General features: G+C 43.2%; 4 protein-coding genes and 2 pseudogenes across 7 annotated transcripts in view; 3 read left to right on the top strand and 3 right to left on the bottom strand.

The window, feature by feature from the left end:
- The first annotated feature begins 25,868 nt into the window (after positions 1–25,868).
- On the top strand, positions 25,869–60,798 carry LOC117034945 (zinc finger protein 599). Of its 2 annotated transcripts, XM_033128462.1 has the most exons (5): positions 25,869–26,298; positions 29,087–29,213; positions 29,734–29,856; positions 30,516–31,882; positions 57,511–60,798. In XM_033128462.1, the coding sequence occupies exons 1-5, from the start codon at positions 26,266–26,268 to the stop codon at positions 58,450–58,452; spliced, it is 2,592 nt and encodes an 863-aa protein (XP_032984353.1). In that variant the 5' UTR covers positions 25,869–26,265; the 3' UTR covers positions 58,453–60,798. The 2 variants fall into 2 exon arrangements, with proteins under 2 accessions (XP_032984353.1, XP_032984352.1); XM_033128461.1 differs by lacking the exons at positions 25,869–26,298; positions 29,087–29,213; positions 29,734–29,856; positions 30,516–31,882 and adding exons at positions 46,279–47,205; positions 48,973–49,099; positions 51,155–51,250 and having other exon boundaries at positions 57,095–60,793.
- Positions 37,299–40,226, top strand: LOC117034979 (porimin-like; annotated as a pseudogene).
- A 6,643-nt stretch (positions 60,799–67,441) lies between the features above and the next one.
- On the bottom strand, positions 67,442–75,781 carry LOC117034940 (zinc finger protein 181). The gene is given in 6 exon segments (XM_033128450.1): positions 67,442–69,421; positions 69,424–69,686; positions 70,685–70,780; positions 71,042–71,162; positions 75,014–75,090; positions 75,651–75,781. Coding segments are annotated over 5 exon segments (1,695 nt in total). The 5' UTR covers positions 75,023–75,090; positions 75,651–75,781; the 3' UTR covers positions 67,442–68,215.
- Positions 75,782–84,737: 8,956 nt separating this feature from the next.
- Positions 84,738–108,679, top strand: LOC117034957 (zinc finger protein 599). 2 transcript variants are annotated; one of them, XM_033128493.1, is made up of 4 exons: positions 84,738–84,951; positions 91,314–91,440; positions 92,973–93,068; positions 104,599–108,679. In XM_033128493.1, the coding sequence occupies exons 1-4, from the start codon at positions 84,937–84,939 to the stop codon at positions 105,690–105,692; spliced, it is 1,332 nt and encodes a 443-aa protein (XP_032984384.1). In that variant the 5' UTR covers positions 84,738–84,936; the 3' UTR covers positions 105,693–108,679. The 2 variants fall into 2 exon arrangements, with proteins under 2 accessions (XP_032984384.1, XP_032984385.1); XM_033128494.1 differs by lacking the exon at positions 92,973–93,068.
- Positions 108,680–134,600: 25,921 nt separating this feature from the next.
- Positions 134,601–136,118, bottom strand: LOC117035119 (beclin-1-like; annotated as a pseudogene).
- Positions 136,119–140,468: 4,350 nt separating this feature from the next.
- Positions 140,469–144,179, bottom strand: part of WTIP (WT1 interacting protein) — a 21,701-nt gene continuing 17,990 nt past the window's right edge. The window contains exon 8 of one of the 2 annotated variants that reach the window (XM_033127608.1): positions 140,469–142,256. In XM_033127608.1, the coding sequence (XP_032983499.1) occupies positions 142,116–142,256 (141 nt within the window). In that variant the 3' untranslated portion in view covers positions 140,469–142,115. The remainder of the gene's footprint in view (positions 142,257–144,179) is intronic. The other variant, XM_033127609.1, reaches the window with a different exon arrangement.

The raw sequence follows: 144,179 nt of genomic DNA, 5'->3' as shown, positions 1-144,179 counted from the left end.
CTACCAATTTGTACCTCTTAACCCCCTTCAATCCCCCGCCCCAACTCCAGCAACCATATAAATGCTCTCTTTATTTATGGGCTTGTTTCTGTTTTGTTTGTTTATCCTGTTCTGCAGATTCCACCTATAAATGAAATCATAGCACATTTGTCTTTCTCTGTCTGACTTACTTCATTCAGCACAATACCCTCTAGGTCCATCCATATTGTTGCAGATAGCAAGATTTCCTTGTTTTTCATATCTGAGTAATATTCCATTGTATGATTGTACCACCTCTTCTTTATCCATTCATCCATTGATGGACACCCAGGTTGCCTCCATTCCTTGGCTATTGTAAATAATGCTGTAATGAACATATGGATGTACATATCCCTTTGAAGCAGTGTTTTGGGTTTCTTTGAATAAATAACCCAGAAGTGGGATTAGCGAATCCTTCTTTGTCTCTTTTTATGGCCTTTGTTTTAAAGTCTATTTTGTCTAGTATAAGTATTGCTACCCCAGCTTTTGTTTGTTTGTTTGTTTCCATTTTCATGAAATATCTTTTTCCATCCCTTTACTTTCAGTCTGTGTGTATCTTTCGATCTTAAGTGAGTCTCTTGTAGGTAGCATATGTAAGTTTTGTTTTCTTATCCATTCAGCCACCCTATTTGTTTTGTTTGGAGCATTTAATCCATCTACATTTAAAGTAATGATTGATAGATATGTAGTTGTTGCCATTTTATTATTCATATTTTTTACCTTTTTTTTCTTCTTCTTAAAGAAGTCCCTTTAATATTTCTTGTAATAGTGGTTTGGTTGTGCTGAACTCTGTTAGGTTTTTCTTGTCTAGGAAGCTCTTTATCGCTCCTTTGATTCTAAAGGATAGCTTTGCTGGGTAGAATAATCTTGTTTGTAGGTTCTTGCTGGTCATCATTTTGAATATTGTGTGCCAGTCCCTTCTGGCCTGCAAAGTTTCTGTTGAGAAATCAGCTGACAGTCTCTTGGGACTCCCTTGTAGGAGTTGCTTCTCTCTTGCTGCTTCTCTCTTGTTGCTTCTCTCTTGCTGCTTTTAAGATTCTTTTTGTCTTTAAACTTTTGTGTTTTAATTATGATGTTTCTTAGTGTGGGCCTCTTTGGGCTGATTGGAATTAGTGTTCTAAAGTCCTCGTGGGCTGATTGGAGTTAGTGTTCTAAAGTCCTCATGTTGTTCAAGTACAATAAAGATACTGATAAGAAACTTTGATACATTACACGTGCATCTAAAATAATACAAAGAGAATATATAACATCTAAACTGGTAGCGGGAAGAAAATGAAAAAGGAAAACCCTCAATCCAAAATAAAGCACAAAAGATGAGATAAGAAGCGTGAAATTGTGGGATAAAGAGAAAGTGCACAAAATATTAGGGCTGAAACATAGTAAACATACTAATAATTTTAATACAAGTAAAAAGACTAACTTCCCAGTTAAAAGACAAACATTGCCAAAGTAGACCAAGAAAAAATTTGGCTACATGCTATTTACCAGACAAACAACTGGCATGTAAGGACATAGAAGGGTTGAAAGTAAAAGGATAGGAAAAGATTTATCAGGAAAATGCTAACCAAAAGAAAAATAGTGTTGCTATAATAATGCCAGGCAAAAAAATGTTAAAGCAAAAAACATTTTTAGAGGTAAAAACACCAATGACCTAACAACATAAAAGTTCAGTTCACTAGGAAAATATAACAGTTCTAAGCTTGGATGCACTAATGAATAATAAGGAAAGAATATACTTTCGTTTTAAGCACACATGGACTATTTACAAAATTTCATCACAGTCTAGGTCATAAAGAAAGTATCAATGGATTGCTAAAGGTCTTGATGGCAAACAAATGCAATCTCTGGTCATAATAAAATTAAGTCAGAAATTAATACAAAAAGATTACTTGAAAAAGTCATATTTTGAAATTAAGAAACACACTTCTAATTAACTCATGAGTCCAAAAAAACCATAATAGAAATTAAAAAATATATGGAATTAACAATAATTAAAATGCCACCTATGAAAACTTGAAGGAAAATGATAGCCTTAAATGCCATTTAATGAAATAAGCAACCAAATTAGAAAGATAGAAAAGAGATAGCAAAACAAACTCTGAAAATAATAAAAGTTGGTTCTTGGAAAAGATTAATTGACAAAACTTTGGAAAGATTAATCAAGGGAAAAAACAGAGTGAAGTCACCAAAAAATTTAAAAAAATGAATAAAAGGGACAAAGATACAGATGCTACAGATATTAAAATGACATTTAGAGAATATTTTGATCAACTTTTTGTCAATATATTTGGAAACTTAGATACAATGGACCAATTAATTCCTAGAGATAAATATATATAATTTGCCAAAATAGATTCAAGAATAAATGCAAAATATAAATGGTCATGTAGCAAATAAATTAAATAGGTTGAATTACTGGTTTAAAATCCTGCAAAAATCCTAAACAAAATATTAGTGGACTGAATCTTGCAGTTGGGTTTATGCCAGAAATGCAAGGATGGTTTAACATAGAAAATCAATAAATGTAATTCAATGCATTAACTTATCCAAAGATGCAAAAAAAATTCAAGATTGTTTTTTTGATTAAAACTTCTTAGCAAACTGAAAATAAAAGAGTACTTTAACTGATAAATGTTATATGCACTAAAAGTGTTAAACTAAAAGGACAACTCCTAGAAAGTAGAATATAAAACAAAATGAATAATAAGAGAAAAGAAAAGAAAATTAGATGATAAATTCAGAAATCCCCAAAAAGACAAAACAGAAAATACAGTAGTGAAGAAAGTGAAGAAAGAAATATTACAAGAAAAATCCCCACAAGTGAAAGAAATTAGAAGGGTCCTTCACAGGTGTTAAAAATATGGTAATGAGGGGCCAGGCAGGTGGCTCTGGCGGTTAGAGCTCCATGCTCCTAACTCCGAAAGCTGTCCCACAAGGGATGGTGGGCTGTGCCCCCGGCAACTATAGAAAAACTGGACCTGGAGCTGAGCTGCGCCCTCCAAAACTAAGACTGAAAGGACAACAACTTGAAGCTGAATGGCACCCTCCACAACTAAGATTGAAAGGACAATTTGACTTGGAAAAAAGTCCTGAAAGTACACACTGTTCCCCAATAAAGTCCTGTTCCTCTTCCCCAATAAAATCTTTAAAAAACAAAAATATGGTAATGATACTTCAGAACATCAGTTTAAAAAGTTTCCAGAGAGACAAAAAAAAAGATTATGTTAAAGAGTCATAGTTGGAAGCTCACTGGAAGGTCTGGGGAAAAGGCTCTTTAACCTAGACTTTATCCAACTATCAATCAAGTGGAAACAGGATTAGACATTTTCAGACATACAATGTCTCAAAAAATGCCTCCCAAGCAATTGAGAAGGTTAAAACTCTTTCTCAGGAAGCTTCTGGAAGATATTTCCACCAAAAATATGAGGGAGTAAATGAGGAAAGAGAAAATGGGACAATCAACATACAAGATGATGAAGGGATGTCCCAGCATGAGAATTCAGCAGCTGGCTTTTAGAGCAGCCAGTCCAGGGGGTGGCTGGTTAGCTCATTTGATTAGAGCGTGGTGCTAATAACACTAAGGTTGCCAGTTTGATCCCCGCATGGGCCACTGGTGAGCTGCGCCCTCCTTAAAAGGGAGAGAGCAGCCAGTCCAGCTTGGAACAGAACAGAGATATTAGAGGTAAAACTATTCAAAGGGGAAAAAAGGGCAGATATTAGCTCCAGTTGTAAAGAAAAACCGAAGTTTACATGAGAACAAAATGTAAACCACAGCACACTACATATCTCAACTTTAACATTTTCCTAATCATCATAATATAATCACTGAAATTGACTTAATAAAAATCTTGAAATAACAATTTTTAGGGGATGGATGGAGGGGAAGGAAATATGTGTGAGGGAGAGGAGTGGTTAAGATCTAATTCATGGGGCCGGCCCGGTGGCTCAGGCGGTTAGAGCTCCATGCTCCTAACTCCGAAGGCTGCCGGTTCGATTCCCACATGGGCTGTGGGCTCTCAACCACAAGGTTGCTGGTTCAATTCCTCGAGTCCCGCAAGGGATGGTGGGCTCCGCCCCCTGCAACTAGCAACGGCAACTGGACCTGGAGCTGAGCTGCGCCCTCCACAACCAAGACTGACACAACAACTTGACTTGGAGAAAAGGCCTGGAAGTACACACTGTTCCCCAATAAAGTCCTGTTCCCCTTACCCAATAAAATCTTTAAAAAAAAAAAAAAAAGATCTAATTCATCATCCTATAGTGAAAAGTAAATTGGTAATAGTATACAAAGCTGAAAAATCAAGGATACATATAAACTTACTATTTGTAAACATGAAAATTAAAATAGAAGTATCCACTAAAAGAGAATGGATGATTCTGGAGAGTAGAGTCAGGATGAGAGGACATGGGGTGGAGAAGACAACTGCCTGTTGAATTATTTCATCTTTTCTATTATGTATGTATACAACTTTGATCAAAATTAAAATTTAAAGTTTGTATTTATTAGGCCCAACAATTTTAATTCTAAGAATCCAAGTGATAGAAATACTTGTAATATACCTAAACATTTTTGTACAGGGATGTTCAATGCAACATAGTTTGCAATGGAGACAAAGAAATAAGGCATTTTGTGTGATATTTACAAGATATCATTAACAAGACATTATAATGAATTGTTTTACTTCCCATGTTACCAATATGCCTGTGTAAAAATGCTAAGCTAATACATGAAAGACTTACTTGTAATGTACTTAAGGCATTGTAAATATTTAATGAACATGAATGCAGTGAATGTATTACTAAAAAAACAAGTAACAAAAAAGAAAAGTGCATTTTATTGTATATAAATTATACTTCAATAATATTAAAATGCAAAAAAGATATCAGGATATGAAAATTATACAGCAACATGGAGCAATGTCAGAAGAGCTAAAAGATGAAAGTGATTGCTTACAGGAAGTGGCTGGAGGGCAGGGGATGGTTATTTATATCTTTTTAACATTATATGACGCTTAAATGTTAAATATGTCTTTTAATATTACTGTATGTGTATCTAGAGTTTGAAAGGCACATAAAAATATAGCACTTAATATTTCAAGCAATTATTTTGAGAATATTAGAATTTTGTCAATTCATTTCATAGTGGATGACATTATTGTCTTTCTTTTCTATCGCTATCAATTCCATGCGCCACGTCCATCAGGGCATGAACTGCTTTGGGGTGTTTGTTATAAGCAGGAACACGTGAAACTTACTGCCTATGGTTCAAGCAGGAGAACCTGAAGATTCTTTCACAAAGAAAGATGTAAACTGGATTATGCTTTCGTCATCATGCTGCGAGTTCTTTCTCCACTTGATGCTAAGCTCCTGGTCACATTAATTTCTAGCCAGATGAAGTGTCCTGGCCAGGCTTGAGCCTCAGCAAATTTGATAGAAGACTCATCTTGGCAGTAAAATGCTACCAGACTCTGCTCTTCCACAGGCCTAAAGTTGAGGTAGGGAGAGGAAACCACAACTGGCAGTGAGTTCCTACTGTCGGGGATTGCTCTGTTTACTTGAAAAAGAAAATACCTACCAAAAAAGGATCCTAGTGGTTAATTGGGCTGACATTTAAAAATAGAGCCTAGCAGCCATTGTTGAACAGGGGCCTCTCACACAAGTCACACTTCAGGAACAAGCCTGCATTAATCTGCCTGTCCTGTGTTTCTGCTGGTTGAGCCAACCCTTATAAAGGAGTTCCCGAAACCCTATTCCACTAGGAGGACTGAGACTTTCCCATCCAATGGGAGCCACGCATCTATATCCTCATTTGCATCTTCACCTGACCAACCAGAGCAGCTCCATTCCAACCAATCAGGAGAGTGCTTTTTGAACCAATCAAACTGAGATTTGGAGCCCTTATTTGCATGGAATGAACCAATCAGGGACCAGAGGCAGGGACTTCTCTTTCTGTAGGTTGGCTCCCCTTGGGCTCTGTGTTTACCTTACTGGAGCCGTAACACCAAAGTTGTCTTGCTGGACCAAGCAGAGGGCTAGAGCAGAGTGGAGCTGTCTCGGTGGCCTGCAGCCATCTCTCTGGAGAAGGGCCAAGCTGCCACACTGGAGCTGAGCTGCCTTGTGCCCAGGGCTGCCTCAGCTTCACAGCCATGATGTTCCACAGCCATGCCGTATCATAATTGAGCTATTTGCACTGAATAAAGTCTCCCCCTTGATTGTACCCCTAATTGGAGACTCTTGTTGATGCTGAACTGGTGCCAATGACATCACTTGACCCCTCCAACCTCCTCAGCTTGGCATTCAAGAACCCCATCCTGACCCCATCTAACTTAAATGCTGGACGATATTTCCCACTGCATCTCAGAGGGCACCCTCAGCTCAAGTCCCATGACCTCCCACACACACCCTGGGAAACACCCTCCTCCAGACTCATGTTCCCAGGCTGCATGGAATACTCTTTCTCCCTGTATAAATCTGCCCACTTTTCAAAATCCAGTTTCAAGCTTACATCTTCCTTCTGGATCATCTCTAGACACACTATTCACTCAGTTTTTTGACTTGCTGGAGCATTTCTGCTTCATGCATACCCTTTGGCCTACCTGGTTAACACATACGCTGCTTTAACACTCAGTTTGCTGGCAACTTTCACTGTAAACACGTTAGCAGTAATCCTCTCCAAGAAATCTTTCTCATCTTGGTCCCCAAAGACATGAATGTTTTTTGTCAGAGTACTTATCAAAGTACCTTGAATCAAAGTATTCACTGCCATTTGAAATCTCCTGATAGAATAAGAATCCCCAAAGGGGAAGTACTAGGTGCTAGTCACACACAAAAGTTTGCTGAATTAATATGCTTCTGTAGTATTTTTCTCTCTCATGTTCATCCTTCAGCACCCAGTTTAACTATACCTCTTCTAGAGAGCCTTTCTGATTGCCTAGAGTCAGATGGGGCCTTCTGTAATAGCTCATGGCATCGTACTCTTTATATGGATTTTGAAAGTCATAATTTATCTGGGTGATTATTTGAATGCCCAAGGCAGGGACAGGGCATGACTGGGTCATCAGATTCCTAATGTCTAGTGCAATGTTTGGCACACAGTTGAGGTTCAAAAAATTGCTTGTGAAATGGGAGAATTCAAGCATGATTTTGCTTCCTTGAACTAAGTCTAGCATACAGAGTACATCTTTTTTTTTTGTTTGTACATTTTATTATGGAAATTTTCAAATTTTCCCAGAAGTAGAGAGAAAAACATAATGAACTGTGATGTGTATATCATCCATCTTTGACAGTTATCAATATGCTTGCCAATCTTAAAAATAATCAACTTACTGGGATAAAATTTACACACAATAAAATGTACTTGTTGTGAGTGTACACTTCAATGATTTGGCAAATATATGTACTCATGAGCCCCAGAAGTTCCCTCATGGCACAGAGTTTTGGGGATAAAAATTCTTAATAAATGTCTGCTACCTCATTCAGATGTGATCTAAGACAAGCTGAAGGAGAGGGATTGGGTCTTGCAGAAACAGGAAATTCTAAATACCCTGCAGGCAACATGAAGGGAAAGATTTGGGCTTTTAGAGCCTCTTCACTTTCCTGGGATCCAACCCCAAACCGGCCTCAACTTATCCGGTCATAATATTCTTTCTTTTTATCCACACACTCGTGTAAGTTTTTTCCTTGTGATATGGAGAAACAAAGTTTTTCTTGACACTGGGATGCGGTTCCCGAAGCACTCTAACCAGGTACCATCACTGTTCCCTCAGCCTGCCTATCGTCAGTCTCAGGTGTCCACTGGTGGTAGCCTCTTCACCCACCATTACCTGCCCTTCATGAGGCCCTAAATATGGCCAAGAGCAAACAGAGGCCTCCTGCACCATGGATGCCAGACACTGATTCTCGGTACCAAGGGCAGAGTGGGCAGAGCAGGAGCCATGCCCCTTGGCCACGGCCCCTACCCTGGATGGGCACTGCAGACCCTTGGAGGGCCAGGTGTCAAGGAAGAAAATGGGAGATGGTGGGAGACAAGCCATGAGAGAAGGGAAAGGTTAGCCATTCAAGAAGGGGTGGGCTTGAGATGGGGGCCTCATTTTGATGAGCAGAAACCCATCATTTCACATCCTTCCTACACCTCAGATGTCTGGGGAGGAGAGTTGTTTAAGGCCCCAAGAAGTGTTTCTGAGGCCAGAGAAGTAAGAGCACTTGACAGAAGAAAGGGAGAGAGCAGGAAGGCCCAGATTAAAAGAGTCAACATCCGGAAGTTCACTGAATTCTTTAAAGAACAATACAGCATTTCATTTGTGTAGAAAATATAGACTTAACTTTCTTTTGCTGCACCATGAGATGCAGGGGAGTGGGCCGTTATTTTAGAAGATAAAACCAAATCCCTCCCCATGGTGCTGACAGTATTTCTACATACCCTATCTTTCACAGCTCTTGGTTCAGAGGTTAGAACCCTGCCCACCCCACCACCTGCTGCTGGAATACTCTTCTGTGTCTCTCTCAGACTTAACTTCACAAATTCATTCACTTTACTCGTATTTGTGATTCACTCATTCTGCAAATATTTTGTTAAAGTGCTAGAGACACGGGGAAATAAGTTCCTTGCATTCAAGAAATCTATAATATGATAAAATATTATCATTATTGCTAGCACATTTTGAGAATCTACTCCACACCTAGTGAATCTTCTACTGAAAATGAGAAATATATGGCAGCAGACATTTGGTAGGAGACTGAGAATTCCAGAATGACAAAACAAACCCTCAACGTGGGGAAGAGAATGGAGAAGAAAGAACAAAGACAAAATCCCTAGAAATGCCCTCAAGCAGTGAGGATAGAGCAGCCAGACGTGGGATATTGCTCCATCCTGGACATAGCACTTAGAAACTCAGGAAATTTAGGAAAGCAATTTCTAGTTCTAATTCTGCTTGACTCCTGCAAATTTCAGCACAACCATTTATCTCTCTGTCACTCACTTTTCCATATCTCTACCAATCTAATCTGATGCAGATAGGTATCACGAGATAATGCACATAAAAGTGCATTGGGAACTGCAAAGTGCTGTATCAATGGGAAGGATAAATATTTTTAAAGTCCTTCCTGACACTGCTGAGTTTCTCTGTCCTCCAGGTACCTTCTTTCTTGAAGTTCAGCTCACCAGGTCCAACACCAGCTGGGGTTAGCCCAGGTCACGTGGCAGTGGTGGAGGGTTGAGGAAATTGTTGAGGAAACTGCCTCACTGAACAGTCTGCAGAGGAGAACCAACATATTCCCTGCTCTCAAGCAGCCTGAGGTAGAAGCCAGGAGGCACCGTCACTGCTCAGAGAGCACCGATCAGGGAGCATCATCACTGAGCCCCTGCCCAGGGAACTACAATTTCTGTCTGAGAGTTGGTGTTTGACGTGGGTCTTTAAAGCACTTTGAATGAGAGATAACAAACATTTCCTCAGTGTTTCACATTTTCACATTGGCCCTGACTTCACTATAACCTGGAAGCCCCTGAGGCCTGGGGTCTTGCATTCCAGGAGACCCCTGGGCGTGGGCTCTGTGTCCTTCTCTGTCCACACCAGGTGGTGTGGCCCCGTACACAGCACAGCTCTGTTCACACACAAGGTTCTTACAGTGTGGAATGAGCTGGCCTCAGCGATTCTCAACCTTGGCTGCACATAAAATCCTCAAGGGAGCTTTTAAGAATCCAGCCCCAAGGAATGTTAAAATCAGAATCTCAGGGAGTGGGGGTAGGGGGACGGTTGTCTTGTATCAGAAATTTTTAACGCTCCTAGGATGATTCTACCTATCAACAAAGGTTGAGAACCACTAAGCCAGAGGGCCCCTTGAACTTCAATGTGTACACGAATTGCCTGGGGTCTTGACAAAACGTAGATTTTAATTCAGCAGGTCTGGGACTGGGGCCTGAGCTTCTGCTTTTCTAACATGTTCCCAGGTGATGCTGATGCTGCTGGTAACGACCACAGTGGCAGAAAGGAGCCGGATCTCAGGCCACGCTCACATGCGACAGGGACTGTGGTTCTTACGCCCTCTGGTGGTCAAAATCTCCCTAGCGGCATCTAGCAGAGAAGAACTGATGTTAGAAGCCTCCTCTAATAAATATAATTTCTGGAATATTTACAGATTCTTCCCCAGAGCCCAGCCACCAACATCTTCACTTCAGCCTGAGCAGAGCCCAGCCGACCCTTCCTGGATTCCCGACCTATAAAACTGTGAAGTAATAAATGCGTATTGTTTCAGCTGATAAATTTGTAGGAAATTGTTTTGTAGCAATAGAAAACAAACACAGAGAGTTTTATAGGCTTCACAATAACAGGATAATGAGAATCCCAAGCCTGCAGGCTTGGCCAGTGACCCTGCATCATGTCTCTTCTCTAGTCCATGCGGACGGATTGGTTCCCAGCCTCCTGTAGGAGAAGAGGCAGAAAGGATTGCACTTCCATGTATCAAGATTATACCTGCTGCCTCTTTCTCCATGACTGCACATTTCTTTTAATCTTATGGTGTTTGTTGTCAGTGACACTTGTGAAAGTTCACGGGTGGGCCAGGGGGCTATTTTGCTCTCTGTGGCAGATTGTATTTTCCAAAAATGAATCCCATCCCACATGCCCTTCTTATCATGTGACCTGGAGACTCCTCCATCAAGATATGGGGTCTATGTTCCCTGCCCTTGAATCTAGAAGATGGGAGACTATGGTGGGTGTGACGCTAGGTGACTTTTGAGGCTAAATCATAAAAGGTGATACACCCTCCCCGATTTTCTCTCTCAGGATACACCTTCTTGGAACCCAGGCACCATGCTATGAGGAAGCCCAAGCAGCCACATAGCAGGGCCACAGCTCCAGCTGACAGCCAGCATCAATTGCAGACATGTGAGTGAGAGAGCCTTTAGAAGATTCTGGCTCCCTGTCTTCAACTGCCCCAGCTAATGCCGAGTGGAGCAGACATCAGCTGCTCCCACTGAGCCCTGTCTAAATTGCAGATTTGTGGGGAAAAAAAGTGCTGTTTTAAGCCACTAAACTGTGGAGTGATTTGTTACGCGGCAATGGGCAACTGGAACACTCTCACACTCTCCCGAGGAAAATACACTGAATTTGACAGCGGCAGGGGTGGAGGTGAGGAAACTCTGGTTTTGATTAATTACAGGTGAGTGCCCTATTTTTCATTAATTACTTTTTTTTTAATAAGGGTCACAAAGCCCTTTCTCTTTTTTCCCCCCTTCTTCCATCTCCCCTCCCCCAACTCTGATTCAAGCCGTTGTTTCTGTCTAGTTGTGTAGGACACAGCTCCCTGGCCCATGCTGGTATTATGGGCCTTGCGCTCCCCCAGGCTGAGGCAGTCGGCTGCCAGTCGTCGGTTGGCTGCTCACAGCAACTCATGGGAGCTCTCGCCAGCCTGCGGGCCCCTCACGCTGGCACACGGTAGCCTGTGGCAGCCGGCGGCAGCCCAGCTCCAGGGAGAGCTGTTGTTCACAATCTTAGTTGTAGAGGGCGCAGCTCACTGGCCCATGTGGGAATCAAACCAGCGACCTCGGTGTTAGGGGCAGGGCACTCCAACCACCTGAGCCACCAGGCCGGCCCTAATTGCTATTTTTAAAAGACAGTCTCCTTGGAGATTAAGTCCAATGCTTATAAACTATTAGGAAATCAGCCCTAAAATGTTTTATAAAGGCTGGCGTTTTTATAACTTCTTCTTTGCCATTTAATTCATTTAAATAGTTCTCAAGAACAGTGTAGAACAGAGGAAAGTGTAGTTTTAGGCATTTTTCTCCAGGTATCTCCCCATCTGTGGGAGGCAGACGTCCAAGGGGACCTCCAGTGATCCCTACCCCCTGTCACTGGTGCCCTTGTGTGATTTCCTTCCCTTCAGTGTGGCTCTGACTTCCTGACTTGCTTCTAACCAATAGAATATGGCAGAGGGAAGATGTCACTTCCATGACTTGGTCACAAAAGATTGTGGCTTTTGTCTGCTACCAGACTCTCAGTTGTTTTCTTGGCTTGCACACTTTGCTGACACAAGCTGTCATTTGGAGAAGAGGACCTGAAGGCAGCCTCTGGCCAACAGCCAGTGAAGAACTGAGGCCCTTAGTTCAACAGCCTGTGAGAAACAGAAAGAACTTGGAAGCAGTGCCTTCTCAGTTGAGCCATGAGAAGAGACATCAGCCCTGGCTGGCACCTCGGGAGAGACCCTGAGCAGGGGAGCCAGCTCATCAGCTGTGCCTGGACTCCTGACCCACAGACACTGGGAGATAATACGAATAAGTGTGTGTTGTTCTAAGCCACTATGTTTGGGGACAATTTGTTACGCAGTAATACTGGGAGTGCCCCAAAAATGTACACATTTTAAGAGATGTTATCTATGTTATTACTTTTCAAAGTTGAATTGAATTACGGTAGCAATATGTCCTATGACATTCGCTCAAAAGATGGCATTAATCAAATGAATGCTAGCGTCATTCATTGTATTACAATTTTAATACAGTTTGTTCCTTTCTTACAATGTGTATACATTTTTTTTGGCACCCTTTGTAAATAACTGATACACTATCCTTCCCTTGGCTGCCCGTGTGTCATTTCTTTATCAGAATCCCCAATCACACTCAGGCTAAACATATGCCCACACACACCAGGATTCTCACCCGAGCGTGCCAGCCGATGTCTAAATAAAGGAAGCAGGTCAGTTCCACATGCCCGCTGCCTTCTTCCCCTGGTGTCTGTACCTGTGTTTGTTGGGCCGATCTTGGAACACTTGACTCCATGCCTCACCCCCATAAATCTCCCCTGGTGCCTGTGTCACATTCTGTCTGATCAGATAAAGCCTCAGGCACATACTTCACCCCTGAATATTGCAAATTCATGTACTCTCCCTCTGGGCCAGGTAGGTTCTGGCTCTGCACAAGTGGCTTCCTCAGGATGTACTGTCTCTTCCTGTGGCCGGAAGAACCATTTCCTCCAACTCATGAACTGTCTGTCATTTGAGCTCCTGCCTTTCCTTCTCTGGCAGTTCTGGAACCCGGTCGGAAGCCACCTATGCTCTCCATGTTGAAATCTGAGAAGACTTGCCCAGTATGACTGATGGAGGAATTCTCAAAGTGAGCAGACCAGAAGACGAGAGGAGCAGAAGTGGAATTCTAGGCTGAGTTTTATTGGATGAAGAACAATTTGGAAGCAGGACAGTGAAAGCTGAGGCCACCTGGGTATTTCTGCTTGGTCTCCCTGCCTCACCTCTCTGTTCCCACATCTACCCACTTATATTATGTGACAACATAAGTTGTTTCCCCCACAAAGGATGCCTTCATACCCTCAATCTTTCCTTTTGTCTACACACATTACAGTCTTAACTTACATTCTATAAACCAGAACCAAGCACTGTACACCAAGAAAAATGGACCTGCTTTGGTTCTCAATTACTAGAGAAAAGAGCATTTTCCCAGGACTTTTTGTATTCACATCTGCAATGGTTTTCGGGGCCAGAAATAGAAGAGGATGTTTTCTATATTCTGGAGCTAGGCATACTGTAGTTACGACCTAGTTGCCACCCCACATTATGAGAAAGGATTCAGCAATACGAGTTAGGTAAGCACCATACAGAGACCAATACTGCAGACAGCTGTAAGCAGAGCCATGTTGGTCTTCCCTGCCTAGGTCCTCACCTGGAGAGAGAATACTGGTAGTTTTCTCAACTTCTGAGAAACATCAATGCACATTGCTCTGTGGGGACATGGTCTGAGTGAGATCTCCTGTGAGAGATAAGGGAAATGGGAGGCATGCAGTACGGAGGTCCCTGCGATACAATAAAGCACCACAGGCAACAGAAAATAATGGTTTCAGGAGACATGTGTTAGCAGGCCAGCATGCTAATTTTTTCATCCGTTTGACAAATACGTATTGAGTACCTACTAGGTTCCAGACACTGTCTTTGGAACTAGTGCTACAGAGGAGGAGGATAAGACATATAGACCTCTGGGGTTCAGAATGAGTCACCCCAAGATTTGTCTCTGTGGTACGTGGATTATTTTGAGCTATAAGCAACAAGATGTTGCAGGCTCAAGAGAAACTTCTGCATCCACACCCCTAACTACGCAGAAGAATTTAATTAGGGGCTTTGCCCATAAAAAGAGTTATTACCAGAAATAAGTTTTTTTATTACCCATCTATAGGGCAGGTCAAACTACTGATTACTGAACGTCTGTTCTTTTTATCATCCTGCAATGACCTTCTTCCCCTCTGAAGCTCCAACGTGCCTTCCCTCATCCTTGGCTCACAATGACATATACACCTTATTTTAACTTTCGTCTCTGAACCTCTCATGTATACAGGGTCCCTGACTCTCTCATGTATGTGGGGTTCCCATGTATGACAATTTTCTTTTGTCAGTCTGTCTCATGTTGATTTGATTATCAACCAGCCAAAAGAACCAGAGGAAGAAAGGGGAATTTTTCCTTTTCCACAAAGCCAACATCCTAAATTGGGATCCATTCCAAATGGTGCAAAGACGTAACCATCAAGCCCAAAAACCATAACATACTATAGGTAAATATGAAGAGCATTTTTAAAACTCAGCTTTGGGGTGGCCTTTCTATGTATAATGTCATAAAAATGAAAAAATGTCCATATTAACATAATGCCATAAAAAAATAAAACGCAAACGAGATACTGATAAAAATCATTGCTAGTCATATAACAGAGTCAATTTTCCACATATATAAAGAGTTCTTAAAATCAATAAAAAAAAACCAACAATCCAGTTTAATCAACGGGCAAAGAATATGAAGAGATAGTTCATAGACAAGGAAAATCTAAGCCCTCTTAAACATAAGAAAAGCCACTCAACTTCACTCATCTTAAGAGAAATGCAAATGAAAACTACAAGGAAGCATAATTCTTCATGTATCAGATTGGCTATGACAAAAAAAGTCTGATAACACTGTGCTGGTGATGATGTGGGCAAACAGGCATCATCATACATTGCTGGTAGGAACATAAATTGACATCACCTCTATAGAAAGCTATTTGGAAATATTTATTAAAATTACAAATGCACCTCCCTTTCAACTAGGAATTACGGTGCTACAAATTTTCCTACAGATATATGCACAAATATGAGGTATGACATACATATTAAGTTATTCACTTCAGCATTTCTTTTCCTTTTCCATTTTCCTCCCATTTTTTCCCCTATCAGTGAAAGGGGGCTAATTAATTGAATTATGTGCATACAGTGAGTGGTATGCTGGTAAATGTTTACCAACGGCTCCCTGTTCTCCGGAAAAAAAACATTGATTTGTAGCATCTGGATTCTCTATGCATATATAAGCAAATATGAATCTAGATTCTTATTTTCTAAAGCACAAAATGCACCCTGTGTTTAAATAGTATTATTCTTTAGGGCTTAGTCTGGTCCCTCCTACTCCTCTCTCTGTCCAGCCTCTCTGTTCCTCACTCTCACTCCCCGGGTGTTAATTATTCCCTGGAGACCAATGAGTCTCAAATCTCCATCTTCAGCCCGGTCCTCAGATCTCCAGAACCCACCTGCTTCCTGGGTGACTTGTCGGAGCCTGCCGTCGAGAGGAGACGAACGGTCCTGAAGTGGGGAGCGAGGATTGAGAAAAAAGAAGACAAGAGACAAAGATGGGATCGGGAGGGCTAGCAGTTCTCATCAGACTGCAGCACCTGCTTTATTTTACAGCTCTCTTTTATTTGTACAAAGACAGGAAGGTTACATCAAAAGACTGAGATAGTAAATATAAAGTAATCTTGTTGTGTTTAATGTTAGGCCTTGACTGTCCTCCAACCTTTGGATAAATCCCTGTTCCCAGGACAGATGGTTTCTACTTGTTTCTTAAGTTTAGATAAGTTCCCCTGGGGAATTCTCTATTTGTGCCTCCTGATTAGCCAAGTCCCTGCTTAGGCTTTTTCTGTTCATTTTAACTCTTTATGTATCAGCACTGCATTAGCTCCCCTCAGTGACTTCACCACATTTCTTGCTTATTGTTGACTTTCAACACCTCTCGGACAGATTTTCTTATGACCCTTCCAACTGCCCCCACCAATCCCATTTCAGGTGACACCACCAAGCAATCCTTCCCACATTTTCCTGAAATGTTCTATTCCTGCATCTGTCTTTTATAACTTTTTGTTTTGAAATAATTTTAGATTTATAGAAGAGGAATGAAAACAACTCTCACAGTTTCCATATACCAGGTATTCTCAACTTCCCCTAAGGCTAACATCTTGCATAACTATAATACAATAATCAAAATGAAAGAATACTGGTGCAATACTGTTGACTAAACTCTAGACTTTTTTGGGATTTCACCAGGTAATATACTCTCCATACTCCGGGATCCAATCTAATATCCCACATTGCCTTTTGTTGTCATTGTTGCCTTCGTCTCCTCCAATCCGTGATAAGACTTCAGTCTATCCTTGTTTTTCATGACCTTGACACTTTTGATGAGTCAAGTTATTATATTGTGAGAGCAGAGTGGGAGGGAGGGACGAGGCATGAGCGAGGTGCACCTTAGGCAAGGATAATGAGCTCAGGCAACTGCACATAAACGCTCGGCCTGCAGGGTATCCCCATAAGAGTGGCACCTGATATTTAAATGTTGATGCTCCTCAGGGATCAGTCCCAGCCAGGAAAGGACCTAAACCTGGGGACTCCCATCCCAACACCTGGAATCAGGTTCCCAGACCTGCAGGGTTGTCTTTAGTGTGTCTGGCCCAGGGCTGCTCCTCAATCTCTTATTTTCTGAGGTTCAAAGACTCGATTTGCTCACTCTCTCTCTCTCTCTCCTCTCTCTCTCTCCATAACCTGGTCTCAGACACTACTTTTTCTCACCTCTCTCTTCCTCACTGATGGGAAATACTGGAGAAGGAATAGATTTGGAGGAAAAATGTTCACTTTGAGAGGCTGTGAGATATCTATTGGAAACACTGGCCAAGAGTGCAGAGAATTGAGAGCTGGTTATATATGGCTGACCCTTGGACAACATGGGTTTGAACTGCACAGGTCCACTTATAGGCAGATTTTTTTTCAATTAATATACAGTTAGCCCTTCATGTCTCTGGGTTTTGCATCCATGGATTCAATCTACTGCAGATCAAATATTATGTTTTTGATCGGTGGTTGGGAGTCTGTGAGTGTGACAGCCAACTATACACATTGTTCTACACCCATTTTACTTAAGGGATTTGAGCATCCGAAGATTTTGGTATCTGCCTGGGGCCTGGAACCAATCCTCTGTGGATACTGAGGGACAAGGGACTACTGTAGTTAAGTTTTGGGAGAGGCAAAAGTTATACATGAATTTTTGACTGCGCAGAGGTTGGCCCCCTTGGCCCCCACATTGTTCAAGGGTCAACTGTATAAGTTTGGAAATCAGGAGGAAATGTACAGTACTCAGGGGGAATGAAAAAGTGGTCTTCAGAGACTCATCTCCACTGCATAGGAAGTTGAGTATTTGGAGAGGACAATGAGAAGTTATGTAATGCCGGTACATAATTTGGGGGTCAGGTCTGGGGCACCTGTCTTATGTGTGGAGCCAGAACTGATGCCACTATCATTTGAAGCAATTATAGTTGAGAACATGTATAAAAGAGAAATCTATATTTTGAAAGGAACCACATCAGAAAAACTACTAGCATAAAACAGACAACTTGATTACTAGTAACGTGATTGGTTTACATACATTTTCTTTTCCATGTAATTATTTTATTCGTCTTACTTTTGTTTTTTAAATTTTTAAATTATAGTTGGCATACAACATTATATTGGTTTCAGGTAACTCATCCTTTGCCTAGTTTGACCAAGAGTCTTCTGGGGCTCTCTCTGGATGAGCGATCTGACCTTTACTGTGTTTCCCCGAAAATAAGACCTACCCCGAAAAATAAGCCCCAGTTAAGACCGTCAGTCAGACGGATGCATTTAGTACGTTATGACAATGTTCCAGAAGAAGATGACATGACTGTATTTGAATAAATGTAGATTGTTGTACATGAAAAAATAAGACACCTCCTGAAAATACACCCTAATGTATCTTTTGGAGCAAAAATTAATATGAGACCTGGTCTTATTTTCGGGGAAATACGGTATAAGACCCAGTCTTATTTTGGGGGAAACTGTGTATACCTTATGATCTGACCACCACACTAAGTCTAGTACCCATCTGTCACTGTGTGCAAAGTTACTACAATAGCATTGACTATGTTCCCTGTGCTGTACACCGCATCTCTGGATACATCTTCTCATTAAACTTCACAGCAGGTTCTTTGGAGCGTTTGTGGATGAGGCATTTGGAGGCTAAGGCAAGCTAATAAGCAGCTGAGCCAGGAATCAAATCTGTGCCACATTCCAGAGACACAGATATTAACTGTCACCACACTTCATCTCAGCATTATAACAAATTTATTAGAAAACGTACAAAGTTACACTAATACATTAAAATATAGATAACATAAACAATAATCTGGGCACTAGAAGTTATACATATAAGCTGAAAAAGAGAGGAAACCTAACGAGAGCTATAACCCCCAAAGAAAACTTAAAAGTAATGAAAGTCCCTATTTCTTACCCCATACCACAGACACGGGAGCATCAGGCCCAACCACTTTCATTTTCAAGTTCCATAAAAATTTTTAGAAAATTATTTGTTTGGTACTTGAAAAGGGATTTCTAAATTTCAATGGAAAGAATAATTGGGAAGGAATCCTGAGGATTCAAACTTCCCTTTAAACAATGGTCTGCTTATTTCTCCTCGTATAAAGTTGAAAACCGGCCGTTTCAGTCTAACCTTAATCAGGTCATTCAACAATCTGAGTCTACCTTATCCGAGCTGATCTTTCAAAGATCACATGATTCCCTCATTCACTTCAACTTGAAAGACACACCCACTTCCCTCCTTTTCCTCTCCTTGCCCACCACTCCTCCCAACTTGTTCCTGCCTCCCACTCCATTATGTTCTGATATTATGTTCTGTATTTACCTGCCTCTCCCTGGACCTGATCCCAGGTTCCTATAGCTATTTGAGACCCTGGTCTTGATCCCCTGGGAACAAGGACCCCAGAGAACAGACAGGAATGTGAAGGACCTCGATTGCCAAACAAGTCATTATAAAGCCTTGGCCTCCGTCTGACTTACAAGCTGTAATAATACTTCCCTGACCCATGAAAAAGATAGGAAGGAATTAGTCTCAGATTAGTTTTAGGGGTATGTTCTCCAGGTTTTCAAAACTTTACCCATTAGTCCAACTTCTTGAAGGTCCTGGAAATGCCACCTTATGGTTTAAAAAGGCCAAATGGGTCAGAGACTCTGAAGGTTTACAATGAAATAAAAATACACCCACATCCTTATCACAGAGGTAAGGAAATTGGAGACAAGCTCTTGGATTCCAACCCTACAGACCATCTAAAATAGACGGTCAAAGATTCAAGAATGCAGGAAACAATTAATTGCTAACTATAGGCATTGCTTAGAAAAGATCTGGAAGGATTACTTGGGTCTAACCCCAGCTGACCATACGGTGTCTGCTTGAAGTATTCACTTTGCTAATAGCTTCCAAATGGAACTGAGAGAGGGGCTATGCAAAAACATCCTCTTAATTAGCAAGATGCTCTTCTCTCTGAGATCCATGCTTACGCAGCCCCGCCGGGATGCAAAGGCTGGTAAAACTAAATCCGTACAATGTAAACCCGTGGCTCTACAACTTAAATAACTGGACGGAAATTGTCCCAAGCCCTCAGAGGTAGCCACCAAGATCTTTAATAGAGATGTACATGCAGATACTGCAGGGAAAAGGGACATTGGTTTAAAGATTGTCTAATTTTAAAGAAAAGGACAATTACAGGAGTCCCAATGACTCCCCTCTGAGAAATCTGCTCCTGTAGGGCCCCTCCTTTGAATACACTGGGTGAAATTATAATCTCAATGAGCACCTCCCCTCTACATCTTTCTGGTAGACACTGGAGCCACGTATTCCACGCTCAACACCTTACAACTCCCCACCATAATTCCTCAGAGAACACAAGTCATCTCTGAAGTGAGGTTAGATCATTTACCACACGATTTATCTCTTTTAAAACCCGCTTCTGCATCTGACCCCATAATGCCCACCATAGCTTGTGTGTTATGCTCCACCACCCCTTTTAAGCTGCTGGGTAGAGATTTAATTTCTAATTATACTGTTAATATTTTACAATGGTCCAAGGGACTAACCTTTGACGTCTGGACTCCCTGTCCTCCACCCCCCATTTTGCCATCTGCCAGCTTTCATAAATTACTCAAGTTTTCATGAACCCTCACAGCTCCCCAAGCCCCTGCTACTCCCCACATTCAGGATATGTTCATTCATATTTCTGACGCACTTTGGGATAAAGGAATGACAGATGTAGGACACATCTGGGAAGCAGAGCCTTTAGGGAGGATATAGACCTCACTATTCCTTTCCTTAAACTAACCCAATACTCTAAAACCTGAGGCAGCTGATGGTCTCAGACCTATTATTACTCATGGATTCCTTGACAAGGGCCTTCTTAGCTCCACGTCTTGCCTCATAACACACCTATTCTACCTGTAAAGAAACCTGATGGAAAGGGTTACCAATTGGTCCAAGAATTGTGAGTCATAAATAAAATTGTAAAACCCATATTGTTTTTGCTCCCAAACGCCAATCCTGGCTTTGCTTTTATACCCTCTGATACAATGAGGATGAACATCTTGGTTCTGCTATGTATGCTTGGTTATGCTTGGTAGGTTCCGAAACTCGCAGACACCCAATACTTATGAGAAGTTTTGGCTTGCAAGGAACATAAGGTTTCAAGGGTCAAAACAGAACTTTGCTGTCCTTGGGGGCATTATTTAAGACATGATCTTTTCCCCAGGGAAAAACCTTGTCCTCAGAACTATCAAGACCATCCTTAATTATCTTCTACCTCAAAAAAAAGTCAACTCTAGGACCTCCCAGAATTAACTGGATATTGTAGGAACTGGATTCCTACTTTTCTGTTGTACATCTTCTTTCTATGGCACAACTTAGGAAACTGTGTTTGATCTTCTACAATGGAACTTGCTTTCCAGGATGATATTTGAATCCTTAAAAACCTCCCTTTTCTCTGCCCCCACCTTAGGACTCCCAAACCATTTCCTTGCCCTTTCCCCTATTTATTCATGAGAGAGAAGGGCATGCTTTAGGTGCCCTATTTCTGAAGAATAACATAAACCAAAGGCCCATTGGGTATTTCAGACTCACTCTAGACCCCATAGCTGAAGCCTCCCCTTCTTATTTTTGAACAGTTACGGCAACACCAAAATTGGTTCAAGCTAACGCAGATCTTGCGCTAGGTCATACCCTGAAATTTATGTTCCCCGTGCTGCCCAAATCCTTCTCCTAACTGAAACACCCGATATTCTTTGACTTCTCATCTTACCTCTCTTGCATCCTTTTGCTTTCCCTTTCTCCCAATACGATCTCCAGTTGTTCCGGAATCTGCCCTTGCTACTTGTCTTCCTTTGCTAACTGAAGGATAGCCAGATGACTGCATTGCCGCCACCTACACGTTAACCCTTCCTTATCCTGACCTTTTAGAGGCTCCCCTTACAGACCCAGACCTCTCCCTCTTTGCCGATGGATAGTATGGCCGCAGCTCAGAGGAAACGTTCTAGGCAACACAGGATATGCCATTTTACAGATTTCCAAAACCCTGTGGAACATGAGTCTCTGCCTGACACCAAATCATCCCAGATAGCAGAACTTATATTAATTCTCACAAGAGCCTGCACTTTAGTGAAGAATAAGAGAATTAACATCTTAAATAGCAGATATGCTTTTGGGTTAATACATGACTGATATGTTAAAGAAATCCAGGGGATTTGTAACAACAAATGAAATACCAATTAAAGATGGGTAACAGGTGGCTGTCTTCTTAGAGGATTTATTATACCCAAAGGAGGTGGACGTATTTTCAAAAGAAGCTCATATGGACAATAAGATACTGAGGCAAAGGGGAAACTCATTAGCTGATAACATGCTAAGCTAGCAGCTCGTAAATCTGCCTCAGTTCCACTACAACCAGACAGAATATTAAGTCTCCTCTGCCAACCACCAGATCTCTAAGAGAGGAAATGAAAATCAGTTCAAAGCCCCTAAAATTACAAGTCCCATTGGAAACAAGCTGGATGTTTTACGCACCTAGATAAAATTTGGAGACACCAGATGGTTATTTAGTCTCGCCTCCATCCCTCGCCTGAAATTTGTCTATGGCTTTCACAAAATGGGAAAGAAAAACTAGATTAGCTCCTCTATTGGCAACAGTGGGAAACTTTTACTCCTTACCTGGAACAAATTGTATCCTTTTGCCGCATCTGCCAAAAACAGAATCCTATAAAGCTGTAAAAGTTGGGCAAGGAAGAGAGCCACCTCCAGAAGGACCCTTTCTTCATTGGAAATTAGATTTTACTCAACTCCCTATATCTCATGATTATAAATATGTCCTCATCATTATTCACATGTTTTCTTATTGGATCGAAGCTTTCCCATGTAAGAGGGCCACTGGTACTTCTGTTGCTAAATTTCTGTGAGAGTGATTTTTCTCCACCTGGATAACTCCTCTTGCCCTGTCTGATTGAGTGAGCAATAAAACGTTATATTAAATGTTATATTGCAAAACTCTCAGAGGAACTTGGCCTTCCATGTTCCAAGTATCAATGTAAAACATCCAAACCTGTAGAGAATTTTTATAAGCGTTTATTTGAGTCAAACTTATGACATATGACAGTGAGCAAGATCTTAAATGCTCCAGAAATAAGTTTTGCAGCTTCTTTTATGCATTTCAAATTAAAAAGGGAAAGTAAGGAAGATTACATAGAGGTGGGAGAAAGCAAGGCAGGGATTGGATTACAGGATACTTATCAAGGTTATTGCTCTCTTGAGGATGCTTATTTCAAAGGCATGTTAACCTAGATGAACAGAAACAATGGGCAGGGCTTGCTTAAGGCAAAGATAAGCCTTTTAGTAAGAAAGTTATATGCCTGAGGCACGACTATCCACCATGACCTGACTACTTAGGAATTTACGATCCAATCACCCTATGAGGTTTCTTGCCATAGCACCCCCTTTTTCTCATCCACACAAGGTTTTACCTTTTGCTTTTATAACTCTCTGATTGTCATCTACAAGGGCACATCAACTCTTCCTTTATGAGATAATTACTGGAAGATCCATGAGAGTTTCATACATGGCACGGGCTATAGAAGATTCCACTTTGGACAATTCAGACATCCTCAAATATTTCAATGGACGTATTAACTATACCCATACGTATCAACAGGTTAGCACTATTTTCCCTCCTGTCTTCCCGTTTAAATTAGTCCACGTATAGAAACTGGAGATTTGGTTCTCTGTAAATGACACTATCAAAAGATTAACCTTGAACTTCATCAGAAGAGTTCATATCTGCAAGTCCCAATTCCCCTATCTGGAAACAACAGCAATATAGATCTACTTTTATACCTCCACACTTTTCTTGCAATATCCTTTATCCACAATCACATTTGTAAACTCTAGGAGAGCCCTTATTTTTTCATTAATATTAGACTTTATTTTTTAGACTAGTTTTAGATTTACAGAAAAATGAGTAGATAGTACAGAGGGTTGCTATATACTGTGTTTCCCCAAAAATAAGACCTAGCCAGACAATCAGCTCTAATGCATCTTTTGGAGCAAAAATTAATATAAGACCCAGTCTTATTTTACTATAATATAAAACCTGGTCTTATATAATATAACATAATATAATGTAATATAATATAATACCGGGTCTTATATTAATTTTTGCTCCAAAAGACACATTAGAGCTGATTGCCCAGCTAGGTCAGGGAAAACAGGGTACCTCTCCCATACACACATAACATCATTAAGGAAAGACAGTCCAAACCTATGGAAAAATTGTGTAAGAGATTACTTGAGCCAAATCTGAGGACATGCGCAGAAGCAAGATCTCAACAGATTGAGAAAATACTCTTGAAAATGACAGCGTTGCAGTTCTTTTTATGCATTTAGAATCAAAGGAGAGAGATAAGGAAGGTTACACGAAATCCATTGGTGGTAGATTAAGGAGGCGGGAGAAAGCAAAGCAGGGAAAATTTCTGGGACCGGATAAAAAGTAAAATGGAGAGCTACATACTTTTTTTATGTTGCTGGATATAGGATATTTAACATTTAACAACAATAAATAGAGATCGCCTGCGGGCAACAAAATAACAACGAGGAGTGTGGATTCTGTAATAAAACTGACAAGACCAGTGACAGAAAGTGGGGCAAGAGTGATCTGATCATAAATCCCTAACTAGGTAGGTCTTGGTGGATAAGCATACCTCATGCCTATAACTTATTTAGTGAAAGGTTTTAAGCAGCCCTGTCCATTGTTCTTGTGCATCTAGGTTAACATACCTTTGAAATACAGACCCCTCAAGGCATAAGCACCTCAAGGGAGCAGCACATAATCTTGTAATTATCCTGTACCTTACCTTCTCCCACCTTCACATAATCTTCCTTACATTCCCTCCTTATACATAATTCCACATGTATAAAAGAAGCTGCAAAATTGTCCTGCTCCGGAGCATTTAAGGTCTTGCTTCCCAGCCATCTCGTCAATGTGAATCAAATAAATTCTTATAAAAATTCTCTGCAGGTTTGGATATACTTACATTTACACACTGCAAGCTCCTACGTCAGTGGTCCCTGTACATATCACAATAGTGCCCCTGAATAGTCTGCCTTGCTATTGTTTCACAAATATCTCGAGTAACTTTTTCTTTAAGGCCTGAGAATTAGAGATGAGTCGTCTTATGTCACAAATTGGAAACCAGGTCAACTCCACTGTCCACTTATGACTGAGGGCATTTAGCCCTGATTTTCTCAAATGTTGAATCAGATAGCTGTAAAACTCTGTCCCTTGGGCAATAAGCCCAACTATAGTTTATGAAGCTCTCCTGCATGATGTGTTTTAAATAATAAAATAGCCACATGGTAAAAGGTGTGCTTTCATGTAAAAAAAATGATCATTATTACCTATGCAGCTACTTGCTGAATTCAAGAGTCATTGTATATTTATATTGTGACAAACTCCCCTAATTACCTTGTAGAGAAGTGTCTCTGACTTTTCCTCCCACAGCAGCCTTTGTGACTTGTGATAACAGTTACAACAGCTCTAAATATCAAGCAGTAACCATGCCTAAGACCCTGTTATCTACCATGAGATACATAGCATTATTTTTCCCATTTTATTTACTGGGTTTAATGAGAGTCCCTTTTCTCAAACTGCAGTCCCCTGGAGCCCTTGTTGACACACAGCAAGTTAGGCCCCACCACCAGAATTTCTGAATCTCGTTTGGGTAATTGCCCAAGAACTTGCATTTTAAATAAATTCCCAGATGATGCTGAAGTGACTGGTTTGAGAAGCACTGAAAAAGAGCAACATTCAATGGTAGTACATAGACCCCGCATTTCAGATATTTATCTTCATTTTCAATGTGAACCTAGGTCCCGAGGTGTTGAGAAGTGAAGGGGCTCATCTATGCCACAATGGAAAAAGTGGGGCTTTTATAGACTTCGAGGGTGGGCAGGACTTGGCCCCAGGCTGTCCCAGAAGTCTGGGGGCAGCCCCTTTAAGAGGAAAAACTCGCGCTGCAGCTCGGCCAATGTCACCGAGAACTAACGAGGTCCGCTCTCTTTTCGGCCGCTTCCTCCCCGCCGCCCCCCACCGCCTGGCCGGATGCAGGACGCAAAGCACACAATCCAGGAGGCTGTGCCTGTGCGTCACCGGCTGGCGTTAGGCCAATGACAGCCCAGGAGAGTGGCGTTTCTTCGGGCCGGGGAGGTGGGGGCCGGAACTTCCTGCGTTTCAGCCCCGCAAGTTATTTCCCTGGCGGGTCTGGGCGCCCTGGCCGTGGGCGCTTCCCAGGCGTCTTTCCTGGACCGAGTGGGGAAGGACAGCGAGGCCAGGACCCTCCTCCGCGCCTTCGAATGAGCGGTGACAGCCGTGACGAGGAGTCCGCCAGGGCCCAGACCGGCCGCGCGCTCTCCGCGGGGCCAGAAGGGGAGCCCCGTGCCCCGTGAGCCTTTCACGCCGGGAGACGGAGGCTCGCAGTGTGACCCCAGCCCAGATCACACCTAGCCCAGGGCAAGGCAAAGCGGGAGGTCGGCTGAGCCCGCGACCCCAGCCTCGGTCACCCACCTCGATGGCGGCGGCGACTCTGAGCGACCCGGCGCAGGTGAGCATAGCGGCTTCAGGCCCTCAGCTGCTCAGACTCCCACCCGCAGGCGCCCCGCGCAGGGATAGAAAAGGTGGGCGTGCTCTACGGCTTTCCACCTTTCCCGTCGCTCTGCTTTTGAGTCTGGGGGCCTGGCGGGGTGTCACTCCCAACCTAGGGTATTGAATCCAGACCAAGGATTACACAGCGCGGTTCCCATTTCTGAAATTTAGTGGGATGAGGTAGGAAAGAGTTTCCTAGGCACAGGGACCAGCATGTGCAAATGCCTGGCAGTGAGACTCAGTGGGGAGTGTCCAGAGAGCAGGTGAGCCCAAGTCAGCTATGGAATTGTGGGCTGAGGAGCTGGGCCTCTATTCTGAGGGTGTTGGGAGCCACAGAAGGTTCAGAGCAGAGGAGGAAGGTGATCTGACTCAGGTCTTATCCCTACGGATGCAGAGTGGAAAACTGCATCCATAGTGACGCTACTGCAGTTGTCCAGGTGAGTAGGGCAGGTGGCTGCAGGTAGAAGTGATTAGATTCTGGGTCTTTTAAGTCAGGCTTACCAGATTTTTTGATGTGGAGGGAAAGAGAAGGGACGACTCCAGGGCTTTTAGTTTTAGCAGATGGAAGGATAGATGAGCCATCAACTGAGATGGGGAAGTCGGTTGTACAAGGAATTTTCAGTGGCAAACAGAAGTTAAGTTTTAGCTATGTTGAGCTCTGATGTTCCAGAGACCCCTGAGTGAAGGTGAAGAGTGGGTAGCTAGACACACAGTTACAGTGTTCTGGGGAGCTGTAATGAGAGACTGAATACCCAAAGGGACAATGGCCAGACCATATATAAAAATAGAACTTTGACCCACAACCTACAGTAACCTGCCCAGGAAACCAACCTCTTTATCTACAATAAACAGCACGGGAAGCCAGCCTGCTGTAAGTCAGACCTGCAGGAAGTCAGATTGCTATCTGTAGTGACAATCCAGGAAGATAAACAATAACCTCTGTAACAACTGGCCCCAAGTGGCCAGGGCTGGATTAATAACTGACAGCCTCTCTAATTTTTGTTCATCTTTCCAACTTAGAACCTACCAGAGAAAGTCAAACATGCACCCTGACCAATCACATAGGATACCCTGCTTCTAGTTAGCTGCCTACAGCTCCCCCATGTCAACAGGGCCCACTTGAAGCCCTGTTTTTGTCCACTTTGAAGTTTCCCCACTCCTCTCAGCCAAAACATACGCACCAATGGCCTTTGCTGTAGCAAGCTCGGAATAAATAGCCTTTGCTTTTCTCATTTGGTTGGTCTTCATTTATTTTCACAGAAACATCCAAAATGTGGCATCTGATGTGTAGCTCTGTGTCCAATTTAGGAGGGTGACACTTCAGGTCATGATGGCAGTGACATTAGGAGGAAAGAGGACGGTGAAGCCTGAGAACTGAGAATGGGGTACCTTGCTTGGGAACCATGATTGGCTTGTTTAGCAGCATACAGACAGATGTGGCTGTGGTGGTGGGGGGCTGTGTAGGGAAAAGGGGGTCTGGCAGGTGGCCACATTTTCCTGGGGGTGCAGTGATGAGAAAGGTGCTGAGGCTTAGTCATAATGGAAATAATATTACAGCTGGGAGAGCCACTAGACCCAGGGTGGGTAGGGGTAGGAGGACCAGAGGAGTTGGCTTTGGAATGAGTGTGACTGATGAAGGCACAGAATGTGGAACAGAGAAGAGGAAGAGGGCCACTGGGAGCTGACAGCTGTGTGTTGTTCTGGGGGGGTCAGATTGAAGCCAGGAACAGGGCCAGGTGGGCAGGCCTCCAAATCAACGGTGGGTGTTGCCCTTGGCAATGGGAGCTATCAAAGGTCTAGGGCAGGATGGGATCATGGTTGTATTTTCCAAGAACTCTCTGGATGCTTTGTGCAGAGTGACAAGTGGGAGTTCATGGAGGTGGCTGTGATGTGGGCCGGGATGTGGAGACTGTATAGTGACAATGGGGATGCAGTGGTGAGGTATAGAGTTTGAGGAAGTTGCAGTTCAAAAAGTGACACACAGGGAGCAGCCAGATGGCTCAGTTGGTTAGAGCGTGAGTTCTGAACAACAGGGTTGCTGGTTGGATTCCCACATGGGCCAGTGAGCTGCGCCTTCCACAACTAGATTGAAAACAACTAGCTGCCTTCAATCTGTATCCGGAAGGGTGGCTGGATGGCTCAGTTTGTTGGAGCGCGAGCTTTCAACAACAAGGTTGCCAGTTCAATTCCCACAAGGGATGGTGGGCTGTGCCCCCAGCAACTAAAGATTGAAAATGGCGACTGGACTTGGAGCTGAGCTGCGCCCTCCACAACTAGAGGACAACGACTTGGAGCTGACAGGCCCTGGAGAAACACACTGTTCCCCAATTTAAAAAACAAAACAAAAAGTGACATGCATTAGGGAGTGAGTGTGAGCTGTTGGCTCCAGGGCCATGGCACTGGAGATTAAGGGAGAAGACTGAGCCCACGTTTGTACCTGGGAGGTACAATCACATTAGTGACACTAAGGGAGGGGGCCCACAGGAGAGGGACTTGGCACCTGCACTTCAGGCCCAGAGCTTAGCTGGTGTCTCTAGAGCTTAGCTGGTGTCTCTCGCCACCTGCCTGTCAGTGTTGTGGGCTGACCCAGCAGTTATGTGAGGCCTGAGAAAAGAGCACACACCAATGGAACCAGGGTCTGGGATCTCCTCTGAGATGGGGAGCTGGAGACGCAGGTTAGCAGGCGACAGATAGGGAGTCCTCAGGAGAGAAGCTGATCATGAAATGAATTGTCCCCATCATGGCAGGACTGTGTGACCTTTGAGGACGTGACCATTTACTTCTCCCAGGAAGAGTGGGGACTCCTTGATGAGGCTCAGAGACTCCTGTACTGTGACGTGATGCTGGAGAACTTTGCACTGATAGCCTCACTGGGTAAGGCCTTTGCCCCCACCCTGGTGTCCTGAGCTCGGCTCTTCCTGTCCCCTTTTCCCAAGAGGCAGCACTTTCCTTCCCTCAGCCGGAACATGGGTGCTGCTCCCTTCCTCACTTGCCTGGTATACTCGTGTGTGCTGTGGGTTCCAGGGCTGAGCTTTGTGCAGGGTCCCATCCTATTTCTGAGCAGCCCTGATACCTGCTGCCCTGAAGCCTTGTTGGGAAGCGGCCAGGAATGAGGAGTTTTACAGTCAGCCCAGGATCCTGACTTGGCCACTTCCTGCCTGGTTGATCGCCCAGTTCTGTCCTAATCCTTTCCTCTAGCTAACGTTTCCTAAGGCCTGATTACCAGGAACTCTGGGCACCGACTTTGTTACTACTTGCTGTGACCACTGGATGTTCCTGCCAGACCTTCCTTGTGTGTTCTTTTTGTACTATTTTGTTTTCTTTCCTGTGGTCTCTGGTGGAGTAGTTCACTTGGGCAAGTGTTAGCCACTTACCTGGCCTGTCTTTTCCTTAGGACTTACATCTTTCAGGTCCCACGTAGTTGCCCAGCTGGAGATGGGGGCAGAGCCCTGGGTGCCTGACAGAGTGGACATGACTTCAGCCATGGCAAGAGGGGCATATAGAGGACCTGGCTCTGGTAAGTGGGAGATGGGGGAGCATGTGACATCACTACTGTCTTCACATCATACTTGCAACTTTTCTCATGTTCATCATTGTTTTGGTGCCAAAGCCAATGGCCATATCTCTCTTCTACCTTTCCTTTCCTATTCTTGACACGGCGCCTACGCCTACTTGTCATTTCTAGTCTGACTTAGGGCCCCTGGCTGTGCTCCACCTTTCTGGTCTCTGTGTCTCACTCTTTCCACAGCTCCCTCTGTGGCACTCTCCAACATGGGTCTACAATTAATATGTCATGAGATATGCACATTCCCTTTAATAGTCCTTGAACACCAGCTACCCAGTTGCAATCAGATTCTCCTGAGCCTAGACATACCATTGTGCACAGGGCTCGTGTGTTACCAGCAGCCAGAGCCTTGCTGAAAAGCCTTTATAGCAAAGTCTGCTTGTCTGCCTGATACTGTACCCCATTCTTGTGCCCTTGGTCCTAGTAAGGCTCCCCTGTTTTATGACCTTGCTAGGCCCAGTACTGCAAAGCAGACCGTCCCTTACCCTGCCCTCAGGCCTCTCATCTGGCCAATAATCCCATGGACTCATGGGTTTGACATACATTTGTGATGAGGCTATTTGCTTCTATCAGAGTTAACATGAACTTCACCAGCATTTCTCTACTTTCAGATGTTGGCCGTGGAGCAGAGGGTGAGGGGTCACCTTCTGAGCATACTGATTCTGTAGGAGTGTCACAGCACAGGAATTCAAAGGCAGCTCTATCCACCCAGAAGGACTACTCTTGTGACATGTGTGACCTACACTTGAAAGACATTTTGCACCTGGCTGAACACCAGGCAACATATCCCAGTCAGAAACCATACGTGTATGAGGCAAGTGGGAGAGAGTTCGAGCTCAATGCAGACTTTCACCAGCAAAAACTGCAGCAGAAGTCTATCAGAAGGGAGGAGGGTAGGGCCTCGCTTGTGAAGAGCTGCAGAGATGACACATCTGAGAGACCTTTCACATTCAGGGAGGGTGGGAAGGACTTTGTGGCCAGATCTGGCTTTCTGCAGCATCAGGTCGTCCACAGTGTGGAGGAGCCAAAGCAGGGCACCGAAGGTGTGGGGGATTTTCACACCATGCAAAGCCATAACACCTACAGTGAACCTGGGGACGCTTTCAGTGACAAAGCCACACTTGCTCAGCACCAGAGAACCCACACTGGAGAAAGGCCTTATGAGTGCAGCAAATGTGGGATATTCTTTAGCCACACTGCTGGCCTTTTTCAACACCAGAGAGATCACAATAGAGGAAAGCCTTATGAGTGCTGCGAATGTGGGAAATTCTTTAGCCAACACGCCAGTCTCATTAAACATCAGAGGGTTCACACTGGTGAAAGCCCTCATGTGTGCAATGAATGTGGGAAATTCTTTAGCCGAAGCTCCAACCTCATTCAACATAAGAGGGTTCACACTGGCGAAAAGCCTTATAAGTGCAATGAATGTGGGAAATTTTTTAGCCAACGTTCCAACCTCATTCATCATAAGAGGGTTCACACTGGTAAAAGTGCTCATGAGTGCAGTGAATGTGGGAAATCCTTCAGCTGCAACTCCAGCCTAATTAAACATTGGAGAGTTCACACTGGAGAAAGACCTTATAAATGCAATGAATGTGGGAAATTCTTTAGCCACATCGCCAGTCTCATCCAACATCAGATAGTTCACACTGGTGAACGGCCTTATGGGTGCAGCGAATGTGGGAAAGCCTTCAGCCGAAGCTCCGACCTCATGAAACATCAGAGAGTCCACACTGGTGAACGACCTTATCAGTGCCCTGAATGTGGGAAATCATTTAGCCAAAGCTCCAGCCTCAACAGTCATCGGAGACTTCACACTGGCGAACGGCCTTATCAGTGCCCTGAATGTGGGAAATTCTTTAACCAAAGCTCTAGTCTCAATAACCATCGGAGACTTCACACCGGTGAGCGGCCTTATGAATGCCTCGAATGTGGGAAAACCTTCAGACAAAGGTCTAATCTGAGGCAGCATCAGAAAGTTCACAAACCAGATAGGCCATATAAGTGCAGTGAATGTGGAAAAGCCTTCAGCCAAAGGCCTACCCTCATTCGACATCAGAAAATTCACACTAGAGAAAGGAGTGCAGAGAATGTGCTCCCTCCTTCAATGAAAGAACACACACTAGAGATAAGCTCTGAGAGTCTTTATGAGGGAGCCATCGGCCAGAAGTTGAACCTTGTTCATCCAAATAGCCACCCTGGGAAAATTCCCTATGAATGCTAGATATGTTGGAAGTTTTCTACAGCTAAGTTGCATTTTCTGACCATGGACTTTACCAGAGTTTTGTCACTGCTAGTGTTTGTGGCAGAAGCCATCTCATCTCTACCCACTGGCACGTCTCCAGACTGCACTCAGGGGTGGAAAACCTCTGTTCTCTCTTTCGAAGAGGGAATCGTGAAAAGCCTGTGGCCATCAGAGTGCCTCATTCGCTTCTGTTGTGACTGGTTTAGCTGTGCATGTGATGCATTTGGCTATGAATACCTGAGCTGGGTTCTGCTGGCAGCTGGCTGAGGTTTCCCTTTTTCAAGGACAATGTTGATCTCATATCATGCTCATGATGAATTTATCCAGCCACCACATTACCCATCCCAGCAACTACCTACTACTTTACAGTGCTCTGGTTTGGGTGATAATAAGGGTCTTATTGATAAAGCCACCTTTAATCTTCTGTGTTCTTATCACTGTGTGGAATGGGTTGAGAACAGAATTAAGGTCTACCGAATTAACGGGGTCTCCAAATTTATTGCATCAGAGGGAACAGCAGGATGGCAGAGAACAGCTCTCAGTCCAGATTTGGCCTCATTTGCATTGCTACTCAAGGCCTCCTAGGAAAAATTTTAGAGCTTTTGGGGGCTGATGTTGGGGTCTGAATGGCATGAGTTTTTGTGGGTCAGAGATTACTTTGAGAAAGGGGCATTTGTGACAAACTCCAGTGCTTCTGAGAACAGCATGAATTAGGCCCCTTGTTTCCAGGGGATGCCTAATATGGACACTATTGAATGGACACTATTTACCTGACACCTGCCCTGGAGCCATATACCTTGAAGTCTAACATCTGGTATACAGGTGTCTCTAACTGTAAGACTTACTGGGCCCAATTGGGACCATAATTTGTATAGAAACACTGGGGGGTGATAACAGGGAGTAGGTGAGACTGCAGCAAACTAGAAGGAATGTACCTATTCCAAAAACGCATCCACAGGGTAGCCGGTTAGCTCAGTTGGTTAGCATGGTGCTGATAACACCAAGGTTGCCAGTTCTATCTCCTCATGGGCCACTGTGAGCTGTGCCCTCCTTAAAAAAAAAAAAGAAATAAAAAAAAATGCATCCACAGTGTTCTTTTGAATCTGACTATGCAGGATTCAGGCATTGGAGAAAATCTCAAGATATCCAGAACTCTGTCCTATGAGTAAGGTCACTAGCAGAGCAACTAATCTAAAGGTTTTGTGGATTACTGCAGGTTCACTGCACTGTTCATCTCAAGGCCATTGCTGCATTGGCAGAAAAATGGGGACAGAGTGGAGGGAGATCCTGTACTCCAGGGATGTAGCCATTTTTGCTGCCAAGGCAAGGAGATATAGTAGAGGCAGTAGAAGGTTGCCAAATCATCCAGTTTTCTAAAATGAATGGATATCAGATTTTTATGTGCAACAATTTCTTTTACTGCTTTGTTGAGATAAAATTGCCAGGCAATAATTGACTGTACATAATATTTGAGGTGTACAAATTGATAAGCTTTTAAATATGTATATTCTCAGGGAACCAACACTATCCTCATGATAATGAACTTATCTATCACCCCCAAAGCTACCTCATGCTCCTTTATTATTCCTCTTTGCCTTCCCCAGGAAACCATTAGCCACATCCTAAGGAATTTATATTGATTTACCTTTTTTCCCCCCACTATAGATTTGTCTTCCCTAGAATTTTATGCAATTGGAATCATAAAGTATTTCTACTCTATTTTTGGTTTACTTTCTCTCATATAGCATAAGTCTCTTCAGAATTACCCAGGCTGTGTGTATGAATAGTTCATTCTTTTTACTGCCGAGTAGTACTCTATTGTATGAATCCCCCACTATTTGCTTATGCTTTAGTTTTTAAATTAAAATTCTGGTAAACACATAACCATGAAGATGTTTAAAATTTAACCATCTTTAAGTGCACAGTTTAGTTGTATTAAGTACATTCATATTGTGCAACCATCACCACCATTCATCTCCAGATCTCTTTTCCTCTTGTAAAATAATAACTCCTAATTCCCCCCTCCCCAAACCCCTAGAAACCACAATCCTATTTTCTGTCTCTGTGAATTTAACTGCTCTAGGTACCTCATATTATATAGTATTTGTCTTTTTGTGTCTGGCTTATTTCACTCAGCATAATGTCCTCCAGGTTCATCCATGTTGAAGTGTGGGTCGGAATGTCTTCCTTTTTAAGGCTAAATCATATGCCATTGTACATATGTGCCATATTTTGTTTATTCATTCATCTGTCAATGGACACTTGGTTTACTTCCACCTTTTGGCTGTTGTCAGTAATGCTATGAACGTGAATGTACAAATATCTCTTTGAGACCCTGCTTTCTATGTTGGGGGGATATACTTGGAAGTGGAGTTACTGGATCATATGGTAATTATATTTTTAATTTTTTGAGGATCCTCCATACTGTTTTCTACAGAGGCTGTACCATTTTACATTTCCACCAATAGTGTCAAAGGGCTTTAGTTTTTTCACATCTTCACCAAACACTTGTTTTTTCTGTTTTTTGGGGGGTGGGGTCAGCTGAGGGGAGGGGTTGGGTGATACTGTCTATCCTAATGAGTATGAAGTGGTATCTCATTGTGATTTTGATTTGCATTTCCCTAATGATTCATGATAGTGACCATTTTTTCATGTACTTATTGGTCATTTGTATGTCTTCTGTAGAGAAATGTCTATTCAAGCCCTTTCTCCATTTTTAAATTGGGTTGTTTTTTGTTGTTGTTGAGTTTTAGGAGTTCTCTATACATTCTGTATATTAATTCCTTATCAGATGTGTGATTTGTAGATATTTTCTCCCATTCTGTAGGTTGCCTTTCTATTCTGTTGATAGTGTCTGTTGATGCACAATAGTTTTTAATTGTCATGAGATCCAGTTTGTCTGTTTTTTCTTTTGTTGCCTGTGCCTTTGGTCATATCCAAGAAATCATTGCCAAATTCAGTATTAGGAAGATTTTGCCATTTTCTTCTAAGAGTTTTATAGTTTTAGGTCTTACGTCTAGGTCTTTGATCTATTTGGAGTTAATTTCGTGTGTGTGGTTTAGGTAAGGGTCCAAATACATCAAAGTAAAAAAGTTTTGCACAGAGAAAGAAACTTCAACAAAACAAAAAGATAACCTACCGAAGGGGAGAAGATATTCACAAATGACACATCCAATAAGGGATTAATATCCAAATATATAAGAAATGCATACAACTTAACACCAAAAAAAACAAACTTCATTCTTTTGCATGTGGATATCCAGTTTTCCCAATGATTAATCTTAGCACCCTTGTCAAAAATAATTTGTCTATATAGCAAGGGTTTATTTCTGGGCTCTCTATTCTATCCCATTGGTCTTTATATCAGTACCTCACTGTTTTCATTAATGTAGCTTTATAGTAAATTCTGAATTTGGGAAGCACAAGTCATCCAACATTGATCTTTTTCAAGATTGTTTTAGCTATTCGAGGTCCCTTGAGATACCATATGAATTTTAGAATATATTTTTTTTTCTTCAAAGAAAGTCATTGGGATTTTGATAAGAGACTGCATGAAATCTGTAGATTCTTTGGTCATATCAACATCTTAACAGTATTCAGTCATCCAACTCATGAACATGGATGTATTTCCATTTATTCATGTCTTCTTTATTTCATTTATTTCAGAACTGTTTTATAGTTTTTATAGCACAAGTATTCACCTCCTTGGTTGTTAATTCCTAAGTATTTTATTCTTATTGATGCTACTGTAAAAGGAATTGTTTTCATAATTTTCTACTCAGATTCTTTGTTGTTAGTGTATAGAAATGCAACTGATTTTTCTGTGTTGGTTTTGTATCCTACTTTGAATTCATTTATTCTAATAGTAATTTCATGGATTCTTGAGGGTTTTCTACATATGAGATTATATCATCTGTGAACAAAAATAATTTTACTTCTTCCTTTCTAGTTTGGATGCCTTTTATTTCTCTTTCTTGCCTAATTCTTCTGGGTAGAACTTCCAGTACTATGTTGAATAGAAGTGGTGAGAGGACAAGCTTTACTCCTGATTGAAAAGCTTTCAGTCTTTAACCATTGAGTATGATGTTAGTTGCGGGTTTTTCTTGTATGGCTTTTATTATGTTGAAGTAGTTTCTTTCTGTTCCTAGTTTATTGAGTGTTTTTGTTGTGAAATGGTATTGAATTTTGTCAAATACTTTTTCTGCATCAGTTGAGATGATAATTTGTTTTCCCCCTTTATTCTCTTCATGTGGTGTATTACATTGATTTTCATGTTCAACTATCCTTGCATTCTAGGATAAATCCCATTTGAACATGTTGTTTAATTCTCACCAGCACTTGTTATTGGTAGATTTATTGATGATAGCCATTCTGATAGGTGTGAGGTGATATTCCATTGTGGTTTTAATTTGCATTTCCCTGATAATTAGTGGTGTTGAGCATCTTTTCATATATCTTATGGCATCTGTATGTCCTCTTTGGAGAAATATCTATGCAGGTCCAATGTCCATTTTTTAATTGGGTTGTTTGCCATTCTAACAGGCGTGTAGTAGAATCTCATTGTGGCTTTACCGTGCATTTCTCATGATTATGAGCATTTTTTATGTGTTTATTTGTTACCCATCTTTGGTGAAATGGCCATTCATATCTTTTACCTATTGTTAAAATAAATGTTGGTTGATGTTTCTATTTTCATTAACAAGAATACAGTGACACAGCAAAGAAATTTGTTGGAACTTCAGTCATTCATCATTACAACAATAGTTTGCTTAATGGGATAATACTTTTTGAATACTGAAGGAATACTTCCTCAAAATTTTGTGCTGTTTCCAGTGGAAAACTATAGGCACAATACACTTTTAAGTTTAATATGAATTGTCAACATACTCTTTACTTTCTTAAATCTTCACAGCCAATGAAACAACAAATCAAGCTCTAAGTTGTAGTGTTTACCACACAGCCAATTTCAAGTTACACAATGATGTCTCTAAATTTGAAGCTGCAAAAAGGTGTGCAGTAGCACATCACTGTATTCTATTTCCACCATACAGATACAATAGATGTAAATAACCTGTAAAGCATAGATAATAGTAGAATGTAGTAAAATAATTAGGGAAAGATGAGTTTTGAGTATCTATTAACTTAAATAGCCTAAATTGAAATCTAAACTACATATATTCAAATATGCAACTTGATACATGTTTATACTTATAAAATTAAAGATTTTCTTATGCCCTTTATAATTTCTCTCTCCCTACCTGCTCATGCTCAGGAAACCACTAATCTGCTTTTTGTCACTATACATTTGTTTACATTTTTTTGAAAATTACGTTAATCTGGGAGCAGCTTAGGGAGGTAGTTATGGTTCAAGATCCCCCATGAAATTGTGGTCAAGCTGTCTACTGGGGCTGTAGTCTCTGACGACTTGCCTGAAGCTGGAAGATTCAATTTCAAGCTCTTTCCCATAGCTGTTAACAGGAGCTTCCATTCCGTGCCACGCGGGTCTCTACAGAGATGCTCATCACAAAATTCTCTCAAACCAAGTGATCCAAGAGCAAGAGAGTGCACCCAAGAAGGAAACTCCAGTGGCTTTTATAACCTAAAATTGGAGGTGATATGCCCTCACTTTTGCCGTGTTACATGGTTCATACAGATGAACTCTGGTAAAATGTGAGAGGGATAGACAAGGGTGAGAATACTGGGAAGTAGGGATTTGGGGGGGCTATCTTAGAGCCCCCCCTACTAGTATGTTTTACCATTTTTGGTCTTTTAATGGTGAGCTATATATTAATTTTCAAATATCAAACCTTGCATTTCTGGTATAAACTACTTTTTCTTGATATAGGCTATGCAAAAAGCCCATATGTTATACTTTTTATGTATTATTGGTTTAGTTTGCTAAAATTTTGTTGAGGTTCTACATGTATGTTAGTGAAGGATATTGGTCTGTGGTTTTCTTGTAATGCCTCTGTCTGGTTTTGATATCAGTATAATGTTAGCATCACGAATGAGTTGGGAAGCATTTCCTATGTTTCAATTTTTTGGAATAGTTTATAATTGGTACGGTTTATTTCCTGAATGTTTGGGAGAATTCACCACTGAAGCATTTAAGCCTGTCATTTGCTTTGTGCAAAGGTCTCTACTTCCACATTTAATTAATAGATATAGGGCGGCCCCATCCCACCACCCAGGCTCAGCACACGTGCCCTATTTGGTCACTGGGGGGCAGGTGGCAGGAGGGGAGGCATGCGTGGTGGAAGGGGACACAGAGCAGACTCGGATGTGAAGAAGGGCTGCCCTGCTTGCGCCACTGCCACCTTGGTTGGGGACCCATGAAGCCTCTGTGCCCTTCCCTCAGAATAATGGGATTTGGCATGCGAGGTGGTTTGGACGTGTTCATGGTGGGGGCACTACTGGTGCTAGCGCTGTTGAAGGCCATGGTGAAAACTCAGTGGGATCTCCAAGCAGAAATCCTTCCACACATCTCAAAATCCCCACTACTAAACCCACAGCGAATACTCCACATGGTGCCTTTCAGCCATCCAAGTGAATCTTCTAAAAGCACTGTGAAACCATCTATAACTCCAGTTTCCTCAGTGACAGTCACCACCTCGAAACCCACAGCAAAACCATCAACAACTCCAGTTTCCTCAGTCTCAAAAAGTGTGCCAGTCACCACCTTGAAACCGATAGCAACATCTAAAATAACACCACCAGAGGTCTCAACAAATATGACTTCCACCACCTTAAAGTCTACACCCAAAATAACAAGTGTTTCACAAAACACAGCCCAGATGTCAACATGAACACAACCCACAATAGTTCAGTGACATCTGTTTCTTCATCAGTAACAATCACAGCAACTATAAATTCGAAAGAAAATAAAGGATCAAAATTTTGTATTGGCAACTTTGTTGATGGTTTTGCATTAACACTGGGAATTTTATATGTCTTTACATTGGATGCAAAATGTACTGTTCAAGAAGGGGCACTTGGTGTAGAATCATTGATGAATGTGATGTTATCATTTAAGGAAATCCAAGGAACAATGGAAAGAAGATTGATGTAACTCTATCAATTAGTTTAAGACAATATTCTTTTTTTGAAAATCTTATAAACAGGCCTTGAGAACTGAGAATTAGCTCCCCAAAGTACACTGAGTTCTGCTATTTCCCCTGCTAGACCCCAAATCTCTTGGTAAAGGCCCACATTTTTACATTCTGGCACATTAAAGAGCAGAAACATAAGTATAAAATAAAAATATATGCATATCGTTCTTTGGGATATTCCAGACAGATTGAGAAGGTGAGGAAATGCAGTCATTGTCTCTACTATTTATGTTATATTTGGGCCTCCGGGTCTGGACTGATGGCTCCATGGCTTTTGTCCTCCACAGGCTCAGACCGTCCCCCAGACCTTCCCATAAGCGAGAGCCACATGAGCCATCCTGATCCTGATGAGCTTCTTTGTCTCATTTTACTCTCTTCTGTTTTGTCTTTTTGCATAGCCCTGATTGTGAACCCCAACTACAGGCTGAAAGACCCCTGCACTTGTGTCTTCAGATGTTGACATTCGGCCCCATTGTGCTCACTAACAATGACATTCACAGCTCTCAGTTCTACTCTGCCTGCTGAGCAAGGAGAACATTTTCTCCAAGTACAGCATCTTATTATACACTCCCATCAGCACATTCAATAATTTATTGAATAACCTCTTTTTTTATATTTATAAGCCTCATACACCATGCCAGTTTTTCTGCCAGGAATTTGAGATTCAACACTGAAAGAAAAAGATAATAACCCTGACCTAGTAGCACTTATAGTAGATGCAAAAACAAACATTGTATAACTATTCAAAGATGATCTGTTAATGTACAATGTTATGACTAGAGACATTCAGGGAATTTCATGATAATGTAACACTGAGGTTTTTCAGGATTTGTGAGTTTGGAAGGAGAAACCAGCTGCGAAGTTCACGTTAAGCTGACACCCAAAATATTTACTTGTATTTCCTAAGCATAGTGGATGCAGGATATTTCAAGTGGGGAGAAAATGTCCTGAGAATACCATGAATTGGGAAGACTCATGTGGACTTAATGTATATAAATATAAAACTTGTAACTAATTGTATAAATAACATTTTAATCCAATATATTTAGGTAATGTGGATGTTATGAATGATAATCATGCAGAAATAAATTTCTTGCCTTTTATAAACCCAGTAGAACCACTATATCTCATGTTAAAACTATTTTTGCTTTTGTTTTGTTTTCAGGGCAAGTTTATTGCATAATTGATTGAGAATCAGGGATTTTTTTAAAGGGTTTTAGTTTGATGTCTTAAAATTCTTCATGGGCTAATGGTTCTTAATGCTTACAAGCACTCAGTGGCTTACCTAAATAGTCCCTTGATGGAGGCTCCATAGCCTGAAAGTGTAGAATCTTTTGTGTCTACAACAAAATTATAAGCTTTAAAATGTTTCCTAGTCTACTCTGAGGTAGATACCGTACCGTCCCCAGCCACAGAAAGAAAACTGAGGCTCCAAATGACTAATTAATATGTCCAAAGGTATAGCACTCCCAAATGGCAGAGCCAGCATATGACCCGGGTCCAGCAGACACTAGTGCCACCTTAAGCGCCCACTGATGGCATTGGTGGTGGTGCCTCTGAAAGAATTTGGAGACACAGACCAGCACTATTAAGTCATCCCCATCAGAAACAACTGACCAACCTCCTGACACAAACCAGAATTCAGGCCAGATTCATTTCTGTACACTGTCCCCTGAAAGATCTGGATGGTGGTGGAAATGTTTTCAACCCCAGAGAGAAGAGACCCATGCGGCATCACACAGCAAGTCAGGGACAGAGCCAGGGCTGCAGCCCAAGTTTTCTGATCGCTAGTCCAACATTCTTTCCATTGTGCCAACTGCTTTCCCTGCTAAATCACATCAGCTCCACTTAATTGCATGACCATGTTCTGGAGAATACTAGATGTTTTAAAGAAAGTAACAGCACAAGAATCTATACATGTGATAAAATTTCATTAAACTACACACCAAGAAAAAGTGGCAAAATCCAAATGAGGTTTACTTTTGAGTTAATATATTGTACTCATGACAATGGTATATGAAGCTTCCATAAAATTGTCAGCTGATGTCTCAACAGAAACTTCGCAAGCCAGAGGGATTGGTAGGAAATAATCCAACTGATGAAAAGCAAGAATCTACAACCAAGACTACTCTACCCAGCAAGGCTATCATTTAAAATCTAAGGACAGATAGAGCTTCCCAGACAAGAAAAAGCTAAAGAAGTTCATCACCACCAAACCAGTATTAGAAGGAATGTTAGAGGGGCTTCTTTTTTTCTTTTTTCACTGCCACTTAATTTTAGTACAATATAAAATTACAAAATACTCAATACACTAAGGCAACAGAGACCTACTGTTAGCGCCCAGGGTGCTTACTTCTGGCTTTGGGCTATCTTTCCTGACATCTCCATTTCATACATGGTCTGTAGCCGGCACTTCACAAGCTCAGTGGGGCAGAGCACTAGTGCAGCAAACGCAGAGGCTAACGAACCAGCAGCTGCATTCTGCAGATCACTCAGCTTTGCCTGCCAGTCCAATCCCACCACTTTCCGCACCACCTGTTGGCAGAAGCCGTAGCACATGAAGAGGACAGAGTTCTCGGCAATGTTGGCGATGAGCGCTGGGCTGGTCCCCTTGTAGAATCCCCGGAAGCCCACCTGGGAGTACGTCTTTCGGCAGCAGTCGGTGAGGCCCCGGTACAGTTGGGGAATGTCTGCATCTTCACTTTCATCGTGTTGAAGGGCTGCCTAGTCAGAACACATGCTGTGCCCCCTGCAGCTCCTGCCGTGAGGTCAATGGCAGCTTGGATGGCAGGATTGGACTTCATGTTCGCCCACTCTTCTGCAGAGGGACTTTTTTAAGATGAAAAAAAAAAAGATTAAAAATATGAATAATAGGGCCGGCTTGGTGGCTCAGGCGGTTGGAGCTCCGTGCTCCTAACTCCGAAGGCTGCCGGTTTGATTCCCATATGGGCCAGTGGCCTCTCAACCACAAGCTTGCTGGTTCGACTCCCGCAAGGGGTGGCGGGCTGCGCCCCCTGCAATTAGCAACAGCAACTGAACCTGGAGCTGAGCTGCGCCCTCCACAACTAAGACTGAAAGGACAGCAACTTGAAAGCTGAATGGCACCCTCCACAACTAAGATTGAAAAGGACAACAACTTGATTTGGAAAAAAATCCTGGAAGTACAACTGTTCCCCAATAAAGTCCTGTTCCCCTAAAAAAAATACGAATAATAAAATGGCAATAGTTACATATCTATCAACAATTACTTTCAATGTGAATGGATTAAAAGATTCGATCAAAAACATAGGGTAGCTGAATGTATAAGAAAATATTCTTACCATGTGATCCAGCAATTGTGCTCCTATGTATTTATCTATTGATTTGAAAACTTAAGTTCACACAAACTCTTGCACATGAATGCGCATTGCAACTTTATTTGTAATTGCCCCAAACTGAAAGCAAAAAAGATATCAATAGCTATATGTGAGTGGGCCAAAAAAACAAACCAAAACAAAACTGTGGTACATACATAGAGTGGAAATCAGTGATAAAAAGAAATGAGCTATCAAGGCACAAACGACATGGAGCATTTTTACATGCAAGTTGCTAAGTGAAAGAAGCCAGTCTGAAAAGACAATGTATGATTCTAATTATATGACATTTAGTAAAAGACAAAACTCTAGATACAGTTATATCAGTGGTCGCCAGAGGGGTGGAGGAAAGTTGGAGGATGCATATGTAAAACACGGGATTTTTTGTGCCTGGAAAAGAATCTCTGTGATACCGTTATGCATTTGTCAAAACCCATAGAACTGTACAACACAAAGAGTAAACTTTAATGTATGCAAATTCAAATAATTTAGGAGGGCAAGGGATCCCAGAAAAGAATGCCGACTGTGACAAGAGAATCTGTATTGTGAATGTATGAAACAATCTCACTATGAAACAGAGGGAGTGTGGGAAAAGGTGCTGACCTAAGTAAGTAAGTTGGAAATGAATGGAGTCTAAAGACAAAAGGAACTGCAAGTATATACTTTACTCTAGTTGAGTAAGTTGTCCTCATGTGGGTATAGGTTAACAATTCTAATACTGCTTTCCATGTATCCAGGCACAACTAGTTTTATTGCATTTTGCTTTATTGGGCTTCACAGATGTTGCATTTTTTCGAAATTGAAGGCAAGACCCTCCACCAGCAAAAAGGTTACATCTCACTTTATTGTGATACTTGCTTTATTGCAGTGGTCTGGAACTCAGTTTGCAATATGTCTGAGGTATGCCTGTATCAGGTAAATGGATGGTGGATGGTAGGAGCCAGGTGTTTCACTGTTCGAATGAGAATTTATAGATAAGCAAGGAAAAGAGGCTAGAATGATCCATGTGGCAGTGGATTAGAGTTGGAGACATCAGTAAGAACTTATGTTTAATTTAATATAGATACAGATGGTATTTACACAGGTTAGTCCATACACATATGTTTTGTCAACTGACAGGGCCTAAAAACAATGACACCCCAGTAGCAATCAGCCCACCCAGTATCCAGATCTTGATTCTAATACAATTATCTAATAAAATGAATCAAGGGTCCTTGGAGAAATGGCTGAGTCTAGGACTGGGGCAAAAAATATACATGCATATACAAGATGATGCATGGAGCATCTTGTAATGCCAGAAAGTAAGGAAGTGCTCAAAAAACAATAATAGGGGCATGTCAAAGACACAGGAACCAACTGAAAGAACTCCCGATGGCCAAAGGGGAAATAATTTGAGAAACACAAATATATAAATGGCCTTATAACCCACAGTATTAAAATATATGAGTACATACTTACATAAATAGATTATTGAATAAGTTAGGAAAGGGGGAAGAAGAGACACATCTCCAATGCTGAAGAATTCCAAATAAATTAGTAGATACTCCACCCTAGGGGAGAGGTCATAGTGACTTACTTTCAAAGAGTACAGTGGGGGAAAAGTAAGTTTGTAGTGAAGAATCCTGGCAAACACTACTTCAGCCAAGTAATCAAAGTCAACTTAAACAGTTAGTCATAAATCATACTGACAGTATGTACAATTGATATGATGTGAGAAAAATGACATTCTATTTCTGTGACCTTCCACCCCCAAACCTATACCCCCATGATAAAAACCCATAATCATGAGAAAAGTAGTTAAATTCCAGCAGAGGGGCATCCTACAATATACCTGACTAATACACCTCAAAACTGTCATGATCATCATAAACAAGCAAAGTCTGTCACAGCCAAGAGGAGCCTAAGGAGACATAACCAAAGCAGTGTGGTATCCTGGATAGGATCCTAGAGCAGAAAAATGGCGTTAGATAAATACTAAGGTAATCTGAATAAACTGTGGACTTTAGTTAATAATAATGTACCATACTAATGTAGATAGGGGAATTGGGGTGGGGGTTTACTATGGGAACTGTATTATCAGCTGACTTCCTATAAATCTGAAATTGTTCTAAAAAAGTCTAGTAATAACAACAACAAAAATAGAAACTTCCAAACTCTTAAACACACACACACACACACACACACACACACACACACACACACTCCTTCCATAAGCCAGCTGCTCCAGTGTTGCTTTTGAAATGTTTTCTTTTCAATTATCACAACAGCCTGGTGAAGTGGGAAGCATTATTGTATCTATGGGGAAATTGAGGTTCAAAGAAATGTAGTGATTTCCCCTCGGTCATGCACCTGGCAAAGCTTGGTTTCTAGAGGCTGGACTGAAACTTGGGAATCTGGGTCCAGAGCTGACTTTAGACACTTTAACAGAGCATGTGAAGTCCTCAGTATGGTGCCGACACACGGTGAGGCTCAGCTGCTGTTGCTCTTATTGTTGGAATTTTTAATCATATTTTTCCATTCTCTTTGACACACCAGAGCCCTTACTGTCAGTGCCTTATAGTCCCACGGCGGGATTGTCCTAATCTTCTGTCACTCTCCAATGGCTCTTCCATTGATGGCTTTTCTCTCTGGCACACTTGCATTACATCCAAAGGCCACACCTGCCTCCACATTGAGCAGAGCCCTGAGCTCAGCTCACTAGATGTGATTTGGGCCTTGGATTTCTCTGCATCTTTAGCAGTGACCAAGCAACAGGTTCTAATATCCTTCAACAGTCCCAAGGCCAACGTGGCTGTCTCCATTTGACTTTACAGGTGTTGATGCCTTTTAAGTATTTGGCCATGACCTTCACTTGGGAGGAGTGGGGGCAACTGGACTTGGCTCCTCTGAGGACTCTGTATCAGGATGTAATGCTGGAGACCTGTAGGTTCCTGGTTTCACTGGGTAAGGCTCACTGCCCTCCCAGGTGGAGAACCCTCAGCCTCTTTCTTCATTTCACTCTCTCACTCCAGAACTGACTGGTAGACGAGGCCTTTGGAGCCCACCCTTCCTCCTGCCCATAACTCCTGCTGTGTTCTTGCCTTGCCTCCTCTTTCCTTTTCTCCCTGTGTCCAAGCGGGTACCGTGAGGGGCCAAAAAACACAGGAAGTGAAATCAAAAACTAAGCCAAGAATTAAACCAAGCCTACTCTCTCACTCCAATACCTAGCATAGGCTGGCCTCTGTCTGAGGTCCTTATTCCAGACTCTCACAAAGGGAAACTGAGTGGTCAAGCTTTGTTGGGTTAGGTGTCCCCATAACCCAGTGAGCTGGAGGTGAGGGGCCATTCTCTAAAAAGTTCATGAGTCAGGCAGGCCACCCAGCAACACCGAAATTACACCGTTTCGGTTAGAAGGCTTCTTTTTTCCCTGATGCCTACATGACCATCCCTTGCTTCCTAAGGCCTGGGCCACAATTCTTTGATGGTACAGATGATTCTAGAGGGTGTACAGACATATCATCAGCTGACATTGATGGACACCTTGAGAAAGCCGTTCAGTTTTTTTTTCCTCTTGCCTTCTGATTGTTGTCAGGATAGTTTTGCTTTAGAGATAAATCATCGATACCTCTCCCAACTTCGGCTAATGTTCCTTTTCAACAGAAGGAGCAGCCCCTGACTCATAGTGCAGGGCAGGCCACATAAGCTTACTGGAACTTAAAGCATTATTTTGATTTCATTGTTGTTGTATTTTGATGGTAACCTATTTGTGAAAAGTGAAACTTGTACTTGTAAAAAATTCCCAGGTAATGCTGATGTGGTCTGTGGGTTGAAAACTACTGATTCTGGGAACATTTACTATATTAAAGAATTCCTTTTTCATTGTAAATCCTAGCTCAGAGAGGTGAAGTTCTCGCGCAGGGCTACATAGGGACATTCCAGGCATGGATCTTCTGATGTACTTCCTAGCAGAGTCATTGGTGATATTTGTCAAAACATGAAATTCATGGATCCCATGTTAGAGGTCTTTACGGTCAGGAATTGGTCAGGAAGTGCTCCGGATATCGGTATGGGTCTCCCTGAAGAGGAAGCGATGCTACGTCCTCTCTTTGGATCCTTAGGGCACGGTTTCACAGAAAACAGGACGTGGGCTCTCGGGTTCCTCAGGATCGTTGGAAACTACATTACCCAAAGGCAGTCGCAGGCAGACACTGGGACACGGACGGAAAACAAAGGGGCGTTTCCTGAGGTGGCGTGGGCGGGACTTCCGGCGTCTAGTCTTAGGACGTCATTCGGTTGTGGCGGGTGTCCTAACCTACCCTGGTGGCTGGAGCGCTAGGCAGCGGCACCTCCCCAGAACGGTCTTCGAGACCCCGCGAAGGACAGTGAGGAGAACAGTACCCAGCTCCACGCTTTTGTCTGCGCCGTGTACCAGGGGTGGGCGCCCGGCGCTCTCCGGAGCCCCGGGACGCGGCGCCCCAGGCCTCGTGCGCGTTCTACGCGGCGGACACTGCGGTGCCAGGTCACCCTGCCCAGCGCTGGCGTGAGGGGTCGGCCGAGCAGGCTGGACCGGCTTTTGTCGCCGCCTCTCGCGGCCTCGCTCCCCATGGCGGCGCCGGTGAGTGGCAGGTTCCGCACGGGGGTCGCCGTACGTACGGTTCCACCCTTTGTGACGTAGGGGATCCGCGGAGTCTTCGCCTTTCCATCTTACGGCTCTTTTGTCGCTCCGCCGCTCTTGGCCTCCCTTCCCTCGGGTCTCCAACTGGAATCTTTTTCTCTCTCCGTTGAGGAATTGGATAGGGTATCGTGGGACCTGCGTCCTTCAGTGCTCAGCACGACCCAGAGAGCGTCACTATGGCTGTGGTTTCTGGAGAGTGAGTCCCCTGGTCCTGCTGTTGTCTTAGGCTCACTCCACGGAGAGTCTGACCCTCAGGCCTCCCTGCCTCAGGCCTTGATCCACTGGAAACGGGGGATGTGAGCCTGGAGAGGAGAGGTGAAGTGGGAGCCGCGTTTTTGGAAGTGCTGCTCCTCCAACAGAAGCGGACGTTCCAGGACAGGCTGGAAGACAGGACCGACACTGGATTTATCTTTGCAGATGCCATCTGTGTAATACAAGTGAAGTTGGCTTGCCACTTGCAGCGAATCCATTTTCCTGTTTAACACATTTACTTATGTTTCACAAGTGAATCCATTACAATATTCATTAGTTACAGTGCATATGAATGAGTCTCTTGAGATGTAAACACACAACAGGCCCTAAGTTCCTCTCCTCCAGCCACCTGTTTGCTCTCATCATATAGGTCTGATCACCTTCAGGGCTTATTCATTTTTCCTCTCCTGGCTTGCTCCCTAACTTCATTCCAGCCTCTTTCCAGAATCCCCTCGGAGAGGTCTTCCCCAGTTCTCCCATCTAAAGTATCCCCCAAATCTTTGTATTCATTTCACTCTCTTTTGTTGTTTTCGGCCTTTAGCATCATATGGTTTTATCTTACGCATTTATTTAGTTTCTTGTCAGTCTTTCCCCAAGGAGCTCCTCTTTCTACTCTATCCCAGGCCTAGAACAGGGCCTGTACCAGGTGCTCATTAAGTGGTTGATGAATGAAAGACTACCTTCTGGAGCTCCAGTCATGCTTAGATTAAATCTGAAACACCAGAGGGACCTGGGTTCAAATTTTGCCCCTTGCCATTATACATATGAATCTAAGCAACTTGACTTTGAGCTTCTGTTTGCTGATAGTGAAGTGGAGACAGGGATGGTATTTACCTCATGGGTTGCAGGACGATTAATCAAATTCTCAAACACGTCTAGCACTGACGTGCTGGACACTGCAGTGTTTGCTTTATGAACGTTTTCTCTCTCATTCCCACAACCACTTGGTGAAGTGGGAACTATTATTGTGTTGATGTGGAAATTGAGGCTCAAAGAAATTAGCATGTGTTGGTTCAAAACGCTGGACTTAAACCCTGGGAGTCTAGCTCCAGACCTAGAAACTTTAGTTGCTTTAACACAGCATCTAAAGCTCTCAGGTACAGGCAATGTGGACCAGTGTTGCTGCTGTTATCATTATTGGAATTATTATTTTGATCCCACTCTCATAACGACCCAGAGCACTTAGTGTCTGCTGCTCACAGTCCGCATGAGATTATTATTGTTTTGTGTCACTGTCCAATGGCTTCCCATATAGGAGGCTTTTCTGTCCCACACCTTTGTATTCTGTCAAAGGCACCATTTACCTCTCTCCTGAGCCCAACACAGAGCTAGATTCTCAATAGATACTCAGTGATTGAGGCTTTGGGTCTCTCTGGATATTTGCCACTAACCAAGCAGTAGGCTGTAATCTCAATAGGCATACGGCCACCCCACCACCTCTGTTTGACTTTCTAGGCATCGGTATCATTTGAAGATGTGGCTGTGACCTTCACTAGGGAAGAATGGAGACATCTGGACCTAGACCAGAAGACTTTATACCAGGAGGTGATGCTGGAGATTTGTGGACTCCTGGTCTCACTGGGTAAGGCCTCATCTCTCCCCCATGTGGTCCCGTATCCCCTTTCGTTCATCCTCTCTCTCCAGGAATGGCTGATTGAGAAGACCTCAGGAACTCACCTTCCCCTCTCCCCACCACCTCAGCATGTTCTGGTGTAACCTCCTCTTGCTTGGTTTCCCTGTGTCTGCCTCAGGGATTATTGTATAAGAAACAGTTCTTCTCGACGCGTTTACCCAAGTGTCCAGCACAAGCTGGCCCGAGTCAGACATTTTTATTCTAGATTCCCATAAGAGGAAAGCTGATTGATTGAGCTTGGATGCGTCAGATGTCCCCGCAGCCCAGTTAGCAGGACCTGTGAGTAATAGGAGGTTCTCCAAGAAGGGGGTGAATCAGACAGACGAGAAGTTATTTGTCATCAGTGCTACTGGCATCTAAGCAACACAATCTCAGCTAAAAGTCTTCTTTGGCCTCTGAGACCTGCACAGTTGTCCCTTATTTCCTAAGGCCTATGCCTTTCTTTGCTGCTACAGGAGTTGATTTTAGAGGATGCACAGACACATTTTCAAATGGCAGTGGTAAGCATCTGCCAAAGCTGTTTCTTTTTCCCTTTTCTTTCCTGCTGCTTTCTTGTTGTTGAGAGAGTCTGGACTTAGTGCTGCATATTTAATACTCCCATGACTGGAGTACTAAGGGCTCATCCCCCCTTCAGCAGAAAGAACAGCCTTGCAGACTTGAGCAGGCAGCATGAGCTTGCTGGGACCACAATTATTTTGCTCTTATCATGTTTTTGTAGTATCCTTTTACTTAGCCCAAGTGAACTAATTATCTTTAAAGTGCTGAGAAATAGAACTGGGAACATAGCAAGTGCTATGTACATATTATATATAATAAATTAATAAATCCCAAATGTTCTTCCACCTAAACTCTAAACGTCCAGTTTACCCAGAAATTGGTCTTAATACAACTTGATGGAGACCTAAGGTCTCCCTTTTCCCAAATGTCCAAATGGTTACGTCATACAGGGCTTTCCCAGCATTGTGTCTACATAGGGTCTCCCAGGAGATCAGTCATCCATGCAGTAAGTACAGTGTTATTTTCTGACAATTGTGATTCGTGGCTGAGAGGAGAAATATCGAGAATAGTATTCCAGGTGGAGGACCAACACAAGCCAAGTACCTGAGGGGGCAGTGAGCTTAGTCCTTTAGATATAAAGGAAGATCCGATTCACCATTTTCACTGTCGCATCACGGAGCTCAGTGCCATGCATGTAGCAGACATCAGTGAACATTTGCTAAGTGACAACTGGATGAATTCTGGCTTGCAGTACAGGATTTTCTGCTCAAAGTTTCTGTGGGTCCTGGTGCCTAAGTCACTGACTTCTCTCCAGAGTCTTCCTGCTTTTAAACTTTCACATTTGACAAAACGTGTTTGCCTGCACGTACCAGAAAACCACCTCATACTGGTTTCACCCTGAAAAAAGTTTATTACTTCACTTAATGAGAGGCCCTGAGGTTGGGCAGGCCCCTGGGTTGGTAGATGCCAGCCCGGTTTTCTGTCAGCTTTTTCTCCTTGGTCCAGGTCATCAGGCTGGAATCCTTGAAGTAGGTACAGGATGATGCCCCAGCACGTAGGACAGCAGGTCCCCACATTTCGCCCTATCTTCCCAACCTGGATGAAAGCCTCTTTCTTCAGAATGGGTAGCAGTTTTAGGTCATGACCTACCTCAGACAACTGACTATCCTTAGATGCCATTCACCAGTTGATTTAGTCCAGTGTTTTTAGCCATCCTTGGGCACCAGAATCACTGGGCCACTTTAAAAACTATACCAAGCCTCAGTTCTTATGCCCAGAGATTTGGTTTAATTTGTTCTGTGTTCAAAACCCAGATATCTCTAGGTAGTTCTGATGCCCGGAGAGGTTGAATCCTACTGACTTAATTAGGGAAAACCTTCTGGAAGGAGGAATCCCCTTTTTGGGGTTTCATGGTGTTGTGTTAAAAGTGTATAGTCCTGTATAGTTGAGACTTTTCCTTTTGTCTTTACCTATATATCCCTGCCCCATTTATTTCTACATGCACAGGGCAGCCTGTTCCCAAACCAGAGCTGATCTACCTCCTGGAGCATGGGCGAGAACTCTGGACAGTAAAGAGAGGCCTCTCCAGAAGCAGCTGTACAGGTAAGTGGCTGAGAGTCTGGCAGGTGGGTGTCATGAAGTCGGCAGAGGATCACTGTGTCTGAAATTCTGTGGGCAGCAGTTTCTTTTTGCGGCCTTCCTGTGGTCTTCCTAGGTGGTCATGGAGCACTTTGAACTGTGTTTCCTGTCTTCCCACCCCCATCACTCTCTTTGCCATTACTAGGGTTAAAAGGTGGTATATTAGGTACGTGACAGGCTGGAAATGTTGAGCCACTCACCAGCCTCGTGATCCTGGGACAGTTGTGTGATCTCACTGTGCCTTTGATATACAAGTTAGGCTGAGTTATTGGTACCTGCTTTAAAAGATAAACTGCAAAATCTTGGTGGGTCAGCAGATTAAATAAGAGGTTTTGTTTCTCATCATGCCGTGTCATATGTGGGTTAGCAGGGGAATCTGTACCACATAATTATGCAGGGATCTAGGTGCATTCTTTTGTCAATATATGGCTTTAAGGTTGCCCTGGAATCATCCAACTGGCCAAGAAGAACAGGAGCGAAGGAGAGTAGTCACATTCACTTGTACACACACATCACTTCCATTCACATTCCATTGTCAAGAACTGTCCAGTAGTGTCCGTGTTGTATCACACTGGGAAATTTGGTTTAACTTTGTGCCCAAGGAGAATCCATGGGTATACAGAACATATACTCAGTCTGCTAAATTTGGCCTACGTTTGACAAACATCATAATGATAGTTCCTAGATCCTTGGATTGTTCAGGAATGTAATTAGACAACACAAAACGGCTTATTAGCTCACTGCCTGACCTGAAGTAAGTGGCTCAACAAAAGTTACGTATTAGAAATATTCATGTCTTATTAGTCATAATGAATAATGACATCTCAAACTTCTTTCCAGATTCAGAAAAGACCGTCCTTTCTTCTGCAGATTACTACTTCCAGTTATACTTTGCGTCCCAATCTGTTTTTATCTCTCCATCCAATCATTTATTTATATATACATACATGCATGCATGCATCCATTCTTCCATTTGTGAATCAGATATTTAGAAGGAGTCCCTAGTTTTGTTATCTTCTCGCCTTTTTGTCTTATAAAACATCAAGGGGACATTTGCCTTTGTCAGCCCCACATCTGGGCTGCTAAGGGCAGCTGGAGCCATCGTGTGTGTGGATCTGCACCGAGGCAGATGCGTGATCTCTCCCCTGTAGTATTCCTTCAGGCTGCTCAGTCAGTGAGTGTTTCTGGCCAGCTCCTTCTAAGCTCCTCGAGTCTGTCAAACCTTCACCCCTCTCCACAATTCCACATCTCCACTTGAATGTTTCAAGGGCATCTCATACCCATTATACCTACAAATTGCCCCCTTTTGAATTAATGATCCTGCCATTCAGTAAGCTGAGAAAGCCAATAAGAATCTTTGACAACCTCTCAACACCTCCATCTTCATCAAATCCAATATCCAGCCATGCCCACATCTCAATCATATTTCATCAGACATATCACCTTCACCTATTTCATCAGTTCCAGCATAAGCAGTGCAAGCTATCATCATCTCCTGCCTCCAGGATGCTAACAGATTCCTAAGGGGCCTCCCCATGTTTGCTCTTTGCTTCTCGTCAGCTCTGTGCCTTACATCCGCTTCCCCGTCCACTCATACCTTGTTCCAAATATCACCATCTCCCTAGCCATTTATAACTTAGCATATGACCTACTTTATGTTGAAAGTAAAGGCTATGAACTTGTTTTCCTTGCTCTTTAATCCTCACTGACTCATCCCTACAGCTTCCTTCTCGCCTCTGAGTAAGAGTTCTCATCCCCACTCATCGTTTATTCCCCCAACAGAGTCTAGATCACACCTTCACCTGCCTTCTCAGGTGAGTTAGTTAACTATTGCTATGTAGCAGTATTACCACAAACATAGCAGCTTAAAATACCACTCATGTATTATCTCTCATATATGGATCAGAAGTCCAGGCACAGCTTAGCTGGGTCCTCTGCGAAACTGCAATCATCAGCAGCTCACAACATGTCAGCTTACATCTTCAGATCAATTCATGGTGTGAGAGACTCCAACAAGAGGTATACTACACATATACTTTATCTTCTATATTCTGTTCATTAGGAGCAAATCAAGGTCCTGCCAGCATTCAGGCAGAGGGGATCATAAAAGAATGTGAACACCATGAGGCAGGGATTGTGGGAAGCCATCCACGAATCTGTCTGCTGCATCAGGGCACACGCTTCTTCACTGACTTTTTGCCTCTTCTGTATCTTCCTCTTCTCTCTTCCCAACATGAAAAACGTGAAGTTTCTGACACTTGGGGGAAACATAAAACAAAACATGCTCTTGGCTCTCCAACAGCATCTAAACGTTGTTGACTCTGCTTCACCTGAAAACCAAGCTTCTTGGAGGAGTTTTCTCATTCTTAGAAGAGACATTCACACAGGACTTCTAGACCTCCCCTGTACTGTTTTTTATGATTTCATTTTTATACTGAGGTATAATTTACACATAGTGAATGTGTAAATCTTAAAGGTTCATCTTTATGAAACTTTGCATATATATTAATATATAAACCAAAGTAACCACCACACAGGTCAAGAAACACCATATTTTCAGCACCTCACAGACTCCCTGCTTGTCAATATCCCCTTGTACAAAAGGGTTGCGACTCTATCACCATTGATTAGTTTTAAAGGCTTATAAATGGAACCCCGCAGTACTTAATACTGTCATGTCTGTCTTCTTTTGATAACCATTATGACTCTTAGATTTATTCATGTGGCTTGTTTATATGTATTTGGAGTTCATTTATTACTGTGCAGTATCTCAATAAATGAACAGATTACATATACCCCTTTTCCTGTTGGTGGACATTGGTTTTGTCTGCATTTTCGAAATATTATAAATAATGCTGCTATGAATGGTCTAGATCATATTTTTGTTGGATATAATCACACATTTCTGTTGGCAGTATACGTATGAGTCAACTCTCTGGGTCATGGTATCTGGGTCATGGTATAGATAATGATTCATTTTAATAAAACCCACCAAATTGTTTCAAAGTGGCTACACCGTTTCACATTCCCTCCAGCCATGTGCAAGAGTCCTCACCACTCCACATACTGGTGACCAGGTGGTATCTTTCCCTTTACTCTTTGAGGCCCAGGAGTGGTATTTCTCAGCACCACAGTACTGACAACGTTCTTACGCAGGTCGCTGTTGACATTCTGACTGGCAAATGCAACAACTATAATAATGCTAATAGATAGCAGTCTACAGTTTACTGAACATTTGCCGTGCACTGTACTGATTGATTTACATGCTTTTTCTCAAGTAACATTGTTATGGACTGAAATTTTTGTCCTCCCAAAATTCATGGGTTGAAGCCATAACCCCCCAATGTGATCATCTTAAGAGGTGGGGCCTTTAGGAGGTAATTGGGTTTAGATGAGATCATGAAGGTGGAGCCCTCATCATGGGATTAGTGTCCTTCTAAGAAGAGGAAGGAGACCATGGCCTTTCCTAGGTGGGTGCGTGGTGCATGGTGGGGAAAGCTGTCTGGTGTCTTAGAAGGAAATTAATCCTGTCAGATCAGGGCCATACCTTTATGACCTCACTTAACCTTAACTCTATAAAGGCCCAATCTCCAAATACACATTGCAGGTTAGGGCTTTATAAATCTGGGGGGAATGCAAACATTCAGTCCATTACAGAAAACTAAATATTAATCATTTTCCCAAGAACACCTAGCTTGGCAGAGGCAGAGTTGGAACTGAGGTATTCTGGCTCCCTACCCCACACTTTCCACCGCAGTGATTTACTGCCTCTCAACTCAGCAAAAACTTTTCCCACATTATCATGCCTGAGCTTTTGTAACATTTTGCTCTCGTTTCCTCTTCTGACTTGACTTTCTGTCATCGTCTTTAATCCCTTCTTCAACATTGGCTTCAGCAAGAATCTGACAGCCCTTACTTTTTATTCTATGCTGTTTATCTTGGTGAACTCACTCGTGTTTATACCTTCAACTTCAACCCGAGTGTGTTAGGTCCCATAATATAGACACGATGGCTAACATACACTGATTGCTTCCTCAGTGCCTGGCACCTTACTAAGTGCTGTCTATGTACTCTTTCACTTCGTCCTAACAACTGACCTGTCAGGGAGGCTAAAGGACTTTGAGTGGCTTGCTAAAGGCCACAGAGCTAGTGTGAGATACTGCTGGGGTTTCAGACTGGGGCCTCTGTCTCAGAGACCCGAAGGAATAACTACAGTAAATACTGTGTAGGCCCTCTAACTTTTATAACTGTCCCAAGGTGTACAGATTTAGAAAAACCATCAACTGTGATTTATGATACTGTTCTCATTGGTCAGTGTATGTCCTGTTTTATTTTATTTCATTTTATTTCAGTATTCATTCATTCCCCTTTAAAAAATTGTGATGAACACCTGCAAACCATTCACCTAAGTACAAGAAGGTTATCTACTCCTTACGTCTATCAATGTGTCTTTCCTTTTCCGTTCCTGTGCTGCCTCCCTCACATAGATAACCACTTTATTTTGGATTTGTGATTCCATCACTTTTTCTTTAGGAAGGTTTGTTATTCCAAATTTGTTGTTTTAGATAAATATAGGGCTGTTCACATACTCTGTTTTTTCTTGTGTCAGTTTTGGTCATTTGAGCCTTTCAAGGAATTTGTCCACTTCATTTGATTATTCTATCCATTACTTTTTAAGATCGTTTCATCTTAAAATGGTAAATTTTATGTTACGTATATTTTGCCACAATAAAACATGCTAAAAAATAAATTTAAGGTGTACATATCATTTTTATACTGCTATTAACAACATTTTCAGTTTTTTTTGTATCTATGCCTATGTCACATTGTCTTGATGTATATAAATTCATCATAATCCTACCTTCAAAGGGCAAGCCGTCCTGGCTTTATTCTTCTTCAGAGATATCCTCGTTCCTTTGTTCATTTATGTAAATCCCACAATCAACTTGTCAGTATTCATGAAAAGCCCTACTGGAATTTTATCTGAAGTTGTATTGAGTTTTCAGAAGAATATGAGGAAAATCAGTGACTTTATTTTATTTTCATGTAGATCTTTATTAATGCATTAAGTTTTATAATTTCCTTCATCTAGATGTTATCAATTTTGTGTCTGTTCACCTAGTCTTTATTCAGACATAGTAGACTCAGTATGTGCACCCGTGGCTTCTCACACTCCCCCACTTTCACACAGGCCATAATCTTGAGAATGTTTCTCATCTGTCACTGCCTGCCTTTCCATCCACATCTCCACCATCTCATCCTCTTATCTGCTTTACTTCACCTGGCATTGAGTATTCTCTCTAGACTCTGAACCTTTGTACTTTCTGTCTGCTACAGTTTTCCTCCTAATTCCTCTGCCTGGGAATTTCTACTCTCCTGTAGAAATAAGCCCACATAGCTTCTTTTCCAAACAGCCTCCACTGACCTCTTTCTGTCTCCCATCTGGGCCAAATTAGGTGCCCCTTCCCTGTGCTGTCATTGCACCGTGGGATATCCTCTCTTAGAGCTCAGTCATTACATACAGTGTAATCATTACCCACCGTCCCCTATTCTGGAGATTGAGGAGGAGTCTCCACTTTAGATTCTCTGTGCCCTGCCCCAGCTTTTCCTCCTGGGTTTCCTTTCTGAGATGTCAAGAGTTCAAGGGTTAGTAAAGAAAGAAATTGTAAATCTGGGTTTAAGAGATGTGAAAATGCAGTAAGTGTTAGAAGCATTAGTTTCATCTTCAGTCTCTCCTTAAAATGGTGATTTTGTTTATTCTTTGTTAACATCACTCATACACACCTTTTTGTATTGGACTTCCTTCAGGTAAAGAAGCAAAACTTGAAACCACAGAGCCTATTGCTTCTCAGCTGGCCTTGTCTGAGGAAGCCTCTTGTAAGGAAGGAGTGACACAGGGAAACTCAAGAGATTCCAAGTTGGGGCAAGCAAGGGATCAGGAAAAGCTATCAGAAATGCAGCAAGGGAGCTTGAGGCCAGGAACAGACCTCCACAAGGAGATAAACTATAGGAGCCTGAGCCATAAACATGATGGTTTAGAGACAGAAGATAGTCTGCGTTTAAGGGGTTTACAGGAGCGAGTCACTACACGAGATGTGCTGCGTGAACACGATTCCCAAGGACCAGGAAACGGCCCTGTGATTGATGGACGAAAAAACCTCTACAAATGCAAGGAATGTGGAAAGGGGTTTAGCAAGAATTGGATTCTTGTTCAGCATCAACAGATTCATGCTGGAGTGAAGCCCTATGAATGCAATGAATGTGGGAAAGCCTGTCGCTATATGGCAGACTTTATTCGACATATGAGGTTTCACACTGGGGAACAACCATACAAGTGTATCGAGTGTGGGAAGGCCTTCAAACGCAGGTCTCACCTCACAGAGCACCAGCGTATTCACACTGGAGATAAGCCCTATGAGTGCAAAGAATGTGGTAAAGCTTTCACCCACCGCTCCACTTTCATCCAGCATAATATGACCCACACAGGAGAAAAACCCTTTCTGTGCAAAGAATGTGGAAAAGCTTTTTGTCTCAACTCATCCTTCACTCAACACATGAGGATTCACACTGGCGAGAAACCTTATGAGTGCAGTGAATGTGGAAAGGCCTTTACTTATCGCTCTACTTTCATCCGGCATAAGAGGACCCATACTGGAGAGAAGCCCTTTGAGTGCAAAGAATGTGGCAAAGCCTTTTGTGACAGTTCTTCCTTAATTCAACACATGAGGATTCACACTAGTGAGAGGCCCTATGAGTGCAGGGAATGTGGAAAGGCCTTTACACACCACTCTGTTTTTATCCGACATAATAGAACCCACAGTGGAGAAAAGTCCTTGGAGTGTAAAGTATGTGCAAAAGTCTTTTACTATAGCTCTTCCTTTACTCGACACATGAGGATTCACACCGGAGAGAAGCCCTATGTATGCAGAGAATGTGGAAAGGCCTTTTCCCAACCTGCAAATTTTGTTCGGCATAATAGGATCCACACTGGAGAAAAACCTTATGAGTGCAAAGAATGTGAAAAGGCCTTTTGTGACAACTTTGCTTTAACTCAGCACATGAGAACTCACACTGGAGAGAAACCCTTTGAATGTAGTGAATGTGGAAAGGTCTTCAGCCACAGTTCCTCGTTTACTCACCATCGAAAGATTCATACCAGAGTTTAAAAGGAAGTTTTTTGTAGGAAGGTTTTTGCAAGTGTGTTCACCTCAGTCGATTTTAGTGAACTCATACTGGTGAAATACCTTTCCTTTTAAATATAACCAATTAAATATACACATTAACTAAAATTCTACTTTTGATGGAGCTGCAGGATGTGTGATGGGCCAGTGCACTGTGTGGATAAACCTCTTGGAGCACCTGGCTCAGGTGAACAGAGACGGCACCACTGGGTCCCACAGGACATTTACTGCATAAGGCCATCCTGCCAAAACTGGGAGATGTAGCACATCTACTTAATACACAGAAACAAACCAAGGGAGACGGCCAAAATGAGGAGACAAACATGCAGTGTTTAGAAGGTTGAGAAATTCTAACCAAAATTTAAAACACTCAACTAGAACATTTTTAGAAAACAGGAGAAAATCTTTTGTGTTCCTGCTGAACTCTTCTCATGGTTTCATAGAATCATAATTGAATAAAAATGTCCATGGTGCCCTACCTGTGCCTCTGGCCCTGTTACCCCACTCCATCAATTATCAATTGCTGTTCTCTCTGGCCACACTAGCCTGGACCTGGTTCCAGCCAACCTCAGGGACATAGATGTGCAGTTCTCTTTTCTGGGACGGCCAGGCCCCACCTTTGAACCTCGGTAGGGCTCCTGCGTGTTCCCTAGGTCTGCATATCACCTAGCTTATGTTCCTCAAAGGTAGACAGGACAGTGTTTTGGAATAAAGAGTACTTTTAATAATTGTTGGTAGAGGTACCCTCAATGGTCTAACTTTGGATGTTATAAAAAACACATAAAGGGGGTAAGTCCTTTTTATCCCTCATATCCCAATCCCCCCACCTCAAAATAGCCAGTTGTTATAAGCGTGTCAGGGAAATTGGAAAGAAGCCATACACACATTTCCATTTCCTTTCTCTCCTACCTCTTCTTTTAAAATACTCTTCAGATGGATTTATAGTATAAACATGAGGAGATTATTTTATACAGTTTTCCTAAATGCATGATAACCACTGAGTCTCTCTCATGGAAAATTCTCAGGTGTAGTGGAAGGCTCTAGGCTGGGTCAATTTCTAATATGACCGTTTAGATAACAAGTGATTAGCTGCCACAGAAAACTTTTACAGGCATGACAATTATGTTTCTCTTCAGTATGAATTATCAGATACTGAGAAAGATATTTCTCTGGCCCAAAGATTATCCTGAATAGTTAACCTTCAGCTTTATTTTCTAGGAATTACTTTACAGGACTGTACTGAACAGCATAGTGTGTATGTTCACAGAACTATGCCGTGTGTACTATTTTATTGTTTGAGTACTGTACGTATGTACTGTTTGTACACGTGGATGACAGAGAGTTAAAGCACTACAATAACAAGAGTACATTACACAAAAGACGTAATTGAAATATTTTTGTTATAATGAAATATTGCATATAATTTATTTATAAGAAACATATATAAGGTGCGTTTAAACAGAAAAAAAACATTCCATAAAAGGTCATGTACTGATTAGTTGTGGTGACCAGAGACTCACAGGAACCTGAACCTGTATTTCCCCTATGTAGCAGTGGCTCAGTATTTACTAAATCAGCCTTTGGATTATTTTTTAATTCCTTTTTATGTCCTCTTATTGATTTATTAGCTTTTTTAAGTTTAGTGATTGATTTAGAGTTTGTGGTATACATCAGAGGTTGGAAACTTTCTCTCTCATTGGCCAAATAGTAAATATTTTAGGCCAAGAGTCAAAAATAAAGGATGTTATAGCAGCACACATGTAACAATTGAGAAACAAATTTCTACACATTTTTAATTCTTAAAATTCAAAATATAATAATGATTGAGTGTATAGTTTTGCAATATAGGTCTACCAGTACAATGTATATTATTATTTTGGGGAGAGCTAACATTTCACTTAATGAGATAAAAGTTAATGTTTCTTATCAAAATAGATGACAAATGTTCATGTGTTAATGTATATCTGAATTTATTTCACCTATTTCATCTTTTTAAAAAAATTAACAATGAATTTTAATAAAATGCAATATAGCACTCATAAAATGTTACTATTTCATCTTTTAAAGTGTCTCTACACATGACATCAGTACTGTCAAATATTGACAACATTCCATGACTATACAATTTCAATAGACTATATTTATCACTTGGGTGGTATGTATAGAATTCCATTAGATTCTTCTCTTGATATTTGCCTTTTTTGCATGTGATTACATTGCAGATTAATCACTTCCAATTCAGGTTATTTCCTAAATGTGGAAATTTCTCAGTGGCACAGTTAAATGAATTTATACATAAGGAAATTTCCTTTGCAAAGTTACATCAAGTCTGAAAATCCGTGCAGGAATTGTAGTTTGAGCTTGGGAAATGTATCAGATGCAAATGAGTGTTCAGTGAAGCTCTCACTTCTTGTTATAACTATTGTCAGCATGAGAAGTGTATAAAGCTTCTTGATATTGTGATTGAAATAAGGTTAATTGTTTTAAAGATTTTTATTAAAATACAGCTAACATACAATATTATATTAGTTTCAGGTATACAACATAGCTATTCAACATTTACATACCTAAAGAAGTGATCACTATGGTAAGTCCAACAACCATCTAACACTGTACCATGCTATCACAATATTACTGATATATTCCCTATGCTGTACGTTACATCCCCATGACTTGTTTTATACTTGGAAATTAGAACCTCTTATTCCCCTTCACCCTTGTTTCCCACTTTTAAAATGTTTCATTTGCAGTTGATATTCAATATTAATTTCAGGTGTACAGCATAGTACTTAGACATTTATATAATTTAAGGAGTGATCTCCCTGACCAGTCTACTACCCACCTGGCACTATACATAGTTATTACCATATTATTGACTATATTCCCTATGTTTTACATCCCCATGACTATTTTGTAACTACCAATTTGTACTTCTTAATCCCTTTACCTTTTTCACCCAGTCCGCCAAACCCCCTCCCATCTGGCAACCATCAAAATGTTCTCTGTATCAATGAGTTTGTTTGTTTTGTTTTTTATTTTGTTCTTAAATTCCACATATAAGCAAAATCACATTGCATCTGTCTTTCTCTGTCTGACATACTCCACTCAGCTCAATACCCTCCAGGTCCATCCCTGCCACCACAGATGGCAAGAACCCATTCCCTTCCATGGCCAAGCAACATTCCACTGTATTTATGTACCACCTCCTCTTTATCCATTCTTCCATTCAGACACCCAGGCTTCCTCCACATCTTGGCCATTGTAAAAAATGCTGCAATGAACATATGCACACATCCCCTCGAAGCAGTGTTTTGGGTTTCTTTGGATAAATACCCTGAAGTGGGATTACTGAATCCTTGTCTCTTGTTACAGCCTTTGTTTTAAAGTCTCTCTTGTCTGGTGTTAAGTATCGCTACCCCAGCTTTTGTTTCTTTCCATTTTCATGGAATATCTTTTTCCATCCCTGTACTTTCAGTCTGTGTGTGTCTTTCAATCTTAAGTGAGTCTCTTATAGGCGGCATATGTAAGGATCTTACTTTCTTACCCATTTAGCCACCTTATCTTTTGATTGGAACATTTAATCCATTTACTTTTAAAGTAATTGTTGATAGATATGTACTCATAGGCATTTTATTATTCATATTTTTTATCATATCTTTCTTCTTCTTTGAAAAAATAATGATGTCCAGGCCACACACACACACACACACACACACACAGAGGTTCTGATTTAACTGATGTGGAGTGCGGCCCGGGCATTGGGATTTTCCTCTAAGATTCCTTGTAATACTGGTTTGGTGGTGATGAACTCCTTTAGCTTTTTCTTATCTGGAAAGCTCTTGAACTGTCCTTCGATTCTAAATGATAGCTTTGCTGGGTAGATACTCTTTAGTTGTAGGTCCTTGCTTTTCATCATTTTGAATATTTTATGCCAATTCCTTCTGTCCTGCAAAGTTTTTGTCGAGAAATCAGCTGATGGTCTTCCCTCAGAGGGGGAAGCAGCTTTTCTCTTGCTGCTTTTAGGATTTGGCATTTTAATTATAATGTGTCTTGCTGTGGGCCTCTTTGGGTTGATCTTGTTTGGACCCTGTGTTTCCTGGTCTTGTATGTCTATTTCCTTTGTGAAGTTAGGGAAGTTTTCAGTCATTATTTCTTCAAAGAGGTTTTCAATTCCTTGCTCTCTCTCCTCCTGGTATCCCTATGACGTGAATGTTGGTACATTTGATGTTATCCTAGAGGCCCCTTGATGTTGTTATCCTTGTTTTTTGGATTTTTTTTCTTTTTGCTGTTCTGCTTGGGTGTTTTCTGCTACCTTATCTTCCAAATCACTAATTCATTCCTCCACTTTAATCTGTTGATTTCCTCTACTGTAGTCTTCATTTCAGTTATTGTATTCTTTATTTCTGACTGGTTCCTTTTTTTTTTTTTTTTTTTAAGATTTATTGGGGAAGGGGAACAGGACTTTATTGGGGAACAGTGTGTACTTCCAGGCCTGTTTTCCAAGTCAAGTTATTGTCCTTTCAGTCTTAGTTGTGTCAGGCGCAGTTCAGCTCCAGGTCCAGTTGCCGTTGCTAGTTGCAGGGGACACAGCCCACCATCACTTGTGGGAGTTGAACCGGCAACCTTGTGGTTGAGAGGATGCACTCCAACCAACGGAGCCATCCGGGAGCTCAGCGGCAGCTCAGCTCAAGGTGCCGTGTTCAATCTTAGTTGCAGGGGGTGGAGCCCACGATCCCTTGCGGGACTTGATGAATTGAACTGGCAACCTTGTGGTTGAGAGCCCACTGGCCCAGGTGGGAATCGAAGTGGCAGCCTTCTGAGTTAGGAGCATGGAGCTCTAACCGCCTGAGCCACCGGGCCGGCCCCCTTTTTTTTTTAATCTCCTTTTTTATGTTTCCTATCTCTTTGTTGAAGTTCTCACTGAGATCATTGACCATCCTTATACAAGTGTTTTGAATTCTGCATCTGGTAGATTGTTGTCTCCACTTTGTTTAGTTCTTTTTCTGGAGCTTTGTTTTGTTCTTTTATTTGGGACATGTTTGTCTACCCATTTTTGCTGCCTCTCTGTATTTGTTTCTATGTATTAGGTAGGGCTTCTATGTCTCCCAATCTTAGTAGAGCGGCCTTATGTAGTAGGTGTCCTGTGTGGCCCAGTGGCACAATATCCCTGGTCACCTAAGCTGGGTGCTCCAGGTGTGTTCCTTATGTGGGTTGTATATGCCCTCCTGTTGCCTTGAGCCTTGGTTGCTCTTGGCACATCAGTGGATGGGCATGACCCTTGGGCTGATTTGTTGTGAGGACTGGCTGTGACTACAGTGCAGGGGCTGACCCTACAGAGCAGGATTCACTTTAGCAAGGATCTGCTGCCTGTCCAGTCTGCCCATCAGGTGTGTTGTCCTCATAGGAAGCAGGTGATGCTCTGGCTGGGTCCGAAGCTGGCCACTACCCAGTGTCTCCTAGAAGGGGTCCCACCACAGGCCAAGTTCAGCTGCATTCTGTGTCGTGCCCTGGCACGAGCCACAGAGCAATCCACAGATGGCCACTGCCCACATTAGGCTTGAAGGTGCCTCAAGAAGCCAATCCACAAACCAAGGCTGGCTGTCGCTACTGCTGGGCTTAGGGCTGCTCATACAGAGGTACACTTCAAAGCTAGATGATGCTTGTTTAGGTTTTGTGAACCTTTGGAGATTTTAGGAAAAGTTCACAGCATGAGCCAAAATAGGCCATTTGTATGGAGAAGCCACTGGAAGCAGCTTGGGTGGGCCTGAAAGTTAGGGTGGTGGGGTCTCAGGGAATTACCAGGGTGGGCCAACAATTGCTGTTAGGCAGGTTGATGGAAATTCAGATATGGCAGCTCCTTGTGTCTGTAAGCAAGGAGGTGGGAGGGCTCAAAAAAACAATGGCTTCCGCCAACTCCTCCATCCAGGATAAAGCTGCCCCTCCAGGCCTCACCCTGAAGCAGACAATTCAGTACCTCCCCGTATGCCCCTGGTGCCCTTTGAGCTGCTGCCTTAACACTGGAGCTCAGAGTGACTGAAACTGTCAGTCTGTGCACAGGCCCTATAAGAGGAGCACCTAGGACTGTAGCCTCCCTCGTCTCACTCAGCCACAATCTCCGTGGGTTTTCACAGCCAGAAGTTATGGGGACTTCTCTCCCCAGCACTGGAACCCTGGCCTAGAGAGCCTAGTAAGGGACTGGGACCCCATGCTCCTCCAGAGGGAATCTCTGTAGCTGAGATATACCTCCAATTTTTAACGGTCACAGGAGGATGTGGGAACAGCCCACTTCATGTCTCTGTCCCTCCTGTCTTGAGGCTTCTTCTGTATGTTCTTAGTTGAAGGACTTTCGTTCAGCTAGACTTCAGGTGATTCTCAATAATCATTTTGTAGTTTAGTTGTAGTTTTGATGTGGTTGTGAGAGGAGGTAAGTACAGAGTTTACCTACTCTGCCATCTTAATGGGAAATCCAAAACAAGGTTAATTTTTGATGAAAAGACTTTATTGCAGTTTAACTTTTGCTTATAAACACACTTTGCCTTGTTATTTTAGGTTGAATTCATCAGGAAACATCAAATCTGGAGCAAAAGCTAACTTCCAGGTATATTGTAGTAATTGTTCAAAGTAATTCTCATTCAGAAAGTTTTATTCTTGGCACTAAGTTTAAAAATCATAAAACTGCCAATACTTAAGCAATAGAATTGCCGTATGGTGGAACAACTTCGAACTTCAGTTCCTATTTATTTCAGCCAAAATTCCTGGAACTGATGATGGTTAAGCCCATGTAAAGGAATAAACCATTGACATTACTAACTCACGAACACAGGATGGATTCAAATATTTTTCACAAAGTACCTGCTGTGATAAGATATTCCATTGTAATTTTTCTAACTTTTTTCTGACCATTTTTTTGTGAATAGTGAGTTTTAATCTGGTTATATTGATTCATTCTTATCACAGCTATAGTGTCATTGCATACTGAACACAATGTTCTGTCATCTAATTCAATAACAAAATAACACACTCTGCTGTGCCTTAAAAGCATGACATTTGAAGTCCACTTTCTGATATTTTGACATGATGGATGTACACTAGTAACAAAAATAAAATATAATGCCAAGGTGTGGAAATATGCATGCCACTTGACCTGCTTTTAAGTTAAAACAGCATCACTGCACTTGTGCACACACAAGATTGTGATGCAATGAAAGGACCACATGCCATCTCTTTCATAACTACTCAATTCTGTCATTAAAGTACCTAAATAGCCATGGACAATATGTAGAGTGTAGCGATATTCTAAGACGTTTTTATGGAAACAAATTTGAATTTCAAGTAATTTTCACGTGTCATGAAATTTTACTCCTCTTGTATTTTTTCTAAAAGGACTAACTCATCTGCGCAGCATCTGTGCTTGGGAGAGCAAAGGAAGGACAGAGAATGGGAGAAACAAAAAGCTACTGACACTATCCCACAACTATCTGTAGTGGCCAGTCTATCCATAATTACAATTGCTCTTAATTTTTGATACCATGCCATGTTTCCTTAATTATCTCTCATATATTCTTCAATATTCCCTAGCATTTCAAAGTAAATCTCATGACTAAAAAAATCAAAGGAAAGCTAAATCTCTGCTTAACATTAAAATTTCAGCATCCCATTCCAAACCACTATCTCTGAGAATTGCTATGGAATGTGCCTTCACCTCTTAGCTTTCAGTTAAGATAGCACACGTAGTAGAGAACGAGAGTATTTTGTTTAAAGTCAGAAACGCTATCACTCATTCCACACCAGAATTATATCAGTGAAACAATATTCCTATTTAAAATAATTTATTTACAATCATCAAATGCCATAGAGAACATAATCTGAAATACAAGCAATATAAACTGTCCTTTATCTGCAAGTGTTCACACAACCCCAATCATTGATCTGTGTTAATTTTCTATTCACAAGATAGGAACCATGGGGGGCAGTAAGACTAATCTATTTCTCATCTAAAACTTTGAAGCCATCCTCCTTACAAACTATAATTCTCTGTCAAGTTTCAGTGGAGAAAATAAAAATTCTCTTACATATACTTCAAGACATATACTGCAGAAAATTAGTAATTTCAAAGCTGGTGAGTTGGGTTGCCGGATGGCTCAGTTGGTTAGAGCGTGAGCCCTTAACAACAAGATTGCCGGTTCAATGCCCGCATGGGATGGTGGGCTGCATCCCCTGCAACTAAGATTGAAAACAGCAACTGGACTTGGAGCTGAGCTGCGCCCTCCACAACTAGATTGAAGGACAACAATTTGGAGCTGATGGGCCCTAGAAAAACACACTGTCCCCCAATACTCCCCAATTAAAAAAAAATAATTCCTCTGGTGTTACAGCTTTGGAAAGAAAAAAAAAACAAAAAACTGGTAGGTGGACTGGAGCAGTGATTCAGACAGCTCCGGACTATTAATTTCAAGGTAAACCCCTGTAACTATGACCCAGGGATAGAGAGATGACTGCTCTTGTTACTAGTGATGCTGCCAACAGTAATACCTCAAAAACACAAAACTTGAAACTAGACACTGGATCCCGGGAGTCCAGCTGCAGCAAACATGACAGAACTTGCTTATCTGCTCTGCTAGATTGACCCTGAGTGTGTGTGCATGCACACAGCTACATAATTAGTACTCATCCCTTAGGATTCAGATTAAAAAGCACAGCCACAGTTAAGCCTGCTCTGAGTTCTCATAGTATGTTGTTTCTTGGTTATGTTCTCACAGTACTTGTAAACATTAACGTGGATTAATTAATCCAACTGGAAATGGACTATGGATTATCCTTACCAAAATAAGGGTATTTTTAGCACAAAGATCAGGTCATTTTTCTCTAGGTTTGCTAGTCTCCCACTAAAGGCTATAGTAAGGATGAACTTAATTCTTCAAGAGGAAATAGAAAGTTTTGCAAGAAATACTAGTGCCACAGTGAAAGTCTGTTATATAAAAATGATTTTATTAGAAACCAAGAATTTTATTCACACCACTTTTTACTTCTTTTGTAGCTTCAATTTTCAACTTTATAACATTTACTGGATCCACTGGATGACTAAATATGTTCACATGCCCATTAACTGAAGGTAATTTCTATGTACAATTCGAGTAAAATTGTAAGCTACCTATATAAGAAATGCATGTTAATTTATATGCTTGTTTGCTCTCCTGTAGAAACATTTACAAGTAGCATCACTGCAAAGATTTTAACATAATTCCTACATCCTTCAAGTTGTTCTAGCATTAATTTTCTGACATCTAGGAAAATAAGAACTTTTAGTGAACACTTTAATACATTTTTTACATAAGCTTTCTCTCCAGTTTGAGTTCTTTGATGTAGAAAGAGGGATGTACTTTAACTGAAGGACTATACACAACTTTTATATTCATATTGCTTCTCTCCTGTACATATTTATATATGTCGTATAAGAGATTCATATTGCCTAATGTCTTTCCCATATTTGTTACATATATGTAACAGTAAATACAGTGTGGATTTACTTATGTCAATTAAGGGATTAATACTGCTAAAGGCATACTCACATTTATTGCCTTCATATAGTCCCTCTACAATGTGAAATCTGATGGACAATAAGGCATTGTACTATTGCTAAAGACCTTCCCATATTCATTACATTCATAAGACTTACCTCAAACATAAATTTTCTGATTTCGAATCAGGGAGGACCAATGGCTGAGGTGTATTATGATGAATACTGCATTCATACAGTTTCTCTCTTACATGATTTTTCACATGTATAGTAACTCATACGGCCTAAAGGCTTTTCCACATTTATTGCATTATGTATTCTCTGATGGGCAGTAAGATTTGAGCCTTTGCTAAAAGCTTTCCCACATTCATTACATTTATATGGCTTTTCTCCAGTATGAATTCTCTGATGTACAGTAAGGTTTGAACTACAACTGAAGGTCTTCCCACATTTAATACATTCATAGGGTTTCTCTCCAGTATGAATTCTGTGATGTTGAAGCAGGGATGACCTATGACTGAAGGCTTTCCCACATATACTGCATTCATAAGGTTTCAATCTAGTGTGATTTCTCAAATGCATATTCAGTGATTCAGGTTGGTTGAAGGATTTCCGGCATTTTTGACATTCAAAGGGTTTTTCTTCAGTATGAATACTCTGATGCTGAATAAGAAATGAGAGGCTACTAAAGACTTTCAGACATTTGTTGCATTCAAATTGTTTCTCTATCATGTGAATTCTTTGATGTCGAGTAAGGTGTGAGCTACAGCAAAAGGCTTTTCCACATTCACTACATTCATAAGGTTTCTCTCCAGTATGAATTTTCTGATGGTGAATGAGAGATGACCTATGAATGAAGGCCTTCCCACATATTCGACACTCATAGAGTTTTTCTTGAGTATGAATTCTCAGATGTTCAATGAGATGTGAAACACGACTAAAAGACTTTCCACAGTGCATACATTCATATGGTTTCTCTCCAGTATGAGTGCTTTGATGATTAGTAAGTGATGAGACATGGCTAAAGGCCTTCCCACATTCAATACATTTGTAAGGTTTCTCTCCACTATGGCTTATCTGATGTCGAGTAAGGGATGAGCCATGGCTAAAAGTCTTCCCACATTCACGACATTCATAGGGTTTCTCTCCTGTATGAATTCTCCAATGGCGATTAAGGATTGATTGTTTGCCAAAGGCTTTCCCACATTCACTGCATGTATAGACCTTCTCTCTATTATAAGTCCGGTGAAGTGTAAGAGATTTGCTCTGGCTGAAGGCTGCCACACTTTCATTAAAATTCAAAAATGTCTTCCCACCATTGATATCCTCATTTTTTATAAATGACTTTTCCGGTAAGCTCTTCTTAAATGTATCATGTTTACGTGATTTCCCTTCAGCAGAAATTCTCTGTGGTTCAGAAAGAATAGACTTAAATTTAAATGGAAGATGCTTCTAAATGCACATTTGTAAACACTTTCCCCAGTAGAAGTTTCTCTAATAGTGAGAGTCACTGATCTGAAACGTTCTACCTGATTTTCATGCTTCCCCTCCAACTTCTCTATATATTCCCAGTCCTTGTTAAAATTTGAAAATTCATGACTTTGTTTTATAATTTTTTCTGCTATTACCGTTTGGGATGAATCTTCATCATAAATATCCTCCTTTGTTGATAATTCCTTGTTTTCCCATCTTGATTCCCAATCTGAAATATATCAAGAAAGCAAAACACTGCTTTTTCTGTACTTCCTAAAAAGAAATTTCTATGATAGAAATAGAATTGGATTAAAAAATAAAGGTCTACCCTGACCTCCCAGAAAACACATGGCTCTGACAACTCTCAAATATTCAATGATTTCTGAACACAGTTCAAGTAGAGCACAGAGAATAATACAGATAGCTCACAGAGGCAGGAACAGAGTGTAATAAAGAACCTGGGTTTAATATAAGCAATCAGTATGTGGAAAACATGAAACTATCAGAAAGAAAATGTGGAAGGCATTCTGGAATCCAAACCCAACATTTTGTGCTTATATATTTATGTGAAAGAACAACACATTCTGTCTCACAGCCTTGGTACTCCAACGTTCAATCAATCTCAATTTGCTGTCAGATTAGTATGCTTAAAATGCAAAATTTATAGCGCTGCATTAAAATTACAATGGCAGCAAAATAATCTAAATATACTTTATGGCTCACAAAAATTTAGGCTTTTGTGAGTTTATGGAAGATCTGTGTGAAATCATTTATTGGACATTAGAAAATATTGTTAGAAAATTTCTTATACATTACTTACTTTCTCTAACACTTATGTTTGTATTTAATCTTTGAAGCTCAGCCTTAAGTTGACAAGTGATTTTTCCATCTAATTGACATCTTTCTTAACCTAAAACCATCAGTATATTTTTCCTTAAGTGAACTTAAAAAGAGTAATTTGCCTTATTTTGTTTCAAATAAAGTAACACTTTGAATTATTATAATGGCAAAACCCTCCACTTTTGATTAGATGACATGACTAATACAGAAAATAATTTGGGATGTAGGAATGGTCATTTTGAAATCTAAGCTAAGGACCCCTCAATTTTGTTACATTTGGGAATCTCTGAAAACAGTCACCCTAAAATATCCTAAAATGCCCCCCACACATCCTTTCTACAAGCATCTTTAACAAAGACCTGATTTGCTTGATTCACCATGATTTACCTGGAAACATAGCTTTTGTCAGTTTTTTCTCCACCATCCAAGGTTCTTTCCCATCCTCCAATAGAGTGATCACATATGGCTTAGGTATGGAAAGACCTGCTTACAGGAAAAATATGGAACTTGTTTAAGCTGTGGTCCTCAAAGAGGATAAGCCGTCATCACAAAAGGGACCAAAGAAAGGTCTGAAGTATGTCCACTTAAATGGGAAGATAAGCTTCAGGCAGGGCACAACAGAGCCACAAACTTCCTTGGGAACATGGAACAGAAAGTCAGCCATTTACTCAGGAGAATTTCCATTAATTCAGAGTGGCAAAAGAAAGCTCTCCCCTACTGAGGTGAAGGGGCAGATATGCTTACCTAGAGAGACTAGAGTCTCATAATTCTGAACCATCACATCCTTGTATAAATCCCTCTGAGCAGAATCTAGCCATCCCCACTCTTCATGAGAGAAGTCTATGGCCACATCACTAAATGTTACCTGAAATAATAAACATATTTAGGCTCAACCATAGCCCAGGCCTCTGCTGTCACTGGACAAGGGATAAAATTACCCTGGTTGTAGAAGAAAGGGAACAAGATTCAGCAGTTGTGACAATAATCAGAAATCTGATCTAAGTTAAGTAATAATTGGATAATTATGTTTTTGGTATTGTACCATAAGGATGAGAGACAAATAGTAAGAGCTTTGCTTCAGGAGAGTTAATTTGCTAGGGAACAGAATTATAAAAATTTTTAAAAATCAGCATTCAACATTTGACAGCATATAGTCAAGTGCTTAGTTATGTTTTTTATAGCTACATGCTAGGTAAATAATAAAAAAATGAAGATCCACCACAGTTCAAAAAAATATCCAATGGGTCAGGAGAAAAAACACTTTCATATTAAAGACAGACATACATAACTAATCTATAAACAAAAAAGAAAACCGTTTATGGCATATACTTAAAATTTGTATGATAATCAATCTATAATTAAAATAATTTGAGACCCTCTGGCAAGAAAACTAAAGGATGGTTTCATGCGATAGGTAGTCCCTGAATAGGACCTTAAAGTCAGGTTAAAGAATAAAAGGGCACACTTCAAGGAAAATGTTCTAAGGAACTAGATTTCTTCTCAAGAGTACTCATTCATGATATTATTTAAAACAGTGAAACTTTAGAAAAAGCTTAAATGTTCAATAACAGCTTACTGGTTAGTCAAATTATAATGTGCAAAAATGTATGCATTTAAAATGGCATTATTACTATCTTTCATTGGTAAAACAGACATTGTTTGGTTATTGTAAATTTTGCATTCCACGAGTGGTTGATTCAATATCCTATTACTTAATTGGGGTATTTTGCATGTATGTTTACCAGTGACACTGGTCTTTAGTTCCACACTGAGAATTTACCTTTGCCAGGTGTTGGGAAAATAATTAAAAACTGTATCTGTGAAGCAGAAAATCCTCTCTACAATGTAGAAAAGAGACAGGTTTTATTACTGAATAAGCATTAAACCAGGCTGTAATGCACTCGATAGGCAATCACTAATGAGACGCCAAAGACAGAAAGAAATCTCACCCTTTCACAAAGCCAGGCAGATACAATCCATTACACACATGCTTTCAACATAAATGATAACTTGTCTTTCAGTAAGAGGATTTGACAGCATCATTTGCTACACATAGTTCATCCTACATTTACCTGGTAATGAGAAAAATAAAACCTCTCTTATCTTTATGATAAGCACATAGTTTGAACTTGGAGCCAGGACCCTAGGCTAAAACTCCCACACAAACAGGTAGTTAAGGGAGCATCTTACTTCATGTTTGCCTTTCAAAGAGATGGATCCAAAGCCCTAAGAAAGACTTTACTGCCTTGGAAAATTGGCAGAGACTTATTTCACTTTGAAAAAGATTTACAAGCATCTCAAGGGGACAGGGAAAGGATTTACAATTACAGGTTTTTCTCAAGGAAATACTCTAAGAAAATGGGAAGGGGGAGTCTTTTCCCTTTTGTACCAGGGAAAATTCTTTTTTCCATTCGTATTTACTCTTACCAACACTATGTTAAATGCATAAAACACTAGGTTTTATTCCACCAAGGCCAAGATATTTCATATTTTAAGTTTTGAGCACATTAATGAATGCCATTGTATTAAAAGTCTAAAGAAGAAACCTCATTAACTAACACTCTTTGCTCTTTATTTAGATCACGTTTCTCAACCTTGGCATTACTGACACTTTAGGTTGTATAATCCTTATATTGTGGAGAGCTGTCCTGTGCACTATAGGACGTTTAGTAACATCCCTAACCGCTATCCATTAGATGCTAGTAGCATCTCCCCTCTTCCCTAGGGTTGTGACAACCAAAAATTTTCTAAATATTACCAAATGTCCCCTATCGGTAGGGTCAAGAAGGACAAAATCTCCTTTTCGAGAACCACTGCTTTAGAAAATTTTTGCAGTTCCTTGGAAGACTCTCTTAGGCATCTCTACCTGTACTCAAGGTGTTCTCTCAGTTCAGTATAACTTCACTTCCACCTCTGCCTCCCAGGTACCATGGGCCACCAAAACCAGTTCCAGCCTTGCTTCCCCAGGGATGCTTCAACTCTTTCTTCCCCGTCAATTGCCGGGGTAGCCTGGGATGTTCATCCATCTTTGCCCACAGGAGAACTTAGGACATTTGTCCTAGCACCTATCATAATTTCTTACGCTTTCTTACTTTTCTACAGGTTCTGCACTGCTCAGTACAGTGGGCACTAGCCACATTTGGCTATATACATTTAAATTAAAAATTAAATAAAATAAAAAGTTCAATGTCTCAGTCACTCTAATCATAGTTCAAGTACTCAACAGTCACATGGGGCAGGTGGCTACCATGCTGGACAGCACACATTTAAAATGTTTCCACCACTGTAGACAATTCTCTTAGACAGCACTGCACGTGAAGTCCTGCATGTCAGTGTGACTCCAACCTAGGTAAGACTCTTCCTAACAGGTACTCCATTAGTGTTTAGGAAATGAATCGATGAATGATTTTGGCAATCAATTCATTTTAGCTTTTACTGCAAAAAACAAGTTCTTTCAATTCTAATTATCTAATACTCCCAAGAAACCAGACTTTGCTCAACATGCACATCTGCCTCTCATACCTTCTGTGCAAGCTTCACCTTCCACCCCATGATTCTGCCCACCATTTTGTCATCACTCATTCACTCAACAACTATTTACTAAGTATCTGTTTTTGTGCCAGGTACCACTCTGGGTACTGAAGATAAAACAGCCAACAAAAAAGAAAAAAACTCCCTCCCAGTGGGAGGAGACAAACCATGAGCATATGTATATACTAAACACATAGTGTATCAGCTAGTGAGTGATAAGTACTATGGAAAACAGCAGTACAGTGAGGGAAGGGTGAAGGTGACAGTTGAAAGAAGGTGACTAACAATTTTAAATAGGTGTTTGGGGAAGCTTTACTGAGAAAGCAACCAATGAGCAAAAATACAGAGAAGGTAAGAATGCAAGCTTATGCATATATCTGGGGAAAGAATATTCCAAGCAGATGGGACAGCAACTTCCAAGGCCCGGAGGCAGGAGCCAGTGTGGCTGGAGCCTACGGGGAACAAGGAGACAGAGAAGAAAGATGAGATCAGAGAGGTCATAGAGAGCCTAATTGGATAAAGCTTTTTCAGTGACTACAGAACTCTGACTTCTATTCTGAGTTAGGGCGAGCGAAGAGTTTTAAACTGAGGAATAAGATTTTATATAACAAAAGGATCACTGTGACAGCTGTACTGAGACAAGACTGAAGAGAGTCAAGAGCAGAAGCAGGGAACCCCGCTAGGAGGCTACTGAAATCTAGGTTGGCTTGGATCAGGGTGACAGTGGTGGTGGCAGTGACAGGGTAACCAATAGTCAGATTCTGTACATATCCTGTATATATTTTAGAACCAACTATAGTGTCTGAATGTGAGTTATAAGAGAAAGGGAGAAATCAAGATGACTCCAAACACCTCTTGACTTGAATAACTGAAAGGACTGATATACCACTGAGACCACATGATACAACTTTGACAACCATAAAGCAAATAACCTAAATTCCAAACTTGAATTTTGAAGTGTAATTTTAAAAACTTTCGTCCAAGACTCTACAGAGGCTTCTAGCAAGAAACTGGTAGAAAAGATGAGAAACAAAGATAATACTTTGGAGTTCTTCTGCAGGCCCCATCCTTTGTTATAATGAAAGAAATCATGGATCCAGTCCCTAAACGGACATTGTTAAGTGGGAAATGGTAGGAGAAACAAAGCAAACACTCAAGAGTCCTGATAGGGACGTATCAACTTACCTGGAACATGACTTCGCAATTTCCAATCGTCAACACCGTCCTCTCCCCAGGCTCTTGTCTTACAGAAGGGTACTGTCCTAAGAAGGGAGATCAAGAACAGGAAAAAGCAGTTAGGAAAAATCATGCTTATCTTGCAGCTCTGGGCCACACCTGCATGGAAAAGCACAGTGGGAATCACTTTTTAGGGCTCCGATCTTTCTCTGAACTAAGAGAGTGTTCCCTAGGATGATGTAACTATTGACCAGGTGCCCCCCGAGTGTAAATCAGCTTTTATATACATAAGAGACAAATTCATAAAACAGTAATAATGTTAAATGTGCGCTCGTTTCATCTTCACTACTTTACACATGGTGGGCATTCACATTATTCCAGATTTCCTTTTTCAACGATGAAAAACTGAAACTTGGCGATACTAAAGCAATTTGTTCAAGGTGATACAATTAGAAAGCCCCCGCTTCATGACTGGATAACAAAAACAATTGTAGATGGCGTTTTCTTTCAGTACGTACTATGTACATTCACGCGCCCATTTTCTTTTAGCGAAGCTTTATGAGGTAAGAGGTAGGGCCATCCTGAGGTCCCTTTTACAAGAGCAGGACAGAGAGGCCCATAAAGCTATGGCCCTGCCTGGGCTCACCTGGAGGGTAGACCCTGGGATCAGCAAGATCTGGCGGCAGTGCCCAGCGCCCAGCACCGTTAGCCTGAGGCCTGCCGGCCGCCCTCCCCGGACCCACACTTGCCCGAATCCTCAGCGGGCCGGAGGCCCGAGCGGGATCGTCCAGGGCTGGCACCTCCGCGAACGGGACGCGCCGGGTCGCTGTGAGCCAACAATGGCCGCCGCCCTCGCGGAAACTGCACTGCCCCGAGTCCTTCCAACTTCCAGGACGCAGAATTCCGCCGCCTGGTCCAAGACTACCGCGGGGTGGACCAAGGACGGAGCGCACACTAGAGCGGCATTTCTCATACTCCTCGGTGTCGGGGACACAAGTTACCGGCGCCTCGCTGGTCGCCTCCTGCAAAACCACATTTCCCAGAAGTCCCCGTGGCAGCGCGTGGTCTCGGAGCACCGCGAGAACTACTGCCTCCGCTTTCTAAGAAACTATTCCACCTGGAGCTGTCCTGGCAGAGTATCTCATCAGGACATGCACGCAGAGTATGGAGAAGACAACCCTCGCCTGTGTTGAACACTGTTGCCCTACACTTGCGTTATAAAGACAATGGCATCTGAACCACGAAACTACACTTCTCAGAAAATTATGTGGGTGAAAGGTTTTTGGGTCATTTGTCTGCTGCCGCTCATGTTCTCCTGCCTGGATATGAGCAGTCATTAGCTGGTGGTGGATGAGAACTGGCCTCTATCAAAAAGGAACCCTCATACACTGTTGGTGGGAGTGTAGATTGGTGCAGCCGCTATGGAAAACAGTATGGAGGTTCCTTAAAAAATTACGAATAGAATTACCATGTGACCCAGCAATCCCTCTCCTGGGTTTCTACCACAAAAATCTGAAAATATTTATCCATAAAGATATACATACTGCGATGTTCATTGCAGCATGATTTATAGTGGCCAGGACATGGAAATAATCAAAGTGTCCTTCAATAGATGATTGGATAAAGAAGATGTGGTATATATACACGATGGAATACTACTCTGCCATAAAAAAAGATGAAATACTGCCATTTGCAACAACATGGATGGACCTTGAGATTATTATGCTAAGCAAAATAAGTCAGAAAAAGTCAAGAACCATATGATTTCACTCAAATGTGTGATATAAAACTAAAGGAACAAAGGAGCAAGACAAACAAAAACTCATAGACACAGACAACAGTTTAGTGGTTACCAGAGGGTAAAGTGATAGGGGGTGGGGGTCGGGTGTGGGGGGGTGGTGGTAGAAGAGGGTAAAAGGAGTCAAATATATGGTGATGGAAGGAGAACTGACTCTGGGTGGTGAGCACACAATGTGATACATGGATGATGCATTATAAAATTGTACATTTGAAACCTATGTAGTTTTGTTGACCATTGTGACCCCAATAAATTTAATTTTAAAAAAAGAATTAAAATGTTTTCACTATCCACATAATGCACATTTCTTGTCATTATTATTCAAGTTTTTAATGGCCATTTAAAGATGTGAAATAAGTGCAGTTGACCCTTGAACAACACAGCGGATTACAGGTGCCAACCCCCTCACACATATATAGTCAAATATCTGCATATAATTTAACTCCCCAGAAACTTAACTAGTAGCCTACTGTTGACCAGAAGTCTAACTGATAACATAAACAGCCGATTAACCCACATTCTGTATGTTATATGTATTATATACTGTGTTCTTACAATAAAGTAAGCTAGAGAAAATGAAATAAAATCATAGGAAGAGAAAATACACTTACAGTATTTATTTTAAAAATTCATGTGTAACTGGACCCGCACAGTTCAAACCCGTGTCATTCAAGGGTCAACTGTGTTTTAAATATATTTTCATATGTTTGATGCTAAGATATGTAAAGACTTGATTTTTTAATATATTTTTTGTATTTGGGCATCATATATTCTACTAAATTTTTATTTAATCCTCTTCACTTAATAAGAAAGGCGTTGCATTATCTAAAAATAAAATTGTTTAATGATTTGCTTTACAGTCTTTATATTTTCATTTTCATTCTCTATTGTTTGGGGTAGGCTGGAATATTTTTATGGGTTTTTCCCCCAGTTTTTTTGGAGGGGGCTGCAATGTTTTTGAATATTTGCTATGGTAGTGGTCAGTATAGCTTGCTCCTCATTGAAATGCAACTGAATCTTCAGCTTCAATATCCTAATACTGAATGGCTCTTACACTTAATAATCTAGTTTGGTTATGGTCGATTATTCTGTTAGTATTATACTCTGACATAGGTTATCCATATTATATCTTGAACACCAGCATTTTCATTCAAATTCATTTATAGACTGTATAAAATATTTAGTCATTAGTGGAACATTTGACGAGAGAGTGCAGAAAGATATTCTAACACAGACAAAACAGAAATGGCATAAGGACAAGATACATATGGACATGGATATTTAAAGAACTGATGTGGGGCCAGCCCGATGGCTCAGGCGGTTGGAGCTCTAAGACTGAAAGGACAACAACTTGACTTGGAAAAAAGTCCTGGAAGTACATACACACTGTTCCCCAATAGAATCCTGTTCCCCTTCCCCAATAAAATCTTTAAAAAAAAAAAAAAAAGAACCGATGTATATGCTGAACTGAAACAACACACTTGTTAAGTGTATGTTTTAAACCTAACTGACATTTCATGTTCAATATTTTTTAAAGTTCTTAAGGTAAGGAATGTATTTTATGTTCGGCATTTCTGAGTAGGGAAGAATGATTAGCGGTATACAATAGATTTCAATTGCCTTGATAAAGTACACCACTTATGTTCCTTCCTAGGATTTACTGGTCCTGAATAAACCTATTATCCTTGTGATTGAATGTCATACAGTGCCTTGGCAATGCGGATTATATTTGTTTCTCAGTCAGCAGGTGGAACACTAGGGAATACCGTACTTCTTTGTTACTACATCTTTATTTATTGTATTGGATGGGGTTAAGGCACATAAATTTGATTTTCAAAAACCTGATATTTGCCAACTGGTTCTTCTCTCTAAATGAATACTTGAGACAATGCAGCTTTCGGAATGAAATGTTTCCTGAATATGTGTGCCTACATACTATTGTTTTTATCTTCACAGAATGACCAGAGGGGTGGCCCTTGGCACCACCTCTATCTTGAATGGCTTCCAGGCCATCACAATTAGCCTCAGCAGCCCTCAGTGAAAGGTGTCAGGGTCAAAGCCCCCAAGTACATTGGCTTTTTAATTAACCTCTGATGGAACCTTCATAGGCTGGTAAATTTTATTGTACCTATGTATATTACAGGCACAAGGGAAAGCAAAATCCTCACAGAGAAACAGAATTTGGGGTACTGTTCTGGCATAATTATTGACAGAACTGTGTGCTAATCGCATTTAGTGATATTATCCTCCAATGATGTGTTGTTTTGGCTGTGGTTTCGGCCACTGGCTCCATGGTGCTCAACGTGATAGACGTGAGGATGTCCTTCCTACACATTCACAGCAAAAACCTCTTACCAAAAAAAATGCTCCCTAAGAACCAAGCCACATAGAGCATCCTCTTCTTTGTCTCTTTTTACTCACGACCTTCATTCTTTACCTTTTATATGTCTCACTTTGATAAACCCAGTTGGTTCCTGAGGAATGCCACTCTATTTATTGCTGCACTTTCTTTCCCCACTCTCAGCCCCTCTGTGCTCATCTACAGAGACCCCCATGTCTCTAGATTCTGCTTTGCCTTCTGCTCAAGGATCAAACATTTCTCTAAGCTGCTCAGAGCCCTATACAAGTTAGAGTTTATGCCTCTAAATATTGTTCATTTTAAAATTCATTCTCCCATTTATTTAAGAACTCACTATAATCAAATCAGATTGTGGGCAGACTCAGAAACAAGACAGACTGAGCCGACCCCCAAATAATTTGTAACTTAGCAAAAAGCCAGCCACAAAACAAGGTCGGTATTCTCATATTCATCTTGCGTGTGAGGATTCAATTTGAGAAATCCCAGTGCTCACATCTAACAAGGAGCTGAACAGAACTCAGTGCTTTCCTCTCAATCTTTTTCCTCAGGTATCCTTTTATCATCCCAAGCCCTGCTAAATCTCTCCTAACCATTTACCCCTACCTTCTTGCAGATGAGGGGAGGAAAGCCTTCTACTGTGCAGAGCAATTTAACTCTTTTCATATTTATGTATTCCAACTCCTACACTACAGATGCTATTCTAAATGAACATACAATTATTAAAACTGATAATAATATCAGAAAGAGAAATGAAAAAAATCCCATTTACACACTTCATAGGCTACATAGATGTCTGACCACTGCACTATACACCCAAAGCTGAAGTTGAATAACATTGAATATCAACTATAATTACATTGAATGTCAACTACAATTGAATGTCAACTATATAGTTGAATAGTATTGAATGTCAACTATATATGAGGTGGAGTACAACATAGGGAATACAGTCAATGGAATTGTAACAGCTACATTTGCTGTCAGAGGAGTTGTAGATTGGGAGCGGTTATCACTTTGTGAGGGGTGTAAATGTCTAGCTGTTTATAATGATGAGTGGGGAAATGAAGATGCCAAAGAGGACCCAATCAATTTATTTGGAAATATACAATAGCAAAAGACAAAGGCAATCAGAAAATGTGCAATGACAGAAGGTAAAGGCAGTTAAGACTAAACCATACACATTACTAACAATGTTATGCCAAAGAAGCTCACCAAACCCCAGTGAGGAGACAACACTGGAAAGGTCGGGAACCAAAAAGACCTCGCCAGGTCTGCGGCTCAAGACTGGGGGTCCCCCAATGCTGCAAGCTACATGCAAGTTCCAATGCACTGCCAATTGAGGTCTGTCTTACATATCTCTTTAGGTGCAGTTAGAGCCAATTTTCTTGTTCCTGCTTCCCCCTCAGGGAATGGCCAGTTCTGGGAGGGTTCAGCAGCTAATGTGATAAGGATATTGTTTATGTGGCTGAAGGGCGAGTTCATCTGAACAAACAACCTGCTGTTCCCACCGGGGGCCATCGGCCCAAAGCCATTTAAGGCTTGGCAACGTGTCTGTCATGTCCTCTTATATAACTTGGTTACTTCTTCTCCTCATCTCTGTCTGCCGGGGATGAGATGAGAGAGAAACAGACAGAAAGAAACAATGGAGCCATATCAGCCAACGAAGGCACATTTCCCTAAATCTTCCCCACATTATTACATTGTTTTGTACACCTGAAACCAAAAAGAAAGAAAAAAATCCATTTCTAATTGCAACAACAACAAAAATATGTAGTAATTAACTTAACAAGAGAGGTGAAGGACCCATACACTGAAAACTACAACACATTGTTGAAAGAAATTGAATAGGACATAAAGAAGTGGAAAGATATTCTGTGTTCATGGATTGGAAGAATTAACAAACATTGTTAAAATGTCCATATTACTTAAAGAATCTACTGATTCAATACAATCCCTATCAAAACCCCAATGGAATTTTTACAATAATAAAATTTAAAGTCCTCAGATTTGTATAGAACCATAAAAGATCCCAAATAGCCAAAGCAATCCTGAGAAAAAAGAACAAAGCTGAAGGTATTACACTCCCTGACTTAAAGTTATACTAAAAAGCATAATAATAAAAACAGTATGGTCTTAGCAGAAAAATGGACACACAGACCAATGGAACATAATTGAGAGCCCAGTAATAAACCCACGTGTATATGGACAACTAATTTTTTACAAAGCAGACAAAAGCATACAATAGAAAAAAAGCCTCTTCAATAAATGGCACTGGGAAAATTGAAATGCCACACGCGAAAGAATAGAACTAGATTGCTATTTTTTACCATATGAGGTCAGCTACGGGCATGGTCAAAGAGGCCAGGAGCCAAGTCATACCCCTCTGCCAAATCAGACCCCTCCTTGCATGATGGAAACTGGGGCCCCTGGCGGTTCCCCGAAGAGGCAGCGGACCTTTGGTGCGATAAACAACTCCGGATGCAGCCGCTCGCGCCGGATCTGCGCTGGGGGGCCTGCCCGACTGCCACCTCACTCAGCCAACCCCCACCCCAAAAATCGCATATATGCCTCCCTCGCTCTGCCCTGGGCGCGACTTCACCGACCCTGTCTGCGGACCGGTGAACCTCGCCTGGGAGAGCAGAATAAAGCACTCACCTTTCTCAACCCGCCTGACTCTCTTAGCTTCATTATCTCGCCGCAAGCCTTACACACCATACACCAAAATTTACTCAAAATGAAGGACCTAAATATAAGATCTGAAACAAAAAAATGCATAGAAGAAAATATAGGTACTAAAATTATGCACATTGGCCTTAGAATGGATTTTATGAAGTTGACTTCAAAGGCAAGGGAAATAAAAGCAAAAATAAATGAATGGGATTATGTCAAACTAAAAGCTTCTGCATGGCAAAAGCTACCATCAACAACAACAACAAAAAAGCAACCAACTGAATGGGAAAAGATATTTGCAAATGATACCTTCAATAAGGGGCTAATATCCAAAATATATAAAGATCTCATACCACTCAACAACAATATAACAAACAATCCAAATTAAAAAATGGGCAGAAGACCTAAACAGACACATTTGCCCCCACAAAACCATACAAATGGCCAACAGATATATGAAAAGTTGTTCGACTTCACTAGCTGTAAGGGGAATGCAAATCAAAACCACAATGAGGTACTACCTCACACCTGTTAGAACAGCGATTATCAAAAAGGACAAGAAATAACAAGTGTTGGAGATAATGTGGGAAAAAAGAAACCATCATACACTGCTGGTGGAAATGTAAATTGGCACAGCCACTATGGAAAACAATATAAAGATTCCCCCAAAAAATAAGAATAGAGCTACCATATGACACAACAATCCCTCTTGTAGGTATCTACCTGAAAATGTTGAAAACATTTATCTGTAAAAGTATATGTACCCCTATGTTCAATGTAGCATTATTCATGATAGCCAAGACACAGACACAACCTGAGTGTCCTTCAATGGATGATTGGATAAAGAAGATGTGATACATATATACAATGAAATACTACTCAGCCATAAGAAAGGAAGAAATACTGCCATTTGCAATGACATGGATGGATCTTGAGAGTATTATGCTAAGTGAAATAAGTCAGACAGAAAAGGACAAGAACCCTATAACTTCGTTCATATGAGGAATATGAAACAAAAAGTGACAAAAAGCAAACCTCATGGATAATAAGGACAACAGAAGGGTGGTTACCAGAGTGGGTGGGGGTGGGGGGGAGTATGAAGAGAGTAAAGGGGGTCAAATACATGGTGATGGAAGGAAACTAGGCTTTTGGTGGTGAACATATAATAGAGTATACAGATGTTGTATTATAAAGTTGTACACCTGAAATTTATATGATGTTATTAATATATTACCCCAATAATTTTTTTTAAATAAAAATCACTACATACAATCCATAAAGAAATATATAAAGAACAAAATTGCCATTTGCCAAAGCCATGCAAGCTAGAGTGGGATGACTTGATATGAACTTCAGAGAAATCACCAGTACAACTCATAGTATATGGACAATCTTTATGACTATTGCAGAAAAATCACCAAAGACATTCAAACTGCAGAACAGGGCAATCTATCAGACTGTCACTGCCTGCCTTCACTCCATCTGAAGATGCTTTGGGGGCAGACATCTTGAAATCTCAACTGGCTGCCTTCAAAACTCAGAAACTGAAACTATAGTCTGCTTCAGTCATTAACCATTATTTTTCTTTTGTTTCTATAGCGATACCTCTTGTTAACTACATAACTGTTTGCAGCATAGGCCTAGCTTTGGCAGCCTACCTGCATCTCCGCCTCCTGAAATGAGACACAACTGTTTAACTGAACTACTCAAGACCGAGACTAGTTTAATGAGATGTGGAACAATCTATCAAACGAACTTTGGAAATTAAAACTTCTCAGGAAGTTGCAGAGGAGGGGACTGTAGCGGTTCAGAATAAGTCACCCCAAGATGTGCCTCTGTAGTATGCAGATTATTTTGAGCTAAAGGCAACCGAGACCCTATAGGCTGTCGACAAAAGAAAGTCCAAACCTATAGAAAATTTTTATAATTGAGGACTGGCCTGGAAGCAAGATCTCAACAGATTGAGAAAATCTCCAGAGAATGGCACTTTTGTAGTTCATTTTGTAGATACCGGATATATAGGTAGAAACAAAGGAGAAAACGTAAGGAAGGTTACATGAAATTCATTGATGGTAGATTAAGGAGGCAGGAGAAAGCAAAACGGGGAAATCTCTAGGGTTGGATAAAAAGTAAATGGAGAGTTACACACTTCTTTTACATTGGTTAAGTACAGGATAGTTAATATTTAATATTCACAGTAAATGGGAATGGCATATACGCAACAAGATCATGCGCTCCCTTGCAGGTGGTTACAACATCCAAGGGATTGGAAAAGAGAATTATTTTGGCATTTCAAAGGTGTGTTAACCTAGATACACAAGAACAAATGATAGGATGTGCTTACTGCAAAGATAAACCTTTTATTAAGGAAGTTATGGGCTTGGGGCGCGAGTACCCACCCTGAACTGCCCAGTCAGGAATTTCCGATCAAACCATCCTGTGAGGTTACTTTGGTCACTAGCTTATCAGATTTACTACATACCCCCTTTTTTTGTTCACAGCAGGTATGTATTAAATTTGCTTATTTTCTCTTGTTAACTGTCTTTTATAGATTTAATTATTAGAATAGCTGAAAGAACCTTGAGGGTAGAGGAAAGTTTCTTTCTCTCCCACAGGGACATATGAAATCATGTGTCTTTAGTTTCCTGTGATGGGTGGCAGATAAATCTGGGTGCTTCCCCCTTAAGAAAAGCGAAGCGCTGCCCTATCTAAAAGCCACCTTTTCCCAGCGCCCCACCGGGTCAGGTGGGGTGGTTCAGGAGATTGGAGAGAGTTACGGGGGTCTGGCTGCAAGCAGGAGAGAAACTACTTTACCCAGAAGTCTGTGCAACGTGGGCCAATAAGGGACCGTGAAAGGGGCGTTTCTTGCGTCCCATATGGTTGGGCGGAATTTCCGGTGTTACTGTCCACCTGGTTCTGCAAACCGGACTCACCAGGACTGGCGGCCGTTCAGCAACTTGCAGAGAAGCACCGCAAGAAAAGGCAGCCACCTCCGCGCCGTGGAGGACCTGGAGGGGGGTTCGAGTGAGCTCACTGGATCGTGTCTCTCGCTGCTTCTCTTGGCCCCCGCTGGGTCCACGGATTTCGCTGTTGGTGTTATCACTCATGGACCTAGCGCAGGTAGGAGCTGGTTTTAATCGGGGATGTCTTCACCTTCCCCTCGCTGTCGTAGGGTCTGGGGGTCCTGGCATGGGGGTCACTCGCAGCCCATGGTATGAAATCCAGAATGGGGATTGCATGGAGAGATTCTCATTTCTGGCACTCCCCAGTTTGCGGCGTGGAAGGAGGACATGTAGCTTCTCAGAATCTCTCCAGCACACGCTGTCCGCGTGGACCTTCCCGCTGGGTGTAACGTGGGCTGTTAAGTGCAGAGACTCGGTGTGGATTCTGGCCGTTACCCGTTCCAGGACCGTGACCTTGTCTTAGTCCACTCATTATCTTTGGCCTACATTTTCTCGGGTATAAAATGAGTGTTACCTGTGGTTCCCTCTTGGTTTAGGGAACTGGAAAGGGCCCTGGTGTTGTATGTGTCTCTCCCCCAGCAAGAAAGAGTCCCCCAGAGCATCTTTCTGGACTCTTGCCAGAGAGGTGCATTCCTGGGCCGTGTGTTGATCTTAGGGGCTCACCCCAAGAAGAATCTGGCCCTCGGGCCTTCCTGGTTCTGGCCTCTACATAACTGATGAGTGGAGTAGGAGATGGATAGCCTGGGGGGAAAGGTGGTTTTGGAATTGCCGCTGCTCTGCTGGGGCACAGAAGATTGCAGGTCAGGCTGAGAGCCAAGAAGTCCCCTGAATTCATCTTTTGCAGTTGCCGTCTTGCAAGGGTGGTTGACTTGCCACTGACAGTAGTGAATCAATCTACCTGTTTAAGACAGTGTTGGGACGAGGTCCAAGAGAGCAGTAGAGCCAGCCTCTTGGCCCCTCATGGAACCGTAGTGGCTCAGTTATGTAACCCGCACATGCATAGAGTGCATCCCTATGTAAAGCACTTATGTAACCAGTTGGCCATCAGCTGTAACCAGTTGGCCGTTAGCCCCTGTTGTTCTGAATGCTATAAAGCTGTCGGGGAGCTCGGATGTTGCTTCCTGTGTCTCGATCAGCCACCCTCGAGAAATGTATTGGTATGAACCCTCTCTCTGTGGCTCCATTGTTTTTCTTCAGCCTCACCATATCCAACATTCACCTGCCAGGAACTGAGCTCCGGCGTTACACCTGGCGTTACACTTGGTGTAGTTGGCAGGATACAGTGGAGGCCGAAGGCAGGGAGCTGCTCCCCCGGAGGGTGTGATCCCAGAGTGGCCCCCTACTATGTTGTTTGCAGTAGCCACATTGTTGGAGACCTGGCCCCCCACCTCAGGAGTAGGAGGCAATGGATGGGTCCCCTAAGGTCTTGAAGGAGGCCTTATTGAAGTTGGAGGAGTCTTTTGAAAAGTGCACTACCCGGTGGCTGCAGGTGCCGTGGGCTAGTTCTTTCTCACAGCTCTCCAAAAGGTGGTGGAGCAGTCTCTGCACATGGTCGCAGGAAACCCGTGAGGAGCTGCACTGGGAGCAGGAAATGCGATCTGCCGAGGAGAAAACTCGGGGTCTTTTAGAAGCGGAGGTACAGTCTTTGAGGGAGAGGACGGAGCAGCTACCGTAGCGTGAGGAGGCCTCTCCCATAGTTGTAGACACCTCAGAGGAAGACAATAAGGACAAGGAGGGGTTGGTACTCACTCCCTGTTTCCAAGCCAGGCCCATGGTAACACAGAAGGTAAAGACGCAGCAACCCTTTGGGGCCCCAGGACAGTTGCCTCCCCTGCCCCAGGTGATCAAGTGTCAGGTGTTCCGATCATATACCCAGGCAAAGCTGGTGGACTTGGGGTACCGCTTCCAGCAGAAGCCCCCTGAGTCGCTGGCCACTTGGTTACTGTGGTTACGGGATGTGGGGGTGGACGGTCTACTCCTGATGGGACCAGAGATGGGAAAGTTGGCTTCTGTCACCACTCACCCTCCCTTGCGGCAATGGTTACAAAATGCTCATCAAACTTGGGGTAACTACTCCCTCCTGGAATGGGTAATGGCTGTGGCCCAAACTGCTTGGCCCAAAGCCGGTGACGTCCTGGCAACTGGAACCGCCGGTTAACTTACGCAGAGCTCCAGCAAGTATTGCAAGAGCTGGGCATGAAGAATGCTATTTACAGGGCCGGCCCGGTGGCTCAGGCAGTTAGAGCTCCGTGCTCCTAACTCCGAAGGCTGCTGGTTCGATTCCCACATGGGCCAGTAGGCTCTCAACCACAAGGTTGCCAGTTCAATTCCTCGAGTCCCGCAAGGGATGGTGGGCTGTGCCCCCTGCAACTAGTAACGGCAACTGGACCTGGAGCTGAGCTGCGCCCGACACAACTAAGACTGAAAGGACAACAACTTGAAGCTGAACGGCACCCTCCACAACTGAGGTTGAAAGGACAACAACTTGACTTGGAAAACAGGCCTGGAAGTACACACTGTTCCCCAATAAAGTCCTGTTCCCCTTCCCCAATAAAATCTTTAAAAAAAAAAAAAGAATGCTATTTACAATATAGGGACACACAGGCCAGATGAGGAGGTTTTTATGGCCGGTATGCTAGACATGATCTTGCAAACAGCTCTCTCTGCCCTCTTCGGTCCCTTGGTGGCCATTTTGGCACTATATGTAGGACAACCAATGAATGTTGTCACTGGCACTGTAGCCAATCTGGGAGAGGCAGAAGCTGTGCATGTATGAAAGGAGGTACGTAGCACCACCCAAAAGGGAAAAAGGACCCACTCGGGTCACCCAAACCCAAATGTGGGTTGACCTGCTAGAGGCGGGGTCCGACAGGGAGAAATTGGATGGAAAGTTTAACAAGATTCTGTTGGAATTGTGGCAGCAATTAAAGCTAGAACAGCCATTCAGATCCCTAAGAGAGAAGGAAACACCTGCTGCCAAGGCCTCTCCCTGTGTCTGGCGGTTTCACTACAGGACTACCTTGCCCCAAAACCCGGCCCCTCAGGGGCAGCAGAGGCTGATGATGGAATCCTTCGTGTTGACTAGGGGAAGGCCAAGAGACCCGCTCGGCGGAGGAAAGCAGGGACCAGAGGCCTTATGTTGAATTAGCTGTTTATTGGTTCCCCACCAGTGTGCACCTTGTCCTCGTGGACACGGGTGCGGAATGTTCGCTCCTGCAGGAGAATCCCGAATGCTTTCCCGAGCTGCCGGCTGACAGCTATGGTGGACAGTCCATCCGGGTAAAAGTGGTCCGTCTGGTGGATTGTGCCCGCACTTTTGCCGGTGTGGCAAATCATTTGGCTTGTTGGGTCTGTACGGAGCTGCCCACGAGTTCAACCTCCAGGTTGCTATGGAAAATTTGGCCAATCACTCCAAACAGCAACGGCTATATAAATGGACAGCAAGGGACACCCTCTGGGACATTACTTGGACTGGACTGAAAATCTTTCTCGTGGTCCCGATGAAGATGGTCCTCTCTAGCCTCCGGCTGGCGCACTACCCTATTGGCCATAGCAGGTGTCACCTGCTTTTTGGTGGTCTGCTGCTGCAGCCTTTACTGTTCTGTGGCTTGTGGATGCAATGCTCCAGTTTCCTCGCACAGGGTCCTTCGTGGAAGACACCTGTTGTGTAGATTTGAGACGAGACCCTGGAGGGGTGGAGTATTGGGACGAGGTCCAGGAGAGCAGTAGAGCCAGGCTCTCGGCCCCACATGGGAAAGTAGTGGCTCGGTTATGTAACCCACACATGCACAGGACGCATCCCTATGTAAGCACTTATGTAACCAGTTGGCCGTTAGCCACTATTGTTCTGTATGCTATAAAGCTGTCTGGGCTGCTCCAGAGAGCGCAGATGTAGCTTCCTGTGTCTCAACCCACTGCCCTCGAGAATATATCAGTATGAACCCTCTCTCTGTGGCACTGTTGTTTTTCTTCGGCCTTACCATATCCAACGTTCATCTGCCGAGAGCTGAGCTCCAGTGTTACACCTGGCGTTACAGACACTCACATGTGAAAAGCAAATCCATCACATATTCAGAGTGGATTTAAAAGGGGTGCTGCAATAAATCTAACTAAAAACAATATCACAGGGTGATCTCATCCTAAATGCCTAACTGGACAGGTCATGGTGGGAAGTCAGGCCCCAGGCCTAAAACTTTAGTAAAAGGTTTATCTGTGCCTTAAGCAAAATCTGTCCATTGTTCTTGTACTTCTAGGTTAACACACCTTTGAAAAGCCGGCAGTACTCCTCTTTTCTAGACCCCTTGATGTTGTAACCACCCTCAAAGGAGCACATGAACTTGTTAACTGTCCTGTACCTTACCTTCTCCCACTTTCACATAATCTTCCTTACTTTCCCACCTTAATTCCACATGTAAAGAAGTTGCAAAACTCATTCTCTGGAGATTGGAGATCTTGCTTCTGGGCAGTGTTGCCAGTTTGGCTCAAATAAACTCATAAAAATTCTCAGCAGGTTTGGATGTTTCTTACGTCAACATCAGTAAGCTGGTGTGCGGGTCCTTTTTAGACATAAACACACGACAGGCGCTGGATTGCCCTCTAGCGTGGCACCCTGTTTACGTTTGTCATAACCCTAATCACTGTCAGGACTTGTCTTATTTGTCCTCCATGTGGTTCCCTTTCTCACTTCATTTCATGCTCCCTCCTACGTCCCCTCCTTGCAGAGGCCTTCCACACTCACCCCATTTAAAATCATTCCAATCTCCGATACCCTCACTGTGTTTTGTTGTCTGTAGACTCCTTCTGGCCATTCGAGATCGTAGTTTTGCATTCCTTTTTGGGTACCTGACCTCCACCCTGGAGCATGGCCTCCTGTTCTCTGCCTTATCCTCAGACCTAGAACAGTACGGGACCTGTACCTGGGGCTCCATAAGTGGTTCGTGAGTGAGTAACTCCTCAGGGACTCCTACCGTGGCCTGCAAGGCCGTGCTACCTCTGCAGCCCCTTCTGCTCTCTCCCGTTCCTCCTTGCTCACTGCTCTCTAGCTAAGCTGTCGTGAACATTCCAAGCTCTTTCCCACTCTCGGGCCTTTGCCCAGGCAATTTCCCCAGCCTGGAAAATTGCCTCCAGATCTCTGCAGGGCTGCCTCCTTCCTCCCTTCCCAGCTCTGCCCCAGTGTCTCCTCTTAGAAGGGTCTTTCCCTGGCCTTGCTAGTTCTAGATAAAGCATCCCGTCCCCACCTCCCCATCTTCTGAAATCTTTGTGCACAGAATCTGGTATAGTTACAAAAGCAGACACGACGGCTTGGCTCATTTTTTTATTCAGAGTGTGCTGGGAGCAAAGAGGAACAATAATGACTAAAACAACCGTAAGAGCTGGCCTTCGTTTAGCGCTTGATCTGTGCTGAGGCAGAGTTATCCCCACCTTACAGTTAGGTTTTTATCATCCCTACTTTATAGAAGAGGAATTTCAGGCCCGCCAAAAGTCGCATAACCCCTAAGTAGCCAAAAGTCAACACGTGGTACACTGACCACCACAGCCTGTGTTCTTAATCACCCTTCCACCCACAGTGGACTAGGGACGCCTGGAGGTTACACCTAGTGTGAACTTTGGAAGGCAGGGAGGTGTCCCTTTGACATGTGGACTTGGGAATGAGGGGGGTGGCGGACCTTCCAGCCAGATGGAAGTGTGTATACACAGGCAGGGAGTATCTCTGAGGTGGTCTCAGGAGAGTGAGATTGTGTGATCTTTCACGGATGCTCAAATTCTGTTTGTGTTCCTGAGACACATGACTCTGGGTGACTTGCTAGAGCTGCCTGAGCCTCAGGTCACTGGCTGTGCCGTAGAGATGATAATGGTGTTTACATCATAGCTGTGGGTGGATTAAGGAAAGCAGGGAGAACACCAAGCACTGACATGTGCCAAGCACATGTGTTTGCTTCATGAACATTTTTTCTTGAATTCTCACAACCACCTAGAGAAGTGGGAACTACTACTGTATTGATGTGGAATCAAGGCTCAGAGAAATAAGTTGACCTCCCCCAGAGTACAGCGCAGGCAAGTATCATTCCCAGTGGGCTAGACTCCAAGTCGGAATCTAGTTCCAGAGCTGGAACATGGCTGTGAAGCCTCAGCGTGGCTGAGCACACAGTAAGGACCAGCAAGCCTCAGCTGCCACTGCTTTTGTCATGTTTGGTACTTTAATCATTGTCGTGGCCTCCGTACTCCTCTTCATTCCCAAAGTGCTTGTTGTCTATGCCTCTCAGGCCACATGGCCCTGCCAGCGTCTTGTGTCTTTCATGAATGGTTTCGGCATAGAAAGCTTTTGTCTCTAACACAATCACATTCTATCCAACGGCTGTGCCTGACTCTTTGGAACCTGTCACAGAGCTAGTCTCCCAGGAAGTGCTCAATGATACGGGCCTTGCGGCTCTGTGGTCCTTTACCAATGACTGGGCATCGGGCTCTAATCCCACCTGACTGGCCCTGGACCAATGAAGCTACCTCTGTTTCACTTTTCAGGTATCAATTACCTTCAAGGATGTGGCAGTGATCTTTACCCAGGATGAGTGGGGGCAGCTGAAGCCTGCCCAGAAAACCCTATACAGAGAAGTGATGCTGGATACCTGTAGGCTCCTGGTCTCTCTGGGTAAGGCCTCACTGCTCCTTTCTGTGGGGACCTACAGCCTCCTTCATTCCACTTTTTGTTCAGAAGATTTCTATAGGATGCTTTCTCTCCACCTCGCAACCCTAACATGTATTGGTTTTACCTTCTCCTGCCTTGTCTCCTTGTATCTCCCTTAGGGAATTTTGGGCAAGAAACATAGTTCCCTTCAAAATGTCTCAGATACCGAAGGAGAAGGATTTGTAGGAGGCAATATGGGTTTCTTTTAATATTCAAGGGCAAGATGTCCAGTTGGGTACCATGACAGGCTAACATCAGGAAATAGAAGAAATCTTGATTAGATCTTGGCCTCAGGGACTTCTGATCTTTATGTCGCTTTGTGAGTCTTCTTGTGCCATTCTCAGCAGATTGGCGCTTTCTGCCACAGGTTGTTGATACCAAGAAGTGGCCACCCCTGTCCTCGTTCTAAGAAAACCCCCAATTACTTGTCTCTGCCTCTCTCTGTTTTTTTCATTCTCTGTCTTCCTCTCCACCTGGCTGTCTGCACCAATATCCTAGTGGCAGGAAGTAGCCACCTGTGGCCACACTCCCCTTTACCTCTCATTCCAGCGCTTGTCACAGGCTGGCCGTCATCTGTCCATTGCCCAGATTCCCATAAGATGGAAACTGAGTGGCCAAGCTTGGCTGGTTCGTGGCCTAGTCAGCAGGACCCATGGGCAATGGGATGTGGTTCTGAAAATAAGAGAACAAGACAGGACACCAGGGGGCATCTTTCTTTACACACAGTTCATGTAAAAGGCTCCTTGGCCCCTGATGCCTACCTGCTCATCCCTTGTGTCCTGGAGGCTGGGCCATGAACCTCTCTTGGCACGGGAGACCATTTTAGGGAGTACAAATACGAGAAATGGCATTGATAGACGATCAGAGAAAGCCGTTCCTTTTTCCCTTTCCTGCTTGCTGATTGCTTAGGGAGGAAGTACCTGTTTTGGGCTGTCTTTTTTAATGCCCCTTTGACTATTGGTAATTTCCCTTTTCAACAGAGGGGACAGCCTCAGACTCACAGCCCTGGGCAGGCAGTGTGAGTCCACGGAGACTTAACGGTGCTATTTTGATTTTCTTGTAGTAACTTTCCACTTGTGACAAATGAAACTGGTTTTTCAATTTCTCACGTTGACACAAGATTCCCTTTTTGAAGACATATGTGAAAATTAAAAGTGAGTCAGTGTAAAGAAAAGCAATTAATAGCAATGGGCATAAGGAATGTTCTATGAGCGCTGGTGCTCCTGGGTCCTGTGGCTGCATTTGAACAGTTTGGAGAGTTCTCTAAAATGGAGTTCAAGGGAGATGGATCGGCCTCGACAGCCAGCTCTACCTCACTCAGCCTTTAGGACCCAGTGATGGTATTCTTGGCCTTGGTTCCCAGGTCACAGATCAACTTGGACAAGAGCAGCCTTATTCCGAGGTCTCCTCTCTGTCCCGAAATCCCAGACAGCATTGAGACATTTCTTTTTGGTTTTGCTAAAATATGCATGTCTTATTTCTTTCTCCATAAACAGGATGTCCAGTTCCCAAATCAGAGCTGATCCACCTACCAGAGCACAGGCAGGAGCGATGGCTGGTGAAGAGAAGCCTCTCCCAAAGTGTCTGTCCAGGTGGGTGGCCAAGATTTAGGCAGTGGGTGTCAGGGCAGCCTTAACTGTGAGGGGACCACTGCCTCTGGAAGTCCGGGGGAAGCTTCTTGTGGTCCCCTTGGGTGCCTGGTTGGGGTAGAGCCCTTTGTTTTGAGGTCCCTCTGCCCTCCCACCTCAACACATTCTTTACTGCTGCCTGTGAAGAACCTGTTCTGGTAGGTACGAGTGAGGCTCTGGGTTCCACTGCTTGCTCTTAAAACCTGCCTTTGCCCCTCACCAGCCCTGTGACGATCGGGAAGTGGTGTGGCGTTTTCGTGCCTCCTTTAGCTAAGTTAGGCGAGGTTAATGCCCACGGCAGTAACAGATAACCTCCAAAATCTCAGTGGCTCAACACATGAAAAATAGTTTTCTCACTCATGGCAGGGTCCATGTGGGTCAGCGTGGGAGTCACATCACGCAGTCACTCATGTGCCTTCTGTCATCCATATGTGGCATTATGGTTACCCTGGCATCATTCTGCTGGCAGAGGGGAAACGCGAGGAAGGATCGAGTCACACCCAGCTGCACACACACACGCCATTTCCCCTTGCATTCTGTTCGAGAACTCAGCAGTGGGCCATCCCTCTTAGGATGCAGCAGGGATACAAGCTTTAGCTGTGTGCCCAAGGAAAAGAGCAGATGGGTTTGTTTTACATCGATCCAGTCTGCTGCACTCAGCCTACTCTTGAAAACTGAAAGTGGTAATAATTTCTAACTCATTGGGCTGTTTGAAGGTATAATCATTTAAGGCATGAAATTGCTTAGCACCATGCCTGACTCAGCTATTAGGATCTTTCATGCAATGATCTCAGTCACAATGCGTAATATCTCACATGTCCTTGTGGACTCAGAAGAGAAAGAGCCATCTTACTGTACGTGCCTATACTCTGCGTCCCGCCTTCCTCCTTTCATTTATCCATCTTCCCATTTGTCAGCCAGAAACAATCCCTAGCTCCGTTGGCTTCCTATCCCTTCTTTACTATAAAACCTTGTAATGACGAGTAGGGAAAAGAAAGAGGAACATATGTTAGTATGGGAAAATTAATTTATTTAGCAATATCTAATTAATTTATTTAGTAATATGCAATAGCAAAAGACAAAAGCAATTAATAGAATATGCTAATGACAGAAAGTACAGGCAGTTAAGACAAAGATATATATAACTATATCTATCTATCTATTTATCTATCTATATATAAATAACAATGATATGTCAAAGAAGCTCACCAAACCGTGGGAAAACAATACTGGAACAGTTAGGAATCAAAACCTTGCCAGGTCTGCAGCTGGGAAAGCTGAGGCGTCTCCCACTGCTGCTTGCTAGTTCCCAAGCATGCTGCAATGATGAAAAATCACCAAGGACGGACGACAAAATTATACTGCCTCCTGAGGTCTGTTTTATATATTTTTTCAGATGTACCTGAGAGCCAAGCATCTTGTTCTTGCTTCCCCCTCCGGGAATGGCCAGTTCTGGGAGGGTTCTGCAGTTACTGTGATAAAAATATTGCTTATCTGGCTGAAGGGCCAGTTCATTCAGACAAACAATTCTTACTGTTCTCGCCTGGGACCGTCAGCCCAAGGCCTTCCAAAGTCTGGCAACATGCCTGTCACATCATTCTGATATAACTTAGTTGCTTCTCCACCTCATCTGCTGATGCGGGCAAAACAGACAGAAAGCAACATCCTCCTGAATCTCTCCTCCTGGGAACGAGACAAGGGAGAAATTTTCTTAACCCTAAGCTAACCAATACCTCACGTGCAGTTTCTCACGGGAGGGAACAAAAAGTTAACCAGCACCTCACATGCAGTCTGTCATGTGAGGGAACAATCTAACAGACAAAAGCTCACATCATACAATGAAGGCAAATTTTTCTAACATTTTCCCCAAACCTCAAGGTGACATTTGGCCTCGTGTGCCCCATACCTGGACGGCTGAGGGCAGTTGGAGCCATCGAGTGGGTTGATGCAGAGCCGTGGTCTTGCCCCTCTCCTGCTTCCTTGCGCTGCTCAGCCAGCTCTGTCTAGCCCCTCCTCAGCCCAACTGAGTCTCTGGTTCCAAACACTTATCTTTCAATTATATTCCACATGTTCCATCAAATTCCCCATGCCTAGAAATCACGATCTTGCCCGTGCTTCCATCTTCCACAGTTTCCCTGGGTGGCCCTGTCACTCAGACAGTGAGGAAGGTGGGAAACAACCTTGTACAAACCCGTGCCACTCTGCCTCCATCTAACCCAACAGCCAGCCATCTTCATCTTGCCTATCTTATGTTCTTCACACCGAGTGACTCCATCACCTCCACCACCTCCGTGAGCTCTGATAACATCCTCGTCTAAGCCCTCACCACCTTTTGCCAGTATGATGCCAACACACTGCTCACTGGTCGGCCCACATCTGCTTTGTTCTGGTCAGCTCGGTCTCCTGGACCGGTTCCCCCATCCGCTCAATCATTGATCCAAACATTGACCGCTCCCTGAGCCATCGATGATGTCTCAGCATGTGACCTACTACTTCATGTCCTGCTCTTGCTCCTCAACCTTACAGATTCATCTCTGTCTCATACCTGTGGCTTCCTTTCTCACCTTTTGGAAGAGGTCTTGCCCCCTGCCATGGCCACTTCCTGCATCAGGGACCCTGCTTCTTCACTTATTTTCTGTTTCTTTTACATCTTTATCCTCCCTCTATTAACCATAAAAAAACATGCTCAGGGTGCTTACTTGGGAAAAACAAAACACACAAAACAGTCCTGCCTCCATGGCAGTTTCTAAATGGTGTTGACTACTACATGTGTACAACCAGACTCTTGGGGGGGTTGTCTTATTCAAGGAAAAGTCATCTACACTTGACTTCCTTAGCTCTACTTTACTCTTTATTTCTTTTTTTTTACTTATACACAGCAGTGTGCATGTGTCTTAAAGAGTTCAGTCTCGGGAATTTTTACATAGATGTAAGCCTGGGTAACCACCACCCCGGTTGACATACAGAGTACTTCCAGCGATTCAGGAGACTTCTCATGCTTCCTCCTAGAAAGATAACCAGGATTGGGACTCTATCCCCATAGATTAGTTTTGACTGTTCTTGAATTAATAGAAATGGAACCCCACCGTATATTCTCTGTCATGCTTTTGTATGGTGGTGAGATACATTCTGTGGTTGCATATAGTTGAACTCTGTTCTTACTCAATACTCGGCAGTATCTCATTGTAAGAATGTCCTTTCTCTTTTCTCGCCACTTTGATTTTTTTCCTGTATCTGATATTATGCATATTCATCTTCTTGTTATTTTTGGCGACATAAGTACTCATTTCTGTTGGGAATATATACAAGAGTGGAATGGCTGGATCTTAGGGAAGGTATATGATTAACTTGAACAGAAACTGCGGAACCGTTTCGCCGGGCGGCCTCGCCCTTTCACACTCCCACCAGCCACGTGAGGGAGTGCCTCATCAGTGTGTGGTATCTTCCGCCACCCCCGCCCCCCGTGTTTTTCAGGCCGGGTGGTGAGGAGGCTCAGAACCACAGCGCCGAAACCGTTCTTGACGAGGTTGCTCTTACCCCTAACTGCCAGGAGTAACAACAGTAATAACGACCCTGGATAAGGCGCGCAATTGACCGATCGTCAGGCTGTGCCAGACGCAAGGTTACGTCTTCACAGGTATTGTTAACGCTCATGGCAGCCAGTAAATTAGGAACTGGGACTCCCCCAGTTTTTCAGATTAGGAAATGGAGATTTAGAGGCAGTTAACAATTATCCAGATGACTTCCTGGTAGAGGCAGGATTTGAACTGAAGTGACCGTCTTCACAACCACTCTCTACTGGTTTTTGATGCGGCAGAAACTGGTCCCACGTGATTGCACTTGAGCTGTGGTGGCATTTAGTCCCATTGGTCCCTCTTTTCCACTTCCGACTGCGTTGTTCTCTGCCGCTTGCTCTGTTCGCCCCCTCAGTATTAGCGTCAGATGGCATCTGGCGGCCTTTTCTGCTTATTACTGTAATTAGTCTCCCAGAAGGATCCCCCTCTATCTACTTAGCTCTTCACCTTGAACCTATGCATGTTGTGTCCCATATCCAAGCCGCAGTCTAGGCAGGGTAGTCAACAAACGTGGATCGCCTTTCCGACGCTTGCATTGTATGAAGCACTGCTCGTGTACCGTTCCACTTCATCTTCATAGTGATCTGTGAGGCAGGCTCTATTTGTAGCTCCAATTTTTAGGTGAGGGAGCAGAAGCTTGTGGAAGTTGAATGGCTTACTGACAGGCTCGAAACTAGCAAGGTTGTTGCTGGGATTTGAGCCTGGGCTGATTGTCTCTGGGTACCCACATGAACCACCATTCTCTGTGCCTTCTAACATTCATAATTGACACAGGTGCAGAGAGTTCTATTAATCATAAAGCTTGGTCTATAACACACCCTCATCATTTGTCAGTGAGCTGTCGTGTTTACCTTATTTGGAAACTTTTTCCAGTCATTTATTACCGCTAAAAAAAATTATGACGAACACCAATAGCCAGTGTAAGAACACAAGCATTGCTAATATCCTGTATCAATTTATATACTTCTTCCTTTTCCCATCTTCTCCCACAGAGAATCACTTCCTTAAAATTTGCTTTAATAATTTCATTACTTTATATGTGGAAGTGTTTTGTGTTATAAATTGAATTTCTTATGTACCGGGGGTGCCAAAAAAGTGTATACAAGTGGACACTTTGGTCAACGTTGCTCAAGCAGTAGTTCGCCGCAATCAGAAGTGTCTGGACGCTGATGGTAACCACTTTGAGCACCTCTTGCAATTGCAGAAGTCAAACGTAACTTGTATTCATCTTTTGTTATTGGTATATATTGAGTATTACAATTTTAATACAGGTTTCCTTTCTTAAAATGTGTATACATTTTTTTGGCACCCTCTATAGATGGTGCATTTTAGATTTTCTGTTTTTTGTGTTGGTTTTGTTATTTTGTATCTTTTAAGCAATTTGTCCCTTTCATCTAGTTGTCAGCTCATTGCGTGGTTTAATTATAGTATCATACCTGTTCGTGAGCATACTTAAACAGTGCATTGTATGGTGTTTTTTATTTAACTTCTGATAAATGGTGTCACAGTTGATTGCTATGGTTTGAACGTGTCCCCTCAAATTAATGTTGAAATCCTAACCTCCAAAGATGATGGCATCAGGAGGAGGGGCTTTTGGGAGGTGCTTAAGTCATGAGGGGAGAACCCTCATGAAGGAGATCAGTGTATTATAATATAATCCCTAGAGAGATCTCTGGCCCTTTCCACCATGTGGGGACACAGTGAGAAGGCGCTGGCTATGAGCCACAGGAAGGCCCTCGCCAGAACCTGACCGTGCTAGTGCTTTGATCTTAGACTCCCCAGCCTCCAGAACTGTGAGAAATAATTTCTGTTGTTTATAAGCTACCCAGTCTGGTATGTTATAGCAGCTCAAATGGACTAAGACGTTAATTTAGTCTTCTGAAAAATGCTTTTTGAAAATTCAGCATTATAAGAATCATGGTGTGTGAGCCATAGTTTTCTTTCTCAAAATACTCTATTATATCTAGTATATCGCAATGTATTTGTCCATTTTTGTGGTCCTATTTCCATAATTATATCCAAAAAAATCTGGCTACACTAAACTGATCAGTAAATGATTTAAATCCATTATTTTTTTCCTGTGGTCACCCCCTGCTGCTATGAAGAATCTTATATATGTGTAGTCATCCACATGTGCAGGAGTTTTAGTTGTAATTTTTTTATGAGTGGAATGAATGACTGGATGATGGAAAACAACTTTACAAAATGTTGCCCAGGGTTTTGTAAAGTGGTTTTACCAATTTATTAACTTCACCAGCAATGAATGCGAGATTCCACAGACCACATCCGGTTCCACATTTGATATTGTCAGGCTCTATAATTGTATTCAACTGCATGAGTGCATAGTGATTTCTCACTCTGGTCTTTATTTATATTTGCTTTGTTTCTACTGAGGTTGAGCTCATGTGTTTTTTGGCCAATATATATCTTCTGTGAAATATAAGTTCATGACATCAAGAAGATATCATATATATCTTCTTTGAAATATATCTTCTGTGAAATATAAGCCTATTTTTCTAGTAAGGGTTTTATACTGCTTTAGATTTTTAAGAATGTTTATAAATTCCTATATTAATGTTCTATTAACTATATATGTAGCAAATATATTCTAGTTTTTGCTGTATTTTTTCTTTAATCTGTCTGTTGACTAGAACTTATTAATAATACTTTTTCACCATACGTGAATTAATTTTATTCAAATACAACTTTGGTATTGTCATCATCTAATACAGCATCCATCACATATTTTCTCCTGTCTATATTGTGTGAAATGAATCATGATTGATGTTAGAGATTTCATCCCAAATCACAAGTTCCCTTAATACTGTCATTAGGAGAATTGTTTCCTTTATTAAAATATTTTTATAGGTGTAATTGTGATACCACATTTAACAACTTGTTGTATAGTTTTCAAAGGAACCTTCAAAAGTTCATTTTTAACTAAACTTTTTATTTTCGAATCATTTGAGGTTTATAGAAAAGTTAAATAAATGATATAGTGTTTTTGTATACTCTTCCTTCACCTATTATTGCTCCTATGTTAATATCGTATTAATACATAACTATGTTGCACATGTTAAGTTTAGTTTATTAAGTAAACTCCAGACTTGGATTTTACCAGTTTTAACACCCATGTCCTTTATCTTTTCCTGGATCCAGTCTGGGGTAACATATCTCATTTGATTATGTGCCCTTAGTCTCTTCTAGCCTGTGATGGTTTCTCAGTCTCACCTCATTTTTCATGTTGTTGGCAAGAATTCTAGTCATGCATGTTGCAGAATGTCCTTCAATTTGGTTTCGGTGCTACATTACTCATGTTTAGCCTGGGGTAAGAGGTTTTGGTAAGATTAGCACAGAGGTGAGTGTCCTTATCATCAGCTCCTGTGAGGGATACATAATATCCACACATCACTGCTGATGGTGACTTTAGTCACTAGGTTAAGATTATATCGACCAGATTTCTTCACTGTGAAGTTATTATTTTTCCCTTTATGTATTCTCTTCTTTGGAAGTGAGTCCCTAAGTCCAGCTCACACTCAAGGGGAAGAGAAGTACCTACATATATTATTAGGAATCCTCTATGTATTATGATAACTTGTCACGTCTCCCACATTTATTTATTTATCCAATTGGTCCTTTATCAGTGTGGACTCATGTACATTTGTTTTATACTTTGGATTGTAATCCAATATTATGTTTATTTGTTTTATTTTGCTCTTTCAGGGTGGCTTCTGTGTCCCTTTGATATGTCCCTATTCTTTAGTTTTTGAGGACTTTCTTATTTTCTGGTACTATGAGAGGCCAGATTTCTCCCTTTTCCCTGTCTCTGCCATGGAATCAGCTGTCTCTCCAAGGATCTCTGCTTCCCTGTCCTAAGTACTATCAAACAGTAGTACTGAGAACCAAGAAACAGTAGTACTGAGAACCAAGAACAGTAGTACTGAGAACCAAGTACTGGGGGGGCATGTGGCTACAGTGTTGCTTCTAGACCTTCTCAGAACAGAGCTAAGGAATACAGGTGTGTACACTATACTTATTTTCCGACTCTAATCGTGTTGGACATGATTCACTCTAGCCATCCCTCTTTCTTTCTTCTCTGACCATGACAAACCTGGCTTCTATCTGTCTTATCTACCATTTATTGACTTATTTTTTCAACTCAATTATACATGTAAAGTAGTTTCCCTGGGAAACAAATTTACCATCTAGAGTAAAATGTTTATGTGTACGTATTTGGGAACCACGGTTGCGAATGAGTTAACTATGCAGAGATACAACTTAAGTTACGTGATTTTCCACTGCACAGGTGATAGGCACCCCAAACCCCTATGTAGTTCCAGGGTCAACGGTAGGTCGTTTTGTCTTTAGCCTTACATTGTGCATCCAAAGCACCATTTTCCAAAATTAACTCATGTCGCCTTATTCCACCCGCCCTTCAATGAGGTTATGCCTTACGTTTATAATTCACTTAGGTTCATCTGTCACAGTGTGCGTTTCCTCCTGGGATCCCCTGACATCCTATTTTTTTGTTGTTTGGTTTGGTTTGGTTTTAATTTGCACACATTTCTATTCACTGACTGTAATGTACAGTTCTTTGGGTTTTGACAAATGCACAGAGGCATGTCCCCCTACCCCAGCACAATACAATACAGTTAGTTCCGTCACCTACAGGTTTCCCTCGGCACACCCTCTATAATCAGCCACTGTCCCTTTCCCCATTCACTAGCAACCCCTGATCTGTTTTCTGTTTCAATAGTTTTACTCTTTCCACAATGATATGGATGGAATCTGTTACCTTTTGAGTCTGGCTTTTTTCACTTGCAGAATGCATTTAATATTCATCCACGTCATTGACTGAATCTACAACTCATTCTTTATTTTTGCTAAGTAGTATCACAACGTTTGGATATATCAGTTTGTTTATCTATTCACAGTCTTGGCTATTTCTGGTGCTTGGCTATTTATTACGAATAAACCTGCTGTAATAATTCACATACAGGTTTCTGTGTGAATATAAAATTTCAGTTCCTTTGCGAAAACATTTAGAAATTGGATTGCTGGGTTGACTTCAAAATGACTTCCAAAGTGGTGATACCATTTTGCATGCCCACCGGCCATGAGTAAGTCTGTGATCCATACTTCACCAGCATTGGGTATTGGCAGTTTTTTTCTTTGAATTTTAGCCATTTCTAACATATGTAGAGGTAACTCATTGTGGTTCTAATTTTCATTTCTCTAATGACAAATGATTATCATTAGACAATCTAATGTCTAATGACATATGCCCCATTTTCACATGTATAACTTCTTTTGTGAATTGTCCAGATCTTCTGCTCATTTTGTTGTTACTGTTTTCTTATATTTGAGTTTTAAGGATTCTTTATAGACATGAGTCCTTTATCATATATATGATTTGCAAACATTTTTCTCCATCTGTAGCTTATTTCATTCTCTTAACAGTATCTTTCATAGAGCAAACATTTTTAATTTTGGTAAAGTCCAATTTATCAATTTTTTTAACAATTGAGCTTTTCTTATCAGAATATTCATTGCTGAACACTATGTCTCACAGATTTTCTCCTATGTGTTTTTCTAGAAGTTTTATATTTTTATGTTTTACATTTAGGTCTATGATCCATTTTGAGTTATTTTTTTCTATAAGATGTGTCAAGGTATATTTTTCTACTCCTTATAAACATCCAGAGTCATTTATTGAAAAGACTATCTTTCTCCATTGAATTGACTGTGCATCTTTCAAAAAGGAGCTTACTATATTTGAAGGTGGCTATTTCTGTGTTCTCTGTTCTATTCCACAGATCTATGTATGTTTATTCTTTCATAAACATACACCACAAAAGCAACACCACAGTTTTGATTACTGTAACTTCAGAGTAGGTTTTAAATTGGGTGAGGTATATTTTCTGACTTTATTCTTTTTCTGAATTATTTTGTCGATTATACTTCCTTTGCCTTTTCACATAAATTTTATAATTGCCTTTTTTATATCGTCAGAAAGAACTGAATGGAATTTTCATTGGGATTATGTTGACTTGAAAGATTAAACTTTTTTTCCCCTTATGCTTGAAATTGATTTACACTTGGTTTACTTTTATTTATTTTTTTATTGGGGAATATTGGGGAACAGTGTGTTTCTCCAGGGCCCATCAGCTCCAAGTCGTTGTCCTTCAATCTAGTTATGGAGGGTGCAGCTCAGCTCCAAGTCCAGTTGCCATTTTCAACCTTTAGTTGCAGGGGGCAGAGGCCACCATCTCATGTGGGAATCGAACTGGCAACCCTGTTGTTCAGAGCTCGGGCTCTAACCAACTGAGCCATCCGGCCACCCCGACTTGAAAGATTAAATTGTGGAGGATTGACATTTTAGCAGTTCTGAGTCTTCCAATTCATGATCATGGAATATTTTTCCATTTATTTAGATCTGATCCGATTTTTTCCACCAGTGTTTTGTAATTTTTAGCATACAAATTCCACATGTATTATTAGATTTGCACTTAATCCATTCTATTCCGTAGGTTTTTAGGAGTCTCTTTTTTTTAATCATAAGTGGAATTTTGTTGATTGATTTTTCTGTCTGTTGATATAATCACAGTTTTCTTTCTTTCTTTCTTTTTTAGTCCTTTAATAGGGTCAGTTACATTGATTTATTTTTATATGTTGAACCAGCCTTTCATTCCTGCATTGACTCTCTGTTCTTTGAGATGTATTAATATTATCTTTCATATTTTGGATTCAGTTTGCTAATATGTTGTTCAGTATTTTTGTGTCTTTGATCTTGAGATATTAGTCTGTAGTTTTTGTGATATTGGTTTTCAGTTTTAAAATTAAGGTAATGGTGACCTCATAAAATGAGATGGAGAGTGTTCCATCCTCTTCTGTTTTCTGGAAAAGATTATATAGAATTGATATTTGGTATTATTTCTTCCTTAAATGTTTGGTACAATTTAGCAGTAAATCATCTGGCCCTATGTTTTAGCCCTTTATTCTTCCACATAAGATCTAGAATCATCTTTTTAAGTTCTATGAAAAACATTATTGTGAATTTGTCTAGAGTGTATTGAATTTATAGATCCATTGAGGAAGAATGAACACCTTTATATTGTCAATATTTCCATTTACATAATGCCTGTATGAAAATATTTATAATTTTTGCTATCTAGATTATATCTGTTTTGTGTCTTTTTACCTGGCTATTCCTCTGGCACAGCAGATTCAATATATCTGCTCGTATTGTGCCCACTCTACCTTGTAAACTTTGGGAAATAGCAATGACTGTACTCATTGGCACCCCAGTCAAAATCGTGGGAACCTGCTTGCCTTCTGCCTCTGTGTGTTTCTACCTCCATGTCTCCAACATCCTCTCATGCCCTAAAATTCTCCAGGCATCTGGGTTTCACTCAAGACTGATTTTGTACATTCTGTCTCCTTTGCCTGCAACACCCCCTTCCACTTCCTCTGTCAGGCAGTTTCTACTTCTCTATTAGGAAACAACTCCTGGTGCACCTCCTGGGAAACCTCTTGTGATTTCTCTCTCTCTCATCTGGACCAGAATTAGTACATCTTACTTGTGCTTTCCTAGCACGATGATGAGAGGTTCTCTCTTAGAGCCAACATACTGTATATAATGTCATCATAATTCTGTCCACCCTCCTTGACTCAGGACTATAAGGAAGATTCTTTCACCAGACCTTCTGTTCTCTGCCTCAGCATCCCCTCTTGAGTTTTCCCCGTTTAAACGTTAAGAGCCCAAGGAACAGAAAAGAACAAAATCATAAACCCGGGTTTCAGAAATGTGAAAACATAACAGGCTCAGAGGCGTTATTTTCCCTCAAAAAGTGGTGATTTTGTTGCTTCTGTGTTGGCGTCACTAATAGGTCACTCTTGTATACTGAATTCTTTTTCAGGAGCCAGAGCAAAATCAGAGACTACAGAGTCAACCACTTCTCAGCTGTTCTTGTCTGCGGGACCCTCACTTCAGTTATGGCTGAGACAGGGAGCTTCAAGGAACTCCAGGACTGGAAAAACCAAAACTCAAGAAGGGCCATCAGAATTGCAGGAAGGAATCTCAAGGCCAGTGACAGAGCCCCACAAGAAGACTGGCACTGGGAAGATGAACCCTAAATGCAATGAGCTTGGGACAGATGACAGTGTACACTCAAGGGTTTTCCAGGAGCGAGTCTCTTTAGTAGGTGTTCTCCATGACAGTCATGCACACAGACGAGTTAAAGACCCCATGAATCAAGCAGGGAAGAACCGTTATGAATACAGTGAATGCCAGAATGTCATGAATCGGGATCTTGTACAGGACTGTGTCCATGCCAAAGCAAAGCTCTATGAGTGCATACAGTGTAGGAAGACCTTCAGGTGGACATCAGACCTCATGCAGCACCAACAAATTCACACTGGAGAACAGCCTTTTGAATGCAAAGAATGTGGGAAAACCTTTTGCAACAGTTCTGCTCTCAGGCGACACATGAAGAGTCACACTGAAGAGAAGCCCTATGAGTGTAGTAAATGTGGAAAGGCCTTCCTCAACCATTCTAATTTAATTAAGCATTGGAAGACCCACACTGGAGAAAAACCCTTTGTATGCAAAGACTGTGGGAAAGCCTTTTGCTACAGATTTAATTTGAGCCAACACATGCAGATTCACACTGGAGTGAAGCCTTACGAGTGCAGTGAGTGTGGGAAAGCTTTTTGTCGCAAGTCACACCTTACGGAGCACAGGCGGATTCACACAGGAGAGAAGCCCTATGAGTGCAGTAAATGTGGAAAATCTTTCTCCTTCCACTCTGGTTTTGTCCAACACAGTTGGATCCACACTGGCGAGAAACCCTTTAAGTGCAAAGAATGTGGGAAAACCTTTTGCTCCAAGTTTAATTTGTGTCAACACATGAACATTCAACACATTGGAGGGAAGCCCCATGCATGCAATAAATGTGGAAAGGCCTTCGACCAACTCTCATCTTGTAGTCATCATATGACTCACACCAGATAAAAAGCCTTTGCGTGCAAAGTCTGTGGGAAAGCCTTTTGCTATAACACTACTCTATTTCAGTAGACACATGATGATTCACACTGGAGAGAAGCCCTGTGAGTGCGTCAAGTGTAGGAACGCTTTCATTCTCAAGTCCCACCTCATTAAACACCAACAGATTCACATGAGATAAGCCAGGAAATGTGGAATTGCTTTCACTTAATATTCATCTTTATCCAGCATAATAGGATCCTCACTGTAGGAAATGGTATTTTTTACTACTTCATGAAATAACCAAAATGCCTCCTTTGCTCTCATGTTCCCATGGTTAAATCCTCTCATTCACCTCTCCCTTGCACCACCATGGCCTGTTTTCTCCAAGGCTGCTGGCTCCTGGCAGGCCTGTGAGGTGTTTCCTGCGTAGGGTAGTGCTCTGGAGCCATAACACGTGGTGTCAAATCCCAACTCTGCTGGCTAGGAGCTGTATCGCCATGGGCGGGTTACTAAATTTCCCTCTGCTTCAGTTTCCTCAGTGGTAAAATGGGTAATTTAGTAATGTAGCACTTACTTCACAGGGCTGTTGTGAGAGTAAATGGTCTCATGTATGACAAAACTACGATAGAATTTGTTGCTGAGTGAGTGTGGATTGGCTGTTATGACTCCACTGTGTCATGGCTGGATTCAAGATCTTTCTGGAGCAATTTTTGAGGTTTTTGGTTAAACAGCATAGACACCAGAGACGGTCAGACCGAGATTCCCAACTTGGATCAGGTGCTTACCATTTTCACCCATTTCAGTAAATCAAATTATTTTCTTGACCTTCTTTATCTTCCTTTACAAATGGTGCCTTTCAAGGAATCTGCATCATTAGGAGCACCTAGAATGAATTATTTCATTCCGTTTTACTTAGGATGTAAAAAGAGTCTAAAACATAAAAAGCAACATCAGCAAGGTAGTGGAACAGGAGGTGCCAGCCTTCATTCTGTCACAAACTCCAATTTGACAATGATTCACACACAAAAATGCCTTCTCGAAAGCTCTAGTATCCAGGTGAGAGGTTTCAGCACTCAGGTAGAGCAAAGAAATGAGAAAAGATGCATGGTAGATAGGATCAACAATTTCAGTTTACTTCATCACCTCTACCTAAATCCATTTAGATAAGCACTGAGAGAGAGAGTCTCTCCACTCAGAAGTTCTCTTGTGGAAAAGTGAACTGTTTGACTTTGTAAAGCCAGGGTCCAGGCCCGCCCCAGCAGACCTGGGTTCCAGCAGTTTCCAGGGTTACTGCAGCTCCCACCCACCTACCATCCTAGTGGCCTGCACCCAGAGACCCAGGCTTAGTCCTTCCCCAGTGCACCCTGGGGCCGAGGTACTCCCCTCAGACTCAGGTTCCAGACCTACGTGCCCAGTTTCCAGGCCGGGCCCTCTGGACCAGCATCCATGAACACAAGCTGTAGGCCCACCCCAGTTGTTCCTGGCATCAGGCCACCCCTCAATCTCAGATTCTAGACCCAGCTCTATGGGCCCAGGTTCTATTCTACCCCATATGACCCAGATGCCAGGTCAGCCCTGGGAGACCCCGGCTCCAGGCCTGCCACATTGGTTCCTGGTTACAGGCCAGATCCTATGCATTCAGGCCTGCTGCCGAGGCTTAGGCCCCAGGCCCACCCCAATGCTAGGTCAAGCCCAGGCTCCTGGCCCGCCCATATGGATAGGCTATGTGATTAGGTACTTGACTGGCCCAGTGCCGTGGTCTCGGTGATTGTGTTGGTGTCAGGCCAGCTCCTACAGACCCTGGCACCAGGCCTTTCAACCCAGGGACTCTGGTACCAGGCTTTCCTGAGAAATCCACCAGCTGCCTCTCCCAGAATGTCTGCACAATCTGATTGGTGAAAGGCTTTCCATGTTGAAGCCTATCTATTGTTACTGGAAGAGGTAACTTGTTTAAATTTGCAGACACCAGTGCAAGGCTGCTGGGATTATGAACAATCAAGAAAACAGTGCCACCAAAGGAATGAAATAAAGCATCAGTAACTGACCCTAAAGGTGTGGAGATCTACAAAATAGACTGAAAAAATAATTATCTTAAGGAAGTTCCGTGAGCTCCAAGACAGCTAAGCAGATAGACAGCTAAGCAAAAGCAGGACAACTGAACAACACAAGATGTTCAACAATGGGATAGAAATCATAACCAAGCAAATTATGGGACTGAAGAACAATGACCGACCTAGCAAATTGAATACAGAGCTTCAAAAGTGAACTTGATCAAGCAGAGGGAAGAACCAGCGAGTTCAGAAACAGTCCTGAAAGTACACAGAAACAAAAAGAGGAAAGAAAGAGCAAAGAAAGTCTACTGGACTCAGAGGACACTAAGCCCTGACATTTGTTTTTGCTTGTTTGTGTTCATAATGCAAGTACCTGACTTAACTTTGATTGTCAAGGCATTCATTTCAAAGAGGCATCTGCTTCAAAAAGAGCTATCTTGAATTAACAGATTGCCAGCCACACAAATAGCTAAAGAGCCAGGCGGAGGCTCCTTTGTTTTAGAGGTCTTTGTTGATATTAGGTTGGTGCAAAAGTAATTGCGGTTTTTGCAATTAAGAACCTTTTAAACTGCAATTACTTTTGCACCATCCTAATAATAACTGACCACTTGGACTACTTGTTTTCTCTTCCGACACTTTAAATTCCCACCCTTATATTTTAAATTCACCAATAAAGAGTGAGCCTGTGAAACCCTAGGCCCCCACCCTCAACCCCAATATAAGCGGAACCCTACGTATGCTCCCTCTACCTGCAAATTTGCTGTGTGGCTCCAGGTGTACTGTGTAGTTTCCAGGTCTTGTAAATAATAAACCTGTATATTTTCAAAGTTTCCTGATGGTTATTGCTAAAGGGTTTCTTGCAATCGTAATAAGAGACACATGGACTGATCCAGCCACAACATTGGTTATTGATAGGCTGAGACCAGAACAGATACCATCAAGCAAACCAATATACAGTCAGCCTTTTGTATCCACAAGTTCTGCACCATTGGGTTCAACCAACCATGGATCAGAAGTATTTGGAAAAAAAGTTACATTGTTGCTGACATGCCATGTAGTCAGGCCTATGTAGTTCAGTACGATGGTTGCATCTGTACTGAACATGTACACTTTTGTCATTATTCCTTAAATAATATAGAATAGCAACTATTTGTATTAGGTATTATAAGTAATCTAGAGATGATTTAAGATTATGGGCAGGATGTGCTTAGGTTTTATGCAAATACTATGCCATTTTATATAAGGGACTTGAGCATCTGCAGATTTTGGTATCCACAGGGTGTCCTGGAGCCAATCCCCTGTGGATACCAAGGGATAACTGTACACATGGAAGTTGAAAAAGGGGCAGAAAGCTTACTTAAACAAAAAATGGTTGAAAACTCTACAAATCTAGTGAGGGAAAAGGATATCCAAATTCAAGAAGCCCAAAAGAGGGGTGGCCAGTTAGCTCAGTTGGTTAGAGTGCGTGCTCCTAACAACAAGGTTGAGGGTTCAATTTCCACAGGGGATGGTGGGCTGCTCCCCCTGCAACTAAGATTAAAAATGGCAATTGGACTTGGAGCTGAGCTGCACCCTCCACAACTAGCCTGAAGGACAACAACTTGACTTGAAGCTGATGGGTCCTGGAAAAAACACACTGTTACCCAATAAAATTTTAAAAAAAGAAACCCAAAAGATACAGAGAAATTGAACCTAAAGAGTTGTATAGCTAAACACATAATTAAGTTGTCAAAAATCAGAGAATTTTGAAAATAGTAAAAGAAAAATAACAGGTAAAAATAAATATATAGACAAATACATAGTAAAGTAAAACTAAGGATGATTCATAAATCATTTTTAACCCTAGTATAAAAATTAAAAGTTACGAATAACAGTAACCAAAAGATTAGTAGATACACAATAGAAAAAAGAAATGAATTCTGACATCAATAATAAAAAGTGTGTCAGGAATAAAAATGTATGTAATTGAAGTTAAGTTGTAATTAGCTTAAAATAGACTGGTATAACAATAAGAGTCTTATGCAAGCCTCATAGTAACCACAAAGAAATGCAAGAAAGAGGAAAAGGATCAAATGAGAAAAAAAACTCATTAAGAAAAAGTAGGAAGAAAGGAACAAAAGAACTACAAAACAAATGAATTAACACAATAGTGATGGTAAGCCCTTAACTATCAATAATGACTTTAAAAGTAAATGGAAGGAGTGACATAAGCATCATGGTGGACTAAGAAGACCCATTTGTATTTCCTCTTAAATCTCTAACTAGTCAGACATCTATAACCCAACAAAGGTTCCTCTACTCAACACACTAGCACACCTGAGAGAGCCACATATCTGAAGGAGGACATACTGGAACATAGGGAAAGCAGGATGGGGTAAAGATGGGGTGGTGCCTGCAGACACAGTTCCCTGGCCCCTGCAGCTGAACCTGAGGCCCCAGCCAATATAGTAGTGATGGAGAAGTTGGGGTGTAAATAACAGTCTTTTCAACAAATAATGCTGAAACAACTGGATAATGAGACAAATAGTGATGTGACAACATGAAAAGAATGCAGTTGGATTCATACTTCAACTATTAACTCAAAATTTATAAAAGACCTACATGTAAGGGCTAAAACTATAAAACTCTTAGAAGAAAACAGGAAAATATTATTGACGTCAGATTTGGCAAAGGATTTTTAGATATGACACAAAAAAGCACAAGAAATAAAAAATAATTTGAACTATACCAAAATTAGACACTTTTGTGCTGCAAAAAACAATATCAAGGAAATGAAAATACAATTAATAGAATGGGATAAAATATTTGTAAGTCATATATGCGTCCAGTATCCAGAATATTGAACCTCTTACAACTGAACAATAAGAGGAAAGAGAACAAATAAGGAAAAGGACCCCATTCGAGATTTTTCCAAGTAATACAGACAAATGGCCGATAAGCACATGAAAAAATGCTAGATATAACTAGTCATCAGGGAAATGCAAGTCAAAACCAAAATGATATACCATGAGGATGGCAGGACTCAAAAAGTCAGATAATAAGTGCTGGAAAAGATATAAAGAAATTAGAACGCTCATATAGTGTTGGATGCAACAGCTTTGGGGAAAGAGTCTGACAGATGTTCAGTTAGCCATAGAGTTGCCATATGACTCAGCAATTCCACTCCTAGGTATATACCCAAGAGACATGAAAACATATCCACATAAGAATTTGTACATGAATATTTATAGCAGCATTCTTCATGACAGCAAAATGGTGAAACAACCCAAATGCTCATCCACTGATGAATGGGGAAAATGTAGTATAGTCATACAATGGAATGTTATTTGCTCATAAAAAGGAATGAAGTATTGTGTTAAGGGAGTGACAGCTAAGGATACAGGATTTATTTTTGAAATAATAAAAATGTTCTATCATTGGCCATGATGGTGGTTGCACATATCTGTGAATATATGAAAACCCAATGAACTGTACACTTTAAATGATTATTGTATTTTATGTGAATTATATCTCAACAGAGTTGTTTTAAGAGATGGCTCCATTCATATAGATCTAAAATTTTTAAACTGATCTATAGTGTTAAAAAGCCTATCAGTGTTGCCTGTGGCTGATAAAAAAGCAGAGAATGTAGGCTGACAGTAAATAGACGCAAGCAAAATTGGAGTTTATCGATGTATTCTGTTTTGATTGTGATAATTATATGGGTGTGTATATTTGTCAAAATTCATTCACCTATACACGTAAATAAGTGATTCTATTTGCAAATGTTGAATATTGGAGACATTTATGGAACATAACATGCATCATTTTTAATAGACTTTATTTTTCAGAGTTGTTTTAGGTTTACAGAAAATTTGAGGGGAAAGTACAGAGAATTCTCATATATCCCTTCACCTCCAGTTCCCCTATTGCATTAATGTGGTACATTTGTTAAATTGATGAGCCAACATGTTATATTGTTATTAACTAAAGCCCACAGTTTACAGTTTTATGTTGTACGTTCTATGGGTTTTGATACGTATAATGACATGTGTCCATTACAGTATTACACAGGATAGCTCCACTGCCCTAAAAATTCCATGCTACATCTATTCATCCTTCTGTGTCCCCAATCCCCGGACAATCACTGATTTTTTTACTCCATAATTTTTTTTTTCCCCAATGTCATATAGTTGGAATCATACATTCTGTAGCATTTTCAAAATGGCTTCTTTCACTTAAAAATATGCATTCAAAGTTCCCTCATGACTTTCTGTGGTTGGATAGCTCTTTTATTTTCATCACTTAATAAAATTCCACTGTGTGGATGTACCACAGTTTATTTATACATTTACCTGCTGAATATCATCTTGGTTTGCTTCCAAGTCTTGTCAACTATAAATTAAGCTGCTATAAATATTTGTGTGCATATTTGTTTGTGGACGTAAGTTTTCAACTCATTCAGATAAGAACCAGGGAGCACAATTGCTTGAACACATGGTAAGAGTATGTTTGGCTTTGTAAGAAACAGCAAAACTGAGAGATCCAAGATGGCAGAGTAGATAAACACTGTGCTTCCGTCTTTCCATGAACACATTAAAATTACAACTAAATTATAGAAAAATCAACCCGCAGAACTATCTGAAGTCTAGCCAAACAAAAGTCCAGTGGCTAAAAGTATAAAAAGGAAGCCACAAGACTGGGAGGAAGGGTGGAGACGAGAAACAGGGCCCAAACCTCCGTGTGGTGGTTGAGAATCAAGGGATATCTCGGATGCAGAGATTTCCCCTGGAGGAGTGAGGGACCTCGGCCCCCAACACCAGGCTCCCAAGCCTGGAGTACTGGTGCTGGGAACAGAAGCCCCCACATCTGGCTGTGAAAAACAGTGGGGATTCTGACTTCCGAGTGGGACAGAAGGCAGTGGGAACCCTACACGTCCTCTTAAATAGCCCGCTCTCAGACTCACTCGCCCACAGGCACCCACCTTGGGCTCCAGCGGAGGGACGGTGACTCGGGAGGTGTCGGAGACATAGAGGGAGCAGACTGAGGTGTGTGGTTTCAGAGGAAAGGCTGGAGGACAGTTGGCATTTTCCCTGTGTGAGGTCCTTCTCCCATGCAGCTAGCAGGCAGGCGCCATCTTTCCTTTGTTGAGCCCGCCCCCTATGCTTACGACCAACTCTGAATCTGATTGGTGAGCTCTGCGGCTCCACGCTGCTGACTCATTGGGACCCAGCCCTACTCAACTCCCCCAACACCAGATGCACTTTCTCTGTTAGGAGACAGCTGTGGGGACAGAGTCCCAGAGAGCAGTTTCCAGGCTCTTAGCCTCACATGGAAAGGTGCTGGCTCGGGTAGTAGTTGGCCATCAGCTGTAACCAGTTAGCCATTAGCCACTAATATAACTGCCGTGGCTATGCTAGAGAGTTGGTTCATTGGCAGAGAAGTGGACGGTGGCTTGCGGATCATGTGGATCCTGCTTCCTGTGTCTTCAACCCAGTTGCCAGCAAAAATATAGTGGTATGACTCCCCTACTTATGGCTCCGTTGGTGTTCTTTTTGGCCTCATCACATCCTGCATTCTTATGCGGGGAACAGGACCAGAGACCCTGCATGACACCAACCCTGCCCACATTGCACTCTTTCCTGAAAAACTAACAGAGTCTGGCAGGCCTCCAGCAGGTAGCAACTGGCCTCAGTGTGCTCTGAGACTTTTGCTGAGTTGCTTGAGGCTCAGCACTGACACTAAACCAGAATTTACATTAATCTAGTGACCACAATTCTTCTCACTCTAGTGACTCCCTGAGATCCTGCCTCGCCTAACTTGCATACCACACGAGGCTCTATCAGCAGCTGAACCTCAAGGGAGCAGGCAGGAGGAGGCAGGCCTTGGGATGTCCTGGCTTTTTTCAGAGCTATCCCAGGCCCAGTACTGGTGACAGACATCCTCGGTTCATAGTGTGGCCTTTCCCACGCACCTCAAGGTTTAGCACAGGTGCCAAACAACCTCAGATCACTTTGTAGTTCCTACCAGTTAGTTCCCAAATAGTCACAGGCAGTAAGTCACCTGGGCCTGCACTGGAGCCCCTCCCAAGGGGCCCCAAAACAAACATACTTGGAGGTTGGCCTTATACCACAGCAGAACACCACCCAATTAGCGCCACAAGCAGCACACACAAAGGGTAGTCTCAACAGGCACAAGAAACCACTGAGGCGAGTCCCATTAAGTGGGGTAAGCCCTTTGCACAGCAGTCTGTAAGCTGTGGATGTGACTAAACTCCAGTCAGTCAGCCTAAGGGTCAGTCCCTCTAACTGACATTCCAAGGCTCAACTATAACAGGAGGGCACACACAAACCCACAACAGACACACTTGGAGCACCCAGAGCAGGTGACCAGGGAGACTATGTCAGGGCCCCACAGGACACCTACTACGTAAGGTCACCTGGCCAAGACTGGGGGACATAGCACATCTACCTAATACATAGAAACAAATACAGACAGGCAGCCAAAATGAGGAAACAAAGAAATGTGTCCCAGATGAAAGAACAGGAGAAAAATCCAGAAAAAGAACCAAATGAAATGGAAGTAATTAACCTACCAGGGACAGAATTCAAAACAATGGTTATATGGAGGCTTAAGGACTTAATGAGAACTTCAACAAAGAGACAGTAAGCATTAAAAAGGAACAGAAAACATTTCAAAAAAAAAAAAAAGAAGAAGTGAAGCATACAGTAACTGAAATGAAGAATCCACTAGAAAGAATCAACAACAGGTTAGATGAAGCAGAGGATCAAATCAGCAATTTGGAAGACAAGGTAGCAGAAAACACCCAATCAGAACAGCAAAAAGAAAAAAGGATTAAAAGAAAAAAAGAATAGTTTAAGAAACTTCTGGGACAACTTCAAGCATAATGACATCACATCATAGGGATACCATAAGGAGAGGAGAGAAAGCAAAGGATTGAGAACCTATTTGAAGAAATAATGACTGAAAACTTTCCCAACCTGGTGAAGGAAATAGATATACAAGGCCAGGAAGCGAAGAGAGTCCCAAACAAGATGAACCAAAAGAGGCCCACACCAAGACACATCATAATTAAAATGCCAAAGGATAAAGACAAAGAAAGAATCCTAAAAGCAGCAAGAGAAAAGCAGTTAGTTATCTACAAGGGAAGACCATCAGCTGATCTCTTAACAGGAACTTTACAGGCCAGAAGGGATTGGCACAAAATATTCAAAGTGATAAAAAGTATAATCAAGAATATTCTACCCAGCAAAGTTATCATTTAGAATCAAAGGACAAATAAAAAACTTCCCAGACAAGAAAAAACTAAAGGAGTTCATCACCACCAAATCAATATTACAAGGAATCTTAGAGGGACTTCTTGAGAATAAGATTTAAAATATGAATAATAAAATGGCAATAACTACATATCTATCAACAATTACTTTAAATGTAAATGGATTAAATGCTCCAATCAAAAGATATGTGGGATGAATGGATAAGAAAACAAGACTCTTACATATGCTGCCTATAGGAGACTCACTTCAGATCGGAAGACACACACAGACTGAAAGTATAGGGATGGAAAAAGATATTCCATGAAAATGGGAACAAATAAAATCTGGGGTAGCAATACTTATACCAGACAAAAGAGACTTTAAAACAAAGAGTATAACAAGAGACAAAGAAGGACCTAGTAACCCCACTTCTGGGGATTTATCTGAAGAAACCCAAACGCTACTTCGAGGGGATGTGCTTATCCACATATTCATTGCAGCATTAGTTACAATAGCCAAGGTATGAAGGCAAGCTGGGTGTCCCTGAATGGATGAATGGATAAAGGAGAGGTGGTACATATATACAATGGAGTATTAACCATAAAAAAAAAGAATGAAATCTTTCCATCTGTGACAACATGGATGGACCTAGAGGGTATTACGCTGAGTGTAGTGAGACAGCAAAACACAAGTGTCATATGATTTCACTTATAAGTGGAATCTAAAGAACAAAATAAACAAGCAAATGAAACAGTAACCAACTCATAGAGAACATTTTGATGGTTGCCAGATGGGAGCAGGTTGGGGTATTGGGTGAAAAAGGGGAAGAGATTAAGAAGTACAAATTTGTTATTGCAAAGTAGTCATGAGGATGTAGGGTATAGCATAAGGAATATAGTCAATATTGTACTATGTATGGTGTCAGTTGGGTACTAGATTTATCAGGGTGATAGATGGGCGGGGGTTGGGAGCAGGGTGAAAAAGGTGAAGGGATAATACAAATTGGTAATTATAAAATAGTCATGGCGATGTAAAGCATACATAATCAATAATATGGTAATAACTATGTATAGTGCCAGGTGGGTACTAGTCAGGGGGATCACTTCATAAATTATATAAATGTCTAACGACTATGTTGTACACCTGAAATTAATATGAAATGATATTGAATGTCAACTGTAATTGAAAAATTAAAAGGGGGAAAAGATAAAAGGGAATAAAAGGGTCAAAGTTCCAGGTATAAAACAAATAAGTCTTGGAAATATAGCATAGGAAATATAGTCAATAATATTGTGATAGCATGGTATGGTGTCAGATGGTTGCTGTACTTATCATGGTGATCATTTCTTTAGCACAGGGAATATAATCAGTAATATGGTAATGACTATGTATACTACCAGGTGGGTACTGTTGAATAACTATGATGTACACCTGAAACTAACATTTTAGGTTAGCTATATTTTAATAAAAATATTTTTTAAAAAATAAAGGGATGACAGTAAGCCCATGTAAATATGCTAAATAACATTAATCATTAGGGAAATACAAAATAAAGTGACAGAGAAATGCCACTACAAACCTAAAAAGAATGGCTAAAATTAAAAAGACTGACCATACCAAGTGCTGGTGAAAATACAGAGCAAGCAAAATTCTCATACACTGCTGGCGGTAATGTAAAATGGTATAACCGCTTTGGAACAGTTTGTCAGTTCATAAAAAAGATACACACTCACTTACCCTTTGCCTCCGGGTATTCATGTTTTTTATTTTTTGTATTTTTGTTGTTGTTGTTGTTTTGACATCTTAAAAAGCTTGCTGCTCAGGGAGAGACCACCCCTCTGAGGCTATCCCATTCTTGAAATAACAAACGGTTTAGCCAGGAGCATGTCTCTCATATATAAATCAACCAATCCAAGTCTATAGCCCCAACCACTGCTTATCTGTCATGCACCAAGCCAATATTTCCCCTGCCCTGAACCATCCCAGGGCAACGTATCAGACAACTGTGACCAATCCTATTAATCCGGAACCCGCAGTAATTATTCAAAATAGCCAACCCTAAACTGTTTACTCTACCCTGCCTTTCCCCTACCACGAAAACCCCAATAAAGGTTGTAGCCTATGACTTCCCCTCACTCTTTTCAGCCTCCTGACCAATACTGGCCCTTCATGTGGCCCTGTGTGACATGGCGTGAACCCCTTCCCTTGGGAAATACAATAAATTCTTCTTTCAATGGTACTGACCTCTCCGTGTTGGCACTTAATCACCTCCATAAATTAAAGTGTCATGGATGCAAATGAGACACTCAAGCCTTTTACTCCTAATTATTAACCCAAGAGAAAGACTAGTACATGAATGTCCATAGCAGCTTTATTTGTAACAGCTCCAATCTAGAATCAATCCAAATGTCCATTAAAAGATGAGTAGGAAAAAAAACGGTGGCATATCCATACAAGTGAGTACTACTCTGTAACAAAAATAAAGTACTCATACGTGCAACATGTTGGAATCTGAAAATTATTATGCTGTATGGGGGAAAGGCAAAAAAAGAGTAAACATTTCATTATTCCATTTATATAAGATTCTAGAAAAGAACGTTTATAGTGAAAGACAGTAAATCACTGATCATGGGAATGAGCCAGGGAGGGAGAGATTGTAAAAGGGGATGAGGTAATTTTGGGGGTGATGGATATATTCAATATCATGATTACAGTAATGGTTTCATGGGCATACACATATCTTATTTTATACTTTAAATGTGCACTGTTTATTGCACGTCAATTATATCTCAATAGAGCTATTAAAAAATGGTTCCACATAAAACTTCTCTTGAAAAACCAGATTTGACAGACATGTTGCCTCGACCATAACTATCCTCATCCCTCTGGTGGGGCAGCCCTGCTTCAATGGAAGTAAAGACTAGCAAGCAATACCGACTGTGAATCACAGCCTTGGACTACACTATTTCTCTGTCTTCATTTTCTCGCCTGAGTAACAGCGGCTTTGAGGCAAATAGCCCAAGTAGCCTCAGGAATCCAGAAAACTTTAAGATTATTTGTTCTGCCGGTGACTGTCACATCCTGCACGACAAGAGCTGTGGGAAACAAGAAGGGCGGTGCAGGGCTAAGAAAAGACAGTAGTCAAGAGTAAGGTACAAGCGGGGCCAAGGGACTCAAGCCTCAAGGACTGAGCCCCGAATCGGGCCAACGCATAGCTTTTATTAGTTAACTAATGAGGATGTAAAGCTTGTTAAGCTCAAGATCTGTGAGTTTCATGCCTGCTGGCTGTTTTTCCGAAAGTCACCATTGTGCTCCAGCACGTACTGTGCTTTCACACGTATGCATAACCCCAGGGGATGAAAGGGGAGGAGCCAATATTATTCCATCAGGTCTTAGTCTGCCGAGACATCCCCTCAACGGAGCTTTATCGATATCTTTTCATCAAGTCTCAGTTTGCTGAGGGACTCCCTTGTGAAATCCTGGGAGAGGGGCAGGAAACAAATGGCTCGGCAGCTCTAAGGCAACAGGTGACTCTGTCCATAGGAGAGGAGTAACTCTAGAAATCCTGAGGATATCTGTACACACTCATCCCTATGGTGACCAGATTATTTCTAGAAGCATTAGAAATAGGGCACATCCTCTCTAGTTTGCTCACCCCAACTCTGTATTAATCACACCTACTGTGTGAATGTAATTTTGGTGGACTCCAATAACCTTAGACCACTCATGATTTCTTCCAGGGAAGGGAAGAGTACAAAGGTCTGCCTTTCCTAAGCACACTGGGTAACCTGATGCACGTTTATCAGCTGGTAGAGGTGGGATGGCTTCTGCCACAGGTACTGGCAGTGATTTAACTCAGGCGAGGGCCTTGGGCAGGTCAGAAAGTACAATGCAGGTCCTGAAACCTTCTCACATACCCAGCACTCAGCGGGAATCTCCCCAATGTGGATGTTCAGAAGTGTGCAATACAACTCATGGTTGATGACTAAATCATCAAGGCTACTCTCAGAACTGGTGTTACTCACTCACCAAGCCGATAGCACACACACACCCTGCACTCCAAAGGCCTTTCTCCAGTTTGAACTTTCTGGTACCAAATGAGGAAAGGCCATTAGCTTAAAGCTGTCCCGTATTCACTGCACTTTGATGCTTTTTGACAATGTGACTTCTCTGTTTATTGAGGCTGCACTTGCGGCTAAAGAATTTCCCACATTTGCTGCACTCCTGAGGCCTTTCTCCAGTGTGTATTCTCTGGTGCTGAGCAAGTGTGGATTTAAGACTGAAGGCTTTCCCACATTCATTGCACTCAGAAAGCCTTGCTCCACTGTGAACTCTCTCATGTACAATAAGGCTGGAGTTGTGGCTCAATAACGTCCCACATTTGCTGCATGCGCAAGGCTTTTCTCCGGGATGGATTCTCTGGTGTTGAGCAAGTGTGTGCTTGCTGCTTTAGGCTTTCCCACGTGTGCCGCAATCAGAAGGCCTTTCTCCAGTGTGAAGTTTTTTATGCCTAACAAGAGGGCTGCTTCTGCTGTACGTTTTCCCACATTCAAGACACTCATAAGGCCTTTCTCCAGTGTGAACTTTCTTGTGCCGAACAAGGTGGGAGCTCTTGCTGTAGGCTTTCCCACATTCACTGCACCCAAAAGGCCTCACACCCATATGACCTCTCTGGTGTACAGTAAGACTGGAGTTATGGCGAAAGGTTTTTCCACATTCAATGCACTCATAAGGTTTTTCTCCAGGGTGACCTCTGTGGTGCTCAGCAAGCCTGTTTTCGCGGATGCTTTCCCACACTCATTGCACCCCTCATGCCCTTCCCCAGTGTGAACGGCCTCCCTGCACTCAGCGCTCCTGGGTGCCTTCCCTTGCTGTGAGCGGGCTGGTGTTGGACAAGAGCCAAGCTGGGCAGGAGGTCCTTCCCACCGCCCCCACATGTGAAGGGATTCTCTGACAGGTGGACTCTGCAGTCCCTAACAAACCAAGCCGTCCTCATCCCTTCTAAGGTGTTTCTCTCCACTGTGCTGCTTCTGTTGCTGGTGAGCGCTTACACTGAACCAGGGCGGTCTCCCACATGCCACACATGTGTGCAGTTTCTGCCTGGGGAATATTCCCTGGTATTCAGCCAGGTGCAAAATATCTTTTTTTTTTCCCCTTTTTCCACCTGCCCCACCCCCCACTCCAGTTCAAGCCGTTGTTTCTCAGTCTAGTGGTGTAGGACACAGCTCCCTGGCCCATGCTGGTATCGTGGGCCTTGCGCTGCCCCACCCCCGCCCCGGCTGAGGCAGTCGGTCGCCAGTTGTAGGTTGACCGTTCACAGCAGCTGACGGACACTCTCACTGGCTGCCGGCGCTCACACTGGCTGCCAGCCGCTCATGGCAGCACACGGTAGCCCACGGCAACACACAGCAGCCCATGGCTGCTCACGCTGGCTACCAGCCACTCATGCTGGCTACTGGCTGCCTGCAGCCCAGCTCCAGGGAGAGCCGTTGTTCACAATCTTAGCCGTAGAGGGCGCAGCTCACTGGCCCATGTGGGAATCGAACTGGCGACCTCAGTGTTAGGAGCACAGTACTCCAACCACCTGAGCCACTGAGCCGGCCCCAAAATGTCTTTCAAGACTGGGCCACACATCCCACAAGAGTAGGCTTTCTGGGTGGTTGAACCTTCCTTGGGAGCCCTGGGGTGTGACAGGCCTTGAGAAAGAGCCTCCTTATCTTCCATTTGAAACCAAAAAACCTGAAAGCAGAGAAATGTTCGTAAAGTGTACGTAGACTCTGGTGGGAGGGGGCGGCCCCATCACAAATGCCCACCTTACAAACCCAGTGATGAGTAACAGGACTGTTGGGAGGACGAGGGGGCTGAAGTTAGGGTGACGGGGGTCTGCCGTGCAGTACTGAGCCTGGCAAGACCCCACAGCAGGGAGGTCTACGGGGGGGAGGGCTCGGCCATGGGGCGCAGCACAGGAAGGACAGCCGGGGTCGTCAACTCACTTCTCTGCAAATGGTTTTCAGCAGGGACTTGTCTGCTGGTGACACAAGCACTGAACAAAAGCAAAAAGCAATCGCAACTGAGTAGCTGGTGTTCATGGACTGCACAGGCTATGTACACATCTCACCTATTGTGTGCAGCTTAGTTTGGAGAGCACTTCAGAGGGAGCAGTGGAGAGGAACAGGGGAGACCTGAAGGCTAGAGACAGGCGTGGAGGAGCCCTGGCTAGAAGCCGGAGTAGAAATGACAAGTGGATAAAATGGCAAGAACGGGAATAAAAAGGCAGAAATAAGTTATGGCCCGTCCTTGGTATGAAAACAAGGATGGGCACTGGAGAAGTTCCTGGTATGATGTGAACCCCGCCCTGATGTTGAGCCAACCCCCACCCACTTCCCGAGGCCAGTCCCCCTCGTGCTGTGGCTGGAGTCACGTCTTCCCTAAGGCACCCAGTCTCTCCCCCCAGCTCCAGTGGGCCAACTACATGGAACCTGGAAGATGCAAGTCCTAAGGGCAGGTCAAGGAAGGTGAGTGGCCAGCACCCAGGCAGAACAACCCACCCCATGACCCACAGGAAAGAAAATTAATAACCAAAAGAACCTTGGAGAAGTGTCTTATAGGAATAGCTCAGTGGTCCCCACAAGAAGTGACTGCAATTCCAGGCGCAGTCAGGCACAAGGAAACATCACCTGGAGGGAAGGGGCAGAATCTGGGGCAAAGAGGTGCAATTAATCTGGACAGTCACTGTGCCAGGGTAAGGCCATGTCTGATTAGATCTACTGGTTTCGCTGCAAGACTTCCTACCCCTATAGGCTTCCCTGCAAGGCTTCAGGGATGCTGGAGGGCTGCTCAGGGAGGGCAGGAAAGTGCACTCAGCCCAACCTGGCACCCACAGCACCTATGCAGGAAAACCTACGAAGGAAGCACTGTCCTACTCTGGCTAGAGAAAGGAAAGAGTGGCCCCTGGAGAAACAAGGAAGGAAAGAGCCTAGTGAAGGACACTGGGGTGAGTAGGAGGAACTTACCCAGTGAGACCACAAGTGCAAAATTCTCCAGCATTGGGCCGGCCCAGTGGCTCAGGCAGTTAGAGCTCCATGCTCCTAATGCCGAAGGCTGCCAGTTCGATTCCCACAGGGGCCAGTGGGCTCTCAACCACAAGGTTGCCAGTTCAATTCCTCCACTCCCACAAGGGATGGTGGACTATGCCCCCTGCAACTAGCAATGGCAAATAAACCTGGAGCTGAGCTGTGCCCTCCACAACTGCGATTGAAAGGACAACTTGACTTGGAAAAAAGTCCTGGAAGTACACACTGTTCCCCAATAAAGTCCTGTTCCCCTTCCCCAATAATAATAATAATAATAATAATAATAATAATAATAATAATAATAATAAAAAGTCTCCAGCATCACATCACAGTACAGGAGTCTCTGAGCCCCATCTAGGAGCTCCCATTCATCCTGAGACAGGTCCATGGCCACATCTGCAAAGGTGACACCACCCTCCATGGGAAGAGCAGTGTCCCTAAGCAACCTCTTACCAGGACCCTCAGTTTATCCCCCAAACAGCCACTCCCTGCCCAACCTCCTCTCCAGCTCCACAACTCACAGGATCCCCCAGCTCGGATGCCAACGGTACCAGCTCTCTCCTCTTTGCTAGTGATCATGACGTTACCCTACATCAACTATAGGCATAAAGGCAAATTAAGTAAATGCCATCCATGCCAGCAGGGGTTCCCAGGTCTTGCCTCCCAGACACAACCAAACATGGGCTCAGTTTTCTCCCTTCAGCTGCTGGGAGCGAGTCCCCGGGACCTTTAGTTCTCATTCTCTCCATTGGGCACGTCACTAATCCACATCTCCAAGCCCTCACCACCACTGCCACCTCTTCCACCCCAGCCCACACCAAAGGCCTCCCTTTGCCTCCGCTCATGCCGCTCTGCACGTGGCATCCAGAGAGTTCCATATTGCCTCTGAGTCCCGATCACCCACACTGGCAGGGGGCGTCCCTGGCCCTACTTTAAAGGCCTATGCACCATATCCTGTTCCTTGCTTCAGCCTCAGGCTCCCAGAACCACATGCAGGTGTCAGATACTTAAGCTCTTCCCCTGTGCCGCACGTGCTGTCGCACCAGCCTCAGCCTGCCTCTTTTGACCCAAGCCACATTCACCACTCAGCACCACCGGTTGCCTAGGCCAGGCCTAGCCACTCGCCCAGCTGACCCATTTGTCCCTGAGCTTATCGGCCAACCTGAGTGAAACCCCATAGGCCCCAGCAAGGGTCAGCACAAAACTCCCGTGAGCCTTTAGGGCTGTGAATAAGCCCTGGCCCTGGCCTCACTGTCCTCTCACCTCCATTACTGCTAGGCTTCCTCATCCATCCCATGTCCATTCCCCTTTGGAAGCCTTGGTCCCCTACCAAACCCACCTCTCCGCAGCTACTACTTACCCTCACCTGTCTTTGTGATGCTCCCCAATGCCACGCAGGTGCTGGAGAGGCCCGGTCTTCCAATCCGGCCCTCCCCTTTGCCCTCTAGCATTATTGTCACCATAACCTGAAGACTCCGCCTCCTCAATGTGACTCACAGCTACATCCCACTCCACACACAGGCCATCAACTTGTAGTGTGTCCCCCCCGAATCCCTCCCCTGAACTCCAGACCTGTGTGCTCTGCTGTCTACTCAATGGCTCCACTTGGGAGTCTCTGCAACATCTCAGACTCAATGGCCAAAACCTAGCTCCTGAGACACCCTCTGAAAATTACTCCCACGACTGACTTCCTCATTTCAATTCATGGTATCTCTTCCAGTTGCAAAGGCCAAACCTTCGGTTTATCCCTGATTCCTCCCCTTCTCCCTCATGCTCCACATCAGAAAGTTTTGTCTGACCTATTTAAAAAAAAAAAAAAAAAAATCCAGAAGCCATATGTTTGCTCCCACATCCACAACCATTATCCTGATCTAGCCATCAACCTGGTCCAGCTGTCACCAACACTCATCTAGGCTATTGCAGTAGCCTCCCTCACCCCTACTGTCTTTCTCCACTCTGTAGCCAGAGAAAGTCTATTAAGACCTGGTTCAGATCACTCCTGTCTTCTACGCCAAAACTTCCATGGCTCCCGGTGCCTTCAGAATAGAGGCACAATTCCTCAGCCTGACATTTCAGGCCTGATTCCTGCATCCTGGTCCTCTGGTCCCACAAGACACAATGGAGAATTTGGGTTGCCACTCACCTCCAAGTTTTGCACATAGTGACCCCTATGCCTGTAATATCTTCTACGGGATAGTCTAGTGGTAGCCAGAAATTGGGACCATTCTATATAACCCCTGGCCTAGATTCAGGATCCTGATTCTGGGGAGAGGCCTCAGAACCCATGGCAGCAGAGTGGCAGGCAGAGAGTCCCAGAACGAACACATCCCAGAGACCATGAGTGGGAGATGGGGGGGTGAGGGCTTGAGACAATCTTTATTCACCTCTGCATGGCTCCTAAGTGCTTCTGAAGCCCTGGAAACCTGTGGGAAAGTGAGACTGTGAGTGAAGGGCGTCCATGTGGATCCCAAGGGCTGAGCCAACTCCCTATGCCGGCTCTGTAGTATGCTGACCTCCCGCTGACTGTATTTAACTTCTGGGGCTTCAGTCCTTGGTGCCTTCTCTTAATAGCTGTGTGACCTTGGATTAGGATTCAATCTCCCTGTGCCTCAGTGTCTTCATCTGTAAAATGGGCATAAGAATAGTACCAACCTCGTAGGGCTGGTGTTGGTGTCAAATGCATTAGTGTATATCAAGTGCTAAATATGAACTACTCTCCACAGAATTACGGCCTTTGTCAATGTTTCCAGGCCAAATGATTTGATGGGTTTTTGAAATTTTAGATGTGTGTTATACTTACTTTTTAAGTATTTAAGAAAATTTTGTATTTAAGATTTTTTTTAGTGTCTTACTATAATGCTTTGTGGTATATTAAGGTGTGAACTAAATATTAAGTGCTTGAACAAAGTGAACTTGTGAAATTCATACATTTGAGTGTTTAATTGCCTACCTACATGTATACATTTAGAAGAACCTGATCTCTTAATACTGAAATGAGTGGTTGTTTCATAAACTAAGATAAAAATGGGGGGGTCCTGTGCAGGCTGAGTGGGTGCTAGTTTTCTATCCTTAAAAATCTCCTAATTGGATCCGTTTTCTGCGTTGTGCAGCCACCTCTCTGGCCTCTCTGGCCCAGTTACCCATGGTAACTCTCATGGAGTCTGCTGAATTAGAGTGCACAGAGTCACCCCATCTCCACTTCAATCAACCCCCTTCCCCCAAGTCTGATCTCCTTTCAGCATCCTTTTAGAATTGGAACTCGAGATGTAGTCTCTCCATTCACAACCCTCCGTGGCTACCAGGCACCCTCAGAACACAGGCCCAGCTGCGCAGGGGACTGCCATTGCACAGACGGCTGATACGCTCACAATGTTTCCCATACATAGGAGACTCACCCCAGGTTTTCCGAATGCTGCTGAATCGCACCTCCAGGCTTCTGCATACGCCGGTCCCTCTACATGTAACACTGTTCTACTCACACGTTGGGTGTCAGAAATGGGGGCACCACCCAGAAACGTTCCACTGTCCTGAACAAAAGGGACAAACTGAGGTGACCTGGGCAGGCGCCCCTCATTCCGGGCGTTAGGATTCGGAGGTGTGGGTCCGGGCAGGTGACAGCCTGGGGCACTTGGCATCGACATGCGCCGGGTCGCTCAGCGCAGCAGCCTGAGAGGCTGGGGCGGAGCGAAGCTGGGAGTGGCGGGTTCCGCGGGCTCAGCCAAACCTCCACCCCAATCCATTCTCCCGCACGGAGTCACCCCAGGAGGCGCCCTCTCCGAGCCACAGACCCGCCTACGTGCGCTCCGGACAACGTCTCCTCGTTCCGTCCCGCTTACTCTATTTAGCTTGGGCGGAACCAAGAGTTTAGAATCTGATCCGGCAAACACACCAAAAAGCCAACAAACACACCGCCGCCAGGTGGACGCCGGAAGTTCCGCCTCGACGCGCTCCGCCAGGTACGAGAACTTCCCTTCCCTCGACCTTCTTTGGCCCCGCCCCGCAGATGCACAGCGCAGAGGCATCTGGGTAAGGTAGTGCCCGCCGGACCACCGGCCTCGGCGAGGTGCGCCGGCTCCAGACCTCAGGGCACAGGCCAAGGATGCTTCGTGCGGGGCACTGGAGAGTGGGGCCCCAAAATTCCCACGAAGAGATGGGGTCTCGCTCTTTTAAAGGGGACGCACGGAGATTCCGTGGAGTGTAGTCTGCAACCAATCACAGAAACATTTAGAGACAGCCTCAGATGCTTCCCAAAGCTGCAAAATCAAATTACCTGGAAGCTAATAAATATTATCTTATTTCTGGTCAAATACATGTGGACTGAAGTCAATTTTGTGGGCTCCAGTATATTTGGGCTATGACGAGAGAAAAAACTACGGAGAGGGTCATAATGGGGAAGATGGGAGAGGCAGCACTTGGGTGAGGAGCAAGTGAACACGTATGGCGCTTTGCTGCTGGTTCCCACGGCTAATATCCCTGTCTATGTAATTAGGGATTGTGTCCAACCCAGGAGCAGCACGGTTTTTTCCAGATAATGTTTTACTCTGTATCCTGAGATATATTCAATTGATTTTTTAGGAATTTGACATCTATGTGAAAAAGGGAGCCACTTATACCAAGTGACATTTCCTATGGGGGACAGCATCTGAAGTGGTCTCACTTGGAGAACATGTGGACAGGGAGCATCTTCAAGATAAAGGGTTAGGTAATCTTTCTTTGCTAGGAAGTGATTATTATTTCATCAATTGTAGCAAAAATATCTGCATTGGAGAGTGAGAATATCTTAGAGAAACAGTTGTGACATGTCCAATAGCTGAAAGTTATTAATAATTATACGTTTATTCAAATATGGCCCATATAGTTCTGAAGAAACATATGAGATGTGGACAAGGTTAGAATCTCAGTATTTTGATCAAGGGATTCTGAAGTCTGGGAAATGAAAGAATGAAGCTGATTACACTAGAAGCTTGGCTACCCTAAGGCTTTTGACTTTGTAAAATGTGGTCTTTAAAAAATCATTCTTGAGAACACTGAGCAGTATCAGCTTGAAAGGAGACTAAAAAGGTCATCCAGATGGAGTTGCCAGAATACTAAAAATGAACAGGGAATCGATGGTGCTGACAATGATTCTTTGTTTGACCAAACTTTAATCAGGCTCCTGAACATTTTCCTGGACCAATCGGTGCACTTCCTTATACAATCCAGTTTTAGCAAGAATTTGGCTAAGTCAGGTTATCAAGAACCTTCACCTCTGATATCTGAGCACTCTTGATTTCTTGATTTCAGGGTCCTCACCCTCTACCATCCCCATATGATGCTGGTCACTTTGGCCTGTCTTCTACAAGAATCCTGTTAGATCATTGTAGCCAGATTCCCCCAGGACCTTTGAGGTTCCTCTTAGTAATTTTCCATCCACTGACCCCCACCCCCACCCTGTTCCTCAGCTATAAATTTACACCAGCCCACACTGTATTTGGAGTTAAGCCCAATCTCTCTCCCCCACAGCAAAACTCCATTTCAGTGGTCCCTATCCCTATTACTATGCTCCTGAATAAAGTTTGCTTTACTACCTTTAACAAGTGCCATGAATAATTTCTTGTTTAACAGTGTCATATTTATTCCCTGCTTAAAGAATATTCATTAAATCCCTACTGTCTATTGTAGGTACAAGGGACACATCAGAATCTAAAGAGACAAAGACCTCTGCCCTCACAGAGCTTACATTCTAGTCAAGGAAGATGGAGAGTAAGCATGAATGACAACGTAGTAAATTGTATTTTATATGTGATACATGTAATTTTAAGAAAAAGAGAGTATTAAAGGTGTTAAGAAATGGGGACTGTTTTGGTTTTTTGGATATAATATATTACTACGAGATGTAAAAGAGCATTTAAGGGAATATTAAAGGAGGTAAGGGTGTAAACCCTGTGGACCCTGTGAATATCTTGTGTAATAGTTCCAGGTAGAGGATACAAGCATGGCAAAGACCTGAAATTCAAATCATTTCTGTTCCATTCCAGAAAAAGCATGGAGGCTGGTATGTGTTCAACCAAGCAAGTGAGGAGAAGTGTATAAAGAGATGAGTACCAGGCTGTAACAGATGAGTAACAGGAGCCACATATGTATAGTATGGCAGGCCACTTTAAAGACATTTTTATATATTAATAAGTGAATTGGGAAACCTTGGCAAGAATTTGAACAGAAGAATAAAACCTGTCTATATTGTTAATGAATTATTGTGACTCCTTGTGTTGAGAATTATTAGAAGGAAGGAGACTATTGAGAAGCCTAGTACCAAAGTCCAGGTAGCTCTGACCATGGTGGGCACTGGTGGTAATGAAATGTTGTCAAGATTCTTATGTAATTTTCAAGAAAAACCAAAATGATTTCCCTGTTGAACTAGACATGGGGACATAAGATATGTGGGAAATATATCCAGCAGGACAGTATCACATTTCCAAATGTCTCCATGAATAATACTAGCAGCATGAAGAAAGTCAGGAGTTTTGGTATATTGGGGAATCATCAACTAGAACAGGGCTGTGGCTTTTCTTCTCTTCCTAGGAGTAAATTAGACTCCAGTTAGCCTCTTGAAAGGAGATCTTAAAATAGGCAGAGTTACCTTTTCTGGGACAAGAAATGGAGCTGGTGCCAGTAGAAGCAGGCAAGTGAGCAGTAGAGTGGGAAAAGAGGAAACAGGCCAAGCCATGTAAGACAGGGCAGACTTTTTATGGATTTCATTTTACACTGAGTGAATTGAGAGCCATGACAGGGATTTAAACCGTAGGGGGACAGGACCTGACTGTATGATTCATAGCTTATACTGGGCCCTGTATTGCAAATGAACATTAACATGAGAAATGAGGACTACATTTAGAAGAATAATGCAGTGATCCAGGTGAGCAGGAAAGTAGTTCTGACCAGGTAGCAGCTGTGGTAGTGATGAAAATATCCACATTCTTAACATATTTTGAAAAAAATGTCCAATTGGGTTTCTTATTAGATTGGATGTGGATTATGAGAGAAATTAACTGTTGCAGGAAAGGGTCACACTTGCAAATATCTCTGAAAATTGCAGTTTATTGAATAGAATAATATAAGCATTAAAAAGAATCAAGTGTTTGACCATGTTGTATGTCTCCAATCAGAAACATGGTCTTTTAGCAATAAATAAAAATTCACTAACTCTTCCAATGACAGATAAAAATAAATTATCTCTTGGTCTCATAGGCAGGATTACCTATTCATCCTAATTTCCCTCAGCTCTTTTAGCATTTTTAACTTTCCTTTCTGTGCATTACTCAGCAGTTTTGTGGATAAGAAAAGGGAAACGGAGTGTAAAAAATGCTCTCCAGAGATTTAATTGTAAAAAAGGAGAGAGAATCATGGTGGTGGGACATAAATTGAGCCAAGGAAAGCAAATATTTTGTAAATAAAATACATTCCGTGTTTCCCCGAAAATAAGATCTAGCCAGACAATCAGCTCTAATGCGTCCTTTGGAGCAAAAATTAATATAAGACTCGGTATTATATTATATTATATTATATTATATTATATTATATTATATTATATTATTATTATATTATATTAAAGACCTGGTCTTATATTATAGTAAAATAAGACCAGGTCTTATATTAATTTTTGCTCCAAAAGATGCATTAAAGCTGATTGTCTGGCTAGGTCTTATTTTTGGGGAAACATGGTACATATATTTTGATGTTTCTAAAAAGAGTTTATGGTTCAATTTTCAGGCAACAAACGGTAGGAACCATCTCAGGCAATTTTAGAAGAATTTGCCTAAATGGAGGAGAAACACCATTTCCATGTTCACACATAGATGTCCCTTAAGATTAAATTAAATGGTTTTGTGTTAGGAAGGAGAGAGGTTAAGATTTCTATATTTTCTGTGTCACAGAAAACCACAATATCTGGAATAAGTGACAGTGAGGAAAGCTAGAGAATAATGAAATAACTTTGAAATAATTGTGAAGGCTGTCAGAAAGCCTAGATTATTTAAACATAGTCTAGTAGGCAGCACTGAAGCCTTGGTTAAATGCTGCCCCTTTCTTCACTGGTATCTATATATGTAGATGACAGATGATTGATGATAAATAAATAGAGAGAGAGAGAGAGAGATTAGAGATAGAGATAAATAGATAGATAGATACATAGATATAGATATAGAGATTAGAGATAAAGATAGAGAGAGGTAGAGATAGATACAGGTAAGCACTGGTGTGACCAACAAAGCAGTGAAGTTATCAGCTCTGGAGCCTGGCAGGGCAACAACACAAAGACATGGAAACAACCAAACTGTCCTTTGATAGATGAATGGATAAAGAAGTTGTGGTATATATACACAATGGAATACTATTAAGCGGTAAGAAAAGATAAAATAGGACCATTTGTGACAACATGGATGGATCTTGAGACTATAATGCTAAGCGAAATCAGTCAGACAGAAAAAGTAGAGAACCATATGATTTCACTGATATGTGGTATATAAACCAAAAACAACAAAAGAACAAGACAAACAACTGAAAGAACAAAAACTCATAGACATAGACAATAGTTTGGGGGTTACCAGAGGGTAAGGGGGAAGGGAGGAACAGGGCTCTAGAAGAGGGTAAACGGGGTCTAATATATGGTCATGGAAAGAGAACTGACTCTGGGTTGTGAACACACAATGTGAGATATAGATAATATATTACAGAATTGTACACCTGAAATCTATGTAACTTTACTAACAATTGTCACCCCAACAAACTTTAATTGAAAGAAAAAAAATATTTTGATAAGATTATTAGAATTCAGAGAAAATTTTTAAATTAATGAATGGAAGTATTTAAGCAAAAATATATATATATCTTAGAAGGGGGAAAAAATTATCAGATTTTGACAACAATGCTTTGTGCCAAAAGAAAATGGATTACTCTAACTGGGCTAGTCAAGATGGCAGAATAGATAAACACTGTGTTTACCTCCTCTCACAACCACCTCAAAATTATAACTAAACTACAAAACAACCATCATTGAGAATTGCCTGAAGTCTAGCTGAACCAAAACCCTACAACTAAGGACATACAGAAGAAGCTACCTCGAGACTGGTAGGAGGGGAGGAGACATTGAACAGGCTGGTCTCACACCTGCCTGTGACCATTAAAAATCGAGAGAGATAACTCAGCTGCAGAGGTCTCTTCCCCCTCCCCACCTCCCAGAAGAGTGAGTGTTCCCAGCCCCACACCAGGCTCCCCAGCCCAGGGTTTTAATGTCAGGAAGAGAAGTCCCCATAACTTCTGGCTGTGAAAACCAGCCGAGATTGTGGCTGAGTGAGAAAAGGGCGACTGTAATCCCAAGTGCTCCTTTTAAAGGGCCTGTGCATGTAATCACTCACTCTCAACTCCAGTGCTGGGGCAGCAGCTCAAAAGGTGCCAGGGACATACAGGTAGAAACTGAGTTGTCTAGCTTCAGGGCAAGGGCTGGAGGGGCAGCTTTATCCCAGACGGAGGAGTTGGCAGAAGCCATGGTTTCTTTGTTGAGCTCTACACTCTCCTGGTGTGCAGATGTAGGCGGCCACCATATCTGAGTCTCCATCAAGCTGGCTAATGCTGTTCATTTGCCATGCCCCAGTGATTCCCAGAGACCCCATTCCACCCAACTTTTGGGCACACCCAAGCCACTTCCAGTGGCTTTTCCCTCACAAACAGCCTGTCTTGGCTCATGCCGTTGGCCTTCGTAAAATCTCTTGAAGCTTCACAAAACCCAAACAAGCAGCATCTGGCTTTAGCATATCCCATACCTCTTGCTGAGCATCCCTAAGCCCAGCACTAGCCACAGCTGGTGTCAGTTCACAGCTGGCCCTCTTGAGGCACCTTCAAGCACAATGTGGGTGGCAGCCATCTGTGGATTGCTTTGTGGCTAATGCCAGGTGGCCCTGGCAGGGCACAGGCTATGGCTGAACTTGTCCTGAGGTGGAGACCTTCCCAGGATGCCATGCTGAGAGACCAGCTTTGGACCCAGCTGGAGCATCATGCAGCCACCTCTGAGGACACAAATCCAAAGGGCAGACTGGGTAGGTACCAAAGCCCTGCTAAAGCGAGCCCTGCTCTGTACGGTCAGCCCCTGCCCAACAGCTCCTCCACTATAGTCACGGCCAGTCCTCACAACTAAACAGCCCGAGGCTGAATATCTCCCACTGAAGTATAAAGATGTAGGAAGTGCTGCAGCCAAGACACTCAGCCTCTCCTGGCCCGGTCCTGCTGCCCTGGCACTGTAGGCTTTAAATGATATAGAGAATTAAAATGATCGACAGTGATAGCAGAGGCATAACAGACACTCGGGTCACTGCTTCTTGGTAATGGTAAAAGTCCTAAAATACTCTTGAATGATTCAAAAAAATTCATAACCACCTATGAACATTAGTAACAGTTCTATCTGAATGAGTTTCCCAGAAATTTAGCAAGAAGTCGAATGTTTACACGTTTTTGTGGATGGCAGGGAATGCTTTCAGTGTCTGTCTTAATAGGAAACAGCTGGATTCTCATATTTGCCTCTGCCTTCAATCGGCCGGTGTTATCTTTGTGGACGCATATAAAAGAAATCAGGCGACACAAAGGCATGTAGTTGGAAAAGGCCGGGGAGTGTTAGTACACTTATCAGATAACGGTGGATATTCCTCTTAGACAGTACAGGCTGAACGAGGGATGACTGAGTCCCACTGCACAGCCAACAATCATACAGCTCTTGACCTTAAACAAAACGTCTGTGTGATATTCCTCCAAAAGAAAAGTTTCAGAGAAAAAATAATTTGCTATGCATAACCTGAAGCCACTCAACGGGGACAGCTAGGCTGAAAGTCCTCAGCAAAGTCAGAGAAAGATCATTTGAAAAAAGGAGTTTGGAAAACTGTTCAGCTTCAGCAGTACTTTCCGTAGGGCTGTGCCACCGATGTAGCAGTGAAAGCTCCCCTTACAGGCCCTGCCCAATCCCATCTTGGTTGAAGTTTACATTTTATTTATTTGTTTGTTTATTTATTTATTTGTTCCTTCGTTCATTTATTCACTCGTTTGTTGATTTTTATGCAGCTAAGCTTTTTTACTCGATTACGTGAAAGTCCATTGGTCTGCCTTGCTCTCTTAATCGTTTTATCATGCACAATACTGTCAAGTCATGCTTTGATTATTTGGAAATTACGGTTTCACTGACATAGGCCAGTTTTCTGAATGTTGATACACTTCACGATAAAGATTCGTATTCATTAATATCACCCTTAATCTTCAGTATTGGGATGCTGTGAAGTTCAGAGTCTTCGACTCACACTTCCAAATTTATTTTTTGTTCTTTTAAACTGCTCACTTTATACTGAAAAAAAAAAATACCGTTATTTGTTTTTCTGGAATTAACAGTCTCACGTGTTTGGTTTTTGAGGAAAAGACTGCTGTCTCACCATATATTTACAGTGACTCCTAGATAGATGAAGTGCTAAATGTGGAAAGGAAATCTGACAGTTTCATACTGAAATGCAGTTAGCATCCTTTGTCCACCAATCAGTTAAAGAACCTATTACGTTTGAAGTACTCGTACAACGTGCTTTCACTATGCTGTTGAACACATTACCACACATTCAATGCATTAAGTGACACAAACGTTTGATCTTACATTTCTGTAGGTCAAAAGTGGCAGTGGATGGTGCCCAATTTATTTTATTTTTTTTAATTAAAATGTATTGGGGTGACAATGGTTAGTAAAAATACATAAGTTTCAAGTGTACAATTCCATAATATGCGCAGGATGATTTGATTCATAGAAAATCCCAAAGCATTCACTACAATAATACATTGTTTAAGGATACATACATAAGTGGTAAAACTGTATAGAGAAGTAAAGGCGTGATCAACATATGATTCGGCATGATAGTTACCCCAGAGGGGCAGGAGCCTGGCAGTCTTCATACCCTGTGCCCCCTCTGAGTCATGTGTCCCCTTCAGCAGGTGGCCCCAGTTGCATAGTGGTAGGTCTCACAGACACAGAGTATGCCCACACATGTAGTGTCACACACAGCACTGCTGAAGTGACACGACACTATCCCATTCAGGGACTCACATACAAACTGCAGAAATTCATTATTCTACATTCATGTACCTAAGCGATAACAGTAACTCACTTTTTTCCAGACTTCCACAAATCTTTTATTACAAATAATTAAATCTCTCCATATCTCAGACTGTGTTAAACATCATTTCTTATCTCTAACCGAGTACCCATTCAGTACTAGAACCGAGTGAAGAAAGTGTTAAATTTCAAACTTCTGATCAGATCACATGGTGACCAGGCAAAGCTCATATGTCATTTTCTCACGTTATCCAACTGTGTGTCTCACACATCTCATAGTCTCAGTGGAGACAAAGTTTCTATTTCATATTGTAAGTGCAGGAAGTTGAGAGAAATAAAATCCAGTGAAAACACAGTGATGTCAATTCAACTGAGTTTTTTTTTTTTAAAAAAAAGCAAATTTAAAATTGTTTTGAAGGGAGAAAGGGCAAGGAAGGCATGAGATTAAGAGTCAAAACGATGACAAATGCTGGTAGCTATACATGGCATGTCGTAGCTCTGGAAACTATCATATGATATTTTAAAATAAAGGGACTTTTGTGGATTTGGGGGTATATTGTAAACATGTGCTGTTTGACATTATCTGAATTTAGTTTAAGGCTTTTTTTTTGTAAACAAAATAAAATTTGAAGGCTTTAAGGCAAGCATCTCTCTAAGAAAAAGTCATTTGTTATGAAATAGTGAGGCAAGACCCCACTTAAGGTTCGTCATGCATGAACTTGAGAGCTATTGTTCACTGTTCCTCAGAGTTAAACTGGGTTTTAATGGAACAGGAGCCACTGCTGACTCCTCTGTCTTCAATCTTGCCTTTCTCCACATCCATCCTGAAAGGAAGACAAAAACGTGTCTTTCTCAACCTCTTTTTGGAACTGCTGCACACAGCCCAGGAAAGCCACCATCGCATGGCAAAACTTGTCCCCGCAAAACGGCAACCCCCAGAACAATACACCAGCAGCTCCTTAGCTTTGTCTGTCTGAGGCTGCAGATGTGAGTGGTTTCCATAGGAACAAGGCCAGACCTCTGAAAGTTCAGATCCATCTCACTGGTCAGGGCATGGAGCAGCAATGCCAGCCAGCCCCAAGCAGCACTGACCTCGTTCCATGGCACAGGAACACTGGGCAGGAGACCCCGTCTGATGTTATTAACTGTGCCAAATTGTCCACTGTGAAGACGGTAAAGGTCTCATTGAAGCCGTAGGTTTTCTTAGCTTGCCCAACTGCATCTGGGCGTAATGCATCTGGTTTCTACACTCTTCAGCCATCACCTTCCAGTGCTGTCATTTAAACTCACTGTATTCCCTCCGATACTGAGCTTCCTCCCCACCCAATCGCTCAGCCTCAGCCTGGGCAGTCTCAAGCTTTTTGTTGCTCTGTCTTGTGGCTCTTTTCCACCTCTTCCAGCTCCTGGGTCAGCCTGTGCTCCTCCAATGCCAGCTCCTGTAGCTCTGTCGGTAGCTGTTCACTGTCCTCTTCATTCATTTGCTCTAAGAGCTCCAAACACGTTCGCAGTTCTGACACTCATTTTCAGTGACGTCAAGCTCAGTGTCCAGCTGGTCTAAGAGATAATCTGTGTATTCCCACATCTGTCTAGCCCCACAGGATGTCAAAAGAGCCCCCAGGGACCTTCAGTCTTTGACTAGTGTTCTCCAAGGGGCCGCCACCGGCTGTCTCCCCATCAGAGTGAAGCTGTGGCACTTTCCATGGACACCATCCTGGCGAGGTTCAGTAAGTGGCTCCGCCCTGAGTTAGCCTCTTCTTCCTGGGTCTCCCCGGGCCAAGTCATGGAGCTGTGAACTCCTAGAGGTGACTCAGTCCTGTTTTGGGGGCTGGCTGCTACGCTGGCACACAAAGCTGACCTGCGTGGTGCTGCTGGGCTCTGACCCCTCCATCTCTTAGGACCCGGAGCTGCCACCTTGGTCCACTCTACAGAGGGACACGGTGGCCTCGAGTTGGCCCTGGAGCCAGTCCTCTAGAACAGCCATCATCCAGCCTTCAGTTACTTCCCAGCCCACCCGCCAACAGTAAGCCACTTTTATGAGCATTTATCATGCACCTGTCAGCGTTCTAAGTGCCTTCTATGTACGGACCCACGTCACCAGCACCTTGGGAGCCAGATGCTGGGCAAGGGGCTGGGCACACTGTGACCACTGTCACAGACCCCGTCCTCATGAAGAGCGGGGTCCGGGCGGGGAGGCCAACGAGCCTGGGAATGCCCACGTGGGGTGTACACGCTCTCACAGACATGGGCAGAGAGCCTCAAAGCCCGCAGCATTCTAAAAGAACTCCCCACATCCCCCAACCACCCAAATCCCCTTCAGCTGCTACACCTCTTCCCAAAATACTTGAAAGAACTGGCTGCTCTTTGCCTTCTCGTATTCCCTCCTCCCATCTCCATGGGCTTTGATCTATTTTCCCCACTTCTGCACAGAAACAGCTTTATTCCAGGTTGCCAGTCATCACCAGCTTTCCAAAACCCCTGCTGCCCTTCGCACCAAGGCTTCTCTGATGCTTAACCAGCCCACTGGCTGCCCGCTTCATCCCCTGCGCCCAGGCATAAAGGTGGGAGCACCTCAGGGCTCTGGCTCAGCCCCTTCTCGTTTCTATCTCACCCTCCTTCTATGTGATCTCATCTGTGACTTCAAGTACCTGCACAGATGGCTCTAAAACGTGTGTCTCCAGGAGGCCCTGATTTCTCCCCTAAGCTCCAAACTCATATATCCAACTGCCTGCTCCCTGTGACAGACATCTCTATATGGAAAACAGGATTTTTGATTCACACAAACCTGTTCCACTGTGCCTTTCCCCGCCAGGGAAATAGCAACCCACCCAGTTGCTCAGTCCAAAAACCAATGAGTTATTCTTTTTTTCTAATCAGACCAAGTATGATAAAGTCTTTAAATATATATATATATATATATATATATATATATATATATATATGTGTGTGTGTGTGTGTGTGTATATGTATATATATACACACACATATACATATATATGTGTGTATATATGTGTGTATATATATATATATATATATATATATATTAATAGAAGAGGAAAACAGAGGAGGGAGGGTTCACATCACAGCTAAATGCACTGTCCCCACTGACCCCTAACAGTGAGACCCCCCCGCACCCCCACTCAGGGTCTTCCCTTACCGACACCTGCCCCACACACACCCCAGAGCGGCATCTCGTGCCTCCTCCGCTTCCACGTGATACAGGCCTGGTCAGTTTGATCTCCATCGCAGACCGAGCCTCATGCTCTAAAGACACTCTTCTCTGCCAGTGGGATGCCCTCCATTCCCCATTAGAGCTATCTCCCAAGTTTGGGGGAGCCCCTCTCCCCGGGGTCAGTGATTCCCTGCCCTGGGCCAAAATTGACCAAGTTCTTGGGGGTGGAAGAAGAGAGCTGAGGCGAGCTGGGCAGGGCCATGGGAAGAGGTGGTTCAGGGACAGGCCGAGACTCAACGCCCCCACCTGGCTGCAAGGACAACGGATCCTGGCTGAGATGCACTCGGCTCAGGAATGTGGCAATCCCAGGCCATGGACCAGGCAGGGGCCCAGCTAAAGATGCCGGGAAGTCCTCATTAGCACCGCTGGCTCAGGTGAAAGATGGAGTTTCCAACAATTTCGGATTGAAGGAGGGTGGGTAAACAGCAGGCCTGGTGAAATGGGTCTCCCTGGCCTTGAGCCCCACCCTCTATGTCCGCAAACCTGACAGTGGACAGGGGCACTGATGGCCCACTGCTGTCACAGAGGAGTGAGCCAGCTGTGTCATGCAGGTGCCTGTGACAGTGTGTGGCAGGTAACTTCAGGCAGCTAAGGTGGAGGTTGTGAGACATATAACCAGTGGCAGGGCAGGTGTGTGTGAAACGGGCAGGTGTACCTGCACGGCAGACACGGAAGAGTGTGCATTGGTGTGGGACGATGAGAGCGACAAGTGAGCGGTTGGGCACAGACAGGTGAGCACTTCCCTCCAAAGTGCCAGGTGTTCCAGGGACGCAGTCCCCCAGACCAGGGGATCCAGAGGCCTAATGCCCTTGGGACCCTCTCAGGCCCTCTCTTCCCTCCAGGGTACCCCCCTTGCAGGACAGGAAAGGGTCCACTTGTGACACACACCCCGAGGCTTAGGAAGGACAGCCCAGCACTCAGAGTCAGAAGGAAGATGGAAGGGAGGAAGGCACCCTTCTGCTCCAGCGATGTTCCCCTTGGGTTCTCCAAGACCCAGACACATCCAGGGCTCCGTCTTCAGGAATCAGGGGCCTGGTGAGTGCCTGCTGCCTTGGCCTGGTGCTGCTACCCCAGCAGACAGTGCCACACAGACTTCCTCCCAGGATGGCTCAGGAAGAGCTTCCCCATCTCCACCCGAGGCCATATGGCCCCTCCCACCTCTGAGCCCCTCACCCAGGCCTGCTGAGCAGTCACCCAGTCCCCAGCACGTGTGCACACAGACAGCCCTCTGCCAGCCTGGTACCCAGGACACCCACTTAGGGCACATTCAGACCCAATGCTCACCCACCATGTGGAGGCAGGTCCTCCAGGTCACCGGTAACCTGGGCGCTCACTTCACTCCCAGACCCATCCTCAGATCCTAGCCCAAGGCCCGCCCAGAGCCCCCCGCAGGCTGAGCATGCTCCTACCCCCGCAGCCCTCCCCCCTCCCGAGGGCATCTGCTGACCAGAAGTGCACAGAGCTGGAGACCAGCCTCGGGGATGAGGGTGGAGGTGGAAGGAGATGGTGGTCAGCACAGCCCCACACGTCAGCACGCTTACCCTCTGACCGCCACCGCACCTGGCCCACTGACCCCGAGTCATTCCTTGGCCCACATGGCTCTCCAGACCTTCACTGCTGTGGATTCCCAGCCCCGCCCCTCCCAGGTCCCACGAATCACTGCCCAGCCCCTTCTAGCCACAGTTCAACAAGCTCTCATCTGTCTCCTGCCCAAAGAGCAGCAGGAAGCACTGAGCAGGAGGGGTCATCACCATGCCCTCCAGCCTAAGGACAATGAGGGCACCCTAGGCCCAAGACCCACCCCTAGAAGCCTCCAAGAGCCCACCATCCCAGCCCAAAATCACACACACACACACACTGCAGTGGACCCAGCACTCGAGTCTTGCCTCTCCGCATGAGAACTGGCCCCAGGGCCTAGCACAAAGGCACACCTGTGTGTGGACTGCCTGGGCCTCGCCGCACACACCTGATGTGCAGTGTGTGCAATACTCATGGAAACCCGTCTTGGACCTTTATAACCCACCCGTGGCTCCTTCATTGGGCAATTCAGGCTGCACTTGGACTTGCAAACCAATGGGAGTCTAAATACAGAGTCCTAAAGCCCGGGCAGGGTTTGGCTCAGGCTGTGGTACCAACCACGTGCCCGGCACTGTGGAGACAAGAGTGAACCACCCCAACAGGCCCGGCCTGGAGAGCACACCATCTAGTGAGGACATGGACAGCAAGAAAATACTCTTCTTCTCTTGATACATGAAAACACAGCCGTGATTCAAGGCACAGTTCCAGGTGTCACCAGATACCGATGTCAGGGATGACGTCCTAGGGGCAGGTGGGTTTGGCACGCAGGGTTGGAAGGTCCCGGGGGATCTACCTGGCCCAGAGTCTGGCTCTCACACTTCTTCCTCAGTCTCAGCAACCATCAGGTCACCATCAACGCCTGAAAATGGACTGGAAGGTGCCACTTTTGGAAAAGGCTTGGAGAGCAGGGGCCCAAAATACTGGGTTTTGATGAAGTGTAACAACTGGGAGCCTAGCTTATTTGTACAGCTGAGACCTGAAGGATTTGACCACCAATCAAAGCACTGGGCAGGGAGTGGACCAGGCAGAGGGAACTGCACGTGCAAAGGCTCTGTAGTGAGAAGGACAGTGGCAGTCACCAGTCCTGACCAAGGCCATATGGGCCCTGGAGGCCAGAGAGGAAGGGCAAAGTATGGCCAGAGATGAGGCACTGCACCCCAGTGTCATGTATCCCCTTGCCTCTGACTTTGGACAAAGTATGGCACATGAACTTGAAAGGCAGATTCGTGCTGTGATGACAATCCAGCTGGGTGGGGAAGCATGGTAACCAGGATGGAGCAGGCATGGAGGGAGACCAATGGTGATCTCCACAGCTGGAAGACCAAGGGCCACCTCCACAGCAGACACAAAGAAAGAGAAAAGAGAAGGGCTGATTCTGCAACAAGGAGAAACCAAGGGCAAAGCAGCTTTGACATCAGAAGCAAAAAGGGCAATCAGAAGAAAGCTTTGTGATAAATGACTAGAAAGCAAAGCCCACCTCAAGAGGAATAGAAAACCAGAAACAAGCTTCATTTCCTGCAATTTACTCTCACCTGTTCTGTTGGGTTCACCTCCTCCTCCAAGAAGCCACCCTGATCCCAATGCAGTCCCCTTCTCCAGAGACACACACTTTCCCGTTCTCAGGACCACCTCTGCGTTTAAACACTCACCAAATTCCCCGGGTACTTGCTTCCTCAGCCCACCAGGGGGCCTCCCAGCTCCAGGCCTCTGGCCCAGCAGGTCCCCACTGGCTACCACTTTCCTTCTATGTGTCCCAAAGGGCACTCCCAACAATGGTCTGGTTCCTACCACCTGGTTCTCCCAGATGAATGGTCCGACAAGCAAAGGGACCCGACATCTAACAGTGAGAGGAAGGGAGGGCAAGAACAGCAGCCACGAGAAAGCTGTTCAGGTTCTCACGGGAACAGATGGACTAAAGTCAAAATATTCCATGAACAGCACTGTGACGGCTTATTGTTATTAGGGGGTCTCTTGCCTGCAGGGGCCACCCACAAGAGCAACTCCAACATAAGCCATCAGTGAGAAATCCAGGCTTCCTAATCCCCATATGTCTTTCAGAGAAAAAAAAATCTCCATTTCCTCAAACCACATTTCATTAGGTCACCACTTGTAAGACAGGACACAAGCAAAACCCCACACTATTCTAAAGTCTAAAAGGCAGACACGCTTTGAGATTTTAAAGGCATTTATACAAAAATAGTTAAACTACAATGTTTTTGACATACAAATGGACATCCGTGAGTTTCTCATAATTTTCCTAAGAAATAACAACCGTGGGCCAAGTTTTTAGAAGAAAACTATATTCTCTTAAAGAAAATGAAAATATTCTCAAAGGAAAAACTTAATTTAAGTCAAATCATATGCATTTGTCATGGAGTCTGATACACAGTGCTTTCCTGCAGTAGGTGCTCTCCCCGCTGCATGAGCAGGGCACCTCCTTCAATGTCTCTTGACCAAGACCTGTGGCTGGAATTCTGAGTGAGAAGGTTCTTTTTCCGAGGCCAACGGTGGGGGCAGTCTCCAAGCCAGGAGCTAGGGACGGGGAGACTGAGGTGGACGGTGGCTGAAAACACCCGTGGGAATCCAGGTGGCCAAGTCCCGCAGTGACCACAATGGCCAAAAGCAGGGCTCCTTTGCAGGCCCCACTCCCCAAGGGCGCCATTCCTCACGCCCTCCTGTAACACCAAACAAGGCGCAGCCACGGCCCTTGAGAGACACAAACAGGCATGCCCCTCCGCCAGTTGCCACTGGCCAGCCCGCATCCTGTCCTTCTACCCGGGGTCTACCCCGCACCCCTGCACACAGTGGGGCGTCTTCAGTCTATACCCCGTGGCGGTCTGAGCCTGCCCCACCCCCACCCCACCCCGGGCGCGAGGGTCCGGAACAGACAGCCGTGACGCGGCGGGTGGGAGGCGGGCAGGCAGGAAGGGAAGAGGCTGGAGGTGGCACGGACGGTGAATAAATAGAAGTAGCTTCGCCGCGGGGCCGGCCCCTCGGACAGCAGCTCGGTGGCAAGTGGGGGGAAGTTGGGGGGAGGGGCGGAAGTGCGGCACCCTGACACAAAACTTGGACCCTGACCTGGGTCACCCATGCCGTCAGCACTCACACTCACACACACGCACACAAGGCCCCAGGGTCCGGCGCCCGCCCCCGCTCAGAGCTCGGTGACGTGCACGGCAGGGGAGGGGAGCGGGCCTGGCCGGAGGCGCCGCAGGTGGCAGCGGCGGCACAGCAGGTGGCCCTCCAGCGGGTAGCAGCGACGTCCATCCTCCCCGCTCAGCTGCAGCCCGCAGTCCTAGGGAAGAGCACAGCCCCGACCCCAGAGTGAGTAGGCAGAGGGGCGCATATTGGGCACCTCAGAGTAACAGGGTGGAGGCAGATCCATAGGGTTCTGCCCAACTTCCGGAGTCCCCTGGCTTTTACTTAGTTATTTTTGGAGGGAGGGGGTCGGGAGCCCATGTAGGACACGTGGAATTGGAGATGCCTCCTAGAGGAGGAGAGAGGAGGGAGGTGGTTAGACACAAAGCCTGGAGACTGGAAAAGAGGGCTGGGCAGTAAATGGGGGTGTCAGAATACAAATAGGATGGTCTTAACAAAACAGATTACATCTCCCAGGGAGCTCAGAGAACTAGAAAAGAGGGCAAAGGCTGAGCCCTGGCGGCTCCAACATTAAGAGGCAGAATGAGGAGGAGACTGAGCCAAGGCGATTTGAGGGGGAAATAAAGTGAAGAAAACCGAAACTGGATGGTCCTCAGGGCACAGTGACTAGTCAGGCGGGGAGTGGTCAGGGTGAAGAAAGCTGCTGAGAGGTTAGGGCAGTGCCACTGAGAAGTGTCTACCGGCTCCTGCCACCGGGGGTCACTGGTGACCTTAGGAAGGGAGGGTCAAATGCCTCCCCCAGTGGCCTTAGAGAGAATGGAAGAGAAGACTTGGGGACATCAATTAAACAAGGAGATTTGCTTTATGTCCCTCATCTTGCCATTTTACCACTGTGATATATTTCATAGGCTAATTTTTTCTGTTTAACAAGTTATGTGACTGGTATGTGACCTCTGTAAATAACTGGCAGGAAGTGTGAAGCACAGCTATGGAGGGTGTGCTTCAGAGACAGTGGGGTACCAGGCGAGGCCACTGGACAACTTTTTCTTTCCTTTTGCCTCCCACCCCAAGGAGGCCCCTTTGGTCACACTCTTACTGCATCCAGGGCTGAACTCCTGCCTCAAAGATTTGACATGTCTTACCCAAAGCCCCTGAGACCAACACCTGCCCTGCCCCACAAGGAATGGAGCTGGGCTGCTGCGATGGAGACTCGTGTCCCAAGCCACTCACGTCCCAGGTGTCCTCCCTGTCCTGCCACAGCTCCCAAATGGACACTGTTTCTACCACACAGAAAGCGGAAGAGAGAGGAGGCCTAGAGACCCAAGTTCCTGTCCAACGGTCTTCCCTGGGGACAGCAGCACCTCATCTCACAGCCTTGAGGCTCTGGCTATGAAACACCCACAGCTTGACTTGCTCAACTACCAGAATCAGCCTTAACCTAGGGACTATGCTTTGCAATCCCAAGGGACACCATGGCCTCCAGGACAGCAGAACAGGATGCCCTGCTACTGCCGGAGGGGGAACTGCAGGCCCTCTGCAGGCCATGATCCTCCTTCCCTGTTCCCACAGCAGGATTCCTGTTCCCACTGGGCCACTTGCCCCCAGCCGGGCAACCTGGTTCCAAATGGACCCTTGAGGACTGAAGATTTCTCACTGACACTCCCTCCTGCTCTTTCCTGGGGCTCTGAAACCCAACACACTCTTCTTGATTTTTCTCCTACCTCCCCATTCCCTCACTATCGGCCTCCCCACATGGCTGCTCTGCCTCTATGGATCGCCCAAACGCTAGTGTTCCTTGGGCCATCCTGAGCCCCCGTTCCGTCCCCGATAGCTCTCCCTGGAAGACCTCAGTTACTCCCCTGGCTTCAGCAGCCATCTACACGTCCAGGATGGAACTCCTGTTTCCAGCCATGACACTAACAAGGAACGGACTTCCCATCCTCCCGTTAACAATGAAAACCCAGGCCACATATATGAAACAACGGCTTTGCACACCCTGGACAACAGGCAAGGCAGGTTGGTGATCGCTGACAGAAGGGAAACTAATGAGATGAGCTGCAAGTTACTACCTGGAGAGATTTTCCGGGTTGCCCAAAGAGGGCCTACTGGTCTCCTTAAA

The sequence above is a fragment of the Rhinolophus ferrumequinum genome, chromosome 15 (genome assembly GCF_004115265.2).
Source record: "Rhinolophus ferrumequinum isolate MPI-CBG mRhiFer1 chromosome 15, mRhiFer1_v1.p, whole genome shotgun sequence".
NCBI lineage: Eukaryota > Metazoa > Chordata > Mammalia > Chiroptera > Rhinolophidae > Rhinolophus > Rhinolophus ferrumequinum.
This window is presented reverse-complemented; position numbering and strand designations above follow the sequence as displayed.

What these genes read in the sequence shown, in the direction of transcription:
- LOC117034945 (XM_033128462.1), top strand. Translation starts at nt 26,266, where the DNA reads ATGGCGGCGGCGACTCTGAGCGACCCGGCGCAG. An exon ending in TGCACTGATAGCCTCACTGG is followed by an intron (nt 29,214 to 29,733) that starts GTAAGGCCTTTG and finishes TCTTTTCCTTAG; the next exon opens with GACTTACATCTTTCAGGTCC. An exon ending in ATATAGAGGACCTGGCTCTG is followed by an intron (nt 29,857 to 30,515) that starts GTAAGTGGGAGA and finishes CTCTACTTTCAG; the next exon opens with ATGTTGGCCGTGGAGCAGAG.
- LOC117034957 (XM_033128493.1), top strand. An exon ending in TAGGCTCCTGGTCTCTCTGG is followed by an intron (nt 91,441 to 92,972) that starts GTAAGGCCTCAC and finishes CTCCATAAACAG; the next exon opens with GATGTCCAGTTCCCAAATCA. An exon ending in CTCCCAAAGTGTCTGTCCAG is followed by an intron (nt 93,069 to 104,598) that starts GTGGGTGGCCAA and finishes ATTCTTTTTCAG; the next exon opens with GAGCCAGAGCAAAATCAGAG.